The following is a 134,040-nucleotide window of genomic DNA, read 5'->3' on the forward strand; positions in this document are numbered from 1 at the left end:
GAATGGAAAGAAAAGAAGAAAAAACAACGGAAGGAGATGGAAATGGCGAGTCTTGAGTGCTGGTTCCCATTTCCGGTTGGTGGCATTGGGAAACAAACTATTACCCGTGGTACTCCGATCAGACGGCTGGGGGGGACTTGATTGTTTGAATTGAGGATACCGACGGAAACCATTGATCGGACGGTCGTGATAGGCCCGATGGACGAAGTTAATTGGTCCAAGCCGAACGGTCCGATCCGGCTCAATCAGGATGAATAAACCGGTGTAACAGAAATAACAAACATTATTCAATTCACTCATGGATTGAATTTCTCTAAAAACAAAATAATGATTGATATTAACGATCGTTATTACCTATCGTAACAGAAAAACGTAAATATAAAAAAAAAATAATGATGTCATTTAATTATGTCATTCTTTGAATAACATATTATTTTTGGTGAAATTGGAGATTTGAATCTAAAAGATATTATTTATTCTGATAAAAATACAACATGCCAAATGATAATTATAATCCTCGGTATGTGACAACTATCCTAAAAGGATGATGACATAGTAACGGAAGATCTCTAAAATTGTTAGGACAATTATTATCTTAAATCTTGCTAAATGTAAGGTGGTATTGATTCAGCACGTTTATAGAGTTTCCATATTGCAAAAGTTAGCACTAATGCATCACTAATTTTAGCTCTTTACACCAACTGCACCAATAAGTAATAAATGTTGGTGCAATGGTGGGCATGTTTGATGTCCCCTAGTGTTTTTCTTTTTATTTTTTTTCCTAATCTATATTAGGTTGGGGAGAGGTTGCTATACAACCTAGAGAGATAATCCGCTAAAAAGAGGCTTTAAAACATATGTGATAGCATGTTCTTGCATGAGATATAATTTCCCATCTCAAACTTTTTTTTGAGTTATAAGCAATTTTTGTTATTTATCACCCAACAAATGCACACAATCCTATCTTCTTTCTCTCCCAAAATATAAGTGGGTTGCATTTATTACAGTTAAACATGCAACACCATCTCCTTCCTTATATTCAAGGAGATCCTCTTTAGATCATGGACGATGTTGCAGTCGAAGAGCACAACGCATCCGTCACAAGCCAACGGGCATGCTCCTGCGGCGCAGCAAGCCCGCCACGGCGGCACCATCCCTTACTAACTGCTCCATAATGCTTTCATTCAAAGCTCACCTCGAAGATTCCAAAGTATCGAACAGCATTGCCAACGAGCATGGCCGGGATGTGCATCCAGTGCATACAAGTCATGGGTCTCGGTGCTAGGGCACCTTAAGGGCCAGTCGCTTACCTTTGGAACTAGAATCTATGATCCTTGTGCACCATGTTCAACCCAAATGGCTCAAGAAGTAATCTCCTTGCATGCATACCGTCACAACTGCCTCACAGAAGCACTCTACTTATAATTATTTGAAAGCCTGGAAACACCTCAATAAGATTCATACGTGTGACGTTGTCTGAGTAGAGGATATCGCTGCAAAACCACGGTATCACCTTCAGGTACTTAGTCCAGTAGAGAATACGCTCGTCCAACACAAACATGTTTATTTGGAAGTCCTTTCACCTTTGTAAGAGGGCAAAAAAGAAAGTATATATTATAGTTAATGGCTTATTTATTTGAAGAAAGTAAAAACAATTTCTAAGAGCTGGAATGGATTTTGGGCTATAACATTTGTAAATTAGTACATGAGGCATGTGGCAGATCAAAAAAGATAGAACATTTCCAATAGAGTTGTAAGTTACATCACTTTGCTCAAAAAATATATCTATAGCATATGATGTGAGAAATTTATTCTTCTTTTAATATTATTTATTCTTCTTCAGTGTTTTTCATTTTAACACCAGTTTTTCTCGCATGCTAATACATGCACTAGAGTTCCATAGTGGAAGAGGGGGGAAATGGAGGTAAATGATGATTTGTGAGCTATGGAAGACTTCTGTGTTATAACATTTGTAAACTAGCACTTGGCACATGTGGCGGATTTGGAAAGAAGAAAAAGAAGAAAAAAAAAAAAGGCATTTCCAACAAAATATTAAAATTTTATCACACTACTTCTAATATAATCTCATCTCCACCGCTTTTAATCTTAAAATACATTCGGTTTGTGATTGGAATTAGAATCGAAATCCAAACGGATTGGGATGGAAATCAGAATGCCTATATTCCCCAACGTATTTGGTTCAGTCATCAGACTTGGAATCAAAATAGGATTTGAATACTAGAAAAAAAATCAGAATTAGATTTTGAAAGATCGAGCATTCCTATTCTCTTTTGAATTCGGAATAAGAATAAAATTTTTCCAACCAAATGACGGAAATAGAAGTCGCTTATTTCCATTCGCACTCCAAAGTCCAACTTTTCCTAACCAAACGTGCTCTTAAAACTTTAGGGCAGATTCAATACTTACGACTATATCAGACCATCAAATGATATATCAAAGTCGAACCCACCCCAAACTCCTCTTCATCCTAGTTTGTTCAATCACTCGTTCTACCAACTCATCACTCATCCACAATAACAGGACCACAAGCTCAATCTTTCTTGCTTCTCTCTTTTCCTTCCCATTGCCAAGCAAATCTAATTTTAACAGGACCCCAAGGTGTAAAAATAAGATAGGAGTCTTAGAGAGATGGTTGGTGGATAAAGCCTGGCTAGCGACAATCAGGTGGAGGGAGAACAAGTAAGAAAATAGGGTAGTACCGAAGGTGGTGAAGTGGCAGAGATCGATGGAGGAGGAACCAAGAATCTAAAATCATGCTAAGCATTAGCCATTGCCATGAGAGAGTTTGTAATAAAATGGCTCAAGCCAGTTCTCCAGTCATGGTAGTTCATGATTAGCTCGACGATCGTGATTGGATAGACACCACAAGAACACTGTCCAACTTTATCATACGAACCCATCAAATCACCACTGTCAGACTTTTGTAGTTGATCTACTTTTGATAGTAGTATGTCACTACCAGAAAACACGCGTATAGTGACGGAGATTCCCGTCACTATACCGTGTTTCCGGTTACTAATATGGAATTGGTGACCGGAGCTCCCGTCACTGACTTGGTTACAAAAACACGCGTCACTAAATTATCAGTGACGGCGGAGATTCCCGTCACTAACCCCCGTGACAGAACCGCCGTTACCAAGCCGTTACAAATTCAAGAATTAAAAATTTAAGAAATTATGTATTTTCCGTCACTATCTAGTTGCGGAGTTAGTGACGAAGGTAACTTGGTCACTGATTTTGTCACAGAATGCAGTCACAAGTTTGGTCACTGATCTGTCACAACCTTTAGTGATAGATTTAGTCGTCACAGACATGGTCACACATTTTGTAACTACATTTGTCATTAATCCCGTCGCTGACCTAGTGATAAGTTTACCGTCACTAATTGGTTACAAACGCGCTGAGCAAAATCAATTTTTATTAACCAAAATCTTGTCACTAAGTTTATGACTGCTCGTCACAATACTTGGTAAATAATTTAGTAACCAAAATTTGGTCACCGATCACAATCTAATAACCTGGTACATTTGGTACATTGATTGGCTCATAATAATAATAATAATAATATCATTAATAGCAAAGGCATTCAACATTACGCAAAAGTCATTTTAAATGTCATTCAAAATTGGCATCAACATGTCCTGAATCCATCAAAATAACTATACGCGTGTTTTCTGGTAGTGTGTATGTTTATTCATGTTCATTTTCTTTATCTATATTATACATCTTCAAATAAAAAATCATCTCTATAAGTAATGTATAAATGCAACTTGATCTGAAGTTCTCTCTCAAAACAAACAACTAATGATCAAAAACAAATGTAGGAGTGTTCATCAATTTTACATGAATAACTAAGTACATTCATAGTGCTAGCTGATTTAACCGGATCAACTAGACGCATTCTAGTTCAGAATGAGTCAAGCTACTCTTGGATGGGACCATGACCCTTTTTCAAGTTGCAGCTCTGTCACGAGCTTGCTATTGATCAAAACACGTAGTGTGGCATCACAAGCTTTGCTTTCCCATCCCGCTTCCAAGTCAACTTACCAAACTAGCATCATCATTTTAACGTTTAGGAAGCTATAAATAGTACGTAAGAGAGTTTGAGTGAATGGAATATATTACATAACCTTTGCTCAGTGGTTTGGCTAAATGAGGCACTCTTTTTTTCGCGCTAAAATGAGTAATTCATACAATTCAAGTATGAATATATTCAAAAAAGTTAGAAAACAATAAGTTCTAAAGCGCTCTACGCAACTTCCTCTTTCCAACCTACAAGACACTCCTAGGGTGACTAGTCATATACGAGACCACCCGGTCCGCGACTCTGTTAACCTCTCTGAACACGTGCTTGGTCTAAAAGGTCACGCTGCCACTCATTATAGCCCAAATGTTCTGAAGCAAGAAGTGGCACCCTCTCATGCCGCCGGAGCCTAGCCAAATAAGGCACTTTTTCTTTTTTTCGAGCATCATTATATAGCCTGAATGTTCCGAAGCAAGAGATGGCCCCCTCTCACGCCGCTAGTGCCATCCTAGATTCAGCCATTTGCTGTAGCTAAATAAGGCACTTTTTTTTTCGAGCACCATTATGCAGCTTGAATGTTCCGAATAGGTGGCATCCTCTCACGCCGCCGATGCCATCCTAGATTCAGCCATTTGCTGTAGCCAAATAAGGCACTTTTTTTTTTCGAGCACCATTATGTAGCTCGAATGTTCCGAAGAGATGGCATCCTCTCACGCAGTGGATGTCATCTTAGATTCAGCCGTTCACTATAGCCAAATAAGGCTTTTTTTTTTTTTTTTTTCTTTTTTCTTTCCCAGCACCATTATGTACAACTAAAGGCTACGATTATACCCGCACAAGCATCATAAATCTAATGATCAGGATCATTCTAGCTAATGCTTTTCTTCAAATCGGACGTATCAGAATTTCAGCTCGGAGTGTTCCTTGCGGCACATGTACTTGAAGAGAGAAATGTGTACCAAATGTTCGATAAAATGCACACTTCGTGACACCGGGACTAGAGCTTCCACCAACTTCGTCGATCAACCAAATTCCAATACGAAAGCCGGTAACACCTCTCAATCACGCAGAGAACAAGAAATGTGGAGAAGACTCCCACTCCTTTTTCCCACTCCAAAACTCTTCTCCTCTTCTTCCTCTCCTGAGATCCCAACCCTCTACTCCTTCCTCCAGCCTTCAATCTTCGCCCTCCGGAAGACCAATCCCAACCCCCCTCCCCCCTCCCCTCCTCCCCAAACCCCAAATCCCCAAACCCTAACCCCCGACGCCTCCGCCCTCGAATCCGATCTCCACTCCTCACTCCAGTGGGGCCACACCGACCGCGCATGGAGCTCCTTCAAGGCCCTCACCGCCCGCTCCCTCCTCCCCAGCCCCTCCGTCGCCAACTCCCTCCTCGCCCACCTCTCCTCCCTCCCCGACCGCCACAACCTAAAGCGCGCCTTCGCGTCCGCCGTCTTCCTCCTCCAGAGGAACCCCCAGTCCCTCTCCTTTGATACTCTCGAGGCCGTCTTCCGCGCCATGGACTCCGCCGCCACCCCCGCCGCTGCCGTCGCCCTGGTCAGAACCATGTTCAAAAACAGATTTTTTCCGCCATTTTCCATCTGGGGGCAGGCCCTGATCCAGATCACGAGAAGAAACGGTGGATTTGCTGCGTTCTTGCGGGTTTTTGAAGAAAACTGCCGCCTTGCGCTCGATGAGAAGATCGAATCGATGAAGCCCGACATCGCTGCCTGTAATGCAGTCCTGGATGGGTGCTGCCGTGATCTGGGATCGGTTTCTGATGCCGAGAGGGCTCTCGAGACGATGTCGGCTTTGGGCTTGTCGCCGGACTTGCAGAGTTTCGGGTCACTGGCTTACTTGTATGCATGGAAGGGCCTCGAGGGCAGGATCGCCGAGCTGGATAAATTGATGGATGCGTTGGGATTTCTGAACAAGATGGTGTTTTTCAAGAATTTGATAAGCGGATTCATGAAATCCAACAATTTTGAATCGGTTTCTTCGGTTGTTCTACGTGCTTTGAAGGAAAGGAGTGATAAAAATCCAAACTTTCTGGATGAAGGAACTTATGTGGAGGTTGTGAAGGGTTTTGTTGATAATGGGAGGATCAAAGATTTGGCTGCTTTGATCATTGAGGCACAGGAATTGGAATCGTCTCAACAGTTGGTTGGAGTAGATAGCTCGGTTGGGTTCGGTATTGTCAATGCCTGTGTTGGACTAGGCCTGTTGAATAAGGCACACAGCATTCTCGATGAAATGAATGCTCGAGGAGCTTCACTGGGGCTTGGGGTCTACTCCTCGATCTTGAAAGCTTACTGCAAAGAGCAAAGAACAGCAGAGGCAGCTCAATTGGTGACAGAGATTAGTTCTTCTGGGCTCCAATTGGATGCTAGCAGCTACGATACTCTCATTGATGCCTCCATGTCGGCTCAAGACTTCCAGTCGGCATTCTCTCTTTTCAGGGACATGAGGGAGGCGAGGCTGCCTGAACTGAAAACGAGCTATCTCACTATAATGACAGGCTTGATGGAGAACCATCGGCCTGAGCTCATGGCTGCCTTCTTGGACTCCGTGGTCGAGGACCCGAGAATTGAGATTGCAACCCATGATTGGAATTCCATAATTCATGCCTTCTGTAAGGCTGGGCGGTTTGAGGATGCTCGGAGGACCTACCGAAGAATGTTATTCCTGAGGTTCGAGCCCAATAACCAGACACACCTTTCGCTCATCAATGGATATGTCTCAGCAGAAAAATACTTCAGTGTGTTGATACTTTGGACAGAAGTGAGGAGAAAGGGAGTTATAAAGTTGGATCATGACTTGGTGGATGCATTCTTGTATGCTCTGGTTAAGGGTGGATTCTTTGATGCCGCAATGCAGGTGGTGGAGAAGGCACAGGAGCTGAAGATATTTGTGGATAAGTGGAGGCATAAGCAGGCCTTCATGGAGAAACACAAGAAGTTGAAGGTGGCAAAGCTTAGGAAGAGGAACTTTAGGAAGATGGAAGCGCTGATTGCATTTAAGAATTGGGCTGGTCTTAATGCTTAAATGTGATCATCTGATTGTGAATTCCCTCAGGTTGAAGCGTGATACAAATTGGAGCTGGTTCTGAGGTTCTTCAGGTCTTTTCAAAACTGATTTACTTCTGCAATTCCTGAGAACGATCACATCAGTTCCCTGTGATCACGGTGGGATGATTTTGAACATCTGGGACATGGGGGTCGCTCGCTGCTATTGATTATCTCCCTATGGGCAAAACAACAGAAAACTGGGTAGCTGGGATCATTAAGGTACATATATTAAGAGGTCATGTGGTGCAGGATGCTTGTCTTCGGCAACAGATCATTGATTAATTCTTTCAGAATTGGTGTCGCAGTTGATGGAGATTCTTGTGTTTTTATACTCCAACGTAATTCAAATCATGGTCAGGACTATCTCAACATGCTAATCTCTTTGAGCATATGCTACTATAAGATTATTGGAGAAAATGCCATCTGATGGGCAGGGGCACTTCTGTTTGTTTCGAAAATTTTGAACTCAGAATATTGCTAAAAAAGAATTGTTTTTTTAAATGACAGGTGCAGATTAGACTCGTTGGGTCGTTTTTCATAAGGTTTTTTTTTTTGGGAAAGAAAGTTTCTTTTCATTGGTTGAAAAAAAAGAGAGCAGAGTTAGCTAAATTTTCCTACTTATTAGCTCACTGGAACTCTTTCTGTAGCTCTAGCTTGTTAACAGACAAAAATGCCATTATCCAGGATGAGTTTGTTCAACCCAGTACAGCAGAACTGCTTTATAGCTAATTTTGTAGATGAAGAAATGGAATGGAAGATTTTGACTATCCGGTCCAGATGGATTGTGTTTGGATTTTTTATGGGCAGAATACACCATTGTGGTTGTGTAGTTCCATATCAACTGTAAACAGGTCAGATGCATGAATGCTGTTCTCTTCAATGTAATACAGTTTGACAATGGATTCTGTTGGTTTGTTTTCCAAGTAGGAAGGAGCAGATATAAAATTGACCCTTTTCTAAACAAGAGGAGGAAGAGAAGAAAAAGCTGCAGTCTATACAATATTATTCTTAAGTTGATTTGCAAAGGGAAACAAGTTGATTTACCCATGGAGATAGTTTCATGACAACTTCTTAATAGATGAGATACAAGCAAGACCTACAACTGGGAAATATTATGAGAACTAATAATCAGCAAAATTCAGTCTTATGAGCACTCTAATAGTGTAGCTAAATCGATTTACTGGAATTTCTCAAAGGATATTCCTGTAACATGACAAGTCAGTCTGGCTGCAGTATAGTAACGGTCAATCCAATGAGAACAACTCCATGACCTTTTTCGGCCTTGCTTGTAGTTCCTGATGGATGACAATAATGGAGCAACAGGCTAGTTAGCTGGACCAAGAACATGTTAGACTCATTAGAGCTCAAGCATGGCTCGTATCGACCTTTAAATCAAACCAACATGTCAGTCTCCTCATTGCTACCACAGGATGGGGCCCAAACTTGCTGGTGAAGAGGTCTGTTATGTGAAATTAACAAGATAAATAATACACTGTAACCATGGCTTAGGAGGCATGTATATCTTAACCGGGGTAGTAGTCTCCATCAGAATCAGCATCATCTCTGTAGGTTTAGCATGAACACCTGAAAGAAGATTATCCAGAAGCCAAGAATGAAGCAGACCAAACAAGCTAAGGTCATTTATACAACAAATTATTGTCTATATTGCTCTTTTCTTTTTAGTTTCATCAAAATTATCTATAGATCTTCAGTCCCCTTGCCTAAGCCACACTAATGCCACACCAAAACCACCACAGGTCTAGAACAAAAAAAGGGTCCTAACAGAGGTAAATGATGCCTAATCACAATAGTCAAGAACACGGATGGCCAATGACTTTGAAAGTTCAAATCAACTAGCTGTTGCTAGATCTGAACATGCTCTTTTCTTGCAATGCCATCCAGATAATTAGTAAGCAGCTTCTGATCCATTATCATGTTAGGCACCTGCATCAGAATGTTGTGTTATCTTGAATTTTCACTAACACAAGAAGAAAATTAAACAAGTCCAGAGCTTTCATTACTTTGTCTCCAAAGAATATCTTTGAATTATTTGTAATGGCTTCAATGAATCTGAGCTGAAGAAATTCGGGTGAGAGTTTCAGTTTGTTGGCTTCAGCTTCTTTCATCACTCTGGAAAGCATGTGAACAATATTTTCATCTTTGTAAGAATGTTCAGCATACATAATTTTACTCAGGAAAAGCGAATTGCATGACCAACCTGTAAAAATTGGCATCTGTTTGGCTCTTCTCACGTGCGATGTACATTTCATTCTCAATCTCCTGCTGCCTCTTAACACTCTCCTTTTCCATTAGCTTCTGCTCCATGAGAATCCTGCTGACCTGAGCATTCTTCTCTGCTTCTGACAAAGCTATCTTCTTCTGGGTCTCTGCTTCCTTCTCTGCCACCTTCTGTTTCTCTATGGTGACTAAAGCCTGGAAGGTATGAACAATTTGATGATAAAAATAATCAAGCAAAGTGTCAAGTATCAAAAAAGTAGAGCACATTGAATTGTTGATCAGTATCCAGATGATGTCTCCAAAAAGGCACTCACCTGAACAAAGCAAGGCAATAATTAAGAAAAATTTTAAAAAATATATTGGAGAAAACTATTCTGTGTATTTAAAAACAACACAAGCATTATAAGAAAGTTATTCAAGTTTCAAAATTAAAAAACATAATTGCCTTGTACATTAGATATCGTGTTTTGAAGCTCTCAAAACATCACATGGAAGTACCATTTTCTATATTACGTTTTTAAACAAAAGTCAGCAAAAGTAAACCACCAGACATCCTTCAGTAGCGTCAAAATTCAAACATGATAGCAAATTATTGCTTCTCTGTTTGATATTTCACAGAAAGCAAATCATTGAATATCCTCGAGTGGCCCTTTTATTTATAAGAACTCCAATAGACAAAAATAAGCCTCAAAATAAAGCTAAAACAGCTCTAGAAGAATGTGAAGGAATAAAAAGAATACTGCTGGACATTGGAGAGGCACTTGTCCGAATGCCTCTCGCTTTGTTCCAAGCGGTCGCCTAGGCATCGCCTTAGTAAACTAACCTTGCCTGAGGATTGTTGAGGAACTCAGGGGCTTCCTGACCTTGCCTGAGCACCTAGGCAAGCGCTCGGAATGCCTTTGACAACACTGGTCCCAAGTAACATACTCTAGGACTCCCAAAATATAAAAAGCATGAGCATGAAACTGACCACTCTGAGAAATTGTTGGACAAATGGACAGTGAAGATGAAAAAATTGGAACTGAATACTGAGAAGGATGCACCACCCAGATCCAGTAGAGTATAAATAAAAGACTCAAAAATCAAGGAACGTTTTAGTCTTGGGTGAACAAAGTTGTGATGAAAAAGTGAAAGACAGGAGCTTGGAAGCAGAAACGGTTGGCTATTGGTTCAACAGACTCTTGAAACATTTCATTTATTCCATCAAAAGAATAATATATCAAAAGGATGATGCCTGGTCATGCTACTAAAAATATCACTTCCAAAGACCTGAGTTTACACAAAAAACTAGATGGCCAAGTCATAAGGTTTTAGTTATTCATTTGGCGGGAGTCTCCAATCTCATCCTCAAATTGATTCTGCAACATTCTGCAAGGTGATTTCAGCATCATGGCTTCTAGAAACTGTCATATTTCATTCTTTCCAGTTGCTCTAAACTCTTTCTTCACCATGTTCTCTCATCTAAAAGCTGTCGAAATTCAGAAACTTGATACTGCGACATGTTTCTGTACAGCATAATAAAGCATCCAGAAGACCAGAAGCCTATGATTGATAGCAAATAATACAGATAATTCCCCCTGGCCATGTCAGGTATGAAAGAAACTACCTTAGTGCGTTCCTCTTCCATCAGTTCAAAATTTCGCTTAATGCTCAAGGGGATATTTGGCTTTGTAACACGAACACCTATGATTTCAATCCCTGCAGCATAAAGTGTGCAATCCCTCTGTATGGCTTCTTTCATTTTTTCATCAATCTGAAACATTGTCATCATAGTTAGGGAACAAAGGAATTGCAAACTCTGCAGCAGTCAATTGATAAGACCTTTCTTTATGGTAAGACAGAAGTAGGTATTGAGTTTCAAAACTCAACTTCAGAATTATGCACTAACCTGATCAAACATGTCAATATAAACTTGCTGCATAGTATGAGCACTGCAAAACTGATTGATCTCATGATGAATCTTATCATAGATCCATGTCTTATCATAATTCACACCATAATTGAGCAGAGTTTCATACACATCCTCTTTACGAAGGCGATTGACAACCTAGCATAACAGTAACTAAATTAGAAGCAACAAGAAGAACTCTACCACATCACAGAGGCAAAACAGGATGAAGCTCTTGCATTAATGGTTCCAACAAATCAAGGGCAAGGATAGCTTCTGTACCTCTATCTTATCAAAGCTGATCATGACACCACCTTTCGTACCACATGGAATATCTCTTACCTGATTGGGGATAAAATGCAAAAAGCATAGAGTTTCAATATATACTTGATGAGAAAAGATGTGACCTGATTATTTAGTAAGAGTTTACTTTTACATGAAAATATGAAATATCTCACTCTGACAGCATCAAGCAGCATGCAAGAATTTAACGAGAGGGAGCTATATATATATGGTCCTAGGCTTAAGAAGAAATGAAGTCAGCAAGGATGAGAATTTCCCCTCACTCTTCTTTTCTTTTGTGATATGTAGAGAGAAGCATAACATCCAAGTTGAAATTAAGGCCATCCTTTGTCTATGCATGATCATGCTTCTACTAAGATCCAAGGGAGCATTAGCCAGTTACCTGGTCTGTCTGAAGCGTAACTTGTATGGGCTCAAAGTGGGTTATCAGAGGCAACTTCAAATGAAAACCTAGCATAGAGAAAGTATTTCAAGAAAGCTATAGGGCCTGCCAGTGCAAAAATGGAACTTCATTATCACAGGCATACCTGGATTAGTAATAGTTTTCAAAAGAGCACCACCCCTCCAATATACACCAACATGGCCTTCAGGAACTTGATGCAAGATAGAAAAGCTGGAGCTTCTTGTTGAGATTGAGGATGAAAGCATCACCTGTAAAGCTTTCCAATAATAATCAGACTACCAAAAGGCAATATGGATTCTAACTTTATCGAGTATATATTATCATTGAGCTATGTCATAGCCTTAAATATCAAAAACATATGGTATTAAGATGGCAGCTGCATGTTTGCACATGAAGCTGACCATCTCACTTTCCTTCCAAGTAAACTCCTCTTTTAGTAAATAAGCTCTCTTCATAATATGATTGAGAAGGATAAAGAAGTATGTATGATGGGAAGCATACTAGAGAAATATGCTCACAGCAATCATAATTGATGGGATTAAGGATAATTAACAAATAATCATTCTTGCTGATTAACTGCAAGCATGCTTGTGCCTAGCATTAGTGACAATCTCAAAGCATATTCTTCTGAAAACTCTCCACCCCCATACAAATGACCTTGACATCGATTTTGAGTCAAAGCATCATGACAGAAGCTATAATGCAATATCAGTATGCACGAGTAAGCAATAATGCACATAGAGTTGATGGGAGAGGTTTGCACATACCACAAAGGTTAGCTAAATGTCCTTTCAATTCTCATGCATTTTAAAGTGAAGAAAGGTTATTGAAGTAGTGCAATTGCACCCATCTAAAATTCAATCACACAATGTGAAATTAAAAAATTGCTCATATTTCCCTTTGACATGAACAAAAACAGAAGGAAAAGCCTCTGCTCTGTGTAAATGTCATTTATCCACCCTATGTATATTATGATCCTCTCCATAAATCTAACTTTAATTGGCAATGTTGACCCCAACTATATGGAAATAATTTCATGCGCCGAAACACAATTTTCTATAATTTGAGAAAGTTGTAGAACCACTTACAACTTAACATCCACCTCAACAGATTTTGTTGGATTACTCCCATAACAATTCTGGGTGGAAGTGGGTCAACCATGAAATTTAAAAGGCCAACTATATGCGCAAGGAGATACAAACAACTTAGGTTTATCCAATTTAAGCTCTTGCAATTTCAAGCAAACAACCCCACCCCAGCAACCCCCCCCCCCCCCCCCAAAAAAAAAAAAGAAATTCTCTACGCTTCGTTAGTGCTTGATCAAAGAGGGAATGAAGCAAATCAAATTGAAGCAATCACATCCATCTTTCAGGCACAAGTTACAAGCCAAAATGCCAAGCCAAATCATAACCAAGATTGGCGGAACCGTCCCGAACCTCCAAGTTCGGGGCGTCCCGAGCCGTACCGGTGGCTTACCAAGACGGTTTCGGCAAAGAATCCAAAACGCCGCGCCGGAGAAGGAGAAGAAAAGAGAGCAAGCGGGGGAGAGAGGGAGAGGGAGAAGGAGGGAGGCCGGCAGAGGCCACAGCCAGACCCCTATTTTGTTGTAAAAAATTTTGCGATCGTTTGCCGACTTTACTTAAAAATTGCGTTTTTTTTTTTTACAGTTGGACCCCTATTTCAAACAAAACAAGGGTTCGGTCATGGCCTTCGCCCCCTGCACCTCCGCCGGCCTCCCCCTCTCTCTTTGCCTTCTCTCTCTCTTTTCCTCTCTCGTTCTCCCTCTCCCCCGTCTCTTCTAATGTATCGGTACGGGCCTGGCACGATCCGGCGTGGGCCCATACCGACTCGTCCCGCCGGCAACCGGTACAGTATCCGGTACCGATTTCGCCGATGCTGCATAACACATTCCCCATCTTAGAAGTGTGGTTGGACCCATGGTATATATCTGGTCTAGAGAGTTATTTCCTTACGAAGAGCGAGATAACAGTAACAATATATCAATAAATATGACCAATATGGCTTACAAATAAATTTGATATTCTATTAATCTCAGATACAGTTCCTTTAAACGTTATCAAGAAAATCGAGTCATTTTATGAAGATTAGGGTGATGGGGATGCTCCAATTGGTACCAGCAAACCATTGAAAATCACTGTTGATTTGGGGAAAGTGGGATAATTTGGGTACTAAAAAGTCTCCAAAGCATTAACTCATTTTAATTAAGCTAAATAATAAAAAATCTATCTTTGTTCTTCTCCACAAGTAATTACTATAAAAGAACTCAACTTATTACCAGAAATCCAGATAGAAGATCCGTCCATAGAGGGATGATTGATTTGAAACATACCCTAAATATAATACTATCTTTCTGATTCTATACTCGTTCTTACCGTGACGAAAACGAGGGAGAAGACCACCATTACCACAACGGAGAAGAGATCGCCTCCTGAAGAAGGAGGCGGCGAGGATCGCATGCTCTGCTGCTGTTGCGGTTGCTGCGGTGCATCCATGGCGATTCAAACCCTAACCGACCAGTGTAGTTTGCTGAGAGAGCGACATAGGAAGCAAGGAAGGAACAACCGAGCGTATCGATTCTGCGGACCGTCGCACCTACCGGGCGATGCGGGGAGGTCTGAGCCAGCTGGTCGCGTACTCCGCTACGGATAGGGTTGTCATCTGGCGTTTGGAGCTTCAATTGGTCCTGCCCCGTGGGAGGTAGGGCATATTTCTCATATCCTTCCCACCTCGCAGGCAGCCCCACCTACATGGCAACCTCCTCGCGGGTGAGTACGTCACTCCGACACCATCTTGATACCAGCCGATCAATAGCGCTTGCAGATCTCGTGTCCAGGTGTGGAGCATCCGATCCCTGAATTTAATCGATGCCCGTGCGTTTCGAATCTGGAACTACTTGGTTGGAAGCAAACGCCCCGTTTCAACTGAGCTACCACCTTGGTGGCTGTCATGGCCGTTGTTTTTGACCGAAAAGAACCACTAATTCAGCCATTGTAATTGAATGGATTTAGATTATCCCCTTAGCTTCAAAATATTTAGCAATGTGCTAAAAATTATACCTTCTTTCACAATAATTATATTTATTTTGAGGCCAACAAAGTAGCAGTTTGGGTAGCATCATTTATGGTTGTCCACTCTAACAAGGTGCTCTAGATTAATAGTGCCACTGTGTCTCCCTCTTTCGAAGTATTTTGTTTTTTAATTTTAATGGATGTATTTATACAAAAATTATGTAAGTCATTAAGCTTATCAAAAAAAAAAAAAAGGCTAAGTGATCCACCTGGAGTTCTCTCACATAATTACCGACCATCGAACTTTAGTTGTATGCTACAGGTTTTAGAGTGCAACGAAGCCGGGCTTAATTGGGTTTGGTCTGATTAAGCTTGGTGTTATTCAACTTGGTTTGATATTGAGTCAAGCTTATACTTCAACCAAGCTTAACACTAGCCTAATTGATCAGTCTGAAAATTCTGACACGAGCTAGAAATCAATTTAAGATTACATTTCTTTAATTCAAAACTTAAACATTCAAGCTTGAAACGGTTCCAATACTATAAATTATTGGATCTAAATCTAACAGCCACATCTAAACTTAAATATATAACATACATTTTTAAGCTTAAACGAGCTAAGCCTAATCAAAAGTGGGTTTATTTTGGACTCAGGTTTGAAATTAATTTCGGTTCAAGTTTTGTCAATTTAACTTCAAATTGAGTCTAAAATGAGCTTTTGCTGAGTCGAGCTTAAGTTGACCAAGTCGCTGACTATGTAAGATAAGGGGTGGAGGTTCGACTTTGATAGGCGTCAATCCTTCATTAAAGAGTGAGTCATGTCATGTTTAGATAGGCGTCAATCCTCCTTTATTTTTCATTCTTTTTAGGACCATAAACCTGGGTGTGGGCTTCGTCATCAAGGACCATGATGTCCGTCTGATAGTAGTTGGGGGCGGTGAATCTTCAACACATTTGTGGTCAATGCTTAGCTTAGGACCATATGGGAGGGAGTCATTTATGCGAAGAGGGTGCTCGTTGTGGACCGCATTCTGCTTGAGGAAGACTCGACAACGGTGATAGAGTGGATCTGGGATCCGGAACTCGATGCGGGATCCAGCCCATTGCTATGTGATGTTTGCAGACTTTTGGACAAGGATGGTCTCTCGTGGGCCATACATATCTAATAGGAAGGCAAATAGTGCGGCTGACTAGGTGGCGTCATTCGCGGCCCACTATTCTGGAAGCTTCACTTGGGGTGACCATGTGTTGGTGCCTCACCATTATCTTCTTTTTTTTTTAATTTTGCTGGCTGCACCCACATACGGTAGGGTAGGGATGAAATATCGTAGTACCAAAAAAAAAAAAAAAATCCATCAACGGAGTTTCAATGGCTCCCGTTGAGAAATAATCAATATAAACAAATTGAATCCTGAGCTCCTCCTAGGGTAAGCTTCTAGGAGAGATGTGCTAACCGAGCTAACGGTTGTTGCTGGGATATTATCTCTCTTCTTGATTTTGAGGTTGAGTCAGTGAGGCTGAGAGTGGGAGTGGGAAGTGTAGAGACGCCACTCCCAAAATTTTCAGTATAAAAAATAGATTTCATTGGACAGTTTTACACAATGGAATATACAAATGGATGCTTATTATAATAAAAGTTATATATAGATCTAGACCAAACAATGTAGACAAAACCTGTCTCCCACAAGGACCTAAAACAAAGCGGCATGGAGGAACGTAGATGGTTAAAGGAGGATAGCAATATCTTCGAAATAGGGATAGAAATTGGGTTCGGCCGAAAAAGATACTGTCAATCCAAATTTAACCTATTTATTAAATAGATCAAAAATTCAAATAATTCAGATCCGCGTAGATAATCTAATCCGATTTACAACAAGTTAAAACAAGTTAAATGAGTTAAACAGTTAAGGACTGCTATCCTTACTCCAAAATGATCGATACTACTCTTCATCATTTCTCATTACCATGTCTCCCTCTATTTTATTGTTCTCATCTTTATTCTTGCTACAATCTTCTTGATCGATATATGATCAATCCTGCCAATTTGCTTTGATCTAGGCTCAATTGTGCCCGCACATCACATTTCTCCGATATTATGAGGTCTGCACAATCCAACTATTGGGGAATTAATAATGAGTTATATATATATATATATATATATATATATATATATATATGGTGCGACAATAATATATCTTGGTGCATCGGTGCATCACAAAGTGCTCATTGCTAGTTATATGCTACTTAACTAAAGTGTGATCTCGTGCCTCGCCCCACTAAATCAAACTTTTAAATTAAACATTACTCCTCTTAACTCTGTCTCATAATTTAAGAGAGAAACAAATGTAACAACGTGGAAGGATTTTTTATTAATCAGTGCACATCAATTAAAAATATTACAGCAAAATATAATTCCAAAAGTTACCAACTTCGTTGATGGATCAATAATCATATGCCTCCACCAAATTGCTCTTTAAGAAATATCACTAATTACGGATTCCAATTACTTGAATGGAGAAGTAGAAGAAGTTTGGCCACCTCTTTTCTCACCATACTTCTTTGGCCCTTCAACCCATTCACTAAAAAATGTTTTCCTCGTGGCCTACCAAACAATGATCTCAATTCCTCCCAAACAAGCAAAAATTAGGGGATCCTTGACAAGTTTCTTCACCATACCAAACTGTAATTATGCAAGGCATCTAAATAGATCTAAAAGATATGGTGGCTAATCATAAGATACTCCAAATTCAAATGCCAGCCAACTTCTGGAAACAATCTGAATTGTTTTAGCTGCGATACTTTTCTTGTGGCCAAACTTAAAAGAGGGACCAGAGAAATCCAAAATATTCTGATGCATGACAACTCAGACATCGATATGACAAATAATTAAATGAAACCATTCCCAACAATAAAATAAATTAGTACCTCCCTAGGGTTACAAAAAGGAAAAAGGTCCATAAAAGAGAGAGAGAGAGAGACTTCCATCCTACCAATCTACACCCCAAAACTAAAGGTCTCAAAAGCGCTTTCCAGAGGCTGAACCAAAAGAACATTGGTATAAACGAATCAAATCCTCGAGAAAGCAAGAACAGAAAGGAGAATCGTTAAGAGGAGTGAGTCCATTTTAGCCTTTGGAAGCAAGCCACCATCACTGCCATCCATGCTGCTTGTGCCCGAGGGACCGAGTCCCAGCACTCCTCCGGTCCCAGTTGGGGTTGTGGTGGTTCCACTTGTGGTTGATGAGCTTGCGGTGTTTGTGCCGGTTGAAGTGCTTGAGGTTCCTGCAGCACTGGAGCAAAAAAAAAAAAAAATGGAGTGGAAGAGAACTAAGTTTAGATCTAAATACTTGCAATAAGATGAGTTTAAACTGGTAACCAAGACCAGAAGAAAAGGGAGGGGAAAGAGTGAGGGTAGGGATCCAGTAGTAAAAGACTCATTGACAAAAAGAAAAAAAAAAGAGCTCAGGGTTTGATGAAGAAATTTACCTGGGAGTTGCAGGATAAGTGCAACCATTTCCTCCTGCAAAAGAAGTAAAAAGGCAAAAAGATGAAGAATGGTTGAGTTGGTCTTTGTGCTAAAATCTCTCTTGGATCCAAGGGTGAAGGTGAAACTTTTTTTTTTTTTCTTGAAGAGGCTTACCAGGGTCAGAGTTGGTGAGGGTGGCAGTGGCAGAGAAGTCGCAGGCTCCATCAACCTGGCCCTTCCTCTGGTAGTAGCTATTGGCAGCATAAGAGCAGTGCGCAAGCACTGTGTTAGGATTATAGCATGCTCCATTCTGGAGGATAGAGGTGCAGTCAGCCCCAGCTCCACAAGCATAGTCTATGGTCTTTTGTAAAGCAGCGCTGCTCTGATCAGACTTACATACACACCAAGCAGCATCTTCCAACCAAAAAAAAAAACAATGATCATAAGAGAAACCAGCACTTTTTTTGAAAAAAAAAAGAATAATGAAGGGCATATATAGGCTAAAGATTGGTGAGTTTGTAGTTTTAAATCATCTTTGCCTGCTAAAGAAGCACCATGGAACTTCTTATCCATGTACGACACAGAAAGAGAGCTTTGACACCACCTAACAAATAATTTTCTAATGAAGAAGTTTTAAAAAAATTTCACTCCATCTACCAAGTCATTATTAATGAACATAAGAGGAATGGACTCTCACATAACCTTCAGGGCGATATGGATCCAAGATAGAAAGAAATATGGATCCACTGGAACAGGGATAACACCACATATCTGTCTATCAAACATAAGAACTAAAAAGAAGGAAAGGGAAGAAATAAAGTCCATTCCAAAGCACATATGGCGCTAACCATTCTAGATCTATGCAGGTAAGTTTCACCATGAGGCCTGTTTATAAAAAAAAATAAAAAAAAAAGAGAAAACACCAGAACCACTGGGAGAGGCAAGGGGAAAAGGTGACGGACTTTGAGGCATGACCATGATTAAAACCAGCAAGCTTAAGTGTATCTAGTAAATCACATACCTTTTTTTAGAAAAAAATTATGTAGAAACAAAAAATAGAAATAAGGAAAACTAACCACCCTCTTAGACGATTTTATAAGGCTGTGTGTTTGAAGATTAAAAAGAAAAAGGAAAAAAAGAATATACAGCAAAAGCCTGAAGCTTACCTGAACCACCACTAATGGCCAGCAGAAGCACAAGGAGAAGTAGAGCAGCCATGGTAGAGCCTGAATAGAGAGGATGAGGGAGTAAAAAAAAAAAAAAGAAGGCTAGAAAACCAGTCGGAGAACTAATGCGGGAGATGTAAGTGTGTATGTGGGGAGAGAGAGAGAGAAAGAGAGCTGTGTCGAATTGGATTCTGAGCCTCAACTCAATGGACAATAATTTTAAAGTGGTGATGGAGATGTGTGTGTCCTTGGAAGGTGAGCTTTCCCTGCCTTTGGTTGCTGTGGCCTCTGCAAACGGTCCTAAACCCATGCGTGGGGTCTGTGTGAGGAGGAAAGAATTAACCCACTGGTATGGTTGGTGGGATGGGCCCTGGTGGAATCTGTCCCCTTTGCTGATGATGTGCTGTCACCATGGGCCAATCAGTGCTCAGCTGGTCTTCCACCATTGGTTGGAAGGCATTCATATTTGGATTTTGGTGCTGGCCTCTTATGCTTTGGAGACCTTTTATGTGTCTAATTATTTCAAATGGCCCATCCTTATGTTTCCTAGATTCTTCTTTCTTTTTTGACTGAGGGTAGAATTATCCTCCTAACATGCTGTCACTATTTGGTTATCATGCTGTCTTTGGTTATCTGGTTACAATGGTTGTCATCTCAATGAATGGCTTTCAACAACCCTTCTTTTTCCCAAACCCAACTCTTGCATAATGGCATGGTGTTTCCAAGAGTGAGTTATCCAAGTTTTCTTATCACCAATGCACTAGATCAGGTTGATAGTGTTCAAGTGTTTGAAGGATTGGAATTCACCATCAGTGTAAACTGAAAGTTCATATTTTCCCAGATTGGAATAGCATGGCTGGTGTTGGAATATGTCAATATGAAGATTTAGTGTTTTCCTTGGCTTCATTTTATGACATGCTAGCTTATCAATAGGAATATGGAATATGTTGCGAGCCACTCAGGAGGCATTCTTTGGGTTGGTGGGGGCGATGTGCTCGGTGTATTCCGGAACCTTTTGTTTGCAGATTCTGCTGGATGTATTCGTACCCGAGTCGTATGAATTGCCCGTTTTTAGTATAAAAAAATGAATTACAGAGTGCGGACAATTTACATTCGTTAGAATTATTACTTATAACAAATCTAATATTTGTATTAATTTCTGAGCTCTTTTTTTTTCTTGAAAGAGGTCCTAACTCACACCTCATTGCTGCTGGTGGGAGTCCAATTAATGGCACTACCATCTTAGGAGCTGAGTTGAGGACGACCTGAGCAGGGATCGGTTATGCAAAAAAATGTTTGCGTAAGAATTTTATTCATTTGAAAGGTGACTCGGCTACTGTAATTGAATTGATCCATTGGCAGACTGCAGTTACAGACATATACTCCTTACTCTCGAATATTTGGTAGTGTGCGAGGAATTGTATTACTTTCTGGGTGATTCATGTTTACTGCACGGCAAATAGAGCCGTAAACTGAGTTGCATCCTTTGTTGCTAATCACTCTAGCAAAATACTGTAGGTGCAACTTTGTCACCCATTTTTTGAAATATTTTATTTTCTAACTTCTACATATGTATTTATATTAGATATGTACAATTCATGCGTCTTAATAAAAAACAAAAAAAAAAAACAATTGCATTCGAAAAACATAATTGCATATAAGGTTATCACTTGGATGATAAACATGATTCTATAGTTAGATTTTTCTCTTCTTGGAATTCATGAATGATTAATTGGATGCAAGACAGTAAGTTATACTACTGTAAGCTACATGCTCGTATAGTGGTTGGAGTAGCAAATGTTTTGTAACAATCCAATACCTCATACAAAATGGCTATCCGAAAGATATTATTTGGATTCTTTGATCTTATATAAGTACCCAAAATCTATCTAATAAATAATTAATATGAGATTAAACATACATATGGTCCTCATATATTTTAAGCACAGATATTAAGAGACCTCTAGCTATAGAGACGTTGGAGTAAAAGGACGGAAAGAACGTACTCACGAAGGACGAAAAACAACGGATGGCCCGGCAACCTCTGCATCACCATCACAAGCCAAAGTTTAAATTGAGCAGAAAACTTTCAGTAATTTAAATAATGAACAAACATGTCGCAGTGGCCGTTATTTTGATTTTGCCACCCTCTCGCTATATTATTTTCAGACACATGAATTGTTTAAAGTAAATATATCTCTAGTAGATAAAATATTGCAATGACAAATATGTATGCAAGATTTTTTTTTTTTTTTTGGAGAGAGAGATGAACCAAAATTCATAAGAAAAAGATGGAAGATTGCTAGTTAAGGGATATATACATACATGGTGGTAGAGAATAATATGGCATAAGAAAAAAAATAGGTGAGAATATATATATATATATATAAATATATAGTAAGCATCATTTATGAGAAATATAAAAGTTCTCTTTTAAGCAAAAAGACGGTAAAGCACTTCATATTTCATTGGTAAATGAAAGGGAGATATAGAAGTTAAAGATTTTGTTAGACTTTGTAGCCAGGTTTCGCATGGTCTAATTCTAAATATTTATATTTTTTTAGAGCAAATGATGCATCAGCACGACATGGGATTTTTGGTGATTGCTTATATTATATAATTTAAGAACTATTTCGACAAGTGCAATGTTGACTAAACTTTCTAATTGTTCGCCACTACGTATATATTTTTTGAAACAATGATTAAATCGAATAATATTTGAATCTAAAAAAATAGATTTATTTGTTAAATGTGCTATTGACATTCTTTAGCTTTGCCATAACAGAACATAATAATTTTAGAAGTATGCCACCAGTATTGAATAAAAAAATCAGATGAGTTTATTAAAAATTCTATTAACACTCTTTAGTTTTGCCGTAACAAAAAATAATAATATTAGAAGTATGTCATCGGTATTGAAACTTCATGCTAAGAGAATAATAAGATGTGCCCTAATCGTTATCGTCAATTATGCTCGGGAGGTTGTGCCCTATTTGTAAGGCAATTTTCTTAAATTTCATGGTAGATAATTGATTTCCTTCAATCTGTAAGGATGCAAAGATTATAAAAAAAAAAAGAATCAATGGATTTCTTGAAATATTCATGCCACACAATAGACATCAAATTGTTTTTTTTATCTAAGACATGTCAGACCCATTGGTGAAAATTGTCATTTTTCCAAAAATCTACTTGGAGGAGAAATTTTTCCAACCAGCAATTTAGAATCATGCTCTTTGTGGTGCTATTGGAGCAACAATGTTTTCTTGCTAACACTTCAACAACAATTCTGTTCCAAAATTAGTAGGATCCAAAATTAAACATCGAATGCCATAACCAATTCAATGTCTTAGAACTCTTTGTAACCCATATAGAATGCTTTTAAAAAATTAAAAAAAAAACCATATAACATGTCTCTAAGAAAAATTTTAAAAATAAAATAAAAATAAAAAATACTCTATGGTGGTTATGTGCCACCACTATAGCATGTCAAATTCATCCATGTCCCATGGTTGTACTTGCTAAACTAGAAAAGGAATTGCAAATCAGCATGAAACGATTGCTTTATGGTTGCTTGCTTGTTTTATAGAAAAGATTTCCTAATAAGGGGGGAATCTAAGCTCCAATGCTAATGTTTTTATAAAAAGGCCTAGCTCGAGAGAAAGTGACATGTAACTTGCAACCTAGAATAAATTAAATATGAAAGAAGCTTTCATTGTGAGGTGCTAAATGGTAGAATTTGCAAAGCTATATAGGTATTGCATACAAGTGACCTAGGTTCAATCTTACACTTGTCCTCATATCAGTTGGATTTTCTCTCATCCTCGAGCAAAAGAAAGAAGTTTTTGCAAAGAAAGCTTATGTGATCAGTTATAGTTCAAAATTGTAGCCTTTGCACTACCCAAGAGGAAATCAATTAACCATCCATTGTGAACTCGATCTTTCTTGTCAAACCTAGCCGATTCGGTAATAAAATTCAAATTGTTCCCTATTTTTCCCTACAATACTCTAATCACAAGTTCCCTCTCGTTCTCTGATGCAACACCTAGAACTGCTTCTTGTCCAATATGGAATAACACAATACTCTATCCACTATGAAGCCTTCTTTTCTATAAAATCTTTGGTACATGAGATGCTTGGTAAGTGGATTCTTCATTCTTTATGACTAGAAAGCTTTGGTAGGGCACATGGCCTTTGAGTTTGATGGGCCACACACCAAATCAGCACCTACAGGTCCATCAGATCTTTCTTATTTATTTATTTATTTATTTATTTATTGATAGGCCGAATAGATTATATATTTTTAGATTTTTTTGCATGAATATCCTCATATTAAATTTCATATGAATATCCTTTCAAAATTAATGTTTACATGTATACTCTCGTAAAATACTTGTTTTGTTATTTTATCTTTTTTTTTTTTATTTTTGTTTTTGCATATGTACCCATGCTATCTAACGACGTTAAAAAATTAACGGTTTCAAATTAAAATGACTAAAATACCCTTAATGGATAGACATGTAAATAGATCGCGATCCCGATAGCAGAAAAAGAAAACAGAGACAATAGCGTAATTTTAAAATTTTATTTTATTTTTAATTAATATAAATAAGATTTTTCTTAACACCGTTAGAACAACCGTTATATTACGGGCATTTGTACAATAACAGAGTTTTACGAGGGTATGCATGCAAATATCAATTTTGGAAAGATATTCATGTAAAATTCTATATTTAGAAGGGTATCCATGTAAAAAATCCTATATTTTTAGTATGAGTACATCCAATAAAGTCAGAAAACAAAAGATGACTGAGTGGAAGAGGAATGGTCCCGTAGCTATCCTATAGAATACCATCAGAGTTCCGATCAATATAGGAGGCGACTCAATCAACTGCCCTATTTTGTATGCATATGATGTTCGAAAAATAGTACAGTCCCTTGTTAGCCTAAGGATATCCTGCAACAATGGATGGCCACAGGTCGGCCCCAGATCCACCTGATCATCCACAACTCTTTCTTTTTTATTGAAAACTTATGGGGCCGCCCATTAGTCTGGTCCACCCGCATTGGTTCGGTTCAGGACATTAAGCATGGAACAAGCCATATGGGCCATATCTGTCAGGGGAGAACATGGGGCAAGTTGGGTTGGGTTCATGTTGGATTGAAGTACATGTACTTTGATAAAATTATCAACCATAATTCAAATCAATTTGTTTATTAAATGAGCAGCTTGATTCATCACTGTGACATTTTTAATAAGAAAATTGATTTTAAGATAATAGGATTAATTTGTTTACCGGACTCGACAGGTTGCTAATGCCTAATAGGTTATCGAGACTAAAATTCAATCCAAATTGGACTTTTTGTTGTTCAAGGATGATTAATAACATCAGTATACCCAATGAGAAATCTATTTTGAAACTATTACATGCCTGGTTTGGCATTTTTCAGAATAGAATAATTATTATTATAATGGCTGTTTTTTGGAGCTAGAAAGGGCACTAAAAACTAATAAAAGCCGATTAGTGCTGCATTATGTGAATTTGTCAATATATATGTGCTAATATATAATTATTTTTTCCGTAATATAATGGCCATTGTAGGGGAATGTTGACTAATTAATTGCGATTATACTAATCTGACTTTATATATGTACAATACAAGGAACCTTTATAACTATTGTTTTTGTTGCTAATACTATTGGCTCGCCTCTTTCTTAACCTTTAAAGGTCTGTCCACGAAGAAGGTAGAAAGTTAAAATCCTGAGTAGTGGAAAAATAGATAAACATATAATTAATGTGGAGATTGTAGTTGAATGATTGGACATAATCTTGTATGCTTGAAATATTCTATGTTTTGGTGAAAATTGATTGGTAATCAATAATAATTTCTGTAGAGAAAAATCTATAACCCCTAGAAAAATTGCTGAAAATTGACTTATTAATGATAGTTTCTCTCTCTCCTTCTCTTCCTTCCTCTCCCTTTCTCTTTTCTCCTCCTCCTCTCTCCTAGCTCCATTCTTATCCATCTGCATATCCTATGAGATCATGGCAAAGTACAATCATATCTACTATATAAAAGTTGAGGATCTGCAGTATAATCATAATATCCAAATGATGCATGGGTAGAAGACTGTTGCTGGTGGTCCAAACCGAGAACGATTGGCACAGCGGTGTGAACGGGGTTCCCTTGGAGTTGGGTTGATTGCGCTCCACCTTCCACCGGAAAACCTGCAGGCAAGCCTCGCACCACCACTGGGGTAGTGGGGGCCCTCCGACGATCAAGTCAGAGGAGATTGAAGGAGAAGGAGAGATAGTAGTAACGGATAAGAGAATACTCTGAAAAACCTTTTCTTACCCTCCCCCTTCCCCCCCCCAGCCTCATATATATCAGGCTGGGGGGTTTTTCCGGGGATTCGTCATCGTGTGGCACGATGGGGCTGCCACTGACATGGCCGTTACAGGGCGTCGTGGGGCAGCGCTGGGTACGGCCCTGGCAGGGCATAGTGGAGCTCCGCTTTGTACGGCTGTTACAGGGGATCGTGGGGCAGCGCCGGATACGGCCGTTGCAGGGAGTAGTGGAGCAGGGGGCCGCGGCGTGCCTCAGAGGAACAGTCTGTTGTTGTCGAGAGATTGCCGACTCGGGGTCGGATGACTGGATCAGGGGGCAGCCGACTCGGGGTCGGGCTGCGGAGCCGAAGATATCCGACTCGGGGTCGGATTGCTGGATCAAGGGGCAGCCGACTCGGGGTCGGATTGCTGGATCAAGGGACTGCCGTAGTCTTCCTGGGCGTGCGTGCCGGTCACGTGGGGCATGGTGGCTAAATTCCTCCGTAACAGTAGACTATTGGAACATATGATTCTTTGTTTTAAGAGACATTTAGAATAATTGATCCTAGGCATATGGATTCACTTGATTGATCCTAGGTAGATTACACTACATGTTAAGCAATTTAACTCTTTCTAACTTAAACATATAATTTCCTTTGAATGTGGCATAGCACATGACTACCTATTTAAATATGCTTATAGGATAGTAGATATAAGTTATTATTAGTCTATAAATGTAACAACTGTCACGACTCCCGCCCCATTCCCGGCGGGCCGCCGCGACGGTCCTAGGGTGCGGGTAGGCATAAGGCCACCAGCCACCGCGTAGAACCCTACTACCTATCAATCATCAATAAATCTTGAAAAAATTTGGCATGATGCATGCACAAAATGATCACTTTTCCTATAGTGACCTGTCAGGATTATCTCAATACATACAACACACTACCTGTCAGAGCAGCAATCACATAATCTGTCACATAATAAACCTGGACAATATATAGCAATACATCATCTCAGGCATATAACTCATCTGCACACATATATATATACCTGCTTTCTAATCCATCCATGGTCAAACCCATATCCACAACAGGATCTATGACTGTAACTATGCACTATATACAATAGAAGGTTTATAATACACCAAAAGGTATAAACCTCTATCTACATTATACTATACTATGGAGCGGCACAGCTAGCAGGCAACCACTAATCCTGCTCCTCTCTATACAATACCTGCCCTGCAATCAAAAACACCAAACTGGGGAGTGAGTATATAAATACTCAGTGAGTGGAGTAGAGAGTACTATGCACATGAGACAGAATATAATCATGGCTCGAGATGAAATCTCAAGATCAATAACAAGATGAACATGAACTCAATATAGAGAATATGGAGTGAATCATCACAATCCCAATCAACACATCTGGAGCACATATGGAATAATCAAGTAATCATATATGCTACCCATGAATATGCTCAATAGGTCATAGTACTGAATCATATAAATCAGGTGTCAATAGGCTGAATCATCAACAAGACAGCTATCGGGAGGTGGGTTTTACGCCCCAGGCGAACCAGCAATAACTCCCTACTGCCATATGCATACATCGAATATGACACCACACCAATATGTAAATCATCACTAGACAGCTGTCGGGAAGTGGGTTTTACGCCCCAGGCGAACCAGCAACAACTCCCTACTGTCACATGCATATGCAGGATAAGACACCATACCGATAACATAAATGCTAGACAGCTATCGGGAGGTGGGTTTTACGCCCCAGGCGAACCGGCAACAACTCCCTACTGTCACATGCATATGCAGGATAAGACACCATACCGATAACATAAATGCTAGACAGCTATCGGGAGGTGGGTTTTACGCCCCAGGCGAACCAGCAACAACTCCCTACTGTCACATACATATGCAGGATAAGACACCACACTGATCATATAAATGCTGGCCAGTATCCAGAACAGAAATCTATCTCACATCTACATACTAAACGGTACCTCGCGGGAATTCTACATCCGCGGAAAGCCATACTGCACCTCGCGGGGTCTTACTATGCCCGGCGGCAAGCAGAATATAAGTCGTAGGACCGGCCGATCCTACGCCTAGGGCCGTGTCCCCCCTAGGAAGGGACTGGGCTCCGCCCACCCAGAAGGCTACTATGTGCACAAAGGCCGATGTTCAACCCCCATCGACTATAGGTGTCCTGCAGATACTGCCAAGCCATGCATGAATGCCATAATGCACCATCCTAATACTCTACTAAAAAGGAGCATAATCAAGACTACCACTCACTCGACTCCGACCCAATCATAAACTAACATCAGGGTTGGGAGTGAGGGTCAAGGAAGTGCAATACAACTCAATATACCACTAAAAAGGCTCTACAAATCTTTGAAATAGAGGAAATGAAATCAATTTACAAAAGAAATCATTTCACAATTCGGAATCAATTTGATTACTCATCAACCCCTCGTAATTCCTCTCAATGTTCCCTCAAATGCATGTACAGAATAATCAAGCATAGAGAATCAAGATTATAGAGGAATCTACTACAACAATTAATCAATAAGCTCAGGTGGAATCAAGTCACACTTGGCAACATTCATGAAAATGAATTAAGGATGCTCATGGTGCAAAGTATATGACTCCCACTCACCTGCCAATCCGGCACGGCCTCGATACGCCTCTAGAATTCTACAGCAGGCAGTGGAAAACTTCTTCCTCTCGTTCCCTAGCTTCTTGCCCAACTGTGACATGCATTTACCATACATTTAGTCTTGTATCAAGGTCATAATCTACGTGCCAATTATAATATAGGAAACTTTAATTGATTCAACTCCCCCGTTCCCTAAATCTTTTCTTTTCTTTCTCTTTTTCTTTTTCTATTAATTAACTCATCATTTATGTGTATTAGGGACTCCCTTGCACGAGTACAAGGTCTCCCTTAGCCTAATCTAGGCTTAATACCCTATTATGGCATGAAATCCCTTATTTTCCACCCAGATGAACAGTAACCCGAACTGACAGTGGGTTACTTCATCCCGGTTTTGATCCACTTTCAGGACTCCAAATTTGATGAAATTTTTACCTAACATTCTACACTCATAGAGGATTCCAAAGAGATAACATGCATCATCATCGGAGGCCGTTTGGCCCCCTAAATAATTCGCCAAAGTTGGGACTTCGACACAGTTTTTCCGTAGTGCCGGAAAAATTTGTTAAAATCCGATTCTTCCTCTTTTAACCACCTCTACAACCCTTATCCGACCCCTCTAGACTATATCCACCCTTTGTATAGCCTAATGTCATCAAAAGACTAGATAGGGACGGATATTTACCTTTTTCTTTTTGGAAATCGAGGTCTTTGCGTAGAGGGGAAGGAGATATACGTTTTTCCCTTCAGCTGGAAGTGCAACCGGGATCCCCCTCCTCCTCGAATCCCCTTCCTCTTCTTCTTTCTTCTTCTTCTTCTTCTCCTTTTCTTTTCTTCTTTTCCTCCATGCCTGAGAACCCCCTCTCTGTGACTCTCTCTCGGTTTCATTCCCGTGAGCCACCAACCACCCCATTTAAATCACATCAAAGCACTATTCACCTTTGTTTAATATTATTAAATTCCCATTTTGCCCCTAACACTTCAACATATCTACAACTATGCCATTATCTTTTGATTCCTTCCAATTTTACCCCTTATATCAATTTTAAAGGACTATTCTATCCCTTTTTATATAAAAAAAAAATTTTGGGGTTATTACATCCTCCCCTCCTTATATAAAATTCGTCCTCGAATTTAAAAGAGTAAATTACCTGATTACTCAAAGAGGTGAGGGTATTTGCTCTTCATACTTTGCTCCGACTCCCAAGTGCATTCTTCAACATTGTGCCGGTGCCATTGGACCTTTACCATACATATTTCCTTATTTCTCAGCTTCCTGATCTGAGTATCAAGAATAGCGACAGGAAGTTCTTCATAAGAAAGATCTTCTTCTACTATAACTTCCTGCACTGATAGCACATGAGATGGATCCGGCACATACTTCCGGAGCATAGATATGTGGAATACTGGATGCACATGGCTGAGGTTTGGAGGCAGTGCTAATCTGTAAGATACATTGCCAACTTTATCTAATATTTCAAAGGGGCCAATGTATCTGGGACTAAGCTTGCCCCTCTTTCCAAACCTCATTACCCCTTTCATAGGAGAGATCTTTAGGAACACGTGATCCCCCGTGCCAAACTGCACATCTCTCCTTCTGACATCTGAGTAGCTCTTCTGCCTACTGAACACTGTCCTCAACCTTTCCTGTATCATTGGCACTTTTTCTGATGTCTCTCTGATCAAATCTGGTCCTTCTAGGTGCTTCTCTCCAATCTCAGACCAGCACAAGGGAGATCTACATTTCCTCCCATAAAGTGCCTCATAAGGTGCCATACCAATAGTGGAGTGATAACTGTTATTATATGCAAACTCCACTAAAGGTAAGTATCTGTCCCAGCTACCTCTGAAATCCAGTACACACATTCTGAGCATATCCTCGAGGGTCTGAATGGTCCTCTCCGATTGCCCATCTGTTTGAGGGTGAAATGCTGTACTGAAATCAAGCTGAGTTCCTAATGCCTCATGGAGTTTCTGTCAAAATCTAGAGGTAAACTGTGAACCTCTATCTGATATAATAGAAACTGGCACTCCATGCAGAGATACTATTTTATTCACATATATTTCGGCATACTGAGCTACTGACTATGTGGTTTTCACCGGTAGAAAATGGGCTGATTTTGTCAATCTATCCACAATCACCCAGATGGAATCATATCCTTTTTGTGTTCTGGGTAGCCCGACCACAAAATCCATAGTTATCCTTTCCCATTTCCACTCGGGCAAAGGTAACTCTTGCAAAAGCCCTGTTGGCTTCTGATGTTCAAATTTCACTTGTTGACAAGTCAAACAAGAAGCCACATATTTGGCTACATCCCTTTTTAATCCGTTCCACCAATATATGCCTTTGATATCATGATACATTTTGGTGGAACCAGGATGAATGCTATAGGGAGTATTGTGTGCTTCATGCATAATCCTCTGTCTCAGATCTTCCACATTTGGCACACATAGCCTACTGCCTACAGGCCCCCTACTACTAGGCCTGTCCATCTGCACAGAAGGGTAGGATGTTAAAGGCACAAACTGCTGGGTGGCACCCTGCGGGCATTCTCTGACAAAATGACCCGGCTGTCCACATCTGTAGCACACTCCCTGATCCATTCTGCATCTGCCAGGGTGCTGCTTCCCACATATGCTACATACTGGCCATGATTGGAACCTAGATTCAGTTCTGGCCATAGTGACTGGAGGACGAGGTACTGATGGTAGAAAAGTATCTTGTGATTGACCTCTTTCCCTCCATTTCCTCTTACGTGGGGCAGGTGGAGTTGAGCGTACAGACTGCTCCGTCGGGCCCTCCGAGAGATCTACTCCCTCAGATCTATCTCTACTGCTTTGCCCTTTCCCCATACTCATTTTCTTCTGTTCTCTTTCAACTCTTTCCTCTTTGTTTCTGGTCTCCCACTGTTTTGCTTTATCAATCAGCCTAGACAAGGTGGGGACCTCTACTGCCAGTACTGCATTATAAAGCGGAGAAATCAGACCCCGCCTGAATCTTTCTATCCTGGCAGCTTCAGTGGGGATGATGTAAGGAGCATACTTCCTCAATCTAGTGAACTCACGAGCGTACTCAGATACGCTCATTCCGGGCATCTGCTTCAGCCTCTCAAACTGAAGAGCCCGATTTTGCCTCTCAGCCGGAGACAAAAACTCATCCATCACTGCTTGCCTGAACTCTTCCCAGGTTGGAGGATTCCTACTGTACAATCTGTCCTCCACTTGTCTCTGGTACCAGTCCCAGGCATCTTCCTTCATTGTAAGCCCTACAAGTTCTATAGCTCTTGCATCAGAACAAGGCAGTCTCCGTATCATCTTTTCAGTCTCCTCCAGAAATCTCTGAGGATCTTCACCTTCTTCCCCCTTAAACTCCGGGGTTCTGAGCCTCAGAAATTCTTGTACAGTAATCCCCTCATCATCTAGAGCTCGCCTGGCCAAACTTCTTGGCACAGGTACAGGAGGTGAGATGGATACTACTGACGGGGCAGGAGATTTCCTCCGAGCAATCTGCTCCCTCAGAGCCTGATTCTCCGCCAGTAACTGTTCCATCAATGCATCTCTACTTCCTACCTCTCCTTTATCATCGACCCTCCATCTATCAGCAGGAGGAGGTTTTTCTCTTTGGGGCTCGACATGTGCAGAACCTGCATCCAATGCTATATCTGGCTCCATTTTTCTTGAAAGTATTCTTTATATGTTTCTAAAAAAGTCAAAAAGAGAGGACGGTCGCTACACACTGAGTCATGATATATTTTACTGAGTTGTAAATGACTCATAAAATAACATACAGAAAAATCCTATGCTCCATAGTATAATCCTATACTTAATCCTGACTCATCCTATTGCTCTGACAGGACTCTTCTTAACCTTTGCTCTGATACCAAGCTTTGTCACGACCCCCGCCCCATTCCCGGCGGGCCGCCGCGACGGTCCTAGGGTGCGGGTAGGCATAAGGCCACCAGCCACCGCGTAGAACCCTACTACCTATCAATCATCAATAAATCTTGAAAAAATTTGGCATGATGCATGCACAAAATGATCACTTTTCCTATAGTGACCTGTCAGGATTATCTCAATACATACAACACACTACCTGTCAGAGCAGCAATCACATAATCTGTCACATAATAAACCTGGACAATATATAGCAATACATCATCTCAGGCATATAACTCATCTGCACACATATATATACCTGCTTTCTAATCCATCCATGGTCAAACCCATATCCACAACAGGATCTATGACTGTAACTATGCACTATATACAATAGAAGGTTTATAATACACCAAAAGGTATAAACCTCTATCTACATTATACTATACTATGGAGCGGCACAGCTAGCAGGCAACCACTAATCCTGCTCCTCTCTATACAATACCTGCCCTGCAATCAAAAACACCAAACTGGGGAGTGAGTATATAAATACTCAGTGAGTGGAGTAGAGAGTACTATGCACATGAGACAGAATATAATCATGGCTCGAGATGAAATCTCAAGATCAATAACAAGATGAACATGAACTCAATATAGAGAATATGGAGTGAATCATCACAATCCCAATCAACACATCTGGAGCACATATGGAATAATCAAGTAATCATATATGCTACCCATGAATATGCTCAATAGGTCATAGTACTGAATCATATAAATCAGGTGTCAATAGGCTGAATCATCAACAAGACAGCTATCGGGAGGTGGGTTTTACGCCCCAGGCGAACCAGCAATAACTCCCTACTGCCATATGCATACATCGAATATGACACCACACCAATATGTAAATCATCACTAGACAGCTGTCGGGAAGTGGGTTTTACGCCCCAGGCGAACCAGCAACAACTCCCTACTGTCACATGCATATGCAGGATAAGACACCATACCGATAACATAAATGCTAGACAGCTATCGGGAGGTGGGTTTTACGCCCCAGGCGAACCGGCAACAACTCCCTACTGTCACATGCATATGCAGGATAAGACACCATACCGATAACATAAATGCTAGACAGCTATCGGGAGGTGGGTTTTACGCCCCAGGCGAACCAGCAACAACTCCCTACTGTCACATACATATGCAGGATAAGACACCACACTGATCATATAAATGCTGGCCAGTATCCAGAACAGAAATCTATCTCACATCTACATACTAAACGGTACCTCGCGGGAATTCTACATCCGCGGAAAGCCATACTGCACCTCGCGGGGTCTTACTATGCCCGGCGGCAAGCAGAATATAAGTCGTAGGACCGGCCGATCCTACGCCTAGGGCCGTGTCCCCCCTAGGAAGGGACTGGGCTCCGCCCACCCAGAAGGCTACTATGTGCACGAAGGCCGATGTTCAACCCCCATCGACTATAGGTGTCCTGCAGATACTGCCAAGCCATGCATGAATGCCATAATGCACCATCCTAATACTCTACTAAAAAGGAGCATAATCAAGACTACCACTCACTCGACTCCGACCCAATCATAAACTAACATCAGGGTTGGGAGTGAGGGTCAAGGAAGTGCAATACAACTCAATATACCACTAAAAAGGCTCTACAAATCTTTGAAATAGAGGAAATGAAATCAATTTACAAAAGAAATTATTTCACAATTCGGAATCAATTTGATTACTCATCAACCCCTCGTAATTCCTCTCAATGTTCCCTCAAATGCATGTACAGAATAATCAAGCATAGAGAATCAAGATTATAGAGGAATCTACTACAACAATTAATCAATAAGCTCAGGTGGAATCAAGTCACACTTGGCAACATTCATGAAAATGAATTAAGGATGCTCATGGTGCAAAGTACATGACTTCCACTCACCTGCCAATCTGGCACGGCCTCGATACGCCTCTAGAATTCTACAGCAGGCAGTGGGGAACTTCTTCCTCTCGTTCCCTAGCTTCTTGCCCAACTGTGACATGCATTTACCATACATTTAGTCTTGTATCAAGGTCATAATCTACGTGCCAATTATAATATAGGGAACTTTAATTGATTCAACTCCCCCGTTCCCTAAATCTTTTCTTTTCTTTTCTTTCTCTTTTTCTATTAATTAACTCATCATTTATGTGTATTAGGGACTCCCTTGCACGAGTACAAGGTCTCCCTTAGCCTAATCTAGGCTTAATACCCTATTATGGCATGAAATCCCTTATTTTCCACCCGGATGAATAGTAACCCGAACTGATAGTGGGTTACTTCATCCCGGTTTTGATCCACTTTCAGGACTCCAAATTTGATGAAATTTTTACCTAACATTCTACACTCATAGAGGATTCCAAAGAGATAACATGCATCATCATCGGAGGCCGTTTGACCCCCTAAATAATTCGCCGAAGTTGGGACTTCGACACAGTTTTTCCGTAGTGCCGGAAAAATTTGTTAAAATCCGATTCTTCCTCTTTTAACCACCTCTACAACCCTTATCCGACCCCTCTAGACTATATCCACCCTTTGTATAGCCTAATGTCATCAAAAGACTAGATAGGGACGGATATTTACCTTTTTCTTTTTGGAAATCGAGGTCTTTGCGTAGAGGGGAAGGAGATCTACGTTTTTCCCTTCAGCTGGAAGTGCAACCGGGATCCCCCTCCTCCTCGAATCCCCTTCCTCTTCTTCTTTCTTCTCCTTCTTCTTCTCCTTTTCTTTCCTTCTTTTCCTCCACGCCTGAGAACCCCTCTCTGTGACTCTCTCTCGGTTTCATTCCCGTGAGCCACCAACCACCCCATTTAAATCACATCAAAGCACTATTCACCTTTATTTAATATTATTAAATTTCCATTTTGCCCCTAACACTTCAACATATCTACAACTATGCCATTATCTTTTGATTCCTTCCAATTTTACCCCTTATATCAATTTTAAAGGACTATTCTATCCCTTTTTATATAAAAAAATTTTTTGGGGTTATTACAACAACCCAGGACTTCATTCAAAAAGGCTAGCCGAGACTAAACACACACCCTTAGTTCACATACGTTATGGGTCAGGTCCACTCTGATACCATTTATAACAACTCAGAACCTCACTCAAAAAAGTTAGCAAAAAGGTATTATTTGGATTTTTTGATCCAGTATAAGTACCCATGATTTATTCAACGATTAAGTAATATGAGACTAAACACACATCCGCGTAGGTCTTCACAATACAAATCTAGTCAGGCTCATCCATAAGAATGCTGAAAAGAAACATTGACCATGAGGAGCTCAATTAACCATCGTATTAGCCAAACTAGTGTGTGGGGATGCATTGGGCTAGTCATTGTTCGGTCAACCTGACATGCAACTACGAAATTATAGCTTGGTAATTTTAATGTAAACTGAAAGAAAGAGTTGGTCAATAATTGATTGCAACATCAAATTATAAACACTAATGGTATCATAACAAGGGTGTATATATATATATATATATATATATAGTGAAGCCGGGTTGGAACGGAATAAATGCATGTTTTTTAGGATTTTATGACGAGACACTATTACTTAGATTTTCCTTGTTTTAAATTCTTCAATAACGCCTCAAATGCTTTTCTTTGTTTTACCATACAGCTTATTAACACCACTTGGACTACTAGACCATGCATGGTTATGGATAGCATTATATGTAGCATCAAAGTGTAGCAATATCATACCAAAAAAAAAAAATCCAAATAGTCAAGTACGTAATAGGTGCATTAAACCATTTAAAAACATATATATTTTTGAATTGAATCAAGTATGCATATCTTCGGGTCATGACTAATTGATCCATATGAGGAAGTGGAAAAAACACTCCTTATGCTAAGATTTCATGGTTCTATACACAATAAAGAGTCTAATGCTTTCCAGAAAATTCTCAATACCCAATGAATGCTAAACAGTATCATGAAAAAGGCATATGAATACCAAATTCATGATAAAATCTTTTCAAAATTATTATTCTGTGCTTATACATGCATTATACATAGTACTATATAGAAGTGGATTTTTTTCGACCGTTTGGTTCTCATGATAATTTCAATTAAATTTTTCAATCTGTACCAAAGAAAATTATATTTTTCTCTTAAATATTTTTTTTTGGGTAAAATGCTCGCTCACGTTAACTTGGCGTGAGTGCAACCAACTGAGTCAAAATACAATATCAGGCATAAAAATAGGTGAACACTTAATGTCTTTGCACACTTAATATCAAAAAAATTGTTTCCAGGAGCCGCTATTATTACCAGAATTCTTCGCCAATCCTCCTATTTAGCTACTCTCTCCCCCCCTCTCTCTCTCTCTCTACCCCACCTAACTCTAATCCTAAAATTTCCTCTGTTTTATCATTCCAAGAATGGACAGCTCTCAGTTTGAAGCAACCATTGCTTTCTCCATTTTGAATCATTTTAAAATTTAAAATCTAATTAAATTACTCTAAATTCAAAATTTTGTAGCATGATAGAAATATTTACAAACATGTACATCCTTTCAAATTTCACTCCCCCCACCTTTTTTTTTTGGGTACAAATATATGGATATGCCCAATTGCAGCATGCAGCACTCAAAACTTTGATCCAAGAGCATCAATCTCGCCTCTACCTACAACTGGGCTGGATATTATTTAAGATGGCCCAGTATTAAACCCAAGTCCCAATGTTTCTGGGCCGGCTGGCCCACTGCATCTTTACTATATAATTGGCTCCGGTCCAGTCCCCAATCCTAGGCCGTACGGGAACCCGAAGAGTCGTCGTCGCCGGCTGCTCTTCTCTGTTCCCAGGAAACACGAAACATTTCTTGGGTGTCCGGAGCACTCGTAGAAGAAAATCTAGGGTTTTTGAGAAGCGGGAGAAGATCTGCATCGGAGAATTTTGAGCAAGAATCCGAGAGCAAGATGCTGGTCTCGTTGCCTCGCCTGACGAATTCTCTCAGAGGTCACTACGACGTCGATCAGGCTTACCTCCAGCGCAAAACTATCCTCCAGAATCTCAAATCAAGAAGGTCGCTTTGATTCCCCTCCCCCTCTTGGATGATGCGGTTCTTCGCTTTGTCTCGTCAGTTGATTCCAACTGATGGATTTGGTATTGGAGTTCGTTGTGAATTTTGCGCTTTTCTTTTGTTTTTACTAGATCGCGTGATGATTCTGAACTTGCGCGGAAGTTGGTTCCTGGATGGGATGAAGGTAAGATTACTGTCCTGTGCTTGATTGTTTTTCCTCGCGACTTGATTTCTCTCGTTGCGAAAGTCTGGATGCTGAATCAGTGGGATGAAGGTAAAGTTTACTTACTGTTGCTGATGAATCAATGTTTTGAACATCCATGGAGGCGCAGTGTGCTTGAGTTATGTGGGTTGGTAAATGCTCATAGATACATGAACTTGCTTGGAACTTGTAAAACTTGAGTTGCTATGCTGATTATTAACCATTCCATGAATATCCCTGCAGCTTTCAAGTAGTTCACTTATTATAATCTACTTACCACATGTGCTTTGATTTGAGCATCTCTGACCTCCCCATCTTCTATATAAGTATTGCAATGGCTAGCTCGAGGTGAGTGGCAGCCAACCCGTAGCGAGAGAAAGGGAGTAGAGATGGATCTCATAAGGAGCAAGGGCTTGTTCCTGCTTTTAGAGCATTCATGCTTTAACGTGGTCGTATATCCTATATCGATGGTCTTTGCTGAGCAGGAATTATCCTGAGTTTTGCACGTCATGTATAATTTCATTCCATCCTACCTTTATATATTAGCATGTGAAAAGATCAGTTACGTTTGTTTCAAATATTTGTTGACATCAACAAGATTTTATATCCTAACGGACGGGATAATTTTTTCCATGGAATGGGATGCCCCGCTATCCTGCCTTATCCTGTAGGTACCCTCCATCTTTCTTTCTCCTTCTTCTTTTCCTTTATTTTGTTTGGTTTTCCTTCTTTCCTTCCTTCCTTATTTCTTTCATTTCTTTCTCTCCTTCTTCTTCTTTTAAGGAGGGGCTCTATTCCATTCTCTTTTATTTATTTCTTTGTTCTTTCTTTCCTTTCTTCCTTATTTCCTTCCCTCTTTTCTTTTTCTTCTCTTTTCCTCTCTTTCTTTTATTTTTCTTTTTTTTTCCCCTTTCTTCCTATTTTCCTTTCTCTTTCTTCTTTTTCCTTTTCCTTTTTCTTTTTTCCCCCTTATCTTCTTATTCCTTCCTTCCTTCCTTTCTTTCCTCTTTCTTTCTTCTTTCCTCAAGTGGCTGGGTTTCGTAGTCTCGCCTCTGTCACAATCTCCTTTTTTTGGGACTTGAAACTTTGGATCTCACATTATTTGGATAGAAAACAAGTTTAAAATTACCTTGACATTTAGGTTGGCTTCCATGAGCAAATAATTAAAATGTCATACTAATTCCTTAAAAAAGTTATCAATATTCGATCATTCGGGGCCTATTGCCAATCCAATTTTGCATTTGGTTGGCAATTCTTTCTAGATATATCATATTTCAAAAGTTAAATGGATGATGGGAGCATGAGAAGCAATAAACTCTTCAATTTCAAGACATAAAAATTTTTATAATTAAGCTTGAAAGGTGGGAGCCTTTCTCCACATGTAACCTTAAGTTCCACATAAAATTAAGGCCCAAAATCAATCCTAATTATTTGCTTATATCATCTTAAATTTCTAAATACCTTGATTAATATATTTTGTGTATTTTTACTTGTAGCCTTTAGTTAAGCTAGAGTTGAATTTTGGAACAATGTATGATAACAGTTGTGCTGTTTTTACCCATCACATATCTTGCTTTAACTTGATAGTTGACACATGTCTCCTAGTGAGGTCTGAGAACAATTTGAACGGCGACCATTAAGGAAAACAATGACATAGCTGGTCGCTTGGTTAGCTTGTTGGATTGCTCTAATTGCTACCCCAGCTGACCCAACTTAAGGCCCACTAGGCCATGCTTGTTTGGCCCATGTTGAGGCATAATTGTACGGCGATATTAATCTCAACAACAAGGTACGTTGTCTCAATACCGGATTCCATACCAATGCCAAGCTATGTCGATACGGTACGGTATGGAACTGGTTTGGTGTACCAAGTGTCGGCACGCTCTTCCTATCGTGTACCGGTACCGTACTAGTCCGGTACGCTCTATACTATCTGGTTCGGTACGGTACAGTGTACTATGTTTAACAGAGTTCTTGAACTAGCTGGTTACCTACTTGATGCAAAGAAGAATGGTAACTGAACACCCATTCCGTGAATGTCCTATGCCACTTTTCAGTATTCTACTTATTACAAGTGCCTGTAGTCTAGATGAATCTTATTGAAATTTGATGGTCTTGCCATGGATAGATCTACCAGATTATTTCTAGTTATCCTTTTGCTTTCATCAGTCTCAATTTTTAGTTTTTTAAACTTATGCGTGCAGTTCTCCTATTAATGCATATATGTCATGGTGCAGCTTCAAGTGATGTGCGCCAAGCATATAAACAATTTCTTGGTGCTATAGTGGAGTTGATAAATGATGAGGTGGCCTCAGAAGAATTTCAGGAAGTGGCAAGAGCTGTTTATGATCTGTTTAGGGGGCCGGATGTGGACTATGATGTTACTAAGGGGATTGCCGAGAAAAGGTAAACCATGTCTGCTGCAAAGTCTATCGGCCGCAAATTCATATTCACATTTCTTTTTCTATCTCATCATTCTCTTCCTGTTAAATTGGACTGCTTTAAAATTTTATCTATTTAGTTAATTTGTGATATCACTGTATGATTAACCACTGTTCATCTTTAAGTTTGTTGGCACTCGTTGCTAGTTATTCTGTTTGACAGTTTATAAATTGTTGTGTGTCAGCACATAAAAGAAAAAACAAATATTTAGAGACATGAACACATAGATATATATGTATGTGAGTGCATATACACATACATTTTCATCATAGCGTTGCTGCTTTGTATCTAGATGAGTGAATTCTAGGCTCGGTATTACCAGAAAGATGGATCGCTATAAGTGTTTAGCAATGTCAATCATTCGCAAGACACTTTTTTCTTTGAAATAAATTATTTTCTTAATGCTTCATATTAGGACCTGAGATATAGTACATTAAATTCAAAATCTTCTAGGCATATTGTGAATTTGATATTGACTGATCTAACAAGAAATGAATTCATGTAATTTACACGTTTAGTGTATAAATATAATTATATATTTACAAACGCGATGAGTCAAACTTTGCAGCTTGTAATGGTTGGGATTATGAAAGCTGGCATATTGAAGAGTTTAGAGAATGATGTTTCCGGTCAATTTACTGTCACCTACAGAATCTAGATTGAGGCCAGGTATATGGGAATAAGGATATTCTGGAACATTGATGGAGCTAGTAAACAATTAAGAGCATCAAATAGGAGGGTTGATATGCGACAACTAAAGGTGTAAGATGAATTTGTTATGAAAAGATAGCTATAGGTGAAAACAACTATGTACTTGATGTAGGAATACAGTTTCAAAAACCATCAGATGATCAGAATGGGATGGTATGACCATACTGTGGCGCAAAACTGGCACTGGTATGGGTGCTGAAACATTGAAACCCTACGTACTGGTACATGTTGCCTCTATGATGCATTCTAGTGGTTTTTCATTTTTTTTTTTTTTTGATTCTTTCAGTTTTGGTATCTGCTATCGCTGCCGGTACTGTGCCAGTACTATACTATTCCAATGGAAAAACAGTATGGGTTCGGTACTAGGATTTAAAACCTTGGTAGGAACCTGTTGTAGCACATCAAGAGTGTAAATTGTATTATCTAACATAACTGTTGGTTTATTTAGTAATTAAATTGGACCATTTTCAGATAAGCAACATTGCTTACAAAAAAAAATCTATGCAGCATCTGTACTCGATCATGATCTGTCTTATACTGTGGAATTTTGTAGTTAGCATCGTCGTATTTCATGATATAACTCAAGACTACAATAGTACAATGAGTTTTAGTTTTCCAATGTAATTTACAGATATTATCTCAATCTTTACTTGCTGTGCAGGGAAGAGTTGCATAGGCTTGTTGGTTACTATGTTCCAGACTCAAGTATTCAGAAAGTAGCTTCGTCAGCTCAGAGACTTTTTACTTTGCAGTGCACTACTGGCCATGAGGTTGCACTCATCCAGGAAAGGGTGGTGGATGGGGCTGCAGATAGTTCCAGTGAATTTGGTGCTAATATTCTTTTTCAATCTCCTTCTCGCTTTGTGGTGGACGTGCCATTGGAACATGGTATATCCTTGGCCAATGATTGTGGTACTACTGCTCCATTCCCTGTGGAGCATTATGATAGCATAGTATCTGGCCATCATCATTCAAGTCCTGATCCGGGGACAGTGAGTTTGAGATGGCTGAAAGATGCATGTGATCTTATAGTGAAGAGGGGTGGCTCCCAGCTTTCTGGAGATGAACTTGCAATGGCACTTTGTCGGGTGCTCCTGTCAAACAAAGCAGGCGATGAGGTACTTCCGCTCTGTTCTTTAACACTGCATTCAAATATGGCTCAACGTATTCATAGTGTAGTAAATTTGTTCCCTTCTGGGATAAGTGCATTTTTTCTTCTATTTACTGAACTCTCATAAAATTTAAATTTTCTGCTGGAAAGATAGCTGGTGATTTGTTGGATCTTGTTGGTGATGGCGCATTTGAAACTGTACAAGATTTATTGTCGGTAAGTAGGAAGTCATATGCAAGTATTACATTATAAGTTTGCTTACCTTTCCTCAAGGGTCTCAGCGATCGATCTGTTCTTTGTCAAAAAATTGTTAGCTTTTGATTGTGGAAGATATGATTTACAATGCAAGAACCTCAGGTCTTCTGGTAGTTGAGATTTGTATTCTAGATTGGCAATGCTAGAATCCTTGTCTCCTGGTTACTCATACTTGCATTGTTAATTGGTCATTCTTTTCTAGTCTTGCAACAGAGTTCATCCTTGTATTGGTAAAAGTGAGGCTGTGGCATTCGTTCCTTGACTATAACTTGATTTAATGGCTAGGTTCCATTTGGATGTGAAGTATCAGTTTTCACTTCAGTCTAGTTGTAGCCTTACCACAAATCCTCAGAAGCAATTGCAAATATTTAAAATGGCCTTGGTATAAATATGATGAAGTTTGACAATACCAATTACCAGCTGCTCTAATCAATATTTTATGGATACTTATTGGGATCTACTATGCTGCGTTTGAACTTATTGTAACCATAACCATCAATTCTTGTCCCTGCTACGGGAACCAGTTTAATGAATTGTTATTTGCCAACCATTCTTATTGGGTACCTTTCATATCTTTTCTCACTACTTCCATCCGTGCAATCTATAGACTTCTTCTCCTTGGTGGTCTCTTTGACACAAATTCATCATTTCTCCTACCAAGGTCTTCGGAAATCTTTGCTGCACAGTCCATCCTATCTCAACTGGTTATCTGTTCTTTATGCTTTCTGCGGCGCCTACATCTCTTTTGATTTTCTCATTCATCACTCTTTGTTTCCATGTTCTTGTACACATTATGTCCTGGTTAAATTTAACCTATTCTGATTCCCCCCATCTACCCGCTACAGCATCGGAAGGAGCTTGTGGAGGTGATCCAACATGCGTTGCTCATACTTAAATCTGAGAAATTGTCTTCAAGCAGTCAACTGAAGATGCCGAGCTATGGCACACAGGTATGTTGACATCATGCATGGAGTGAAATTTTTTTCATATATCAGTTTCTTTTTTCGACTAATAGATTTGTGTTATTGAAGTTGTCAAACCTTTCATATAATGCTGTATCCAGGTTACCATACAAACAGAATCTGAACGGCAAATTGATAAACTTAGACGCAAAGAGGAAAAGCGTCATAAACGTGGGGCAGATTATGGGAGCATGCATGATTTTCCTGCTGAAAGTTTTTCTGCTCTACTTTCAGCCAGCGAGAAAAAACAACCTTTTGATGATCTGATTGGGACAGGCCGGGGCCCAAATTCTTTCTCAGTTGGTGCTCTTCCACAGGGAACAATGAGGATACATCATAAAGGCTATGAAGAAGTCAGAATTCCACCCACTCCAACTGCTGCAATGAAGCCTGATGAAAAGCTGGTATTTCTGTATTTTCTTTAAAATTTAATGTCCCGTTTACAAGTTACCTGATTGGTGTTTGAATTAAGACTCAATTATGCCTATGGGTGTTTTCTGCTTTTGCATTAAGCGTAAGGATGTCTGAAATATGCAATGATCTATGCAACTGTGCCATAGAGACCTTTAGAAACTCATCAATGGTAGATATATAACATCTAGAAGAGGAGCATAAAGCTGTTGGTATTAAACTAGGTCAAATGTCCAATTTTGGTTGTACGGTGCTTGCTCAAAACCTCATAATGCCTTGCAAAAGTAAGAAAAGTCTTTGTTTATCATTACTTAATTCAGTTTCATTTTAACTTTGCTAATGTTAGGAGTTAAACCATATATCTGTATTTGGGAGCTTTGTATATCTCAACTCAGTTGATTTATCTGTATATTATTTTGCGTATAAAAATATGGCTGTCATAAGCCCTGAGATATTTTGTTCTTAACTCAGATGAAATTTGATGGACTGCAAACTTGCTAAAAGCCACATAATGCCTTGAAGACGTCTTAAGATGATCATTTTGATTTCATTTAGAATTTGCTGATATTAGAAGCTAAAAGAAGTGTTCTTATTAGTTATATTATGGTATAGCTCAACTTAGTTGCTTTATCTGCACCTAGAATAATCCTAAGGGTTGACTTTTCCATTTTCCTAGCACTTAATTAGGTGAAGTTTGATACGTTTTGAACAAACATATGGATCTGAAGGTGAAACATAAAAAAATTAATACTTATTGGCTTCTTGGACAATCACTATATGGTTGTCTATACATGCTTTTTCGCTAGAGCTTTTGGAAATGTTATATGTTATTAGATATTAATTGATGTAGCATTTAGGAGATTCATTGTACTTCTTTTTAATTGTAGCTCTTTAATTTTTGCTGAAATGCATTTCCTTTCGGAACTATTGTTGTTGAATTTTCAGTCTTTCTATTTAGACAACTTATATTTGACTGGCCAACTTCTAGTGTTGCTTTATTTGTTGCTGTTCCTGCACACAGATTGCTGTTTCTAACTGCAGCTTTTGCTTGCTGCTTTACCAGATTGAGATCACAGAACTGGATGAGTTTGCTCAAGTTGCTTTCCGGGGATATAAATCACTCAACCGCATTCAGAGCCGTATTTTTCAAGCAACATATCATACAAATGAAAATATACTAGTAACTAGTTTTCTAATTCTGTTCTTGTAACATTACGCGGCTTGCTAGTAGTTTTTTTAATCTATTTCTGCTTTCTTTTCACCATATGAAAAAAATCAGGGATTCCTTTCATTATGTTTACATTAACAGTTTACTTTCAGGTTTGTGCACCGACTGGTGCTGGCAAGACAAATATTGCTATGGTTGCTATTCTTCATGAGGTAAAGACCTGCAACATGAATTGAACATTAATGGCTTTCTTTGGGTTTAATTAATTTGGATTTAGCCTCATTCAGCATCTTGAATTAACTTTAATTGCACAATGCCATAATGTTGGTTTGTCATGTCTCCTACGTTCAGTATTTCAACATTGGAGTAAGACAGGGTTTTGTGTTGTAGATCAAGCAACATTTCAGGGATGGAATTTTGCATAAAAATGAGTTTAAAATAGTATATGTTGCTCCCATGAAGGTATCAGTCCCCCCTCAGCTATATACATACTATGATAACCCGATTATATGTGATTTTTATCATATTCTGATAAACATCTTCTGTAGGCTTTGGCAGCTGAGGTGACATCCACATTCAGTCGCCGCTTATCTCCCTTGAATCTGGCAGTAAAAGAACTTACTGGTGACATGCAACTCTCTAGGAATGAGCTCGAGGAAACCCAGGTCAGTGCTTGCATTGTTTTTTGGCTGTTGGTAATATTATTTGTTCAAACCTTCTTTCTCATTTCCTACTCTACCCAGATGATAGTTACAACACCTGAAAAATGGGATGTCATTACTCGCAAAAGCAGTGACATGTCAATGTCAATGCTGGTGAAACTCCTAATTATTGATGAAGTACACTTGTTGAATGATGATAGAGGCTCTGTGATAGAAGCGCTAGTTGCTCGAACCCTCCGACAAGTAAGTTTCCAGGAAAAGTGCAATATGCTAATTACTTAACTATTTTCTGCACTTTCCTACTTATTTGATTTAATGGTGAAAGCTTAAGGTACGCAAACCAATGTCATGTTTTTCACATTGTGCTCTCATCTCTTTATTACCGATCCTTGGCATTCAATGGTGTTGTTTCTGTCTTTAAACATGCATGAACTCTTTTTCAGCTAAAATGCTTGTAGTAAGGTATGAATGCTTCTGATCTTAAACCTAGTTAGATCCTTTTCTGTAATGTAAGTTCCGTTGCTGCCATATGGAGGGGTTGGGGTGGGCAGTCTATCTTGGCTTCTAGGTGTCTGGACCTTCATTCTGCTGCCTTCTGCCAACTGTGATTGTTCAACACATTGTCTTAGGTTTTTCTTATAGCGCACAAATGCTTATAACCATAACCATCAAACCTTGTTCCGGCTATTTGGGGTTACAGTTTTTATGTTCCTAATTCACCAAGTATTCCCATATAGAGCCATTTCTGATGTTGTTTTAAGTAAGGTTTGCAGTCTCAGTTCTGGATTGCGTACTGGTAGTTGACTAGTTTGGTATGGCACCACTACCATACCAAACAATGCCGGTACACCAAAAAAAATATGTTTATATTTTTTGTTTTTAAATTTTTAAGCTTCTTTTATTTAGTTTTCTTTTTTTGTGAGTTCATTTTTGTCAATGTACTTTAATTTTTTATGTTACATGCCTAAAGAATGGTGTGACTAAATAATACATGTTGAATTAACTAAGTATAACAGGGAAAATGTAAAATATTTATGTTAAAAAAAATGAAAATGCAACATACATGCATCTGTTTAATTTCAAGTTGAGTGTAGATGTCCCTCATACATGTTTAGATGATGTTTGTTGTCAGTCCCTAGGATTTGACTCTAGCTTTGGTATTGTGCCCATTTAGGATCTTTGTAGTCTATCTATTCTGGATAGCCATAAAGGGAAGTACTTGCATTAGACCTCCTTCCTATCCTTCCACTCTCTCCATCTCTTTCTCTTCTCCTTCCCCTCTCTTTCTCCTTTCTTACCTTGAAATAGAAGGAGAAAAGGACATCAATCTCTTTCTTACCTTGGTTCTGAGTGATTCGGTCCTGTAAGGACTGGTTCGGCAAAATACTGAGACCACACACCGTCCCGGTTCATGGTCGGTATGGTATAATATTGACCGAGCCGGGCAGTTCGGTATGAAATTTCATGGTCGGTATGGTATAATATCGACCAAGCCAGGCAGTTCGGTATGGTATCTCATACCATGGTTTCATGCTTTTATATTATATTTTATAACAATCTCCATCAATGCTATTGTAGGTCTTCCCTTCCATTTCCTGCATTGTTCAAAATAAATTAAAATACCTTTGTTAAATAACATATATAATCTTGTTTTCAGTTGTCTCTCCGGTTGCCTTTAACATGTGCACATCATGCTAAATTCATCATCCATTTGCTGTGTAATAGGTAGAAACTTGTGAAGCAAATGAATTACAATTTATAAGACTCTTTTAAGTTTTTAAGTTGAGGGAATTTTAATCAAGCAAGATGTGGACATGATTAATCTTATCTAAAGGGCAGGGAAACTTTTTTAGAGTGATTAGTGGGAAACTATATGGGATCTGTGGCTTGCATAATCATTGTTGGCTTTCTAGGATGCAGTCAATCAAGGTTTCGAATACCGATGGTAGACCCTGTACTGGTTTTTTTCCAATACGGTATTGGGTACTAAGTACTAACACATGGTACATGACTGCATCCCGCACCAAGACAGTGTGTGCCAGTGCCAAAACTTGCCAGAATGGTATGGTACCATTCATACCATTACCATTCTGGCGGTATTTGAAACCTTGCACTCGATGTTGTTTTTCTTTTTTAAATATCAAGACCTAAACAAGGCATAAACTGTGCCTTTTTTTTTGCACTCTTGAATCTATGCTCTCATTTGAACCTCTCAGCTCTTCACTATAAATCTTCTCCAATATACACTCTACTAGCCTCTATGAGAAGAGTTTAAAAAAAGAAAAAGAAAAATAAACTATTTGCTTTTGGACCATGCAATATGTGATTAACACTATAATGGTGAAGGCTGTAGTTCTAAATGTTCTGGCTTTCTGTGTGCTGTTAGAAAAACCCTGTCTTCGTCTCTTACAGTCTAAATGGAATTTGAAGTACAAACAACTTCATAAGAACCTTCCTTCTATATTGGGCTACTTTGAGGATATTTGGTTCTTCTGAGAAATAACTAAATTTTGATAAGCATACGAGTTCATACATTTGCCTATTTATGAAGGAAGTCCACTCACTGAATTTGTAAAAGTATATATCTATTTGTGTGTATTGTTTTTGCTTCTATATTTGTTTCACCGAGGTTGAACATGCTGTCATATTATATAATATGATATTCTGGTGGAACCAAAAATGAATGTTAGGCAGCGTATTTATGATTCTTCTGTTAATCAACTGATTGTCATTTTACTTTTGCAAATATTACTGCTGTTATAATGACATTGTTCATCAAAGCCATTGTTGTTTGCACTGTTATATCTATGGTCTGCCGTACCAGTCCGTACCGGCCGGTACGGGCCGGTACGTACCGGTCCGGCCAGAGACCGGTACCGGATCAGCGTGGAATCAGGTACCGATAGTTTATTGTTGAAGAACCGGTACGAGACCGGTACGGGACTGGTTCGGACCGGTACGGGACCGGTTCGGAACCGGTTCGGACCGGTACGCCACCGGTACGGGACCGGTTCGGGCCGCCACCGGTACGCCGACCGGTACCGGTACGCCGACCGGTACCGGTACGGCGGACCTTAGTTATATCTATCTATGGACTCTTCCTCATCGACACTTATTCGTGAGAAGCTAAAATACCATGGACTCATTACCTATTTGCTTATTCTTTATTGTTGTGGAACGAATCTTTTGTACCTGTCTATACCTTATATATATTCACTTTCTTCAAATTCCCCCTTCTCTATTTATAAATATATTGCTATGATGCACTTAAATAACTTTCATAGCTTATCTAACTGGTTTTCTTTTGCATCATGGAAAAGTTTTTTAGTCCATGTGAGTTGACATATTGCTTAGTCCTGTATCTTCCAAGGCTGATATAGTTTGAGTTTCAATACAATGAGAAGCTTTAGTCTTTGCTTCAACCGCTTCTGATTTCTAACAGGTTGAATCAACACAATCTATGATACGCATTGTGGGCCTATCTGCTACCCTACCCAATTATATAGAGGTATTGCTGGCAATAAATTGTACATGTTTAGTACTATAATGAGTAGCATCTTGTCTTTCATAACATAATATATTCATTTTTTTAATGAACAGGTTGCACAATTTTTGCGCGTTAATCCTGAAAGTGGATTGTTCTTTTTTGATTCAAGTTATCGTCCAGTTCCCCTAGCTCAACAGTACATTGGGATTAGTGAGAGGGACTATACAAAAAAAATGGAACTGTTCAACTCAATATGCTATGAGAAGGTCTTCTCTAGGAACTTCTTATGAAGCTTTTCTCAGTCTTATATCAATGCTTGAAGTCACTTTGGGATTTATTGTGGAGCATTTGTATCAGGTAGCAGATTCATTAAAGCAAGGATATCAAGCAATGGTTTTTGTTCATTCTCGCAAGGACACAGGGAAAACTGCAAGAACACTGGTAATTATTCATTCTCATTTAACCTTTTGTGAGTATTTATCAAGCTTACATATTCGCCTACTCATTTTTTTCCAAATGTTCATACTATTACCAGACAGGTCAGGTCTTAGTTGTGAGTTCAGTTGATTTTTTGTTCATCTGTTCATCATTTGCTCTTTGAATTGAATCTGGGACTTCTTTGTCTAGAACTGTATTATCATCATGGCCGCAATGTGTTAAGATGGCACTTGCTCTTCACTGTTAATTTGGTTTGACTATTTCGAAATTTAGACAGGAACTTGAGATGTTTTAAGCTTTGAGACCCTGTGACATTTTTTGTTGTGATTAATGCCCAAACTGTTTTAATGTTCTTCACAAAACATTTCAATATTGCATGCTTTTGAAGCAGATTAGTGGTTCCCTCTGTTATTTGTGCAATTCTTTTCCCCGAATCCATGTTCTTCAGGCAATGAGTGTAGTAACCTTGTAAAAAGGAAGGCAAAGGGAAGGAAGTGGGGGGTTGCAAAGGGTAGGTCTCCTGCTTTATTGTGTATATGCTATAACACTTATCTTCAAGGTTTGCTGTACCGGTCGGTACCAGTCGGTACCGACCGTATCGTACCCGTACCGATGGGTACCGGTATCGGTACACCAATGTCGGTACGGTCGGTACCGAGCGTATGGTACCGTACCGACACTCGGTACGCCTATACTAGTGCGGCACCGGTACGGGGTTCGGTACCGGTACGGCGAACCTTGCTTATCTTCTTTTTGCTACATACATATTGTTTGCTTTATTTGTTCTATTTATATTTACATGGATTTCAAGTAAAGTGGGTACATGACTTCATAAACGAACTCAATAATTTGAACCTTAATTTATTTTTGGAGGAAATTTTCAGTTTGAAGTTCTGCCATCCATCTAGCATTGCGTTCCTGAGGCTTCTTTGGCTGTTACACTTCGATGTTATACAGACTTACCTCTTTTCGCATGCCACTTTTGTTATTCTTTGTTGTAAGCACTCAAGCCTTCAGAATCGACCTTGAATCACATTTTTTATGATTGTGGTTTCTCATCATTTAGTATGCAGTTTGATCAATTTACACATTTCTTGCTTAAAATGACCTTTCCCTACGTCATTTCTCTTCTCATATTTTCCCATGTTCTACACGCATGATGTTTACCTCTTTTCATGTGTCAACCACTTGTCCATTTGTCTTACAAGATCCAGTCATTTCAATCACTTCTTTTGTTTGTGATGTTTCATTATTCAATATGCATTTATCATGCAAAAAAGAAATGCATCTTTACCTTTCAGAGATACCTTGCTTAAACTGGCCTTCCTTGACATGTTTTTGGACCGTCATTTTGTGATCATTCTTTCTAATGTTCTGGATTAAGTTTTGGATTCTGATTTTTTGCTGATTCAAGCCTTCAGATTCAACCCCTCCATGTTCAATCACATCTTTTGTTTGTGATGTTTTATTTTTCAGTATGCATTTTTCATGCAAAAAAAAGATATGCATCTTGACCTTTTAGAGATTTCTTGCTTAAACTGGCCTTCCTTGACATGTTTTTGGACCGTCATTTTGTTATCATTCTTTCTAATTTTCTGGATTAACTTTTGGATTCTGATTTTTTGCTGATTCATGTAATTCTTTCTTACCCCTTTAGTCCTGGTGTTCGGTGATTCTTCATGGTTCAACTTCATGTGCAGGTCTGCATCAGCTATCAGACTTTATGCTTAGTCCCTTTAGTCTTTGTTTCTTTGCAGCTTAGATGCCAAATGCTCTGTGCTTTTCAGTCTTTACTGAATCTATCATCTTGAGATTGCATTTTAACATTCGTGTACCTTCTTAAGCTTGGTGCTCATGATGGCTTATTTTCCATTTATTTTGTTTGTTAGCAAAATTTTGGGATCAGTTTGTTTGCACTCTCTTATCTTGACACCAACAACCTCATGTCAGTATACACTGATTAAGTTTGTTAGTTCACTTGTGTACAACCATAGCTGGTCCTTCTTATGCTGCATCTTGACAATTTTATACTTTCTCAAGTTTCTGTTCTCAGTGGCTTCTTTCCCCGTCTGTTTCATTTGTTAGTATATTAGTGGGATCGATTGTGTATGTTCTTTCCTTTGCTACACCATAGCTGCCACTAAGGCATATGCCTCTCGAGTTAGCTTAATTCCCTCACAACAAATCACAGTCCATATACTCCAAGATTCTGGTCCATATACTCCCAGATTCTGTTGTTAGCTTTGATAATCTGAAATTCTGAATGGTTCCTCTACTACCAGGCTCGCCAGTACTATTGCTTTGAGACATGATTTAAATATCTAACTGCTCATGTAGCAACTTCTATTCAGTGTCACAAAAAATCACACTTTGTGTAGCCTTTTTCTTAGGCCATATAATTCCATTTTTAGACCTACCATGTCACTAATATTTCATGTGAGTTGTGTCAATGTACTTTTATCAACACTAATAATGTGCACGTGCTTTGCATGTGAACTCTTTCATCTATTTTCCAGAGTAGCCTATAAGTTGTATAATTTGTACACAGCCCGGAATTGATAGGTTTCTAATGTCTATATAAAAGATTGTTGAATTTTGTTATTTGCCATTACCAAAAATTTTACCAGGATTCACCTATCCATGTGATTTGGATAATAAGTCTCTTTCAATAAAAAAATGCTACCCTTCTTTAAGCACGTTGCTTGTTCCTTCAAATATTTCACTGTTTTCATGTATATCTACGTGCACACTTGGAATATATATCTCTAGAGTTTGCCAATGAGGCTCATCGTATGGTGTCGTTCACCTCCACACCTAGTGCATTGCATGTGCCAAATTATAGTTGGGAGGATATTGACTAGTTAGTTTCTCCCAACTTAATTTCTTCCCTAAAATAGAATAATAAGTAGAAGCTAGTAAGAAGTAATGCGGCACTGCCATAGATATGGACAAAAAAGATGAGTATAAAAATAAAATGCTTTTTAAACTTTATAGAAAAGGAAGAATAATTTCAATAATAAAAATGTCTGTTTATATGCCATTATATGAGATATCTAATGCTCTAGGTTTTAAATGAACATATCAACTGCACAGTGATCATCCGATGAAGTTTGATGATTCTATCAACAACAACATATATATGTTAAAATAACCAAAAGTGACGTATTTTCATATACATTCCGCAAACTCATTCACTTCCATCTGTCATTCCAAATATCCCGTAGCATAGGATAATGGTTTGTTAATATTCAAGGGGAACAATTGCTTATTAATCTGACTAGAAAACTATTGATCTACCAATACATGATTACATGTGTGTTGTTGTTATGGGCAGTCACCGTAGTAACAACTCGGCGACCCCACCCTAGAGCAGCATATGGATGTATGTGCACTTCCAGTAAAAATATGAAGGATAGAATGAGAAATTAGTCTACTAGAAGGCTATGGGAGTTGCACAAATCAAGGGATATTATGATGGATTATAAATTGAGATGGTATTGGCATGCGCATAGAATATTTGAGGGGACTCCAACGACGAGCTTAACTCTCGTCTTTGATATGAAGGATGTAGGAAAAAGAATGGAAAACCTAAGGGGACATGGAAGTTGTCAGAAAGGATACAAAATAGTTTGAAATAATTTCAGACGGAGCCCAAAATAGGAATGCTATGCAAATGAGGATGCATAAAATTAATTTCAGATAGTTGGGACTTGGGACAAAGCTTGAAAATTACACGTGTGCACATATGCATGCATGTGTTTTATTTCCTATATGTCACTATATATGTTAGACATTATGTGCACACAAACATATCTGTGTAATATGTTTTATCTGTACTATATTATAAACTGAGACGGAATATGCTGAAGATTCAATCTGTAAAAATTTATTCCCATATTGCCTTTATGTTTTTAGAAATTACTACATAATTCTGGTTTAAAGGGACGATTATGTAAAAATACAAGATACAAGGTCGGATAAAATTCCAATAATATGTTTTTCTAAACTATGTTTATAAAGTGAGAGAAGGAATATTTTGGAAGATTCCATCTGTCTTTGCCCACTATTTTCTTAAAAAAATCACTACATAATTCTGCTTTAAAGGGACAATTATGCAAAGAATGAAAGAAACAAGGAAAGATTGAATTCCAACTTCCCAAGTTCTTCCCATGAACAACACACCTTCTTCCATTATCTTCAATCGGAAGACTGATCATGCTATGCTATGCCAAACTTCCCCCCTCCCATTTTTAGGATCTCAACCCCCAACATCCCAATTTCTCTCTTTAACTTCCATCTGTTAATTTTTCTGTAGTTATTGATGGTTTTGCTATATAAAAATCTAATCAGCTATCCAATTGAATTCAAATATCATATTTCTAATTTTTATTTGTAATCATTATTTTTTCGTTTTACTTTCTTTCCTTTATACGAACTTTATGTATTTAGGGTTTTCTAATAAGGCATTTAAAGTGTATATATTTTTTTTCAAACATGTATTATGGATGCCCATTTGCTAGCACCATATAAGCTTTCATGTATCCGATTCATTGGTTAAAATTTTCATATATGATGCAGGAAGCTAATCTGGAAATGTGGATCAAACTGGGTGCCAAGGAAAAATCAACTTGTATTAAAAATATGGGAGGCTAAAGTGATAAATAGGACAAGTAACCCAAAAGCTTTTCATTGCAGAACACTAAACTTGAGCTCCAATCTCTAGTTAGTTGAATAGCCTAAGGCCACTGAGGTTGAATTATTGGTAACCATACAGGCTGGGGACTAGTATAGAGGGTACCAGCATGTATCATACCTACTTACATGGTACAGTACTTCGTGCCATTACAACAAAGATGTCCGATTACCATGTGTCGGTATGGTATGATACCGAGGGGGTGTATTGAGTAGCATTCCTATACTAGTATGGCATGGTACATCCTGCATGGACTAGTACAAACCTGTAACTTCAACCTTGTTTGACCATTTGCGCTAAGGCAGAAGTTTTATATGCTATTTCTTTTTTGTTTTACATGTATTTATGATTTTGGCATGGATATTACAAAATATGATGTATCTTGGATGGCATCTTGGATGTTGATGCAGATTGACATTGCCCAGAAAGCAGGCGAACTGGATTTTTTTATGAATGATAAACATCCTCAATTTTCTTTGATTAAGGTAATCTTTCACTGGTATCTTCTGGATACATTTTTCTCTAAATCTGTGTTGACTGACACAACTTAGTCATCCAGAGAGAAGTTAGTAAGTCCAAAAATCGGGAAGTTATTGAGTTATTTGAATTTGGGTTTGGTATTCATCATGCTGGGATGCTTCGAGCTGATAGAGGCTTGACTGAGCGCCTTTTCTCTGACGGTCTACTGAAAGTAAGTAACATTTCTTTTCAAGGTATAAATCTTTGTGCAGGACTCAAGTGCCATGATACTTTAATTTTTCTGCTTCAGGTTCTTGTATGTACTGCAACTTTGGCCTGGGGAGTAAACTTACCTGCTCATACAGTCATCATCAAGGTGAGTTGGACCATGAATCTATGATTGGTATTGAAATCTACTATGATTGTGAGCTGTGACAATATGGGCAAATATGCACTGCACTTATATCTTGTCTTATGAAAGACCATCTGTTAATGATTTCTATATATGTCGCCAAAAATAGCAGTTAAAACAGTTTTTAAACTACAATTGATTGATTTTGCTTAAGTCTGGCCACCCAAATTTTTTATAATTGTTGCGCGGGTATGTAAATGCAAGAAAGGAGGGACTTAAGGTAACATGGATGGAGGATGTGAAGAAGGATATGGAAAAACTTGGAATAACATCTGGGGTGGCTCTGAATAGGAATACTTGGCGAATAAGGATCCGTAAAGCTAACCCCAAACAAGTGGAAAAAGCTAGATCATGGTCTGCAAAACCATCTTCAACCGCCTGGTTCGAGGCGTATCGAGCCGTACCGGCGACGGACCGGGACGACTCTGGCAATCAAAACAAGAAATCGGCGATGGAGGGGGAGAAGGTGAAAGAAAAAGTGGAAAAGAGAGGGAGCGGGGGAAGGAGGGAGAGGGAGAGGAAGGAAGAGAGAGAGAGGTGAAAGCCGACTGGCAGAGGGTTGGGGAGCCGTGCGGAGGAGGCGGAGGAGGGGCTCCACCTTCGGTTCTTCTGTTTCATTCGGAATAGGGATCCCGGAGGGGGACCCCTTTTTATTTTTGCGATTTTTAAGTGAAGTTGGCAAACCCCTCGTCGCCCCCCTCGGGCCTCCGCCACCCTGCTTCTCTCTCCCTCCCTCTCTCTTTTCCTCTCTTCTGTTTTCCCTCTCCTCCGCCCTCTTTACTGTGTCGGTATGGGCCCAACACGGAACGACATGGGCTGTACCGACCCATTCGGCCGGGCAACTGGTTTAGGCCCCGGTTCCGGCACATCAGTCCTTGAGCAAGATGGTTATAATTATGGTTATATATCGATGTAGATTATGTTGGGCATTAGCTTTACAATCATGTATGCTATAATTGGCATATTCATTTATGACTGGGATGCACATGCATATCTTTTCTTCCAGGACCTGAGACATTGTTCTGGTTTCCTTCCTTGGTCTATGAACTGTTGGTCAAGTAATCATCTTAATGGAATATTATGAACTAATATGTTTGATAGCATGGATTTATTGCAAATGGTAGAGGTGGTAGATCAAGTGCATGTGCCGAGTTTCCCAAATTTCACCATAAATAGCTGCAAAATCCTAGGCTATGTGGTCTTCATATGAGTATGAAGGTCATACATGGATTGGAAGAATTGAACATGACTGTGAGATTGAACCTAAGCATAATTATCATCTACATCATTGAAGGATCTTGATTAATATAGCCTTTGAAAAACATGACATCCTGTATTATTAACATACCATAATCATGTAGAAATTAGAATGGGGGAAAATCTAATGAAAAAGCTGCTCTTCCCTGGTCCTCATTCTGTCATTCTTTATTTTATCAGAACTGAGGGAATGAGGTTTCACAATGAAGTTTGGTTAGTCTTTTTTGGAGAGTCTAAAGAGATGGGGGATCGGCGGGTGCATAATCAAGATAACCTAATGACCCTTTCCATTAGTACCTTGTTTCCCTAAATATGCTATTGCTATTAGTTACACGTGAATAGGTACAGCCACAAAGATCTCTCATACTTTACCGGCTGGAGATAAATCCTGATGAATTGTCATCACATTCTCACTGTACAATGCTGGAACTGTCTGCCGTACTTCTTTTGCTAGAATAAATGCATTGACATGAATGTTGTTCTGTTTAATGTAAAATGACATTAGTCTAACAGTGTCATGCTATGATAATTATAATTCATATTCTTTTCATTCTTTGCATGACACTACAGGGTACACAACTATATGATCCCAAGGCTGGTGGGTGGCGGGACTTGGGTATGCTTGATGTTATGCAGGTAAGATTTAAGAATCATAGTTGTGCCTTAAGTTATTCCATGAGTAACTATTTTATGAAAGTTCAATTGTATAAAAGAATTTGCAGCTAATAAAACAACTTTTTATGTTCTATCATTATGCTGCTTGTATATTAGATCTTTGGTCGTGCTGGAAGGCCACAGTTTGACAAAAGTGGCGAAGGCATTATTATGACAACTCATGACAAATTGGCTTATTATTTGAGACTGTTGACAAGTCAACTCCCTATAGAAAGCCAGGTCAAGATTTACTCCTTTTCAATTTTGATTAGTATAATAAGACTTGCATACTTTAAGAGTTGGTTTTGGTAAGATTATGCAGTATATTTTTAAAACTATGATTATGGTTATGCTCTCTCTGTCTCACCTTTATGCATCAGTTGTTTATTTAACATATTATTAGATTTTTGTGAGCAATATCACTATCCTGTGATTATCTAAAACAAGGTATGTCGTACTGGTACCAATAGGCGTACCAGTCGCTTACCAGATCGGTATGGTTCCGGTTTGGACCTGTACCGAACCGACCAACAATGCGTAGCGCGCGCGAGGCGCGTTGTGGTATTAAATGCCACAACGACAATACTGCAGCGGGTTGGGGCATCCTGCTGTGGCAATGCTACAAAGAGGCATTAAATGTTGCTCTGTGGTATTTAAATTCCACAAGGCCGGTTCGCACTGACGGAACCGGCTGGTACGGGCCTTGTACCGCTTGGTTCTGGCCCCATTATTGTACTGGCCGGTACGAGCCTCGTACCGCTTGGTTCTGGCCCCATTATTGTACTGGCCGGTTCAGGCCGATACGGGCCCTGTACCGCTTGGTTCTGGCCCCATTATTGTACTGGCCGGTTCAGGCAGATACGGGCCCTGTACCGCTTGGTTCCGGCCCCAATGGGGCCAGCACCATTTTTCACTGCGGAATCGGACTAGTCCGATACGGGCCGGTTCAGCATACCATGGTTTAAAATTTGTTGCCGTTGTCATTCAATTTTGCAAATGGAGTTCTTTTATATCTTGAAAACTTGTGATGTATATTTTGCGTACTTAATAAATATGTGATATGCAACTATAAATTTTTTTAATCGTTATTTTCATGCACTACATGATAGGTTGATTTTATTTTTTAAGAATAATAATTGAAATTATGGAACTTTAATTCCTTGTAGATGTGAAAATCTTAGGAAAATTGCAAGTACTGTAGCCTTTGCTGTTTAATAATTGCTAACTTCCAGAAACACAAGGAGATATTTTTTTAATTCGATATTTTCAATACCTAACTTTCCATCTTGTGCATTTGCTGTTAAGTTCTGTACTTCTTCATTGCTAGTTGATCTACGTTGCATGGATGTCAAGTCCAGGTGTTTGTATAAGTGCCTGATCCTTTTCCTAAGGATTTCCTCTGATGGACCTATTACTTTAAGTTTTATACTCATACCGTCAGGTCCGTCACTCTGATGTCTAAGTCTTGGGTTTGGGTACTTTGTGGTAGAGTTGATTTTAGATATTGTAATTCATGATCCTATTAAGGCCAAGGTTCGTTGTATTTGTACAAACTGTACTGTACCCTACTGACACCATACCAACCAACCAGTACTGACACCGGTATTGGTTGGGGTACTAAAAGCAGTACTGTGAACCTTGATTAAGACTATTACTGTCTTTCAGTTTGGAACTTTTAAGCAACTTTTAATCATGTATTTACAAGTCTAGATTACTGTAACGTCAATTGGTACTGATATGAATTCTATCAGATTATGTCATATAACAATTAATGTATTACTTCTTTAAGTCTTTGTCAAATTGTTTCTTATTTTCCTGTTTGTTATTGCTTTTATGCAGTTCATTAACTCATTGAAAGATAATTTGAATGCCGAGGTGGCCTTGGGCACAGTAACAAATGTCAAGGAAGCATGTGCATGGCTTGGATATACATATTTATTTATAAGGATGAAGACAAATCCTTTGGTGTATGGAGTAACATGGGATGAGGTATGATAAGATTGAAGCATATATCTTATTGATTCATTTAGAAGTTGACACCTGTTTCTTGGACAAGGCATTTGTACGTGATTGATAAGATTCTCGGCAGGGTCTTGTTTATACAATGGTGGTATGCCTTACCGTATGACATTTGCTCATGAAATATTCATCTTTTCTGGTCTTGGTGTCATTTATTGAATTAATGTTACAGTTAGGATAAACAAATATTAGGAGTTCCAAAGTGTAATGCTTGGACTCAAGAGCAATTTTCAATATGCCTTTGCATTCTTGAGTTGGATATGAGGATATCTCCAAAGTCTCCACCAGTTTTTGCATAGAATTTTTGGAGCGAGTGAGAGCTGATCAGATGGCTCTCTACTTTACTCGCGGAATGGTTCCTGCCCCGGTCCTGTTTTTCTTGTGCTGCTTCCTTCTTTTGAGCATTTCTCAAATATCGTCTAAGTTAGCATTATTGTAAAGCTTATCTTAAACTGTATAAAAATTTTGAAGACAGCCTGTGGACTTGGTTATTCCAGTCTTGTTACATATGTTGGTGAAGTTGCCAAGTCAGGTACTTGAGTTCGTCAGGTGTTGTGAATATATGAATCCTGAACATATTTTGAGAAAACTATATAAATCCTAAATATTAACTCGCATATTTCTTCCTTTTCTTTGGATTTTTTTCCTGCTAGTCCTTTATACTGCCCTTGCAGTTTCATTGGTTTCTTTGTTTCTTTCTTTGAAATTGGAAAAAGATGTTTCATCTCTCAGTTCTAATTCTGATATATGCCAACTCCTATGTTTAAAACTATACTAGTTGACAATCCCATGCTCGGTTCTTTTAGACTGTGCATGTTGTTCTTCCAAGTGTTGCTATCATTTGGCAACATTTTTTTTTTGACAAGAGTAATTTAGTAATTCTCTGTCTTAAGTTCATTCTGTTGTATGAGGATTGACTATCAATATGAAAAGTCCAGAGTTTAGTTTATTTTAGTTTTGTTTCTTTGTTGTTCAACAATGCCTGCTCATATTACTGTTCCACGTTAGGTCAATGTTGACTACTGTGTGTCTAGTCCTGCCGCTATCAGATATATGAGAGAAAATGTTTTGTATAAGCTAAGGACTGTTTATGTTGGTCTATCATGCATTGAAGCCTTCTGGTTGAGTGTTGTATCACTTTCAATTTCAACATTGTACTGTTTTGTTCATGTATCTACTTAAATTTGACATTATAGCTTCTTGTGGTCTTATAGGTTATTGGAGATCCTTCCTTGACTACCAAACAACGATCTCTTATAACTGATGCTGCACGAGCCCTTGACAAGGCAAAAATGATGCGATTTGATGAAAAAAGTGGCAATTTTTACTGCACAGAGCTTGGTCGCATAGCCAGCCACTTTTACCTTCAATATTCTAGTGTTGAAACTTATAATTTGATGCTTAGGCGCCACATGAATGATAGTGAAGTAAGCATGACTGTCATATTGTACAACAAAACAAGCACGAGTAAAATCCATTTAGTGTATGTACCTAATTGTTCTGTTGTTGCTTACTATTCTTAAATTACTGCTGTAGGTAATCAACATGGTGGCCCATTCTTCTGAGTTCGAAAATATTGCTGTTAGAGAGGAGGAACAGGATGAGCTGGAAAAACTGTCTAAATTTGCATGCCCATTAGAAGTTAAGGGTGGAACCACTGATAAGCATGGGAAAATTTCAATCCTTATTCAGGTTCATAAACTTAACCATTGGTTTTAGTCAAGGTCCGCCGTACCGGTACCGGTTGGCGTACTGGTACCGGTTGGCGTACCGGTGGCGGCCCGGACGGGTACGTACTGATTCCGTACCGGTCCGAACCGGTCGCGTACTGGTCCGAACCGGTCGCGTACCGGTCCGAACCGATTCTTCAACAATAAACTACCGGTACTGGATTCCACGCTGATCCGGTACCGGTCCCAGACCGTACCGGCCCATACCAGCCGGTACGGCAGACCATGGGTTTTAGTTATTCACTATGTTTTGATAAGAGCACAACTCTGAAGCCCAAGATGGTATTCTGTACTACACAGGTGCGCATATCACGTGGTTCAATAGAGAGCTTCTCTTTAATTTCTGATGCAGCATATATTTGTGCAAGCTTGGGTCGTATTATGCGTGCTTTGTTTGAAATTTGCTTGCGTAGAGGGTGGTGCGAAATGACATGTTTCATGTTGGAATATTGCAAAGCTGTGGATCGCCAAATTTGGCCTCATCAGCATCCACTTAGGCAGTTTGACAGGGACCTTTCACTGGAGGTTTGTGTAGAATCTCCATAAGCACCTTTTAAACTGTTTATCCATATTACATGTAAATCCTCTTTTGATTTTCTAGTTTATTATTTTAGATCCTAAGAAAACTTGAAGAAAGAGGGGCTGATTTGGATCGTCTCTTCGAGATGGAGGAGAAAGATATTGGTGCTCTGATTCGTTATGCTCCCGGGGGGAAGGTATTTTCACTATATGTCTTGCAATGCTATCTATTTCAGTAGTATCCTTTGAATTTTAGATAATTATGATTCATATGACTCATTCTTTTTTCATTGAAGTTGGTCAAGCAATACTTAGGGTATTTCCCGAACATCATTTTGTCTGCCACTATAAGTCCTATTACCAGAACCGTTCTTAAGGTAAGTTGGATCTTCGAACAATGTTGCGAATTTAATGCTCATCTGAACTAGCATTTTTGAAGTGTTTACTGAGCTACCGACTTACTCCAGTATTCATGTCATTTCTCTAGGTAGATCTTCTTATAACTCCTGACTTTGTTTGGAAGGAGCGCTTCCATGGTACTGCTCAACGTTGGTTGATTCTTGTTGAGGTGTGAAAATTTAATTAAGTTGTACTTGTTTGTTGTATTACTTCTGCAGTTCGTGTCATCACTGAAGTTCATATGATAAATGGTTGACTGTTTGAGTCATTTATCTGTTTGCATATCCTCTGATAAACTCATTTTCTAATTGTTTTCATTAGTAAGTTTTGTTTTCTTGTTCTTTTCTATTCTCTTTTTTGGTCCATAAGGATATGCACTGTATAATTTTGAGGGACTATCAGAAGCATAAAGAAACATAGACTTTGAGGTACATGACTTTAGTTTAAACAAGTTTAGATAATATCACCATCTCGTGAGCTAATGGAATGTCCATACTGAGGTTGGGCTGTGTAGGATATGTCAATATTCTTTTCTGTCACTTAGACTCCTCATATTGGTTCACTATTTCCTGGTTAAAATAAGCAATTGTTTATTACCTTTCTAGATGGAAATTATAACTAGTCTTTACTAAGAGAGATGAAAATATTACTGCTGATAATTGATGCAACATGGTTCATATATTCTTTAGAGAAGTAGCTGGATAATGTTAGGTGCATTAAAAGTTAGGATGATATGGTTTTGGACAAAGATTATGGAGTTATTTGTGTTGAGCATATACATAAGGACTCTACGAGAGAAAAAACTAGATAGTCATACTCAGGGAGATGCAAGTGTAACAAAAGAGCGAATAACCTGACTTAGATCAAGTGGTACGGTCCGGAAAGTATCGCTTTGATCTCCTTTAGCAATGAAAAAGCTTTACCAACGATCAAGCTGTCAAACAAAGAAAGTGCATATTCGCCTTTTTAAGCGAGCCATCCGGTTTTGACTGAACAAGTGGATTTGATTCCTGTGCCTTCTGCCTTCCCAGGAAGGGAGGATTTTTTCAAAGCCGCCTTGATGAATCGTGAAAGAAACCTTCTCCAAGTCAAAAGTCACCCTCTTCTGCATTTTCTAGCTCGTATGACTAGCTTACTGACTTGACTTACGTAACTGACTTACTAATAAATTACTTACTATATAAGATCTTTGAAGATCTGATTATTGGGTATCCAATATGAGTGCTATCTTTAGTCTGGAAATAGGATTCCGTTCTGGTCAACGTCCAGTGTCTGGGTTTGGTCCAGGAGAAGGTATCCCGAATATGGTCGTCAGCTTATCTCTAGTTATAGATAGAGCCCCGTCCACCCCTTTCTATTATATTAGTAAAGTGCGCTCACCCAGCGAGAAAGGCCCTGAAAAATAAATAAGAAAAGAGAACGAAAGAAGACGACTTCGTATTTGGATCCCGACTGACTTAGCTTGAAGCATAGCTTTCCCTTTCGGGGCTGGATGCGACTCTTGGGAACATTGAGACATCGACTTTCAAGCATCTCCTAGTTGAGCGGTACTGCCATCAAGAGTTCCAACATGTCCAAGGACTGCTGAAAATGGATAGAACGAGAGTCGAACTCCCATCTCTCTTTTCCGAAAGAAAGACAGAAAGAACCCTATCTTTCTTGATCTTCCTTCACAGACCAATCATGTAACCTGATCTTATTACGATCTATCTTTATTGTCTTGATTGAATACGTCATTGAAAGAATCATGGTCTACTACGTCAATTGCGTAATGAGTTGGACAAAGAGAGGCTGGAACGCCACCATGTGACATTCTCATCCCGACTCCTTCCTTTAATGGTCTTGCTCTCAGCCCTGTTCCTAGAGATCTGGGATGGAGGGACACAAGAGAAGTAGGAATGGGAACGATGCTCTTGCCGAGGCATCCAATTCATTTAGTAGAGCTGACTGAACACTAAGACAATCTCTACCAAAATAAAAATAATAAAAAAAAAACTATCCATGAAGCAGATTCAGAGATATTGCACGCAACATAAGCATTGTGCTTGTAGGCCTTCACAAAGCTTTCCGAAACAGAGCGAATAGTAGAGTAGACAATTCGTTAACGTCAGTGAGGCTGGGTCCCCAGATTTACTAACCGAAATCTTTTGACTCATTTTTCTAACACAACCATCGCGACGTTAGCTCAGCGGGTGACGAATCAGAGGGGTAATCTCATTTGAGACTGCCTCTCTTTCTTTTATAGTATGTTCGTATGTTTGGGCGATTGGACGCCGTGTGGTTAGCTGAACAATTGGAGTATCCTAGCAGCTACAGCTGCAGAGAGAAGTCTCTGTTTACATATTCACTTTAGTTAGATGCCGTCAAATGTCGAATTTCCACTTTGACGCAGCAGGCTTGATTAGCTTGCCTTGCCTAGCCTGATTCCTATTTCATAGAAAAAATTCTAGAAAAGCAAAAGAAAAAAGAATGTTGATACCAATTACTTTCTGAGATGCCAGTTTACATGTAGAAGTGAGGGAGAAGCTAGGTTAATTTGCTTAAGAATCGTATTCAACATTATCTTAATAAATATGCAACTTGACATGATTAGAGAATTATTCCGGTATAAGTATGCAACAACAAAGCCAAACCAGCTATTGTAGAGTTAGCTTCAGAGGCCATTGCATGAAGTTATGAGAGAGGGCATTGATACCTCATTTTTATAGAAAAAGGAAAAGACAACATTATTACAAGATAAATGATACATTGTGGCTAATTTTCTTTAGGCTATTGATGAAGTGACTAGAAAGGAAGATAAAAATTCTACAAGATTCTTATGCACTTATAAAAGTTTATACTATATTATCAAGGCCGGTACATTGGTAGGTTCTTAAAGACCAATAAATTAGTAGTTTTTAAGGGCATGGCTAGAATCAGGAAGGGGAAGAGTGGGTATGGGTGCAGGTTTGAGAAGTGGACATTTTAGAAACTCTTGAAGTAAGCAAGTACTCATGAAGTTCGTGCTTGATTCAAGTATCTAGGAAGTTTCCAAATTGGGTTCATTACTCTAGTTAGAAGGTTCTGGCTGCTAAGATTTGGACATATAAAATCTTAGTTGCTGGAACCTGGGATATGGATCCGTGTTTTAAAATGAAGTGCATAAGGCTGCATATGTGGCCGCATATGCATATGTTGTCCGTTGACTGCACTGCATTGCTTATATTTAGTTTCTTATATACGGTCATACGTCTCATACCACATATGGGCTGAAAAGGCAGTTGACTTAGCATCATGCGGCCATATATGTGGCTCGATTAGCATTTTGTGGCTGCATATGGAGCCAAATATGTGCCTTACTCTTATGTAGGCCGGAGCATGTCCAAACTGATGGTCAGATCGCATGTGGGTTTCAGTTGTTTTATAACCATCCTGTCAGTATTAGTTACTAAATAATTGGTACTAATTGTTGATTGTTACTTTTAATAATATTGCCATTAATTGTCAAGAAAGTTATTGTTGTCTTAATTGTTGTTTTTATTGTACTCAATATATCTCATTTATATTTATATAGTTAAACATACTAGCTGCATGTGCATTTGCATATGCAGCCCACATACTGCACCTACTATGTAGTCCCTTGATCGCTAGAATACCGCTTCCATTTTTTAAAATGTTGGTATGGATCAAATATAGAAAAACTGAGCAAATGCTGGAATCACTGGGAAGAAATGTTAGTTATTCAACTGTGTGCACCTTATTGTGAAAAAGAAAACCCAACAATAATATGTGGTTATGCAACGTGCATGCTTGAATACTGGATTGCCTTTTGACTTTGATTATAGTACAGTGTGGCGTTCTATGTACATAATAGCCTCAATGACTATCTCCCCCTTTTTTGTGAGCTTTTCTTATACAACTATCATATGCAAGTGCACCATGAAGACAATATATTTTTTCCACCTTGAGTTATTGACTGCTCAGATTATCCTTTTTTTTTGGGGGCAGGATTCTGAAAATGACCACATTTACCATTCAGATTTCTTCACATTGACCAAGAGGATGGCAAGGGGAGACTCTCAGAAGATTTCTTTTACTGTACCAATATTTGAACCACATCCACCACAGTACTTTATTCGAGCTGTTTCTGATTCTTGGTTACATGCAGAGTCACTGTACACCGTGTCTTTCCATAACCTCACATTGCCAGAGGTAAGTATGAGAATACCTTTTACCGCAGTTGCATAAATTTTGTTATTGTCCGTCATACTAAAAGATGTTCTATTCAGACACAAATATCACACACTGAACTTCTTGATTTGAAACCTCTTCCTGTGAGTGCTCTTGGCAATGAGGCTTATGAGAACCTATACAAATTTTCACACTTCAATCCAATCCAAACACAGGTCAAGTGCTCCAACTCCATCTTTTTTTTGTTGCCTTAGTTTCCTGTTTGAGATTTTGCTTTCTAGTGGTTGACCTGCTTCTTGTTTACTTTGCAGGCTTTTCATGTCCTGTATCACTCAAATGACAATGTTCTCTTGGGAGCCCCGACTGGAAGTGGAAAAACTATATCAGCCGAGCTAGCGATGTTACATCTATTCAACACAGAACCTGATATGAAGGTTTTTTTTTTAATTATAAATTTATTTGAGTTAGTAAGGCATGTATGCCTTTGGTTGAATGATCATACCTTTCAGGTAGTTTACATTGCCCCTCTTAAAGCTATTGTTCGGGAGAGAATGAACGACTGGAGAAAGCGGCTTGTTTCTCAGCTTGGAAAGAAGATGGTATGTCTGATGCATATATCTGTTGGTCACACAATGATACAAAAATGTGCTAAGGATGGTAGGATAATGTTTCTCTCAGGTTGAGATGACTGGGGATTTTACTCCAGATCTTATGGCACTATTCTCAGCTGATATCATAATTTCTACTCCTGAAAAATGGGATGGTATCAGTCGCAGTTGGCATAGTCGAAGCTATGTGATGAAGGTGAAGATACCATTAATGTCAATCTCAGTGTCACATAAAGAAAAGATGATGGGGAGATTTGTTTGCATATGTTTAGTGATTCATTTATTAGCTATTCTTAACATTTGAAGCCTATTGATAGGTTGGACTTATGATACTGGATGAGATACATTTGTTAGGAGCTGATCGTGGACCCATTCTTGAGGTACTTGTCAGATCTTGTTCCTTATTATTATTACACAAACATTTTAAACTGATCACCAGAATCAACTGTACATGCTTCCAAAAGTGTAGGATAACTATGTAGTTGTTGAAAGCACATTTGTAATTGTTCTATACAAAAGGAGGTAAAGTATCATTTTAAGAACAAAGTAAATGTATGGTCTGAAGTTCAATGAGTGACTCGCGAGACCTTCATTTCCTAAAAGAGAAGCTTGAGCAGGATTCGATGTATAGAGCTCTTAATAGGTTTAGGGTATGAAGGAGATTAGAAGCATTGGCAAAAAAATCCTAAATGTTACAAAATACTTATAACTTAAGTTGCATTTAGCATCACTGTCAGTTTTCTGCTTTTGAAAGCTGAAAATAGAAATGCTGTTTCTTTTTCGTTTTTTGCCTCTTTGGCAAAAGAAACCTGTTAGGTAGTTTTCGCTTTTTTTTTGTATAATATATAACAAAAACTAAAATACTTGTTCTGTGAGCAGATAATAAGAACTCATTTTCTCTATCATTTTTCAAAACCTGTTCATATAGTAACAACCCCAGTTTAAACAATTGTTCATCTAAAGCTCATACATATGGTTTATACTTTATACTATATAAGTCAAAATCCAAAAATTCATTAAGTTCATGTGGAGTATCCACCATAAGCTTCATTTAAATACAATTAATATAACAAGGAACACAAATACAATGGGAAGTATCTTTAAACAAAGCATGTTACACCTACAACACGCCCAAATCTTCTGGGTAGAACCCATATCTGGATTTGATCCTGGAATATTTACAGGGTAGGATGGAGGGGAGGGGAATGGAGGGAACTCAGAGAAGAGGGGAAGGGAATGGGGAAGACGAGAGGAAGAGGAGATTGGCATATTCAGCCTGAGCAACACAGGAAAACCAGATTTGCAACTGGTCTGGGTATGGCAGGGGAAAAGAAGGAAAGCAGGAGCAGGATTCGGGGAGGAGAAGAGGAGATGGGGACAGGGAAGAAGAGAGGAAGAGGAGAAAGATGAGAAGCACCAGATCTGGACCAACTTGGATTTAGTAGAGGAAAGAAGGTAGGAGGAGAAAGGATGGGGGAGAAGGAATAGAAGAAGAGTAGAGGGAAAAGTAAATGATCTGGTGGCTGGTCTGTTGGAGCAACATTCTACTGAGGGAGTCAAGCGGGAATTAGGGGTCAGATGAACATGGGAAAGAAAAGGGAGGGTTGAGCAAAGTCGCTTAGGTCCCAATTGCCAATAGAAAGAACTATTTCTCTTTTCGAAAAAAAAATGAAGGCTATTCTTATTAGCTTTCACTTTTTCTTAAAACATGGACAGTGTTTTTTAGGAAAAACAAAAAAGCTCCTTTGAAACGAGGTTACTATCTCAGTTTTTGAATTTTGCTTTTTAAAAACCAAGAGACAAAAGTTAAGAAAATGCCAAAGATACCCTTAATCATTCAATTTGGATTTAAAGAAATATATGATACAGTAATTCAGAGTGTGATAAGATAGATGATGTATTTGTTATTTCAATAAAATTAATTTGGATGAAACAGTGTTAGTGATAAAATATTGGCATCTTTGTAGAAGATCCTGGCTACTAAGAGTAAGCCACCAATTGTCGAATCTCTATCCACGTATTAGTGATACAGGAATTGCATTAACATGGCATCAAATGTTTCAATAAAAAAGTATTATAATTTTAAATATTAATGTTTTCCTTCTTTCCCAGTTAACTTCATCGATCCTTTCTATAGAATCAAACTTTTGCTTACTATCTCTGATGGGATAATTGAGCATTTGACTTTTTTTATTGCTCCTGGTAAGAGTCTGTTTTCCAAAAGAAGAAAGCATTCTCGAACCTGATTTCCTCATCTCTTTTGAACCTCCTTGGACTATTATGGAGCACCTCTTATAAAATCTTGTTTTCATTTTCTTCATCTATGTTTTTGATAGAGTTGGGTGCTTAGATTTGACACTAGGATGGGTTTTTCTTACTCTGCTAGTAGAATACGATTCTGCAATCTTAGAGATGCTTTTAGACATCGTGTAATCCTCCTTGGTTTCCTTTTCATTTCTCTGACCTCATCCCCTCCCTCTCTCTCCCTCCCTCCCTCCCCTCCCTGCCCCCCCAAAAAAGGACATCTCAGGCTATATGGATCATCTTATTACTTCTTGTGCATTCGAGTGGTGGGTTTTGCTCCATATTTGATCCTTCTTTCATGATTTCTTGGAGGTGTCATGTTTAGTAAGTGGACAATTGCTACAAGTGTTCTAACAATGATATGTCATACATTCTTATAAAACCTTCTTATTTTGAAAATATCCATGCACATTTGAATCATATTGTTTTGAATCAAAAGTATCATTTAATTATATAGAGATCTGGACAAGTTTTGGAGCACTATTTTATTTATCCATGCTATTACTTTATCAAGTGCAAAAGTTATTATTTGAGTAATGAAATGGTGTCATTCATCTATAATATTGGTAAACCATTCATAAGCTGGTAATATGTAAAATTTGAATCTATTTAGCCAGGTTTGAGGGTTATGGAGATCAATATTGTTTCAAAAGGTCACTGCAGACTTTGTGGTGAAGATTTTTGGTCAATCTGTTTTTTGTGACTTTGGTTTCTGTCACATGATATCCTAATGTAGTTATTACAAAGTCAATATTAAGTTCCTTATAGTATTAGCACTTTAGCAGAGATTGCTGAGGGTGCTCATATGCCTTACTGTTTACATGATTCTCAGTTAACATGTGCAGTGTATGGAATGTTTATAAGATATGGTTAATCTCCTCTAAAGCTCATAAAAATACGGGTGATTGTATGATTTTACAATTCTTTCCTTCAAATTTATTTCTTTTCTTCCAAATTTTATTTATGACTGTAAGCAAATTTGATCAAACTTTTTTACTAGATTGCCTTCTTTTGCTCAATATAGTCTAACCTCAAGCATTTAGGTTATTGTCTCTAGAATGAGATACATATCGTCACAGACAGAGCGCTCAATACGTTTTGTAGGTCTATCGACAGCATTAGCGAATGCCCGGTGCGTTTATATTTTTTGCTTATTTACGCTTAATAATTTTGGCATCAAAGTGCATTTTGCTGATTAATTTTTATGCTTTTACTTTTCCTTTCAGGTTAGCATATCTATTTCATAATTTAGAATTGTCATAGTTATGGTTTTATTAGTCCAATGTAACTATCCATTATGATTTTGGCATCTGAGACACTTATTCTGTAAGTTTGGGATGTTGAATTCGTCCATAATTTCTGTGACTTTGTCATATACATTTCTTTTCTATTGATGAATTGTCATGGCTGATGTGCTTGCCTTGACAAGCATTGCTGGGATCTTAACTGGGTAATAGCCCTTTATTTAGCTTTATGGTGACAAGTTCTCAAATTATCAGTGTTCAAATCAAATCTTTTACCTTCTTAAGCTTAATTGTATTTTTTATGGCAACTTATTTGTAAATTAAAATCTAGAATGTTATTGAGATACAGAATAACACCCAATTAGTTCTTGTATCTTGGAAGTTTATGTAAAAGGAAAAATAAAATGTCAAACATATAAAAAGTATAATATAAAGTATTCTAAATTTTAGCTGTAATCAACTATGCAATCTTGATTTTATAATGTTCATCTGGTGATGGACACTGATTATTGTTAGGCATAATCAACTATGTAATCTTGATTTTATAGTGTTCATTTGGTGATGGACACTGACTGTAGGTCTACAATGGTGCTGGCAGTCTGTAGGCTCTACTAGCATGCTGTGCTCTTGAGAACCAGGGGCACAGACTGTTGGACACTAGTCTATGGATTCTGCAGGAGTATGATGATGGAACCTCTTGAGCTTTTCCTTCTCCCCCTTTCAGAAGTCTCTTGTCTTTGCTCCTTGACCATCGCATGGTTTTAACTTTCAACATGACCATCACCATCATCTGCATCTACTTGTGCACTCACTGTCTGCCTTACCAACTTGCAAACTTGAAAAGACAACTGATCTATTAGCTAGACAATGCTTGTCTTCTGAATGTTAGCAGAGACTTTGGGGTATCTCCCAAATTTTACCCCAATCCATGTAATAACTGCCTTGAGGGGCATAACACCACCAAGAAAAGATCCTGCTTGAAAATGTTTTACTTGGATTGCCGCACTGGATATGGTGCCATAGAATGTGCAAAAAAAGATATTACACAGCAGAACTTAAAGTTATGTATAGTAAAAACTTAAATAAATATAACAATTAATAATGCAATAGAACTTAAAGTTATGTATGATAGAAAAACATAACAATTAATAACACAATAGAACTTAAAGTTCTCTATGAGAGAAAAACATAACAATAAAATAACACAATAGAACTTAAAGTTATCTATGATAAAAACTTAATAAATGTTGCACTTTGCGCTTCTTGTCTGGATTCTTTGTTTGGACATTGACCATAGGTAGGGTTTTTTTTTTGAATGATTAAGCAATTGAAAGAACAACTTATATTTTGTTAGAACATCATCCATATGCTGCACGTGGCAATTTTTTGTTAGCATTGTCATCATATAGTAATATTTTTAAGAATTACATGTATTCTTATTTTTGGTAAATGAATGATTACAATTAATCTTTTTTTTGAAAAAAAGTTAGTGCTGTTTATTTTCAGAATGGCCATAAATTTGAATCCATTTGAATGATTTTAAGTTAATTTATTCTGACATTCCCAGTTTTGTGAGATCAAAATTTGGGGAAACTTATATTCACCCAGAATAATTAAAATGTTATTTGATTCAATTTTAGATATTGGTTTATTAGATTAGCCATATATCTTTGCTTGTTCTTTTTTTAGTCTTCTAGAAGAAATAATAACATGCTTAGGGTTTTCTAGGGAAATTGCAAAACTGCCATAACCATAACCATAAGGACTTTATCTTAAGCTATATGTTGTGAGCATTATGAACCCTTATTAGCCAAGCATTCCTATTTGAGGTTGCCTTTAATGTTGTTTCAGGCTTTTGTTGATAATAAAAGAAAGGAGGCAATTTTCTTTTGATGCATCTTATTTTTAAATTTTCCAACATGCTCATAAAGTGCAACATTTTGTTGATTGGCTTGGTGCTTGTTCTCTACCCTTATAACCATATTAATTTTTTAGAAATCTCATGAGTTGGTTTTTGTTGTATTTTTCAGTGATTTGGCTGACTGGTTGGGTATTGGAGAAAATGGTCTATTTAATTTTAAGCCTAGTGTGAGGCCTGTACCTCTTGAAGTTCACATTCAGGCAAGTGAATTCATTCTCATAATTTCATATTTGAGATGACTCAACAACTTGTTGCATTGCCCAACAAGCAAATGTGGAAAAGATGCTGTCTCCGTAGCACAAAGTTGCTTCAGTCTCCGTAGCACAAAGTTGCTTTGGTCTCCCTAGCGTCATTGTTTCACTTTTCATCTGTTACATATTATGCATGTCATTGAAGTTCATAAGTTATTTTTTGTTATGCTAAGTCACATCACCAAGTGTACTCATATAGTTATGCAATCTTTTTGTTAACTTGGGAGGTCTCACTCTTCTTTTTCTCTTTTTGTTAACTTGTTGCATTGCCCAACAAGCAAATGTGGAAAAGATGCTGTCTCCGTAGCACAAAGTTGCTTCAGTCTCCGTAGCACAAAGTTGCTTTGGTCTCCCTAGCGTCATTGTTTCACTTTTCATCTGTTACATATTATGCATGTCATTGAAGTTCATAAGTTATTTTTTGTTATGCTAAGTCACATCACCAAGTGTACTCATATAGTTATGCAATCTTTTTGTTAACTTGGGAGGTCTCACTCTTCTTTTTCTCTTTTTGTTAACTTGTTGCATTGCCCAACAAGCAAATGTGGAAAAGATGCTGTCTCCGTAGCACAAAGTTGCTTCAGTCTCCGTAGCACAAAGTTGCTTTGGTCTCCCTAGCGTCATTGTTTCACTTTTCATCTGTTACATATTATGCATGTCATTGAAGTTCATAAGTTATTTTTTGTTATGCTAAGTCACATCACCAAGTGTACTCATATAGTTATGCACTTCTCTTGGTTCTTCAAATTTTGTTTCAGAGGCATTTGATGACTCCTAACAAGATTTATTTTAGTTCTATTGCTATATTTAGTTATATTCTGTTGTCTATGTAACAGGGATATCCGGGGAAGTTTTACTGTCCAAGAATGAATAGTATGAACAAACCTGCATATGCTGCCATATGTACTCATTCGCCTGCAAAACCAGTTCTTATTTTTGTTTCATCTCGCCGTCAGACAAGACTTACTGCACTAGATCTCATTCAGGTGGGATATTGCATCAGTTTGTAGTCACAAACCAGTAAATTGGTCATAGGAGTAGCTTATTCAGTGTAATTTCAAATACAGCTTGCTGCATCAGATGAAAATCCCAGACAGTTCCTTAATATGTCAGAGGCAACACTGGAAATGGTTCTTTCACAAGTCACTGACAACAACTTGAGACATACTCTGCAATTTGGAATTGGACTGCACCATGCAGGATTGAAAGATAGAGACAGATCCTTGGTTGAGGAACTCTTTTCAAATAACAAGATCCAGGTATTTCTATGTTCCTCTGATATTCCTTGGAATATTTACTTTTTCATTTTTTTTTGTGTTTGCATCATCTTTTTTGTCTTTATCATCCTTACTATTTTTGTGGTTGCATAATGAAAAAGTCAAACAAAGATCACATCTTCTAACATTATGCTCATATCTATAACTTGACATGCACTCCACAGATATTGGTGTCTACCAGCACCCTGGCTTGGGGTGTAAACCTTCCAGCTTTTCTAGTTATCATTAAGGTGACAAATTGCTGTTCTCTCTTACATGGATGGTTGGTTTTTTTAATACAATCTTGGATTATTAAAATTCTACCATGGTTGCAGGGTACTGAATATTATGATGGAAAAGCAAAGAGATATGTTGATTTCCCTATTACAGATATTTTGCAAATGATGGGTCGTGCTGGTCGACCTCAATATGATCAACATGGGAAGGCTGTTATTCTTGTTCATGAACCAAAAAAGAGCTTCTACAAGAAGGTTAAAATAAGAAATAGTTTTTGATATAAAGCACTTCTATATATGATCTCTGAATTGACAAACCTACATGATTCACTTGCAGTTCCTTTATGAACCATTCCCTGTTGAAAGTAATCTGAGGGAACATTTGCATGATCACATCAATGCAGAAATTGTTTCTGGTACAATCTGTCACAAGGAGGATGCAGTGCATTATCTTACTTGGACATATCTGTTTCGTCGATTGGTATATCTTTTGCCGCTAATTATTTTTCATGATTGTTCTCGAATCACATCAATTGACATTTATATTTTGACATGGTGTTTTCAGTTCCTGTCTATAATATCTTTGAACAGGAATAGAACTTTATAGAAATTTACTATTTCAAAAATGGAAAAAGGCAGAAATTGGAGCATGCATGATGACCTCTTTAATTAAAAAAGTACCTCTGAGGCAATATGTATTAAGTTCAGTTGGTTTTTTGATGGACTGACGATTTTTGGCTGTCAGCCTATTAAAAAATTTAGTTGGTTGGGTTTTGGTGCTTGGCCTGATATAACATTGACAATTTATTAAAGAAATGTTTCCCACTACGCTGATATTAGAAGTATAGCATTAGTGCACTCTTCCAGATCAATTTTATTATTTTAACGACGTAACAGCTGTGTTATTTAGATTCATCATTTTTGTCCTATGATGGTAATGTCGCTGGGATATGTGCAACCATTTATAGTTCCAAGTAGCAGCAAAATTCCGGCCTGCTGGAATGTGTGGTACAAAAAGGAAACAAAGCAAGCACAAGAAGCAACACGACTTGGAAGATTATACTCCCCCTTTTATATATCAAGACATGATCAAGCACACTAATGATCAAAACAGGGAAATCATATCAAATGTAAACAGTGGATATAGTGAGGACATACCAGCCAGCTCTGTCTGCTGTTTTTTTTTTATTCTGGTTAAGAGGAAAAACCCTATATGACATGATAATGCTTCTGAGTTTCACAGATCTTGACATGAAATTCTTGGAGCAGCAATAGGCTTTCCTTTGAGTTTGGAGCCATGTCAGACAAATTTTCTACTTCTCTAGACCATTAAGTTTATGATACTGCATTAGTTAATGAATCATAAGCGAGATTCTACTCAATTTTAAGAAACGTTTGCTCGAGACATGAATGATTGACAGAAAATCAGAGGAAAAACGGACAAGGAGTCTCTAGTCTCTACCTGACGCCATATGGAGATCTTAGTGATCCTGGATCACTAATAAATAATAAGTCTGGAGAAGAGTGGTAACAAGTGGAAAAGAGAGGGAAGGAGGAATCATTTTAATCCAAGCCTTGTAGCTGGCCATTTGTATGATAGCTCCGTGGTCTGTTCCTCTCTTTCTTTGTTTTTTCCCCTTTCTTGTTTGTGGTTCTGTTTTTGACTTCTGTGTGTGTTGGAGACTTGGAGGTGGGGTAAGTGAAGAATGCAAAATGACAAGAATATTTCTCTATTAGCAGAAAAGGCACTATTTTGAGTCAGTTACCTATAAACAAGTAAACAGTAAATAACTGAAATACAAGGCTCTGTGATTGATAAACTGTTAGCATCGGCTTGACTCTTTTGACTCTGCAGTATCAGATTTATTTCATGAATGGTGACAAAGTATTAATTTTGATTAGATGAATTCATACCTTTTGTTAAACTAATGTTTTTTCATGGTAAAAGCTGTGGCATCTTTCTATGAATTTATGAAAATTGATAGGGCAAACATTTCCATCTAACAGGTTGTAAATCCGGCTTATTATGGATTAGAGGATACTGAAGCCAGTGCTTTAAATTCTTACCTCTCAAGGTATCTAATGATAAACATGATGAATTTATTGTTCGAATATGCATTTGCTATCTTCTCATTTTTTTCTTATATAATTGAACTTACTGACCTTTCTTTAAAACAGGTTAGTGCAAAGTACTTTTGAAGATCTTGAGGACAGTGGATGCATAAAATTCAATGAAAATTTTGTGGAACCTTTGATGTTGGGTTCAGTAGCATCTCAGTATTATCTGAGTTACATGACAGTATCTATGTTTGGGTCAAACATAGGCCCAAATACTTCACTAGAAGTAAGTAAAACTGTTCCAAGATAGACCTTTTTGTCTTTTATCATTAAGTTCAATAAAGGAGCGGTACAACGTACAACTAAACATACCTTTCATAATAATATTTGTCTGTAGGTTTTCTTGCACATTCTTTCTGCTGTTGCTGAATTTGATGAACTTCCTGTACGTCATAATGAGGTAATTTTTTTTTTTTTTTTTGCTTCTCGATCTTTGACATTTTACTTGTCAAAATGTTTTTGTCATGTAACATTAAAAGCTTTTTGGTTGCAAGTTTCTGTGTCCCTGCCTCTTCATTGGGAATTCCAGAATAGCTTTAGAACTTGATTCATTTCTAGTTCTTGCTTGCAAGAAATGTACGCATTATAAATTGTATGATTGTCATATATTTTTCTCGATTAGTCTTTATGTTCCATCAATGTTTCTCAAGATAGTGATAGCCAATGCATATCTCATGTAGTGGCAATCTTCTACAGAATATATGAAGTTAGGGTCATAATCATTCAATAAATATGAAAGAGGAAAATCTAGTGTTATAGTTATTGAGATCCCTTTTGAAGCTTGACTACTTTATCTTGGATTCTTTAGCATTTGGAGATGTAGCAGTGACTACTGCTATGTAATTGAGAAGATCTCCTTTTGTTCCGTGGTACTTTATATTGACCATTTGGAAATTTGGAAGGAATGGATTAATCTTTCTTTTTGGAGGAAAGGTTACATTAGTTATGGTGATCTTATTTTAAAATGCAAGGAAAGCTTTTCTTGTTTATGTGGCCATCCTTCCTTACCAGGCTAACTGCCATCAAACTTGAATTTAGCCTCTCTGTTGGATCTGGGGCCTATGATAATTTAGTACCTCGATGATGATGCAGGCTTTAGAGTGATTAATGGTATTAGTTGAGGACCCAGTTGGGGCAAAAAAGATGGACTGAATTATGCTTTTCCAAGTTTCGCACTTCAAACTTAATGGATGTGTTCCCAATGTGGAGGGACATGAATATATCTTGATATTTTCTACTAAATTACAGTAGAGTGCTATGATAAAAAAGGCCACATGAAAACTTAGGAACATCTGTGGTCTAACTAGATAATAGGAGTTGAGATGAATATATCTGGATATTTTCTACTGATATCCAGTAGAATACTATGATTAAAAGTGGCCACGTGAAAACTTAGGAACATTTGTGGAGGCCTAACTGACAATAGGAGTTGCATTTTCTTTTCAGGACATGTCTACTTCACCTTTAATTTACCATTAGATGGGTTTATTGGTAAAACATGATCATGTGAATTTGGTCTTACCAGAAATTCATGATGCATGTCACCTGTTGAAGATTATTGTGTTGTGAAATCAATGAAAGATGCAACATGTCAATGCATCAGTAGTTCTGTTTAATTTTTGGAGTTTGTTGAAGAAATTCAGAAGGTGACACTGTTATGGAGCATTAAGGGCCAGTATTCATGTATGGTCTGCTATAATGTGGTCCATTATTTTTAAGGTCAGTTTTTGATTGCTCTTGGATCTCAGTGTGATGAATTGAGACATGAGACAAGATTGTCAAGGAGGAAAATGGTGACCAAGTTCATATCTGCACCAACAGTTCTATATGCCAACCCATTGATTCTGGTGAGCATTGATGGGAGTTGCTTATTGAGAAGACATACAAATCTCAAATTTTTGATGAGGTTTTGTTATTGAAGCCTTGTACTGGCTAGTACAATAGCAAGGTTTTTCGACTCCATACTGCTTGGTACACTTCTATTTTATTTTTTTCTCATCTGTATTTAGGGCCTATCAAGGCATGCTGCCCCTGTACTTTCCCCATCTTGAGGTTTCTGTACCATCTGGCTATCCATATGCTACCAATTGTTGACATTTGAATCCTTTTTTGGGGGGAAAGTTGTGGAGGAGGGGGTGGGGTATTAATTATAACTTGCTTTCCCTTTTTGTCTACTTGTAATTTTAATTTCTCTTTCCTAGTACTGATTTGCCTTATTAACATGTTTTAAAGGCTTATGTCACCATCTCTTCTTGCAGCTAGGATTAGGCAACCCCTTAAGTCCCAAGGGCTCCTACCATAAGAAGGTACATGGGCCTCCTAAACATGTAATCATATAGCAGAAGTTACATGCCTTGAAAACCATCCATTACCAGTAATTTATCCATCCTAAAGGAATGCAGATGTAAAGAAGCAGCATACGAGGCCTTCATGTTGTATGATGGTCAAGAGATGATGATGAACCATTTATTATCGCTTTAACAACAAACAAACTGAAAATATTCTGTGTCCACATGATGAATCATTAGTTGAGCAATTATGGATACGTGGAAGTGTGTTTGATCAAAATCCATGGTTACTAAGATGTGAACAGAAAACGAAAACTATAGCCTTTTCAGATCTTGATTTTATGAACAGCTGGTATCAACTTGTTGAATCCCTTTCTTTTAGTTGTGTGGTGATATGTAGATCCCTCAAGCAAATGAAATGGCCCTGAACAAGATTTTAAATACCAGTGTAGTGGGTGCCGACATGTGCTGAAACTAACAACTTCCAGAAAAAATTCAAAATTCATCGGTACCAATCTGGATGCATCGGTAGAAGCGGTGCTGACTGGCATGGCCAGTGCGTCCCAGTACAGCTCTTTTGGCGTCCCAGCACCCATATCGGTGCCTGTTATGCGCGGAATGGTAAGGTACCGCTGGTACCATCGTGTTCTGGTAGTTTTTGGAACCATGGTCTTGAGACTTAAAGGGTATCGATATATTTGTCTATGCGCATGCATGTGTTAGCTCGTGCATGTGTTGAATGTCGAAACACCTTTGTGGAATGATTAATGATTTTTCTGTTGAAGATGGCATGGCACCCAGTGATCTGTCATATAACTGTGAATGCCAGTCATATGGTTCTTGAACTGAATTGATTCTTCTTTTTTTCCCCCTCTTCTTTCAAAGTAATCAGATTTTCAGGCGATTGGAGTTGTTCCAGACATAAACATCCATTGAATTTAGAAGTAGATGTTATTCTTGGAGATTTATGTTACATCCATGAGTCATCGGGTTGTTCATTAACGGTGCCCTTTGTATGGCAATTATTTATTTATTTAATTTAATTAATTTTTTTACTTATTCTTTTCTCCCTTTTTGTCATGAGGGGTTGTGGCATGTGAAAGAAGACACTAGAGGATCATGTGTGCTCTCATGTTGGAGTTTGGAAGCTAAAAGTTGTTCGCGTGTTTCTTTTCATGATATTCATGATTGTTTTACGTTGTTTGTTCCTACAGGAAAATATCAATAGAACATTATCTGAAAAGGTCCCATATCTCGTTGATCAACACCATCTTGATGACCCGCATGTGAAAGCAAATTTGCTCTTTCAGGTCAGTGGCATCTTTATATTGTTTCTGATAAAACTCATATGCACCTATTTTTAGATCCTACTTTGAGGATTTTGTTCTCATTTTTGGGATGCTCATCATCTTTATATGTTTTCTGATGTAACACATATGCACCTATTTAGATCCTACTTTGGAGACTTTGCTCTCGTTTTGGGATGCTCATCATTTTTTCCACTTCTGATTTTGCTCAATTTTCCAATTGCAGGCACACTTCTCCCGCATTGAATTGCCGATTAGTGACTATGTCACGGATTTAAAATCTGTTCTTGATCAAAGTATACGTATCATCCAGGCTATGATTGACATATCTGCAAATAGTGGATGGCTTTCAAGCACAATGACTTGTATGCATCTTTTACAAATGGTCATGCAGGTAACTTTGCCAATATCTTTCTTTGACTGTGCAATATGACCACAAATTTGTGCTAATTTCTCACTATTACGCATTTTACTATGTCTCTTTTTAGAGAAATAGGATTATTCTTCATGCTTTCGTATATCGAATAAGTGTGTGTATGTGTGTGTTTGTATGTATTGAGGGTTTTCTCTTTAGGCCATGGAAAGGATGGATCAAACATATGATATATCGTAGATCAAATGATAAGTAGAGAATAAGAGATAGAAATGTAAAAGACTGGATTAGTTGCATGGACACAAACAATATGGGGGATTGAAGTAAAAATGCATATCCATGTGTAATCTAGCAAGATTAAGTAAAGATGAGACCTGGGGGCTTGAAGAAAATGCTAATTCAACTGAACCATATATACACACACACACACAAACACATGGATACCTACATATGTATGTACTCATATGTTCATTCATATGATGATTATTTTTTTTAGAGTTCAATTTTGTGTTTATCTTATTAGTTGCTTGAGTTTAAGGTATTTATTGTTGTTTTTATTAAATTTTGAAGAACGATTTTATGAAGGCCAAATGTTTCCTATGATCTGGGGAATGAGGTATAATACAAAGGAGGCTGAGAAAAATCATAGGAGCTGTCATGTAAGTTCCTTTTAGAATTAAGATTTATTTATACTTCACAAAAAACACATACACACAAAAATAAATTAGGAAAACATTAGATAGTTGAGGTGGAGCTTCTGAATGCTACTCTCTCAAGCATGAAGAAATAGAAAACACCATATCAGCTGTGGTTTTCTGTTTTCTTTTGAGTGAAATGTTGTTCTACACTAGTACTATTTGAGAGTAAACATGAAAGGCGTTAAGGTAGAATGGGGATCTATTCATCTGGCAAGTAACATGACTCATGAGGAAATTGAGAGGAGGAATATTAGTAGGAAATAACATAGGCTCCGTATTTCTGAAGTAGGACTACAAAATAGTCTGGTTGGGAGGTTTAGGCCTCGTTTGGGATTGCTATTGGAGGGGCCAAAGATGATTTATGGAGCCTCAAAAGCACATTTGAGTGATATATCGGTGTTTGGTAAAAAAACCTAAAATAGCTTTCTAGTCCTCTTAGAAGCTGCAAAAACTCTACTTGGCAAAAGCTCCAATTTAGAGCTTCTCCCTAAAAGCACTTTTTGAAGCCTGTTGGGAAGCTATTTGTGTAACCAAAATACTCCTGATCTTTGTAGTTATTATAGTTTGATTAAAATACTTTACACTACATTAAAATATAGATTAAAATATTTAGATTAAAATAAAATATAGAAATTATAGTTTAACAATACTTTGCACTATATTATATTAGTATGAAAATAATATTAGAATATGACACTATTAATAATATTATAAGAAAATAATAATATCACATTCATAATACTATGACTGGCTAGGGGACCATGTTCTATGGAGATGCGTATAATGCATTGTACGGGGTAGCCTTTTGACATATTAATAAAACTTTTCAAGAGAACTTCCTTCTGCATGCCAATTTTCAAAGTGCAACCTTATCGATCAAATCTCCCCATCTTTCTTTTCTTGCTGCGTCAGGTTTGAAACCTTCGAGTTATGTGTTGCATTGTAATTGGATAAAAATCATTGGCCCTAAGATCCTGGAAAACCGATTGGCCTTTGTCCATGTTAATATCTTCTCTCTCTCTCTCTCTCTCTCTCTCTCTCTCTGTGTGTGTCCCTCACACACACACACACACTTGCTCTATTGCTTGCACTCGTAGAGGGGGGGTTGTTCCTTCCTTCTAGGTGAACAAATTGAGGCCCCCTGCCTTTCCACTATGCAAATGTTTTCCATTTTTTCCCTTGCATTGGTGATCAAGAAATCTTGTGCCTAATGTTTGCATATGTACTTGCATTTGGTTCAAGTGGAGATTTGAAGAGTGTACAAAAGTTAGGCATAACACTTTTTTCTTGAAGTTTGCAAGTATGGGTTTTCCATTAAATCAACAAGCAAGGTTGTTTCTAATTTGCATGCAATTTTTGTTAAAAAATGTTGGTGCATCCCAGCACTAATCAAGGGTTGCATCAAGGATGGCGGAACTGATACGTGGCACCGTACCAGTTGCTCAGCGGGACGAGCCTGTACCGACATAGTATAGGAGGTGGGAGAGAGGAAAAGAGAGAGAGAAGGGGGGGAGAGGGAGGGAAGCCCATGACCTGGGCAGGAGGTGGAGGAAACTTCCGCGGCTGGAAAACAGGGCGGATCTCTCGTTTCATTCGAAACGGGGGTCCGATCCTTTTTTTATTTTGCGATTTTTAAGTGAAGTCAGCAAATCGCTTGTCGACTTCACGTAATAATCGCAAAATAAAAAAAAAGGATCGGACCCTGTTTCGAACGAAACAGGGGATCCACCCTGTTTTCCAGCCATGGAGCCCGGAGGAGCATCCCCCGCGCGGCTCGCCGGCCTCCGTCGGCCGGCCTACACCTTCCTCTCCCTCTCCCTCCCCCGCTTACTCTCTCTTTTTCTCTCTTTTCTCCTCCTCCGGCAACGGATTCAGTTTCCGTTGCCAGAACCACGCCTGTCAGCCACCGGGACGGCTTGGAATGGCTGGAACCACCCGGTTCGGGACGGTTCCACCAACCCTGGGTTGCATAGTAGCTTTTCTGCTCCTATTCCTCAAGTATTGTTAATATTCTATGGACTGATAGGCATTTGTTCTCTGTCATCTAACCATGCTTCAATGCCTCCACTTTGATTGTGGGTGTATTAGGCTGTGGAAGTGGCATCCCCAAACTTGGGCTCCTCTGCAAGTTGTCACTTCTATGTCTTTGGTTCAGCAAAGATGGGGACTGAAGTGGGTGGCCATAAAGATTTTTGACTTTGGCACGGGTTGACCAGTCATGGAAGTAAATTCATGTATATTTGCCAGATCTTTCCAACCAAACACTCCCTATTGTGTTGTTGCCTATGTGGATCAAGCTATCTTTTGCGAGAACTAGCCATATGCATCACCATCATGCATCGACAATGATCAATAGTTAATGCATTGTCGGAGTTATTTAGCCAGTCTCATGATCACAAACATATGCATATAGATTCTGCAAGTAACAAAAGGATAAACTAAAATCCTGTAGAAGAAAGTGTCTGTGTGCATCTTATGTGGCAATTGAGGATGTGGAGTCAGGGGGTAGTAAAATTTTATTGTCATTTTCCCCGTCTAATAAAGCTCCATATTTCTTAGAAAAGCCTTTGAATGCACTACTTTATATATCTCTAGATGTTAAAGGACTGGGTAATCTGTCTTGTCAGGAGTATAAGTGTTATGACACAATATATTTGCTGTACTCAGGCTGAGTCTTTACAAGGTTCAAGGATATGCTATTCTTACCTAAAATTTAGTATTGAGAAAAATCTTTTATGTTGTTAGTTTAATTAATTGTTCTTCAAAATTTAAAAAATCTGATGAAAGGGAAAAATAGTCATTGTGGTATCACTCTTGTTCTTTTGGGACCTTTCTCTTTAGGTATAAGTTTAATGAATGATTTTCCAAATTTGGCTGTCAACACGAATAACCACAGAGATATCCCCACAAGGGTATGGATATTGTTTGGTACTCATCACTAATTTACATTTGTTATTTTCAGGGTTTGTGGTTTGAAAGAGATTCATCCCTGTGGATGTTGCCTTGCATGAACAATGATCTTTTCAGTCATATCAAGAAAGCTGGTATCTCAACTCTGCAGGACCTACTGTATCTTCCCGATGCAAATTTGCAGAGGTTGCTCCGACAGTTTCCTTCTCCAGAGTTATACCAGGTATAACTTTGCTGTATAGGTTATCTTAGTAGTTATCAGTGACCAATATTTATATAAGGTACAACTGTTTATAGCTTATCTATGTTCTTCAGATGTTGTAATGTATCTTTATGAGGCTCATTTTTTTATTACTTGGTGAAAAATAGTTATTTTCATTCATAAGCAGTTAAAATTCATTAAATTTTATATAAAGCATGACTTAATCCACAAGAGCTTAAAGCTTAAGGTTTGTGGATCATAAACATCATTTTTTTTCATCTCTTCAATCTCAGAAGCTCTTCCCAAACAGACTTGTTTTGGCAACTAGAAGTCTGGTGGGTAAGCTTTTAGTCTGCACTTGCTTTTGGAGGAAAATATTCTGCCTTTCTGTGTTTACTCTCACTACCCAACATTCTTAGTCCAGAGGATATTAGACTTCTAACAACTGCTGTAGCATGAAAATACTGGATCATTCTCGTTCCATGCCCGAACAATCAATTTTCAAGACTTGCTTATAAAGGACCTCATTATCTTTACCATTTTATTTACCAAAACAGGTTCCATGACTGTATCTGGAGAACGTATCTACAAAAAGTATTGAGCCATGGATAATAGCCATCTTTTACCATGAATATGTTTCAAGAGGTCCCTTGTTCATGTATTGGTAGAATAAATCTTCTATTATACTTGATTAACTTGTTTTTAACTTTTTGTTAACAATCTGGTGGTGTCAGTCTATCTGAGTACAATCTGCATACTGGTGAATGCCATATGAGCTTCCTAATTATTTGCCTCACTTTAATACCATAATCAGCAGAGGTTATATGTGGCAACTGAATTATCTTGGTGGCATTTATGGTGAGTCCCATTGAGGTTTTGCTTGCCCCTATGTTTCTTCTATATAATCTCTGTTTTAGGAAGGCCATATGTGGCACTATTTTTTGCAGTTATCTGATCTTCAACTTTGTCTGGATATTTATATGCTGATAAATCAGATGTAAGATTGACCATGTAAGTTAATACCAGTACATTGACCATGGAAAAAGTGCTCTTCTTGAATATTGAAGAATTATGAAAAATAAGTTTTTACCTCTTGGAAAACTTTTTTGTCATTTTCACTTTGGCAGGTGGACATCTCTGTGCTGTATCATGCTTAAGATTTTTTTTCCTCTTCAGTCTCCATCCCAGCCTGCCTGGGCTGTTTCATCCTATGTCATGTTATGACTTATGAGTCAAGTTCATAGTACAATATTTTATTTTTTTTAAAGATTTCTGCATGTGAATTCTCGAGTTAGTTTGTAGGCAAACTTTCTTTTCTGAATTTATCTGAAGAAATAAGTTGTGCTCTTACTACCTGGAATAAATAACTTTCTAGATTAGAAATATGGAATAACTAAGATGTTTTAAGAAGTTTAGTTAGTCACTTATGCAGGTGATGTGTGCCTGTGTCAACCTACGAAAGTCATATTATATATATTTGGTTGTTTCCATTGTTGCTTCTATTAAAAATGAGGTGGATTGTGCTTACTGCTTTTTATTAACATTATTCTATGTTGACAGGATCTTCAGCAGTTTCCACGTGTTCAAGCAAAATTGAAGCTTCAAGAGGAAGATGGCCAAAAGTCTCCAATTCTTAACATTAGATTGGAAAAAATTAATTCCAAGTGCTCGACATCAAGAGCATTCGCCCCTAGATTCCCAAAGGTGAAAATTGTTTGGTTTCATTTAACAATAGTATTAGAGATCTTCTCCTGTGGTCTAAACCATCTAATGATCTTTGAAAACCATGAGAAGCTTAGTTGCTGGTCAAGTTTGTGAAAACCTATGTATTTATTAGTGAAAGCCTTGGAATTTGAGCAATTCGTTTAGTCTAAGAAATGACTGTCTGCTCTTAAGTTGTGTTCTCTGAAATTAGCAAATCAGGTATGATGTTGGCTAAATAGAGGCACAACAGTGTGCTAGTTATCTAGCAATTTAGAAATGCTGCTAAGCTTTGAACAGGGTTCACTGGAACCAATTTAAAAAAACACTGTGCCAATAGAAAGATTTGAAGGCTTTGTTGACAACTCTAAGTTACTTAGTTTACTTTGTTTTTGGAAAAAAACAACTTGCTTGGGAAAGTGAGTTAAATCTTCTAGCATGGTGCTAATGTATGCTTTCAAGGAATATGAGAAAGTGCATTCCAGCATTCTTTGTATATATTAATTTCATCTAGCATGTTGTTGCTGGCCTTTGAGTAATGATGGACTCACTTATTCTCAGGTAAAAGATGAAGCTTGGTGGCTAGTTTTGGGAAATGTCACCACCTCAGAGCTATATGCTCTGAAAAGAGTTAGTTTCTCTGACAGATTGTTCACTCGCATGGAGCTACCACCAACAGTGATCAATCTCCAGGTGAGAGTATGCATGCAAGCTTGGACATTTATGATTTAATTAATTTTCCTATTCCCAATTTTGTGGTTATGCTAGCATCTTGGGCAATTACAACACCTTGTATCTTATCTCTGATACTTTAATTGCTGTCTATTATGTTTGATTTTTGTTTTTCCCTTCACCTCTATGTTTGTATTTTCAAAAGTTGTACTTAAGCCAATGGTGACAGTTTTTTTTTTTTTTTTTTTGCATGTGCTCTCAATGTTGATGTGTTTGAACTTTTCATTCTCTTTCTAGCTATTTTGGTGGGGTGAGTGATAAGGCTAGTCTGCTCTCTTCTCACAGAGAGTAAGAGAAGCTACATCCTACAGAGCAAGAGGGAACTGCAAGTAACTCAGACACGGTGCATTCCTTGGTAGCTATATCGTCAAGTAGTTATTTAATTTGTTCCCTTTACATTAGGTTTTTTGAAAATGTCGAAAGTGGGTCCTTATTACCTTGGTAAAAAAGGCAAAAGATTATCTTCTTTGCAAGTTATCCACTCCACCTTCTGGGCGAATAGAGTTTTGTCAAATGGAGTACATAAGTCCAGTTAATTAAAATGGTTAAGGGTGCTTCTACCTGTCAAGCTTTTCTGTTAGAGAATAAATGATAATCATGCATGGCCAACAGGAAGTCCTCATTTGTGTTGGTGGAGCTAGGGAAAGATCTAGATAAGGTTAAATTAGACATGCCTCTTGTCCAGAGGTGTGATGACCTGGGGGTCACAAGGAGAGAGGGAGTCTTAAAAGGTCTGCCCAAGCATCAGAGAATGTTTAGGGGTAGTAATCCAAAGGGTTTATATCTAGGGTGATGGTTGTTAGTTGAAATGAGATAATATCCCTAGTTTCAGGGGCTGATTACTATAGGAATGACAACATAAGATGCAAATGTTGCTTCTGAGTATAAAAGTCTTGCTTATAAGGTTCATTGCCAGCATTTTTACTTGTAGTTGACTAGGTGCAATATGTTGCTTCATGATGGGAAGGGGGAGGGTATTTTCAGATGTGGAATTTGAGTTCAAGCGTTCCATATCCCTTTGAAATTTGAAATTTACTGAAGGGATAAATACCTTAACCTTCATAGATCTAATGGGTGACTGGTAACTACTGCAGCACATGCGCATCTTATACCAGGTTGATGGATTCTCTGCAGATGATCTTTAAAAACGTAAATTGATGTGCCTGAATGAAGTGATTTTGAGGTATCTGGTTTTTGTTCAAGGCAGTCTTTTTGGCATTTATGTCTATCATAGGGATCCAGATCTGTCCCATTCATAGCTCAAAATCCTAGAGACCCAAAAACCATGCTTATATAATCAAGAAGAATTATATATGATACAATCTTTCTGAGGGGCCCTACCTGGTCAATCCCACTAGCCTAGAATCAAGGGACAAATTAGCAACAAAGCGATTTATTTTTTTAATCTGAATCAAACTATATCAAAAATATCATCATATCCAAGTTTATATAAGGCGATTAAATAAAAAGTATAACCTAAGGTTGTGGTTGAGATTACTTTTTCTGTTTTCTGAAACCTGAAAACTGAGACTCAGTTTTAGTTTTTTTATATATAAATTTTCAGAAACAATTCATGTTTGGTATAGTCAATTTTTTTTAAAAAAAATAAATAACCATCAGTTCTATAAGCGGCAGTGGGGGTGGCAAGGGTAGTGGCGACAGTGGTAGTGCAAAGATGGCGGCAGGGATGGTGGTGGTGGCGGCAGCAGGGCTAAAAGGAACCTATTTAACTTTTCAAAAAAAGTGAAAGCCACTATTAATAGCTCACTTTTTTTCCCAAAATCCGTGCTAGAGTTTTTTAAAAAATAAAAAATAAAAACTGCTCTACTAAACAGGATTATCTTAAAAACTGAAAACTAATTCTTGCAGTGATACCAAACAGGGCCTCGATAATTAATTACGACATGTTAGACAGCACATTTGATGTTTTAGTTAGATCATTAGATTAACAATAATATGTACTGAAGACAGCGCGTGCAAGTTTTCAAACTAACTGCAAAACGATCATATAATTGTTTAGCATATAAAATACTCAACTGTTTAAAACAAATATATTAACTGTAAAGCAAACTAGATGGCTACTTAATGTTTCAACTGGTGCTGCTGAGTTATTTATTATTTGGCCCACTAGGGAGAATTATTCTTATGGGGGTTGTGGTGAATGTGTGGACTGTTCGATTGATTTGTCTTTTGGGGAGAGAGGTACTACATAGAGCTCAAGCTCAGAGTTTTAAAAGCCATCTTGAGGTGCTGAGGTTCTTTTTTTCAGCTTTGTATTTTTTGTGAATGACAGAGCACTGCTGCTTTTAATTTTTAACCTATAGCCAGCTCATGAATACATTATACGAGAGGGCCTGCATCATTGAGCTCTGAATATAGATGCAAGCATTAATCTTTTTGGCTTGATATGAATCTTTGGTTCGATGTATATTATATACTATTGATGGTTGTCTTGTTGCATCATCTTTTCATTATGTTCTGACTCAAGTTTTGGGGTTTCAGGAGACGAAGCTAATTTTAGCATCAGATTGTTATCTTGGACTCGAGCAGGAGCTCTCCATAGGAGAATCTAAGAATCAATTTTCATAAAGACTAGGATTGGTGGTGTTGGTCCATCAGAAATGAAGGCAAGCTACTTAGTTGTGCGGCATATCAATGACGTAGTTTGGAAGTGAGATATGAAGTATAAGATTCTGATTACTGGCTGCGGTTTCTATTTTCATTGAGAAAGCAACAGCCAATCAACCATATGATTATTTCAAGGCGAATTCTTAGCCTCTCTGAGGTTTGGTCCGTGAAAGAAAGTGATCCTCTGCAGCTCTGCGTGCAGATCTGAAGTTAGTGGTCAAATGTATAGCCCAACACTTTCTGGTGGCTTGACATGGTTTAAACATGCCCAACGGCTGTTTCTGAGGTGCACACTTTCCTCCTCTAAGATGAGCTCAGCTGGTCTGTGTTAGGCTAATTGCATGGATTATCTTTGTAGGCCACGAAATATGATTGGAGCGGCTCATTCCTAGTTAATTTTGCAGTCACACACGGTCCAAGAGTGATGATATGCATGTCTCTGAAGCCTAAGCAGTCAAAACCAGAATGCAATTTAAATTTTCGGAAGGGCAAAATTGATTGCTCGCCTTCAAAATACTTTCCTCACTCATGCATAGAATCTTGACCTAGTTTTTAATTATTTGGAGTTACTCCATTTTCAGTTCTTTATCATCAAATTAAATTCTCGAGTATGTGAATTTTTCTGAAGTTTCATGAGACTATTAAATCATATTCTCTCAATATGGGGCAAATTGTATCTGACCGGTAAGGTACGAGACTTGGTTTGCCCTCGGTGTCGGCACATATGAATACTCTCTGTACAGTGTGCAGCAGCAGTGGAGATATGCGAGGGTGGTGGCCATAGATGATTTTGATTTTCAGAAAAAAATAAAATAAAAATTAGATTTTTTTTTTTTTTAAAAGCTAGAAACTGGTTTTCAAAAGTTTAAAGTAAAAATATGAGTTTGCATTGGTTGTGTTTTGGAAAATGAAAATTAAGATTTAGAAATTGATGCTAAACAAGGTTTGGTTTGTGCTTGGTTGCGAGGCATATGCATCACGAAGTTTTAAAATCATACATAAATATGATGTCATGCATTACCAATTAAGCAATCTTAATTGATTCTATTCGTGCCTAAAAAATGTGTGGTGAAGTAACTTAACAATTGTGCCTAGACCTGTCCTCATTCTTGTCTAATGGTAGATTTTTCATTATCTAATCATATTTTTATGCTAGCTTCTCTTTAAAAAAGATACTCAAAAAAGAGACCGTCTTTGTGTATACAGGCAAGCTCTCTCTCTAGAAACAATGAGGATATTAATACCCAATGACATTTCTGTAAATCACTAATTGTGTATAAATTGCTAATTTGGTTTGAATTAGGGCCCAAGAGTCTATTTGCAGTTTGGATGGCTAAGCAAAGCTTGGATCTGGTTAGTGAGGTTTATTCTGGTTCTAGCTAAGACTGGCTTGAAAGTCATGAAGGGGGCTAAGCCACGGTTGCCAAACCTCATGATGCAAATCTTAAAGCAGGAAGTCCCTTCTAATGTTGTCAGGCCTGGTCGAACCCCATCGCTACCATTTATATGGTCGGTATATAAAAATCGATCCATGCAAATTCCTGAATTATTGTCTGCCTTGTATTAGTGTAGCTGCAACATCCTCTTGAAAACTGCCGGGTGCAAATGATTTCGGCAGCTTGTGAGCTACTCAAGCTTGAGCCGAGCTTGATTAGGTACATGGCTTCAAGATTCGTGAGTCTAGTTGAATATATATTTTTATAAATATTTTATTTTATTTACAATATAGATTATTAATTTAATATTTAAAATATAATATTTGTATTTTAATTTAATTATATTTTTTTAATTATGATTGGAGTTTAAATTTAAGCTCGAATTTGAGTTTGGTGGATATTTAAGTCGAATCAATCTCAAGTATTTTTGTTTTTATGATCAAGTTAAGTTTGAGCTTAGATATTAAAGCTCGATTGATCTTGAGTCAACTTCGAGCTACTCGGCTAGGCTCAATTGCACCTCTAGTATGGATTAAAAATTCTATCTTATACTAATATAGTTGTACCTCTTAAATTTTTCTTAAACATAAATGATTAATGATTATCTGTACATATGAGAGAGAGAGGAAGGACTTATGACATCTGTGTCAGCTAAGGTGGTCTAAACATGGTCCAGCTAGACTACCAGATGGGTTAAGAAGTCTTAAGCAAATAAACAGCATCAACATATTTATAAGGTGCCAGAAAGGAGAAACAAATTAGATAAATTAAAAAATTTAGAAATTAAATTTTTGAATCCCTAAATATAGAAAAACAGAGAGAAAGTGGTTCGGTAACTCTTTCCTCTTTTTTTCCCCTCTTTTTTTATCTCTTCCCCTTTGACTCATGCATCTAACATGCCTTTTGCTTGCATTGTCTTAATCCAAGATAATCAATAAAACCAAATAGGATGTTGAAAAGAAAGAAAAGATGGAGAAAAGAAGGAAAAGATGGAGAAAAGAAGGAAGAAAATTGAAAAGGTACACTGAAGAAAAAACACAGAGAGAAAAAGAAGAAAGGGGGGAGAGAGAGAAAGGGCATTTTATAAAATTTATGGTATAATCAAGATATTACCATCTTATAAAATTTAAAAATCTTGTTAATATAATAATTTGTAGATAAACAATTACGTTTCATGCATAAACTATATCAAAAAATTTAAAAAAAAAAGAAAATATAATCTATCTAAATTAAAGATCACTCTTTTCAACGAAAAATTATTGGTTGGATCAAGTTCACCATCTCAGCAATCTAACTGTAAAGTAATATGCAGAAATATGTTTTATCACTTTGTTTTTTTTTTCATATACATGTATGTTGATTTGTAGGTTGGTCCATTATCGAACTGGTGAATCAGGTCCAATTAATAATTTTTTATTCTACAATAAATTAAGAAATAGGTTTTGGAAGCAGACAACCATCAACTTAAAACAAAAAATATATTTAAAAGCCATGCTCTTTTTCTTTTTTTTTTTGGTACAACGGCGGCTCACACTCGATGGGTGTGAATACGGCCAACAAGATTATAATATTAAAAACTATATAAGGGCACAGGCACTGACCCATGGCTCGCCCAAATTAAACTCTCAGAGTGGTGGGCTGCATAGGAGGCAACTTAGTCTACAGCACCATTTGTCTCCCTGTATACATGCATGGCCTGATAGGAGACAGACTCTTCTAGCAATCTGCTCTTCTCTGCAATCAAACTCCACAGGTGCTACCTCTGACGTCTGACCTCGATGAATGGATGTTATGAAATGATAGGCAGGACATCCATCTTATTCTTATAAAGAAAAATGGAGAAAAGGAAAAAAGAGAGCTCACAATGGTTACCTTATAAGGTGACAAACATGACACGAGGATTGCGAGAAAAAAAAGGGGAAGAAAAAAAGATGGGCACTCAAGCGCTCACACCAGGGACGAAGAGAAGAAACACATTACGGCCATTGATGAATCAAGCGGCTGTATACACATGAGGGGCTAGCCTGGGCTTAGGACACACCGCCAGGGGCACGGCCCTTTGGAGTGTCAGCCCAAAGGCCTCTTCCATGTTTAGCTTTTCAGGGTCTTGGCCCACTGGCAGGGCCCAATCAAATGCATGGACCAACGTCGCAGCCATGAGCTGGACCATCCGAAGGCCCAAGCTCATTCCGGCGCAGATCCTCCGGCCGGCGCCAAATGGAATGATCTCAAAGTCATTGCCTTTGATGTCGACGTGCTCGTGCCCGCCGCCGGGAAGGAACCGGTTTGGCCTGAATTCAAGTGGGTCAGCCCACGTCGCAGGGTCTCGCCCGATGGCCCATACATTGACGAGGAGAGTGGCGCCTTTGGGGATATGATAGCCGTTGATCTCGCAATGGTCAGCGGCGACGCGGGGAAGGGAGAGTGGTGTTGATGGGTGGATGCGGAATGTTTCCTTGATGATCGCCTGCAGGAGTGGTAAGTGGGCCAGGTCGGACTCGGAGACCAGGCGGTCGCGGCCCACGACCGAGTCCAGTTCCTTTTGGGCCTTCTTGAGGATATCTGGGTGGCGGATCAGCTCTGCTAGGGCCCACTCTGCGGTGCTTGCTGAGGTGTCAGTGCCGGCTACAAACATGTCCTGGAAGGGAGAGAATCATCGGTCATCAACCCCGATGTAATAATTATAGTTGTGGGTTACAGTGTTCCTCTTATTAAAATAATATAATTATTTCTAATTGCAATCTTAAAATAATTCTTTGTGCCATGTAACCACTAAGCTAATAATAATAATTAAAAAAAAGCATCCTTACTCTTTTTGGCTAATTATAGATTGATGATGGCCATTTTTTATTTCCAAAAGAAAAAAAATATATTGGCCAAGGCAAAGATCAACCATCAACAACTATAGTTTCTGCTATAACAGTGACCAAAAGTTTCAAGGTTCTATTTTTCAGGCATACTAGCCTTACTGAAACTTTGGCTTGTGATAGCTAGGTGGGAATATCATATGTTTCTTCTTTCATTTATTTTGAAAATGTTTCTTTGTGTATCATTTTAAAACGCATTGCAATTTTCAGACATCGGACGCAATTCATGTATGTGGTATTAGTGAAGCTGAAATGTTGGAAACATTAATATTTATTTCTCAAAAATAACATGTCATTGATATCGTGTATTTGCGATGTTGATGCATAGAGTCTAAATTCTCTAAAATCCTTAATTATACAAAATTCCTAAGATCAAGTTGCGTGGTGCATTTTTATTCACTGTGAAACAGAAAATTACATCCAATACACCTTGTAAGCAGGTTTTATGTAGAAACAAAAATATTAACTAAATATTCCTTGCATATACCAAAATCTGCCAAATGTCCAATTAGTTAGGTTGTAGAGGATCCATTGCCTGGGTGTATTTAGGTGTCACAAATTAAACAAATCCAACAACCTCATTATGTTTGGACTGGATCAAGTACTTGTTGATTTACTTGACTCAAACCTTAAATGAGTCCACAAGAATTGGACTGAAGAGGGTTAGATAAATTGGATTATAACACCCTAGGTAAGTATTTTAAGAGTAATTGATGTCATTTACTATTAATAGTTTAATGTAAAAATACGAGAGAGAGATTCAGAGCTATTACCAAAAGAATTCCCTTCATCTCCTGGTCTGTAAGCTTACCACCGTCCTCATCACCATCCTCCTTGAGCTTGATGAGAACAGACAAGAAATCCTCATGCTGCTCCGCGGGACCGCTCTCTTCCATATGCTCCCTTATGATCTTCTCCAAGAAGCCGTCGAACTGCCGCGATAACCTCTTCATCTTCCCCACCACCCCTCCCACATCCACCCACTTCAACGCCGGGACGAAGTCTCCCACCACAAACTCCCCGGCGAGCTTCGTCAGCTCCACCGACATCTCCTTGAACTCCCTCACCTCCTCTCTTCCACTTCCATCGACCGCGAACAGCCTCCTCCCCAGCGTCACCCTCGATATCGTGTTCGCCGTGCACGCATTAAGCCACGGGCCAACCTCCACCGCCGCCGCCGCCGTCGCCGCCGCCAAGCCCGCCGCCATCGCCGCCACCTCGCTTTGACGTATGTGGCGGAAGCCATCCAACGCTTTGGTGGAGAAGAGGTGGAGGCTGCAAATCTTCCGGATGGCGCGCCACCGGTCGCCGTAGGGCGACCAGGCGACGCTGTGCCCGTCGTAGGCCATCACCTTGGGGCCGGAGCTGAGTGGGCGGCCCGCGAAGTTGGCGTCGTGGGTCTTGAGGAGGAGGGAGGCGACGGCGGCGGAGGCGGCGACGATGGTGTCGGTGCGGCCGAACCGGAGGTGCATGAGGGGGCCATGGACGTGGGAAAGGTGGTATAGCGTCTGGTGGGGCTTCGTCCCGAGCTGGGGAAGGTTCCCCAAGATGGGCCACCCCATGGGGCCCGGTGGGAGCGGGGCGTGGGACCTGGGTCTGAAGTAGAGATACAGGAGAGTGGCGAAGAGCAGAGTGAGGAGGAAGAGGTAAACCGGAGCCATGTACGTACGACTTTGTGTGCTGGGTTTGTGTGATCTTCTCTGTTTCCACGGGAACGATGTGATGTGGTCTTATACTGCATCAACTTTGGACCGTTAGGCAGCTTGACGGACTGGTAGACTTTGAGTCATGCTGTTCTGGTGCAACTCCCACGAGGGACAAAATATTTCATTTAAGTTAGAATTTCTAAGATCTGTACTTGGAATAGATGAAGGCTACTATCCTTGTTTTTAATATCTAAGTCTAATCAAATTCTATGTACACAGTTTTTAATGATGTTATTTATATACATCCATGCATATATAGAATTACTTGATCCATGCAAAAAAATATATATCTATTTTCCACTCTATCCTAATTAATTATAATGAAGTTGTAGTTTGCATTGCAGTGAAGATGTGCTTGTTATGGTAGCATGACATGGTAGGTGGGCATAGCTAGCTACCGTTCCACTTCACATAGATGGTTCTATCATGATTCCAAAATTCCTGATGATCAGTTAATTACAACTTCCCTTCAAAACTTGCAACAACTGCATGGCAAAGCAACATATGGGATGTTTAATTTGGGGGTGAAATTGCACGGCAGGTACCTACCTTTCGATGAACATGATATATTGCTCATGAACCTATTAAAATACATGATTAGGGACTGGTAACAAATTGTGGGTTTTTTTTTTTTGTTAAGTTAGATTTATTAAATCCATGCAGACTCGTGTGAGTGTATGTTTAGTTCTATATTAATTATTTGTCGAAAAAATCTCCGTACTTATATATAACTAAAGAATCTAAATATTAACCTATAATGATGAAAACTACTTATAATTTTTTTTGGACGTAGCTTATCATCACCGCCTAACGATCAAAGCTACTGTTCCCCAAAGAATGGCGGCTAGTACTGATGACATCTACTCAAAACTCCTTCGCCAACAACAACTGCTCGCTTAATTATCAAACAATGAAAAATAAAACTCCAACTACTTTTCAACAAAGTTGACTGGCAATAGAAAAAATCTGGTTTCTTTCTGGTGTCTCTCGGATCATTGAGAGCGTATTGGGGTACTCCGCTTTGGCATTATATATTTTTTGTTACAAAAAAAAAAAGCTTCATAAATAAATATCCGCCACCCACTCAAAGGAGTCCAAAGAACTACATATATGGTTGGATGACAACATTATATATTACATAAATGGAGTCATTATTGGAGGAAACATATGACCTACTGGCTCAAATTTAGATTTAGACATCCGGTTAATCAAAGTATTTGACGATTTGGTCGGCATCGGTTCAGACTAGAACTTAAGGATATGTTTGGTTGCACAGAAGCAGCAGAAGTGGAAATGGCCACTTCTCAAGAAATGAGTTCTGAAATATGATTTTTTTGCTGAAGTGAGACTTCGGGTATTTGATTTGCTTGAGAAGTGAATGTTGGTGAGCTATAATTCTGAGACTTCTGGTGTTTGGTTGCTAAGAAATAGCTAAAGCGTGTATACTGGCTTCTAGCCGGTCCTGTTCTATTGGGGACTCTAGATTTATGTAACAAAATTGTTAATCAACCTGACAATCTCATATTATCTAGTGTAATTATAGGGAGCAAAGAGCAAAGCAATTGTAGCACAAAAATATCATAGGAAAAAGTCAGCACGATGACCTAACCTTTTTATTTGCATTGGTAGTATGGAAATGCTTTAAGGCATATGTTACTGCACATCGAAAAATCATAAAGCCCATATTTTGCTAACTTGGCAACTTATCATTCAATTATCTCATAAATTCTACAAACAAAATCTTACACCAAGTGGCAAGCACAAGATTAGGGTTGCAAATGGGTTGTGTTAGGTCGCATCATGAGTGACCCCGACCCAATCAGGTTCTTTGTTCGAGTCCTAATTTTGCACCCCTATGGGCTGCAGCCCGCGGATCCAAATAATTTTACAAATTCGGGATGAATCGAGTTGGGCTGTAGGATTGCAAACTCAAAATTATCCAAATTTCAAATGGGTCAGGTCGGATCGGGTCGGATCGGAATTCAGTAAATCCATATCCGACCTGAAAAATAGAACGGGGCTAATTTTAGAATCCGACCCGGCCAACGGGCCCTCTAAAATGGGTTGGGTCAAGTCTAAGCAGGTTGGGTCGGGCCACGGGTCAACCCGGCCCATTCGCAGCCTTAGACAAGATGAATGCCACGACATTACTCATTATAGCAAGAGGGTTACCCTTGATCAACTCTATTACCTTTTCCACAATCAAGTTGGATGAAAAATCGAGCCAACCTAGGTTCCAATATTAAATCATCGACCCGAGTTGACTCTACCTAATCCCACCAAACCCTAGCTAGCCTGGGTCTGAAAGTTTTATTGTTGGGTCAGGTCCCAGCCTTGGACCCGTGCTAAGTTTATTGGGTTGGGCCCTCCTACCCAAGGACAGCCCAACCCAAGTTTGCACCTCCGAATGGCCAAATCCTTTCCCGTTCGTTCACCAATCGCCCTCCGCCCCGTCATCATCCACTCCCGACCAAAACCCTAACCCTTGCTCAAATCGCGCCCTCTATTATTTTCCCCCTTTTCTCCCTCCGACCTCCGCCGTCTCACGGCCGACGAGGTTCTCCGATCACCACAGCATCAGAGAGAGAACGAGAGAGAAAGAGAAAGGGAGGGATATTGATACGAGATGGATGCCAATGGCGGCAGCGCGGAGGCCTCGAGGCAGATGCGCGTCCGCTTCACCACCAAGCTCCTGCCGCCGCTGCGAGTCTCGACCACCTCCCTCGCCGTCCCCTCCAATCTCACTCGAATGGGCCTTTCGGAGATCGTCAACCATCTCCTGAAGAGCTGTACGCGTGTACCATACCCCCATCCCCTCTCTTCTCTCGAAATTTACTCTTGTTAAACATGGGAATCTTTGCTATCTCACGTTTTACTATCTGATGATACGTTGTACAGTGGATTCTGAGTTCCTGTTTCAACCGTTTGACTTTCTTGTCGACGGCGAGCTCATACGAATGCCGTTGGAGCAGTTCCTGTTGGCCAAGGGCATCTCAGCAGTATGTTTTATGGCGCTTATTCTGTCAAAGGTCTTACCTTTTTTGCTTTTTCTGTTAGAATTTTTGATTCCTGTGAGTATATTGTAAATTGCAGGAGAAAGTTCTTGAAATCGAATACATAAAGGCTGTAGCTCCGAGAAAACAGGAGGATTCTTGTTTGCATGATGATTGGGTCAGTGCTGTCGATGGTTCTAACCCAAGGTACATGTTGTTTCTGATTGCAATTTACCAGGTTCTTGTTGTAGTTAAGGTTACCAGTTTAGTTCTTGATTCGCTTTCTTCTTCTGTTGTTGTATTTTATACTTTGGGATGAGAATGGAAATTTCGGTGTCATGTTTGATTTGATATTTTTCTTTAGGTGGAATTGTTGATTTCAAGTTGCATCTATTTAGTTTATACACATCATCGTATCTTCTTCAAACCTGTCACGAAATATAGCTTGGTGGATGCGTGAAGGTAGTAACATCACAAAGTAATGCACCACACTTTAAATAATATGAGGAAGTTTATGATAGAGACAGTTTATGACAGATGAGATTGAAGTTTAGTCTTTTAGAGATAAGATGAATCATTGTGTACGTTGATGAGGTTGTAGACTTATCGGTGATGGGGAAATACTGTGTCTAAGCTTATGACCCCCTTTTGCTTCATGCTTTTCACAAGGAAATATTTATGCACCGAGCTTGCTGATTCCAGGTCTTATTCCAAAGTGTATTATGCAAACAAAAGGCACTGTTCTCTTAGAATTTCTCGAATTGATTAGTGGTGCTCCCGATAATGACATACAAATTATTGTTGCTGTGAGGATTTAGTTGTAATTGTTCATTGGACATGCTAGTTTAGTGGTGCTCCTGATATTTTCTTGCTCAAAGCAATACTTCTAGAGATAGCCTTGGTGGTAAGTATATATTTATCCGTGCATGCATGCATGGATGTATGTGTGTATTCATGTGTGTATGTATTTATTTTTTATTCTTATTTCTTGGTAATATTGACCAGCTATTATTTTATTGTCACATATGGTCTACAATGCTAACTTGTCTCCTATGGCAGTTTCATACTAACAGGGTGCTATGATGGTGTTGCAAGGTAAGCTTCTTAAAAACTTTCAGCAGCACTCATTTATATTCATTTTTTCTTTTCTTAAACAATCAGGACTTCGTGTATACCTGATTTACGATTTAATGATTTTTCATTGTTTAGGATATGGAAAGGTGGAGCAGTATGTTCACACATTTTTGAGGGGCATAGTGGTGCAATTACTTCCGCAAGTGTCATCAATCGCGAAGGTTGTTCTAGTTAATATATTACCCCAACTTTACATTATATTATGCTGGTTTCTGTTCTTTGGGGGAATTTCACTTTTTAGTGTGGAGCATGGTAGATTCTAAAAGAGGTTCCAATCCGATGCTTGAAAAACTCTCTTTCTGCATGCACTCTTTTGGCTACATGCTTGGCCATATACAATTATAGTCGAATATATTTGAGTATGTGTTTGATACCTTCACGCACTGGAGTATATTCACTTCTTCAGTTGTCCTGTCCTTTTGCAGGAGTTGAGAGTGAAAACAGCTTCTTTGTGGCAACAGGTTCAAAAGATCGGTCATTGAGACTGTGGAAGGTATGCTACATATTGTACAAACTTTATTTAGAAGAAGGTATGCGTGTCTGCTGACATGACTTTAAGTATCTTGTGTATTTTGAAAGTTTGATACAATTGAACATGTGGAGCATCCACTGAGGATCAGAGCATATAAAATTCTTAAAGAACACACATCATCTGTTCAGAGCATCTCTTCATCCCCTTCTGGAGATATGGTCAGATCTTTTTATCCTTGTCTCCATCTATGGGCTTCTAAAAATCATATCTTCTTCTCTTTCCCTGAATTATGATGCTAAAGTTTTTCTACTCTTAGGTATGTTCAGGTTCGTGGGACTGCTCTATCAAGTTGTGGAAAGTAAAGGGGTCTGAAGCAGAAGGTGATACAGTGTCAATAAAGAAGAGAAAGCTTCATTCTGCTGCAGCAGAACATGAAGAGTCTCTGTTGGAGGTATCTATGATCTTCTTTTTGTTACTTTTATGATTTAATAAGGCTTTTCTGATATCTCATTTGGTTAAAAATGAGAACTGCAACTTTGGGAGAGTAAAGTAGATTCATTTTATCATAAAAAAGAAAAAGATTTGAAGACCCAGATTTGTTGATGAAGCTTAGGTCTTTTGAGGCTTTTTGGGAAATCCAACTCATGTAGGTCAAGTAGTCTGGGTCAAGAGTTGTATCAAGAGTTGGCAGGCAAAGAAAATGAAAGAAATCTTAGTGCACATGTCTAATAGGAAAACTAAAGATTAGAGCTGACTTCCTAACTAAATTGAAATTTTTGTTCAATAAAGGAAATGCCAAAACAGTGCTCAGTAAATAAGAGAGAAGATTGAGAAACAGGCGGTTACAATTATGCTATTCCTGAATGTATAATCAAGTAAAGTTCAAGTGTTGGACTGTGATATTGTGTTGGGCATCTTCTATGCTAATGATGTCTTCTATTTTGGTTCTGTTGTACTTCTGAGCTCTTTCTATCGATAATAGAGTTTCTTCATGAAATTCAGGGCACCTCTACTTCAACAGTTGTTGGACATACACAGTGTGTTTCTTCAGTTGTTTGGCCAGAGCTTCAGACTATATATTCTGCATCATGGGATCATTCTGTCAGACAATGGGATGTTCAAACAGGCAACGAGACTTGGAACATGGTATGATATAATTATGTTGTCAAATTTTATGGGCGCGATCTGATGGTGCAAACGGATTTACTGTAAACTGTAAGGGATCATGAAGGCCAAGCTAATTAGTTATTCTTTAGGTTTGCAGACTTCATGTTTGACAGCCATACATCTGAATCAGCTGATATCTTATAGCTTGATATGTGCGATGTTCTTGTGTATAGGTCTGCGGAAAAGCATTAAATTGCCTCCATGTTGGTGGAGAGAGATCTGCACTTGTAGCTGCAGGTGGCTCTGACCCAGTTTTGAGGATATGGGATCCTCGAAAACCAGGTGAACAAATAGAAGAATCTATACACTACGGAATCTTTTTGTTTCCTGGTTATGCCCTTAATCTGAATAAGACTTGGACAAATCCATATGTGCAGGAACTCTGGCTCCTATCCTTCAGTTTTCATCTCATTCATCTTGGATCACTGCTTGCAAGTGGCACACGAGGTCATGGTTTCATTTGTTATCGGCTTCTTATGATGGGAAAGTGATGTTGTGGGATTTGAGAACAGCGGTAACATTCTATCCTTTCCCTGCATTATTTCACATTGTTCTGGTTGTACAAATCCACGACATACACTAATATCTCGACTGACGTTCTTGTTCCAGTGGCCATTGGCAACTGTAGACTCGCACAAAGACAAGGTAGGCTTTTTGATTTGATGCTTGTGACTGGGGAGAACCATTGGGTTTGCTGACTTGATTTTTTCGGAGAATGCAGGTACTAACTGCAGACTGGTGGAAAGATGATAGTATAATAAGCGGAGGAGCTGATTCAAAGCTTTGCGTTTGTTCTGGAATTGCAATCTAGTGTAGCACAGGGTAATTTCCTTTTTATGATTTCCTTTCCCGAGAGGTTCCGGTTTTTCATGTCCTGAAGGCATATCTTTCATTTTATTTCTGCCTTGTGGATTGACAGGGTTGTCTGGCATTTTGCCTTCTACATGTAATGCTGCACTACATCATAATCAATCAAGTCCTAATTTGTTTTTCTTGAGTGTTTGCAGAGCAGCAAGTATTCATCGCACTGCAATCACATTCCAGAAAGTTAGCTGATGAGAGTGCAGAACATGGTGGGTGCAAGTAATGTCACTTGACGTATTTTTTGGTCATCACCATCCTGACCCAGTAAATGTGCAAAGAAGCCTTTCAGCCGATCTGGTTCAGAATATGATTAATTGTACTGTTTTATTTAAGGACATATATTATTATTAGATGTTATGTATGCTATTGTACCACGAGATGGTACTTTAATTCGAAGGATGTCGTGATTGTCGATCAAAATGAGTGTTATATTACTCTTATTCATCTGAAAGGGAGGAGGGGGGGATGAAGTTTAAATGATGGACCAATCCCTGATGAACAATTAAGTGCCATTAATGAGAATCACACCTTTTATTAGTTCTTTGATGTTACATATCTGTAAATGGATCATTCGTGGTGTGCATCTTATCTAATTATTCATCCAGTCCAATCTACTACTCTCTGGACTTATTCCATTGTGATTTCTTTATTCGAGACTAAGAGAAGCTAATATTGACCTTCTCTACCTTAATCCATCCCACCCTTAAGGCTGACTTGAATTAGAATTGAACTCATGAAAAAAAAAGGTTGCAGCCACGCTATATATGTATGATATGTGTCTAGCTACCTGAGTAAATTCATGTGGGATAATTTTAAATATTTTTGAAAGGTATCACCCTTCTTATTCATTCCAAAGGGAGGGGGAAGGAGGAAGAGGGAGAGAGTGAGAAGTTCAAATGATCAACCACTCATTGATGAACAATCAAGAGCCATTCATGAGAATCACAACCTTTTAATTACTTCCCTGATGTTACATATTTGAAAATGTAACTGTTGCGGGAGAGGGAGGGGCCTTGAATTTAGTCCCACATCGGCTAGTAGTGGGAAGGTTCTGTGCCTTAAATGGGGATTGGAAAACCTTTCCTCTCGAGGCGCCCTCTCCGGAGGGACAAAACCGTGAGGGGTGGATGGGTGGCTCCCTATAAGGGTTACGATCCCCGATCCCCAAAGCGGACAATACCAGATTCTCTATGAGCTGAGCTGCAGGCGCACTCTCTCATCAGGGAGGCGCCTTTTGAAGGGCAAAACCGTGAGGGCAGTGGTCTCCCCCCGTCTGCGCTGGACGCGCGGGCCGGAGCGCCCAAAGGGCAGTGGTCTCCCCCCGTCTGCGCTGGACGCGCGGGCCGGAGCGCCCAAAGCGGACAATACCTCGGGAAGAACGCAGTCCTCTTTCTCTGCTAGCTTAATGTGGGCTAGGCTGTTGTGTGAGGCTCCGGCATGGCCCCTGCGCAAGGATGACACGCATAAATCGAGAAATGGTCCAAATTTTTTAAAAAAATAAAAATAAAAGGGGGGACTATGTTGCGGGAGGGGGAGGGGCCTTGAATTTAGTCCCACATCGGCTAGTAGCGGGAATGTTCTGTGCCTTAAATGGGGGTTGGAAAACCTTTCCTCTCGAGGCGCCTTTTGAAGGGCAAAATCGTGAGGGCAGTGGTCTCCCCCCGTCTGCGCTGGACGCGCGGGCCGGAGCGCCCAAAGCGGACAATACCTCGGGAGGAACGCAGTCCTCTTTCTCTGCTAGCTTAATGTGGGCTAGGCTGTTGTGTGAGGCTCCGGCAGAATGCCGTCCCCGCAACAGTAACATTCATGAAGTGCAGCTTATCTAATCCTTCTAATCCAATGTCAAGCATCCAGACTTATTCCATTGTGGAAAAAAAAAAGATCGAGACTGAGAGAAGCTAATTTGTACCCGTTCTACCTTACACCTATCCTACCTTTAAGGTTGGCTTCCATAGGAATGGAACTCAGAGTCTCTTTCCCGAGTGGATAAGAGGTGATATTATCTAAGCAAGTGCTCGGTAATATTGTGAGAAAAATTCTTCCATTCCACCTCATAAGTTCAGCCAAAATAAAGGTGCCTTGGATATATGAGGTTTTGTAAATCACATAAAACATGTGTAAATTGTACCTACCCAGATATTATATCTCACCATTTTCTCTTTTTTTTTTTGGTAAACCATTTATCACACCCAATCAAAAAACTGGTATCTTGTTATATATAAAAAAATAAATTGTGAAGTAATGGTGCATGCTAATATTTTAATTTTAAGAAAATTTACAAAAAAAGGACAATTTTTAAAGAAAAATCTGTGAGATAGTGGGATCTTTCTTTTTTCCTATTTTAAGAAGAATTGAGGAAGGAAAAAAGATTAAAAAAATATAAAATATTGCCTGGTGTAGTTTAATATTTTAGTTCTAAGAAGATTTATCGAGCAAAAAAAAAAAATTAAAGAAAAAGCTGTAAGATAGTGGATCTTTCTTTCTTCCAATTTTAAGAAGAAATGAGGAGGAAAATAAAATAAAAAGATATGCAATAAGAAAAAAAGTTTAAAAATAAATAGAACCGCCCACCGTGGGGCTCGAACCCACGACCACAAGGTTAAGAGCCTTGCGCTCTACCAACTGAGCTAGACGGGCAGTTTGAATATGGAAAATCCAAAATCATCTTCTTCTTCTTCACGTAGTTATTTTATTTTATTACAATATCAAATTATATTTATTTGTGAAAGTTACTTTTAAGTATTTATACTCATCCCTCCAAATTTCAATTCCTCAGAGATATACATTTTTTTTTTTTTTACTTATTTTTGGTAGTTATTGCTAGTAGGCTTTTTCTACTGCTGCTACTATATATGAAGCTGGTGATCTGTTTCTAAGTATGGGATAGTCCCATGCATGGAACACTATGCATGCGTGGTTGATCTATTTGGTAGGGCAGGAATGCTGGATAGGGCAAGACTCTTTATCGAAAATATGCTGCTTGAGGCTGATGCATCCGTGTGGACAGTATTTTTAGCTGCTTGCAAGCTTCATGGTAATGTAGAGCTAGTACGACTTGCTAGGGACCATATAATGGGAATGCAAGGTGAAGATAGCCCAACGCTTGTGCTCATGTCCAATATGTATTCTGAAGTAGGGAAGTGGGATGATGCAGAAAACACTAGGAGGAGAATGAGAGTAGGATTGAGAAAGGAACCTGGATTAAGTTGGGTGAGGACTACAGAAGAGCCTCTATGCAGTTATGGTGCTATTTAGATAAAAATGTTCTTCGTCTGCAACATGAAAAATTTGCAAGGAGTGCTCTGAACGGCAGGGGTACATGGAACAGCCAACTGATTGTTGTTGTGAAGGATAACAAAAGCATAGGCTTCTCAGAGATTTCCAGCCTTCTCCTTCTTCTGCATTCTACCATTTAAGCATGGATATGAGCTACATGGTACAGTGCATCCTTGGTTCCAACTAGAACTATTCAAGTATCTCATTGATGGCGAGCTCTTTTGCCTCTCGAGCAATTAGCATCTCTGCGGAATGTTTTCTGGTGATCATTCTACTGAATGTCTTTCCTTTCTTGCTTTTTCTCCTATAAATTCTAATTCTTGTTGGTTTATTATGAATTGCAGGGAAAAATATTTGAAACCAGATACATAAAGGTATGCTCCTCGGAATCAGTAGGATCCTTGTTTTCTTGATGATTGAATTAGCAAGTAAGAGTTCTAAATTGAGGTAGACATTGTTTTTAATTAAACACTATCACCAATGACTCCACTTCTTGTTTGTATATTCTTGGCCTTCGGTTTTACCTGTTTTTAATGTAGTTTAGTTTGCCAGGGCACACCGCTCTGATTCTTGAGCGAGTACTTCACATCTGCTGTACATTTTACTTCAGGATGACAATGGAAATTTCAGTGCCATGCCTGATTTGATAAGATCGTTTAGGTATATTGTAGGTCAGAAATTGGACAATTTTAGATTTTTCAGACATAATTGCTACCTCTTGAGGCATTTTTGAAACATGTCATGAATTTGAGGTGATTGAGTGAGTCAAAGGTGGCATCATGAAGTGAAGCATCATAATTGTAGATAATGTGAGGAGAGTTCTGTCTGCTAATATCAGTGGGCTATTAAATTTGACTAGTTAAGAATCCATTTGAAAAATTGACGAGTTAAGATAGACAAAATAGTAACCTGGCCTTTCTTTCAAAGATGATGCTGAGTTGGTGACAAGGTAGTAGACTTAGTAGAGGGGGAAGTTTCGTCTAGGCTTACAGATACCTTTGTAGTTTATCTTTTTTTTTTTTTTTTTTTTTTTTTTGCTAATACGGGGGTATTATACCCGACGGGAACGGATACACCCAATAAGGTCAAAAAATAGGATACCTCGAAGTGCCAAGGGCAACTCCCCATCATCAATCCACAAGGTGCCTCCGGAGTGACAAGTTACATACGCAGCTACATACGTAGTTTATCTATTTGACCAATGTGAAAATACTATGCAAATTTAAGGAAATGTGTTTTGGAATATCTTGAACTGAGTATGAGTTGAGGCACCGGCAAGAAAACCGTATAACGTCTAGTTTTCAGTTTGTAAGTCATGTAGAAGTGGTACATGACATTCAATAATTTGGATCTTTATTTTGGAATCATTTATCTTCAAATTCAATCTGAGCAAATCTAGGTTGTATTTGGTATCACTTTTATTTTTCATGAAAACTAAAACTAGTCTCTTTTTCTTTTCTTTTTTTTTAACCAAAACCCAAAACTTGTGTGGTAGTCATTTGGGTTAAGTTTTGCGGCGGCAATGGTGACCATAGTGGCAGTGGCATTATCAATAAAGACTGATGGGGTGTTGGTAGCAGTAGCGATAGAGCCAATGTTGATGGCCATGGCTATTTCGGTTTTCAAAAATTATTAAAATTAGAATTTTTTTTAGTTTCGACAATTTATTGAAATTGAGAAAGGATTTTCAAAAACTAAATATGGAAAATTGATTGGCCTTTATTATTCCACTTTCTCAAAATGTAGAGCAGCGAATCGAGAGTCTCTCGCTATGTCCCCATTCCTTTCCTTTCTTATATTTTATGGCCGATCTTCTTTAATCCAAAGCTGGTGCAAGCGATCTCATAGGTGGATCACGGGGAATAACTCGAGATAAGAAAGCTAAATAAAAATTTAAAGTTGGAAATAAAAGAGAGAGAGAGAGAGAGAGGTCGGGAGGAGTGAATTTTTCTCCAAATGTATTAGCTATTGGAACAAAAAATAACTCTACAACAATGGCTATAATTGATAACGCCGGTGCTTGTAAGATAGAATATTCATTTTAAACCAACATAAGAGTTTTAAATTCTAAAAATAAAATATAAACTAGTGAAAGTTATTATTTAAGAAAATTCTAGAGAGAGTCTACTTAATTATCAAATTTATGAAAAAGATCTCTCTTTTTTTTCTTCCTGGAACAATCTATTTAAAGTTTTATTGACCCTAATGCTATCATGACTAATATAACAAACATATGTTACAAGTATCCGTTTCCAATATGTGTCCAGTGACTTAAACTAACATATGCATTTAATTGAGAATAGAAGCATGACGACAGACACTTCATGGCAGGCAAAATTAAAACAAAAACCCTCTCTTTGCAATTGTGAAGATATAGTTGACTTTTCCTTTTGCAAAATCCTTTCAATAAAACAATTGAATCTTTATAGTTAAAAATTTTAAATTATATAAATAGCTTGTGATTTGAACTTGTTTCACTGAAATTGACAACCATTATAAAGTCGTAACGCCGTTACCTCTCTCTCTCCCCTCACCTGAAAGCTGAACAGAGAGGGATCCGTACTGTTTCGGCTACGATCGTCTTTTTTTTACGTAATATTGAAGCAATAATAATGAAATCATGAGCGTATCGAAGTGCGTGCTAAAAGATATACAGATGTGATGTGATTGGCGTGACCAGTATCAAATCCCTGCCACCTTTGCAGTAGCAACCACTTTCAATGCTCGTTGGTTTCCTACTGTTCTTTTCCCCGGCCCTCTCCAGGCCAAAAGGTGTGGTCTGGCTGGAGGTAGCCATTGGCCATCAAAGATGAGACAAGTGGCACGATTGGCCGGCAGAAGACGTCAGATTTCCCTGCAAGCTCTGCAAACTTTGTGGTTGTCTCTCTCTCTCTCTCTCTCTCTCTCTCTCTCTCTCTCTCTCTCTCTCTCTCTCTCGGCTTATTGCTCCAAGAAAAGAATTGTTGCAGGTCCAGCAACCTAGGAATGAAACATGACAACCGAAAAAACCAGAGACCAGTTCATATTCACGAGCATAACAAGTTGAGAATATATAGAATACAGACGCGGGAAAAACAATTGCTTTCCGTGCTGTGTTTAGGCATGTGAATAATAATTCACAAATTTTCTATTGGTGGAATGATTTTTCAAATCATCCATGATAAATGAATTAGTTAATTTTTTTTTTTAATCCTTGACTTATTATTCACAAATTTTAGTTCCAAAGAAATGATGCTATTAGTAGTATTATTTTTGCGATCATTAACTGTTTATATCATCCTGTTCTTGTTTTTCGTATCGTTAGATATAAATAACTCAATATTTTTTACTGTTGTTTCCTTAATTTTTTCTCAGAAAAATAACATTTATTGATTTTTAGTAATCCTTATTCTTTCTTTCTTTTTGTATATATATATATATATATATATATATATATATATATATATATATATATATATATATATATATATTTGCATGATTTTGAAATTACCACCCGAGAAGCTCGGATGATACAAGCATGATAAAGGCACCAAATTTCTGCTATGGAGCTTTCAAAATCCCCATCATATTTCAAGAACTTTAAATCCAGCAACTTTCTCACCCACCCCAAAGTCAATATATAAGATTAGAGGAATGGTCCCAATCCAGTCAACTTCACCCTTGTAAGGAGACCACAAGTTTGCAGGCCAATCTGCTATCAGGTTTCCTTCCCAATAATAATTGGTAGCTTTGAAATGGGACATTGAACCATTGATATGACATGAAACCACTTAAACTCTTATACAACCTCAGAGATGAATGCTTAGGGTGCATCTTCATATTCTGGTGCTTGGGTGGCAGGGTCACCATATGCTCCAGGGGCGCCAGTATTTCAGACAAGGATATGCATCATTAGTCACAAAGATAATGTAATGGATGTGATAGAACCTTCATCAGTGATTTACATATGACTAACATCACCTGCTAGGAACCTTCAGTTGCTCCATCATGCTTCTACTGTGACCAGAGCATCCAATCACAAGCAAAGCTTGTCGGACGGCTGAAATTGTTGCATACGAGGCAATGTAGTCCAAGGTATAGTTGACAAGTATAATAGCTAATTTTATTTGCACCAAAGAGCTCATGATCAGAGAATCTAAAAATCAAATATTTCAACACTGAGTTTTCACCAAATCTATATGTTTATAGGTCTTAAGAATTTTAGTAAGTTTTCTTTTATGATTTCAAAAATTGGGGTTTAGTGCCTAAATTAGTGATCATGTATATGCTACTAATACATTATACAAGAATTCAATTGACTATTGCATATCAATAAAATATCCGAGAGAACTGGTTCTCTGCGAGAAGAGTTCTTCAATCCCCACTCTCTTCAATTCATCCATATTGAGTCAAAATGATGTGAGAAATATATAATGGTGCTGAACTCTTCTCCATCCGGAAAATGATGCGAGACCAAACCTACCTTAATTTCACGAATATACAGAGACCTGTGCTTCGGGCAAAAGAGAACACAAGCGGCACTTGTTTCAGAGGCGGGCACCTCTATGAGGTTGCCTCAGCTTCCTCATATTATATATGGAACGTTACCTCCTCCCCCGCGCCCCAACCCCCCGGTCTCATGTTCATGTATGTGCCTATGGAATGTTATAAATGGGGAGTAGAAAAGAATGGGGCAGGGGTTAAAAAAAAAAATCAATTAATAAATGATCTAGAGAGACAAACAGAAAACCCCCTCTGGAAGATTTCCAGGCATGGAAAGTGCAGTAACATATCTTTGTGGAAATGTTTTGCGGAGGGCATTTTCAGAAGTCGATGAGCTCTCAACTCCATCTGTGTGATTCCGACCATGGAACTTGCCTAAACGGTTGACGATGGAAAACCTCTCCAACTCCTGGCACTCCAGTCGTACATCCAACATGGCGGTCCTCCTGTCCAACCTGGTAAATAAGGAGAAACTATTTAAGAAGAGCAGTAAGGAAAATCAGTGTGACATAACAGAGATCTTTGGATATCCGCAGGCTCCTTCATAGCTTCAAGCGCAAAGACATCACATTTTGGAACAGAAGATGGAAGGATCAAATATATCAACATGACATATATTCCCAAAATTAAAACTCCATGTAAAAGGAAGATTGAAAAGGAGATTTTGTGGATATACTTGCAGCAAGCATGGTAAACCCAAAAAAGAAAAAAAAATTGAGAGAGCGAGAGATCATGTTTGATTGAATACATCTATTGCATTTATCTGCCTTCAACCACCTAGTGAACCGATGAAAGTTGCATACATAATTATCAATACAAATAAAGTTAGAAAATGAGAATGATAACAAAACATCCAGTGATTGAACCTAAGTATTTAACTGGCTGATGAAATCATAGTCATCCATCAAATACACCCTTAAGAACTAGTCCTTTTTGAAGAAAACTCCCTCTAGAATTGAACATGTTCATATGCGCCTTCGCCTATAATCAAAAAATTGAAAAAGAAAGCAAAAGACCAACAGAACATATTTTTATCGGATGAGAACCATAATCAGAAGTAACCATCAAATGCTCTGTGCCTTTCCCTATACTTCAAAAAAAAATTGAAAAAGCAAAAGACCAATAGAAAACGCTTTATGAAATGAGAACCATAAGCATCCAGCATATACTTCTGTCACTTGAACCTATCAAATGCAATCACATATAATCAAATCACAAGTAACCATCAAATACTCGTACCTCCACAACCAATCATGTGCATCATGCTGCCCATTGCATAAATTAAAAAACATATTGGAAAAGAGAAAACAAGTGAATATCTGTTGATGAAATCACAGACAACAATACTCTTTCCACTTAATTTTGTGATAGGATCAGACAAACCCATTGAATAAATTCTCTTCTTGAATCAATCCCATACATTATGCACACAAGCAACCAGAAAGTTCTTAAAAAATGGCAGTACTAACCTAATTCCAAGCAGTTAAAAGTTGATGAATCGAAGTCATTTATCCAGTCATATATACCGCACTTGCCAAGTTCTACTTTATCTACAAAAATCATTTCAATTTATCCAATCGAGTAATCCACAAGTTCTAAAAAGCATATAACAAAGCAGTGTTCACAATTTATAAAAGGAGATCCCCAAAAATACTGCCCATGGGCACAAGCGTCCTCTGGATTTCCGTTCCTTTATTTGTCAGGAAACAACAATAGCAGAAGAGTTGGGATCTCTAAGTAATCTGATCATACAAAATTTCTCAGATTCATATGAGCTTTACGGAAACCTTAACCACTGATTCCTTTCAAAGTGCTAAATCCTCCATTTAAGCAAGTTTTTTTCAGATCCATTTCAGCTTTCATTCACCTTATGAAGCATGAATCAACACCTCTTTCTTGTTGCATACAACCATAGGATTTTAATCAATTTTCTCATCAGTACATCTTTTCTTGGTGCATGTGCGCAATTCTTGAACTCCGCAACTGAGTGCTCACTTTCAACTATTGCCTACTTCTAACATGCTACATCTTCCAAACAACATTCTAGAGCACAAGTTTCAAACAATGCAATCATATAACATTGTAGAAGCACATGACTTCCTCAACCTCGGACAATCAAAGCAGATACTAAGTGGACCAAAGAAGTTCATAGATCTAGTGAATTACATCCTATGATGGATGACAATCGCAAGCTGCCCCAACAAATGAAGTTCTAGTTAGTTGGGACAACATGTCAAAATTCCTACTATTGGAAGTCGAAAGAATTGCACAGCTATTAAAGGACCACAAGAGCAAAGAACCACGATCCTATGTGGTACATAAAACAAACCAGAAATCCCTAAAAAAAAGCATCTCCATAGAAGTTCTCCACTAACTTGCTAGAAGTCACAACAAAAAATCATACACGCATGAACATTATCCAAGCCTTCTGTTGTCAAGAAGGCTCCAAATAAAGATTAAGCAGGGTAAACCTGATATTAATCCACTTATATATTGTAGACAGATCACCCAGCTCTCAGATATGCAACATGCACAAGCAACAAACTCTTTCGTCTTTCCCATATAAACATGTTGTTGGCAATTGAAAGCTCCTAATCCTCTCAAAAGCCTCCTCTTAGTCATATTAACAATCATAGTCAAAAGATTCTCCAACCATTTCCAAGGTGACAGCACCTAGAAAAGCAGACTTTTGAGAGGAAAGAAAAAACACACAAATCTCAGTAGATTTCACCAACTACCAATTCAATCCTCCTCAAACGTTTGACATGCCCGCTATCCAGAAGTATATAAAGTAATGAATGCAAAAAAAAAAAAATATCTCCTGGTCCTATTCACGAGTTATAGAGATTATTTCATGCCCTATCAAATACCACAAGAAACACAGGTTGTGTCAAATTTGCATGCTGTCCATGTCCGTCTTCTCGACACTTTTGCAAAATAATGGCATGACCATCAGAGTGCAGCACCACCCGTAAACTCATAAAAAATGGACAATAGCATGCTTGCTTCAAATTTTTGTGTTCTAGCATCCCCAGAATCCGACATTCTTTGAAAAAGTAACACCAAATTATATTTCATTTATTGATCATTGGTCCCTAAATTCTACTGAAACTCAAGTAATTCCAATAAACCATAAGATTGGGGTTGCTCACAATTATGGATGCCACCTTCGGTGGCTGACACTTTCCCTTTTCACCTCTCTTGTTTAATTTTTGTTGGAAGTATTAGTTTTCTCAAGATTTTGTTGTTTTGATTCTTTCATTTTTCCAACAAAAACTTTCTAAGAGACGTCCAGCCAAAGAATGTTGTACCGCACTGAACAGAGTACCAAGCTGTACCAAGGGTGGATTGGGACGCACCCCCCCCCCCCCCCCGATTCAAGAAATCGGGCGAAACAATGGAAAGGAAGATTTAGGGGCTCCACCCTGGCTATTGCACGGCCAAAGGAGAGGAGGCTCGAAGCCCTCTCTCTCCCTCCCTCCCTCCCTCTCTTTTCAACAAAACAAGGGCCCTGACCCTATTTTCATGCGGCCAAAGGAGAGGAGGCTCGAAAGCCCTCTCTCTCCCTCTCTCGGCCTATCTCTCTCCCCCTCCCCCTCCCTTCTCTCTTTTCCTCTCTTTCCTTCTCCCTCTACTCCCTCACTAGCTCTGGCTATATCAATACAGACCTAGCATGGAACAGCACAATACTGTACCATACCCTACCGCTAGGCAACCGGTATCGGTAAGCACTCATAAGAAAAAGTAACGAACAATTGTTTAATGATTTTTAAATATATATCTAATGGTTGTAATTTTCAGTTTAAGAAATAAAGCGCAAGCGACTCTCTCTAGTATTTTCCTCTTTTTTACGTTTTCACTTTATTGGGTTGAGAAATTACCTCACAATAATTAGGAATTCAAGACTCCAATTTGTTGCAGAATTCCATGCAAATAAGTATAGAATTGCAGCTACAAACAAAGACACACACAAACACCAAAAACCAATGATTCTAAACCCTTTGGATCTAATCAAGATACTACATTAGCTGCCTGTGTGGCACATGATTTTGCGCTCCAAATATGGAAAATCATTGTGGATTCCTTTACCTAAGAAGAGCACAAAAAGGCAGTTGAGATGTATGTATCACCTTAAGGCAAGAGATAATCATTACAAACACACCCTTAATAATTTCAGGAAGCACCTTTCTCGCCTTCTATACAACATCAGGTGCCTTTTCTCTTTCGGTAGGTCACTTGCATTAGTGTTTGAATTCTCTTTTATACTAGAAAAAAGAACATAAGTTTGCACTTGTTTCTTTATAATCACTGGTTGAAACTTGGAGATCTTCTCTTTCCATCTCCTGCAGCGTTGCCTCAGGACTCCCCAAGAACATCTCAAGCTACTTTTCTCTAAAGCAATCTGTTCCCTAATCCAATTACATATTAGATCACGTCTTTATAAAATCCCATGTTATCTCCAAACAATACTACATATTCAATCTCATTTAGTTCCGAAGCTCACCATTAGTTGAAATATAGTCACACCCACTTATTGCTCTACAGTACATGCTCAGCTTTTTTTTTCTTTTTCGTATGGCAAGGCAAAATGTTATAAGGTAAAGAATAGAGCATATGAGGGATAGCTGAATCAATGTCAAGGCTGCTGCAGGAACACAATAAGGAAAAAACAACCTGCAATGCAGTAAAGCATTTGTAAAGCAGTAAATAGACTTCTTGGTACAAATTATAAATATAATACAGGATTAGAGCAATTGCTCATGGTACTGGAAAGTGGAAACTTACCCGTTTCAAGCAATATCTACACAGTTCAGTTTCTTTTCCAATATAAGAGAGTAAACCAAAATCCACAAATAATATCATTCCTATTCTCTACTTATGTCTACCAAAAGCACCACTTAATATAAATCTCTAAAATAGAAGACATGCAGATATTAAGTGAAAACAAAATAGCATGCATAACAGTTTGTTCCTCCGAAGCCTAGTCATAGTGCAATATGATATATGTGGCTAGAACTTCCATCCATGCTCAAACAAAATGCAGCCATCCTTTCAAAACTGCCACACACGAATGACCATACACAGACAATGATGAGCCATAGTTCAAAATTGGAAATTTTTTTTTCTTTTAGACAACCATGCACTAACCTATCATCAAACCATTTAATCATAACTTTAATAATATAATCCTCTGTCATCACCATCCATGAATAAAAGCATAGTTGATCACCCTTAAATTGCTTCAAGAAATTAGGCCTCTCGCTCTTCACATGAGGAAACGTTGGCATTGATAATCCTTGGCTAGCTTAACTTCAGATTAAGCAATCAATTTCAGATTTTAAAAACCATTTTAGAAAGAAATACAAACAATTACCCAGGTTCTCGGTATTTTAGAAGCTTAAAGATTTCTTTTTTCTTCAGTTAAAACCCCAAGTTTTCAGAAGAAAATGAAGTCATATCCACATGCTTGAGACAATTGCTGCAACTCAAAAATTTGTTACCAAGGAATACAGTCAGAGAGCAAGGCTAAAGATTCGACAAATAAGTTTTGTAATAATTAAATGTAATATCAAACAACACAGGTGGGGTTTAAAATACTGAAATACAGGCACATATCCTGGTAAATTAGGCACCCTCATACCATAAAGATGGTACAGGCAGTGCTTTCCAAGGAGTATGCACCCATACGAAACAGTACATGGGCCCATGATGAATGGGAAATTTGATCATAAGTCAGAACTGACAAGCAATCTTGCCAAAAGGATAAAAAATGTCATAGCACATCGATTAATGATCAAATTGGCAAGTCATCTACAAAAAAAGGGAAAAATGCACAGATAGGAAGCTATATTAAAATGTACTGGGATCTCAGATCTATGGAAATTTACAGATGTTCCATGACTAACACAGTCAGTCTAATCTAATTATAAAGATATCAATAGCAGCAAAACCAATACTAAACTTCCAAACAGCTAAGGCCAAGTAAATGACTGAACCAATATATACATATATATAGATTAATCAGAAAAAAATGGCACATCAACAGAGACCCTGTAGTCATTAATACAATCACGAGAGAGTATCAACTTGGTCGCAAAAAGGGCAAGAGAGGATTTTCCATGCACTGAAAATTGCTCGTACCTTAAGAATTCACTTTCCAGCTTCTTCGATCTTCCAATGAAGTCCTCGACAACTTTGGAGTAAATGTTGTCTCCCACTTTCTCCGAAGTCTCAAGTTTTTCTGATATCCTACAAAATTAGGGGGAAAACAATTGCCTTTAGATGGCCATGTTTTTATCAAAGGTTCCGTAGAAAACAAATGCATCAATATGACATTTGTTCCAATAAACAAGCAATTAAAATTAGCATATTATCCATACTTCATATGTTAGACAAAGCAATTTAACATCTTCAAAACATACTAATTTGCTCATTTTCTAAGAATGTCCTTACATATTTTCCTTGTCTAACTGCATGCAGGAATCACTTCCTGAGCAATCAATCAAGCTGCATGCATCTAGTAGTGCTGATTTAGCAACATAATATGTTGAACTTTCATAAGCTGAAGTTGCTTCTGTTTTAAGAATTGCAGCCGGTATAGCAGGAAGAAGCTGCTGCATTAGCTGACTTGTGAGGATTAGTCTTCTTCTTGGTTGAGGCACTGACAAACCATCCTCTAATATCTCAGCTTCATCCTCCACCTATAATCAGAATTGAGTGATATAAAGAATATGATTACAATATAGGAACTAATAGCAGTCAAAATGGACAACTCACAAACCTTTTCAGTTAACCTATTGGAAGCTTGAGTCCACTCCAGCTCTGCCATGCTGTACACAATTTCAAAAATTTGCTTGTTAGAAAGATCGCAAACAAAATCACATTGCTCCCAAGAACGGAAAAGGCAAAAATAAAGTAAATCAATAATTAATGAAGTACTAGCACTTATCAAACAAAGTTGAAACTGATGGAAACGACCACCTGATAGTCTGCAGCCAACGGGAACCATTTGTAACCTCTTTATGCCATGGTAGAAGCTCTGATGCTGCACTTTTACGCTTCTTTCTTGGAACTATATCATGGTCTATGACATCAGCAGGCAGGCAACTAGGAGATGATTCATTGGCAGCTACGGTCGTAGATAATGTACTTCGCCCAAGACCACCAGCATGACCTGTATCCATTCTTTGAGCTACTATGGTACTATTATCCATGCTCCCAGAAGCTTTGGGGAAATTAAACTGCGGTGTGGCAGGTTTTATAGTCCTCTGGCCATCATACATTGCAAGAATCTGACCATTTTTGTAGGTTCCATACTGTCCAAACCAGGAGGGTGCCATCTGAGGACTAATTTGCGGGTGCTTGCTTTCTCCTGTTAGACCTGATGCAGAACATGCAGAAGAAGAGTGAATGTGAGTTTGAAGATCAGGACATCCTACAATGTGCATGTCCTGAGAAGATGCTTCTCTACCAGGGATCTGGGAACATGTGCTTGCACTTCTCTCTTCATTGTCCCTTAAAGCAAAGCTGAGCATTTTAACATCTGATGCGAATGACCTGTGTGAAGTTGCACCCAGTTCACTATCTGCAGGAACCCTGAAGGCTGCATTCTGTCCATAAACAAGCCCCTGAACTGCTTTCCAGTCCATCCGTGAAGCATCAGAACCAAAATCTGCCCCTTTAAGCCTTTTTCCGGGCCTCTTGCTTGGATCAGAATAAGCACCTTTCATGGCTTGCATCTGATGCAACAGAGCGTAATTTTGCTGGTTAACATCTGAAGGTACTGAAGTGTGCCAATACAACCCAACATCGCCACTAGAAGATGCAGCATTTGTAAGGGGAACATGTACCATCGGTGAGTTACATGCTGTGGCGATGTTTTCGCATGGACTTCCTTCTAACATATGCTTTCGCATGGGTTCTTGCCCCTGGAATGCAATGCCTGTCTTAGCAGCAACATCCAACCCCTCAGAAGATAGTTGTTGCAAGGAACTATCCATGACCGGATGTTCGTCTCCATAGATGGCTTGTGGCGATTTGACAGAAGATGTACCAGACTCAGATGGAGCATTTTCTCCCTTTTGTTTTTGATCATCCACCTTCTGTGGGCGCCAAGGACCTGCATTCCTGTTGTTACTTGATAAAATCACCGACTGAAGTATAGCAGGAGTAAGCTTGTGAGGCTGGACGCCTGCTAGACGTTGAGCTGATACATTTGTCCATACTTTATGCAACATTTTTGAGAAGCCAACTTGCTGAGGCATCCCTGATGTAGAAGGTTGTGAACCTGATCCAGGTTCTACTACAGGGAGTTGCTGGCCTGAATGTCCAGTACGAGAAAAGCCTGCATCCATTGGTTGGGAATGATCTGTCTGTGCAGAATAAAATGGTGAAGCAGGAGGTGCATGAGTATCAGCAGAGGAAGCAAGCCTGAAAGGTGGAATTCTTCCAGCCAGATTAGGCACTGATGTCTGAAAAGGTTGATCAGCTAAAACTCTGTCATGAGATTCATTTGGCTGTCTAAGTAGAGGAACATTTTTAATGGATGAATTTACATTGGCTTGACTGCCAAGAGAAACTTTTGCAGATAACTCCATTGTCTCATTTCCAGATGCTATAGACATGTGGTGTTGCTGCAACTGCTGCTGTAACTGGAATCCCGCATGAGAAAGATCTAAAGCAGCTGTCGATGATGAGTTGACATGACTATATGATTGTGAGGTTTCCCTGCATGTTTGTCCGGTTACACTGCATCTAGTGTCCCAGTGTTCTATTTTAGATGCTTCATGAGGCAGAGGTTGAACTGAAGCCGTAGAAGCTGACCATGTTCGATCTTTATTTCTCGATTCGTGGTCAAGTTGCTTACTACTAAACTCATGTAAGGAAGTCTGAGAAGGCTGGTTTGAAACTGGTTGCCATTGTGATGGTGGACCCAATCTTAAGCCAAAACCTTGTAAGGCAGAAGAGTGAACAAGTTGAGGACGAGAAGCAGAGATATCAGAAGCAGCTGCTTCGGGTACATCAGATGTAGCAATAGCTTTGACATCCCTTGACTGGTCCACCTTGTGAAGAAGCTCAAGCATATCCTGACTGCAATAAATCAGATTGGTTTGACTATTTAGAAAGATACCTAATATAAGGAATGGCCAATACCACAGCCAGAAATGGGCTCTCATCCTGGCAATGACAAGTTGCTTATCCCCGAAAAATTGGGAAATGGATAAATGAAGACATAAAGGATGGTAAGTCTTCAAATGACATATTGGAAGTTTTCATACAAAAATATCATTGAGATCTGATGCATAATTGATATATTTATCAAATGAGCAACATAAAAGTAAAAGAAGTGGAGCTATATTCAATGCCAGTAATAAGATTCATGCATGTAGACATCTGAAACGAGGAGTGAAGAGATCATAACAATGTAATTAAATAGCAATATCTCAAGCTACCAGTTACCTTGTTTGACCAATTCCTTTATTATGAGAATTTTGAGCAGTTGATCCATCAAAGGAGGCATACCCAGAAGAGTCATGGCTTGGTACAGTACCTGTAGATTGTATGTCCTCTGCTCCTTTTGGACTTCTCTGTAAATTAGTTAAGTTTCCCTGTAAATGAAGAAGTGTCATTAACACCTGAAAGAAAGAGGTTTGATGAAGTATAAATGACATCAGTTATAAAATCAACTAGCACATTAAATACATCAGTACCTTTGCCATGCCAATGACATTATTCGAAACAGCCGGGCCGGCAAACTGCGAGTGCCCAATATATCTTTGCTCCTGATTTGATCCTTGGATCACTGATCGAGGCAGACCTTGAGGGTATGATGCCTGCAAAGGGAGGATAGAAGGTTGAACATTCATCCCCATACTTCCAATTTGATGATACTCGACTATGTGGGACCCACGAGTTTGTTGACCAGACTGACAGAATGATTTTTGGCTGCCACTACCCAAAGCACGGGAGTCATCTTCAGTTGACAATGGGCTCTCCCTTGCAGCACCTCCACTACTGCCATGCTGCCCAAGATTTGAATGGTTTGACCTATAGACTTCATTTGAAGCCACCTTTGAATGTTCATGCTTGCCATCGTAGTTCTCAACCAATTCTTTTCCAGCGTTATCTCTGGTTGTTTCCCAAGCTTGTGATCCACTGCTTTTATTATACAGGTTTCCTCCCAAATTTTCATCATTTGCAGAATTTACATAGGAATCAAGGGCAACATGTTTTCCACGGTCAATCTGTTGTCTATTAAATAGATACTGATTCATTTCCTGATTCAATTTCAAAGTGCTCGAATTCATAACACTAGTTACATTACCCATACAGGAAGCATCACTTCGCATCTGGGGACTGCCAATATCAGATTTCACAGACTCTGATCCACCTGTCAAAGTCACTTGATTTCCACCAACCTTCCACATACTGCCATCGCAACTCCTTTCAGTATTCATAATTCTGTTTGTGTTATTCCTTTGACCATACTTAGCGCCATCATTACCCAGTGAATGTTGGATGTTCCAGCCATCTGGCTTGTTACTTAATTGACTAGCAGTATTTGACAAAGGCATGTTTTGCTGGTGAGTCCAAACACCGTGCATGTTATGAGACTTAGACTCCACTGTTGAATAACATGAATTGCTTTCCAACTGCCCATGTGTTTGCCCAGCCCCAACACCGTCATTTGTGTGCATTTGTGATTGGAGGTCACCCTCAAGGGACTGCTTTTGATTCTGATTATGAAAAGACTGCTTGTTCTGTGTTTCTCTAGTTGACCGCTGGAAGGACTCATGGGAAGCTTCAGCTGGTACTCTATCATTTTGTTCATATGTAGATGTAAAAGAATGATGAAAACCAGGGGCAGTAGAAAGGCTTGTTCTTGCATCAGTATTGTTAAACAAAGGCAAAGGTCTTGAAATTAAAGAAGGTGTGTTCTGCAGGTTATTGTCATTCCATGTTGCTTGCTGTTTCCCATTGTCATTAGATATAGCTGAATGGTTTCCAATAGAGGGTTCTGTTTTGTGAAAAGTCAAGCCACTCCATTCTTCCTGATGCCCCGTGTCACTACTAGAAGCCTGTACAGCCTCCTGCATAAGGGCACTCCAACTGCCACTCTGGACAGATGGAAATGCACCACAATAATCATTGTCCAATGAATTTCCTTGCAGATAGCCCCCTGTGCAAGAGTTAACACTCTTTCCAAAAGAAAACCCCCAATTGTCATCATCATCAGTGCCAAACAAGATCTTCTGTTCTGTCGGATCTAAACTTGCTGCATCATGAGAAGGTCCTACTTGTGCTTCTGGTTTTTCATGCAAGTCACCTGACAAATCAGATTGCTCCTGCATACCTTGAAAATTCTGGAGCTGAAAACGGCGCTGCAAATGATTTGGTTGTTGAAAATTTCCTGATGCAACACCACTACTTACACTCTGCACCAAAGCATTCCCAAACAAACTTTTTTCTTGAAAGCTCTGTGTAGAAATTGATATATTATCCTGCAAACCAGCTTGTTCAGCAAAACTCTGACCACTTTGAAAAGATCTAAGCGGACCTGAATGCATAGACGCCTTTTCTGGTTGGTTCCCAAGTGTCTTAGTCATCATATCCATATTGTCACTAGGCATCCCTTGGAACTCAGAGTATTGATTCATAGAACCTCTGCTGCTGGAGACTGGTATGCCACGCAGAGACTGATCAAGCTGCTGTGGGACAAACCCCATCGCTTGAATTGTTTGGCCTTGGTCATTTGGAAACATCATACCATTTGTCAAATTTTGCATGGCAGGAGAGCCACTTGGCTGTGTGCAGTTCATGTTACCAGCAACAAACATCTGAGGAATGCCAGGTGATTTGGACTCACCTCCCACAAAATTATTTGGCCATACATAGTTAGATGCATCATTGATGGGAATTTCATTAACAAGAGCAGGAAACTGATTGATAGCTGCTGGCTTTGCAGCAGAAGACAATTGATTGAGCAGACTCTGCTGCCTTGCCCCTTGATCCAGCTGCTGAAGTTGCTGCTGTCTCTGAAGTTGTTGAAGCTTGTTGTACATCAACTGTTGTTGCCACAACTGCATGTTGTTAAAACCTGGGTGCTGCCTTAGATGAGGTTGTAATGTTCCTAGGAGGTGGCTCCTAACGAGCTGCTGTTGACTGCGACGAAAGTCAAAATTTACAGGAGCCTGGGCAAACTCTGGTGTTTCTGAATTTCTTATAAGGCCTGAACTGTGTTGAGGAGCATTCCCCTGCAGTGGATTAAAAGTAGCTAAGCCTCTACATATAGAATTATGTCTATCAGAAAAAGAGTTATCCTCTAAAAACTTTGACTGATCAGGCCTTGTCTGAGTATCTTGAGAGCCATGCATAAATCCTTTCAAACCTAACTGTTGGTCTCTAGGCTGACTGTTACCAAAATATGGACTAAGATTTGTCTGAGTGAAAATCACACCAAAAGGCTGTGAAGACAGATTGGTATTTCCTGTCTCAGAATCTGAAGATGATAAACCAATAAAAAAAAAAAAATTCTTAAAACAACATGAAGAAACAAGCTACTTCATAACCAACTAAACAGGTATGCTTTGCAGAAGGGCAAAATATCTATTTACTTCTCTTTCATTCATTTAAGGACAGACCAACAAGAAAACACAGTTATACATGATTACAGTTGTATTAAAGATGACCCACTTATCAAGCTGCAGTATGACCACAATGTCGCTCAAAGTTTAAGGGTTGCAATGATTAGGGGCGGAATCAGATTCTAATGGGGACAAAAGCAAGAGAGAAATTAATAGGCACATACCTATAGACTGAGCAGTGGAAATTTTTGAATTAACATTCAGGGGTATTTCGCCCTGGCTTTGAATTCCAGCCTGCAAATTGCTATTGAAATTTGGCCAACTCCCATTTCCAATTTCAGATTGACGACTCTGGGATGTTTGTCTTGCTCAAAGAAGTTGTGGACCTCTTCAGCAATTTCATTCCCAGGCATAGAGAGTCCAGCCTTGACCAACCAAGCCTTATAACTCAGATTGTCTACAAATTAAGCATGCAGTATATGACAGGTGTCCTGACAGTAAGATACTTCCTTTCTCTTAAGTGCACCCTCAGGATGTCAACCCTGTGAATAGATTGATTTAAAAATGAATAGATAATATAACAAAACTCCTCTGAGCAAAGTTATACGGCACATAAATCAGGTGGTGGCTCAGTAATTATGGAAGATGAACAAAAGAAACAAAGAATACATGTAGTAAGTCATGAAATGGGCATTATGATGTCACCGAACTTTTCATGTAGCTGCAGCCAGAAAAATACAAATAGAATAACTACTAAAGAAGAAGAAATGACACTTGGATACACTTAACATTGTCCCTTCATATCAAGTGTTTCCTTACAACTTGTCAAAAAAATATCTCATGGGCATGAAAGTTAAGTCATAGAATAAAACTAAAAAACAATAACTCGGTACTAGGAGGCTTGTAACAGTTTAAACTTAGAACAGTAATTGCCAAGAGCATTTAATTTAGGTGAAAATGGCTTAAATAAATTGGTAGCCTTTTCATAAGGCAGAATATTTATTTAACATTTACATAAAACAATGATAGCTTAAAGAAAAACTGTCAGAGGGCATACATAAAGAGACAGACACAAGAATCTAGTACAAAAGGTGAGAACGAAGTACTCATGCAACAAAACGGCGCACAGATAAGAGGTTCATATGAATCTGTAGAGGGAAAAAGAGCAGGTTAATTAATCTGCAAGATTTATCTGCCCATTCTTTAGCTTTAAAAAGAAAAAAAATAATGGCAAACCCTTAAATCCATTATCAGACCATATGATGGAATGAAAGAAGTCTAGCAAATCACATAATGTTCCATTCTTAAAAACAAAATTAATAGCTTTCATATAAAAAAGGTCCTACCAAATTAACAGCTTTCATGTACAAAAAGGTTGGTCAATGCTGATCCTTGACGGAAGACAGTTTGATTTTGTTGCTCTAATCTTCAGCTCTTGAGATATGATTTTGTGTTACCTCTGACACCTTTGAAGATACTAAAATGGACACCACACAGTTTTGAGATATTTTTTTCTTAAGACTAATTCCTGAAATGCTAGCACAAAATATGTTGGCTGGAGAGATGCAGTTTAAAATTACGTAATAATATTAAATAATTCATTCGTTCCACAGTGCAAGGCAACAAACCAATGCAAGAAGAAGATGAGCCATAAGTTATGAGGTGAGTTTGTGGGAAATAAAGCCGAGAGACAATATTTTGACAAACATGCTAGCCCCGGAGCTTAAAGAATCAAACTCAGTCAAGATGCTTAAGTTTCCAAAAATTTATACGTCTGCCTGAGATTCCATTCATCAACACTTCATCTACCCACTTAACAAGACATCGTCATCAAGAATCATGTCTCCCCACATAAAAACAGCTTATATCAGTAACAAGTAAAGCTCAAAACGAGCTACCCAAATCCTCAGAAAGAAAGAAAACCATTATATGGTAAGTAGAACTTCAACCTCTCATGCATAGCTCTTTAATGCATCTAAAACCCGGGCTCCAAGAGCCACCCACATGATCATTAGCCGCTACTAATTTCCAAACCAATTCTCGAGCAAGAAGTCCAAAACCCACATATATACGTTCCACCTGGTGCATCAACACCCGGGCATCAAAATCTCGGGCGTATCTAAGCATTGAAGACCCAAAAGAAATACCTCTTTTTACCCCTCCAATATGAACAGAATCACGCAAAGGTACAAACGGGCGAGATCACCCAAACCCTAGAACAGGTGCTCCGCACGCATCCCACTCCCCCCACCCCGAACCACCTACCCAGCCCCACGAAGCAAAACTCAAGCTCCCTCTCCACAACCCCCGACGAAATCCAGCCCAAACGCCCAAAATTCCCTATCTACTCGCCCGATTCGGCCGGCGAAGCAAAACAAAACAGCAAAACGAACTGAAACAAAGAATCCCGCAAGCACACAGGCCAAAGCCCTAGATTGATCGTCCGGCGACGCGGGCGGACGATCCGGGGGGCAAAAATTGGGGGATTTGGAGAACAAGAGAGCGGGACTTACGCGAATGGGCGGAGATCTCTCCGCTAATGGCGATCGAATAGGAGCCCTTTCGAGCTAAGGTTAGGGTTTCGTCCGTTCCCGGACTAGGGTTAGGGTTCCGAGGGGAAGAGGAAAATGGCCGTCGGAGCTACGACGAGAGAGACACACAGAGAGAGAAGGGGATGCGGGTGGGCTTTTCGGACCGTGCGGGATGGGGGGGGGGGGGAAGATAAAGCGGAGAGATATCGTGCGAAAATTTCAACGAACTGAGAGGAAGATGCCCCGGCTCGGCCCGAAGCGATAGGCTCGGGTCACCCGAGCCGCCCAGCCTCGGACCCGAACCAGAGTGCCCATTTTTATCTTTCTTTATTTAAATCGAGAAAGAATCCGATGTACCCCCACCGCCAACGTCCGTTCCGCGTTCCCCTAGAAAACATATCGTCGTACGCCACGGATGAATTCGTCTATGCGGGATACCGCATCTGCCGCTTATCCAAGCTTTGGGAGTTGGGATAACGAATCTCGAGGCAGTTGAATGGTAGGTTGGCGGTCGCTCGGAGGTATTTTATGCGGAGCTTTTCACGGGAAAAATAATTGGGAACAGAAAAGACAAAAGGACTCCATCTTTCCGCTGGACTACAGGATTGGTTTGGCATCCTTAAATCTGGACCGTCCAATTGATCGTCTTTTTAATTGATTTGGGGAATCGTCGTGTGGGGTTTTCATAAAAGAGTCGGGACTTTTTTTTCTTTTTTTTGAGTGTTGATGGCTTGAGGCGGCTGGCGGACGGAGTTGTTAACGGACGTTAGAGAGATAGGTGGGTGGACGACGGTGCCGTCCTTGTATCGCGAGCGCGTTTCGTGACGGTTCCGTTGAAAGCGGTCGCTGAACCGGGAAAGTGGAACTACTGTTGAAGACTCGAAGTCAAGGTCTTTTTTTTTTCCCTTTCTTTTTTACTACTTTCCCTTTCTTTGCTGTTGGTATTATACCTTTCGATTTTTGCTGTTATTTTCAGCGGTATCCTGATAATTGTACACCACATTGAACTTGATCGCTCTGAATCCATATTAGGTTGAATTGGTTATGTTGGAAAAAAAAAAATCCCAATTTGACCGCTATTTTCTCATCTCGTCAAAAAAAAAAAATCTATTTATAGAATTTGATAAATATATTCTGACTTTTATGGAGCAAAATTCTCTTGTTTATCCTCTAAATAAAATTTGATTTTGTTGGAAAAGTAATAAAATTTTAATTAAGCGAGTTATTTATTTAGTATATAAGAATAGCTTTTGGAGTAGAAAAGGTGGTCCAGATGTGGTTCCCAATTCATGGGTTAAAAGCAAAGAATGAAATGATGAGGAAGCCGGTTTGAACTCAAAGGTTTTTGCATTATGTGATAGTGTACAATTAGAATCCAAATATGAGCTGACAAGTAATGAATAAGGAGTAAAGGTGTCCTGAGTTTAATATGGATGAGTTAAATTACATACTGAACTTTAAAATGTACTCAGATTTAGCTCATCAAACTTATGATTTGGATCACATGTTGGATTACTTATGGTAGAATAGTTTATTGAGTCGTCAGATTTACCTCATGCAATGTACATTGAATATCATCTGTTGCTGGTGGTCCAAACCGAGAACGATTGACACGACGGTGTGAACGGGGTTCCGCCTGAGTTGTCTTGGTTGGTGCTGGTTGCGCTCCACCTTCCGCCAAGGAACCTGCAAACAAGCCTTGCACCACCACCCGGGTGGTGATGGCCCTCCGACGGTCAAGTCAGAGGAGATTGGAGGAGGAGAGATGATAATCACAAGTGGGAGAGAGTGCTCTGGGAGGTATTGCTTACCCCCCCCTTCTCCCCCCAGCCGCGTATATACCTGGCTGGGAGGTCTCTCAGGGGGGTTTGTCGTCGTGGGGCACGATAGAATGGCCACTGACATGGCCGTTACGGGGCGTCGTGGAGCAGCGCTGGGTACGGTCATGGCAGGGCGTAGTGGAGCTCCGCTTTGTACGGTTGATACAGGAGATCGTGGGCAGCATCGGGTACAGCCGTTGCAGGGAGTAGTGGAGCAGGAGGCCGCGGCGTGCCTCTGGAGAATAGCCTGTCGTTATCAAAAGATCTCCGACTCGGGGTCGGAATGCTGGATCATAGGGCAGCCGACCCGGGGTCGGGCTGCGAAGCCGAGGAGGTCCGACTCGGGGTCGGAGTGCTGGATCATAGGGCAGCCGACCCGGGGTCGGGCTGCGGAGCCGAGGAGGTCCGACTCGGGGTCGGAGTGCTGGATCATAGGGCAGCCGACCCGGGGTCGGGCTGCGGAGCCGAGGAGGTCCGACTCGGGGTCGGAGTGCTGGATCATAGGGCAGCTGTAGCTTTCCTGGATACGCGTGCCGATCACGTGGGGCATGGCGGCTCAATTCTCCCATAACAGTAGCCCCCCACTTCCGAGCCTGGAACCAGAAGGGGAACAGGTGAAGGGAGTGATGTTTCGAGATTGCCGCCATCCTTCGGAGAGGCGCGCGCGCTTCAAGCTTCCCGCCTTCTTTATGGCGTATGGCGGTTGCTGCTGACCTGGCAACCTGAGGATTTCGGCGGACATCCTTCCTTAATGGTGTCGATTCGCCTTTGGGGTGCGAGCGACCCTTCGGCGGCCAGGCGTCTTCTGGCGTCATCGAGGTGTCACTTGCCCTTTCGCCTATTTAATCGGGGGCCCTCCCCCGTCCGTCTTCTTCTTTACGGACATTTTCGAGTTTCTCCTTTGCGCTACCATTGTTGCCGCCGAAACGTTCGCTTGCTTTTCCTTTGACGCTCTCGGAGCCGTTCTTCCTCCTCTTCAAGTGAGTTTCCCACTCTTCTACTTTGAGCTCTTCATACTTTTTCTTTTTGTACTAGTGCACCCCAGTCGTTCCGGCCTTTCCCTCCTTCTTGACCCCGTCCTGACCGTAGATTGGCCATTAGGGATGGGCGAAGTGGGAGCAGATAGCATCAAGTCAAAACTGGTCGCCGAGGACTTAGACGGATTTGTGGCTCGGTACCACCTTCCCGAGGCCTGCAATGTCACGCTCCCAGGGCCTGAGGAGAGGATGTCTCATCCTCCTCGAGGGAAGATCGCCATCAATGAGGGCATCCTCCAGGCCGGGTTCCGCTTTCCCCCTTCAGACCTAGTCTTACAGGTGCTCCGGGGTTTAGGAATGGCACCGACGCAACTGGTGCCGAACTCGTGGCGTGCTCTGACGGTCTTCCAGGTTCTCTGTCGCTTGCATGCGATTCCCGCCACCTTGAACGTTTTCTGGGAGCTTTACGGCCTGAGCGGCCACCCCCAGGACAAAGGGTGGTGGTGCTTCGCAGCGCGGCGAGGGTGCGGCCTTGTCAAGGAGGGTCCTACCTCCATTCACCACTGGAAGGAGCGCTTCTTTTTCGTCGATGCAGACCCCTCCTGGGAAATCAGGGCAATCTGGGGGACGCCGGTGAAGTCCCCAATTGGCCTGTCGAAGTTGTCGAGGGAGGAATCCGAGGGCGTCGCCGCCTTGAAGGGGTTGGTCGCCGAGGGCCAGCTTCCCCCGGTGGGCCGCCTTATTTCTGAGGATACCTTGGTGAACGTCGGTTTGAGCTCGGTCCCCACCGACCGTGAGTCCGCCATCGTTTCTTTAGCTCTTTTCTTCTCTTTCGTTCCTTCTTCCTTTCGGTTTCTCAGTCCCTGACCATCCCGTCCTTCTTGCAGAGGTCGACGACGTCATGCGGTCGGTGAAGTCGAAGGCTGTTGGTAGGGCGTCCCTGCTGGAAGCAGTCCGGAGGAGGAAACGAGCTCTTCCGAGCGGGGCCCCACCGGCGAAGAAGTCCCGTAAGGAGATACCTCCGATGCCGACCGACGAGTCCGGGCCCACCGGTCAGGGAGATGTCGTGGGCACCGACCGGCAGCTGACGCTGTATCAGCCCTCCGGTGGTAAGGTTGCCGCTACTCCGGAGGTGCCACCTGAGCCTGCTCAAGACGGACGGGTCGGACGTGATCGGTCCCCGACCCGGCCTTCGACTCGGTCGGCTCCTGATGACTCGAGGAGGGACGCGCCGAGGCCCCGGCCGAGCGGGACCCTATCAATTCCTGGGGCGACCCCCGCCCCGAGCGCGATCAGCCGGACTCTTCCCCAGGCGATGGATAAGGGTAAGGCTGCAGAACCACCATCCGGCTCCGGGGAGAAATCGGGGTCTGCCTTCACTACCGATGGCGCCCGAAATCTCATCGAAACAGTGTTGCTGGAGAAGGACCGTCGGCGGGTCCGGGAGTTGGATGTCTCTGACGTTGGGGCCGCCAGCTGCGTCTGTCTCATGTCGGTGAGTGTTCTTCTGGCCGTCTTTCACCATTTATTGGCTCTGTTGTTCTCCGCCTGACTCCCTTATTTTTCCTATTTCTTAGCTCGCCCAGTACATGATCCGTCTGGAGGAGTGCTACAAGGAACAGGCGGGGCTTTTGGCGAAGGCCGAGGACCGGCTGAAAGCAATGGAAGAGGGAGGCCGGGCTGCGGCAGGCAGGACGACCGGGGACCTCGAGGCGAGGCTCCGGGAGGCCGAAGAGCGGGCACTCGGCTTCGCCGCCCTGGAGGAGCAACTGTCAGAGGCTCGGGAGCAACTCAAAGCCGCCTCGGGCCTCGAAAGCAGGGTCAAGAAGGCGGAGGAACGGGCTGAAAAGCAGTCCCGGAAGATCGCGGACTATCGAGAGCGGTGGGAGAAGGCCCAGCGGTCTGCCGACAACGCCTGCGACCGAATCCGCTCTTTTGAAGCCAAACTAGGCGAACTGGAGTCGGCCCTGGAGAAGTCATGCACGGACGTCCAAGAGCTCCGTTCGCGCCTGAAGGAAGCCGAGGCCGCTCGGGTTGCTACCGAGGCGAAGCATAAAGAGGCTCAGGCTGATCTGCTGAGGGTCTCCTCTGAGGCCGAAGGCCGGATTGTGGCGAAGGTCTTGGAGGCCAAGGCTCAGATTATGGAGCGAGCTGAGGCGGAGCTGGCCGAGAAGAGGGCGGAAATCGGGCGTCAGGCGGTAGAGGCTTATCGCCAGTCCGCCGAGTTCGCCCATGATATGTCGGAGGCAGTGCGGACCTATCGCCAGTCTGACGAGTTTGTCCATGACGCGTCGGACGCGGGGGCCGAAGCCTTCACCTTGGGCTTCGAGGAGGGCCTGGCAAGGGTGTCGGCTAAGTATCCCGAAGTTGACCTGAGCGAGATATCCCTCCTGGACTCCTCTCCGGCGCCATCGCCTGCTGGTTCTCCTGCTGCTTCCCTACCTCCCGCGGACGAGCCCGGCGTTCCCGACCCGGGAGTTCCTCCAAGCTGACCTCTTGTACCTTTCATTGTCTTTTTTATTTTTGTATGTCGGCGTTTTGCCCAATTGTATGGGCCTCGGCCCTGAAAATTAATGCACGTTGAATATTTCTTCATCTCGCCCTCGTCCTCTTTTTTTTTTTTTTTTTTTTTTAGCTCTTGGTTGCTTCTTGCTGACTTTTGATTCCCGAAGTTCTTCCGGCGCTAGGCCAGGCATCCGAGGGTTAAACCTCAGGAAACTCTTCCGGCGCTAAGCCAGGCATCCGAGGGTTAGGCCTCAGGAAATTCTTCCGGCGCTAAGCCAGGCATCCGAGGGTTAGGCCTCAGGAAATTCTTCCGGCGCTAAGCCAGGCATCCGAGGGTTAGGCCTCAGGAAACTCTTCCGGCGCTGAGTCAGGCATCCGAGGGTTAGGCCTCAGGAAACTCTTCCGGCGCTAGGCCAGGCATCCGAGGGTTAGGCCTCAGGAAACTCTTCCGGCGCTAAGCCAGGCATCCGAGGGTTAGGCCTCAGGAAACTCTTCCGGCGCTGAGCCAGGCATCCGAGGGTTAGGCCTCAGGAAACTCTTCCGGCGCTAGGCCAGGCATCCGAGGGTTAGTCCTCAGGAAATTCTTCCGGCGCTAGGCCAGGCATCCGAGGGTTAGGCCTCAGGAAATTCTTCCGGCGCTAGGCCAGGCATCCGAGGGTTAGGCCTCAGGAAATTCTTCCGGCGCTAAGCCAGGCATCCGAGGGTTAGTCCTCAGGAAATTCTTCCGGCGCTAAGCCAGGCATCCGAGGGTTAGGCCTCAGGAAATTCTTCCGGCGCTAAGCCAGGCATCCGAGGGTTAGGCCTCAGGAAATTCTTCCGGCGCTAAGCCAGGCATCCGAGGGTTAGGCCTCAGGAAATTCTTCCGCTCGCTGGTCGGCCAAGGCTGGCGCAAGCCGAAGCGACCGGTCGGGGCTTCCGGCTAGTCTGCTCCCGGGATGATCATCGGGTTAGCCAGGCATCTGAGGGTTGTCAAGCCTCAGGGAAATTCCGCTCGTTGGTCGGCCAAGGCTGGCGCAAGCCGAGGCGACCGGTCGGGGCTTCCGGCTAGTCTGCTCCCGGGATGATCATCGGGTTAGCCAGGCATCCGAGGGCCGAGCCTCGGGAGATTCCACTCGTTGGTCGGCCTAGGCTGGCGCAAGCCGAGGCGACCGGTCGGGGCTTCCGGCTAGTCTGCTCCCGGGATGATCATCGGGTTAGCCAGGCATCTGAGGGTTGTCAAGCCTCAGGGAAATTCCACTCGTTGGTCGGCCTAGGCTGGCGCAAGCCGAGGCGACCGGTCGGGGCTTCCGGCTAGTCTGCTCCCGGGATGATCATCGGGTTAGCCAGGCATCTGAGGGTTGTCAAGCCTCAGGGAAATTCCGCTCGTTGGTCGGCCAAGGCTGGCGCAAGCCGAGGCGACCGGTCGGGGCTTCCGGCTAGTCTGCTCCCGGGATGATCATCGGGTTAGCCAGGCATCCGAGGGCCGAGCCTCGGGAGATTCCACTCGTTGGTCGGCCTAGGCTGGCGCAAGCCGAGGCGACCGGTCGGGGCTTCCGGCTAGTCTGCTCCCGGGATGATCATCGGGTTAGCCAGGCATCTGAGGGTTGTCAAGCCTCAGGGAAATTCCGCTCGTTGGTCGGCCAAGGCTGGCGCAAGCCGAGGCGACCGGTCGGGGCTTCCGGCTAGTCTGCTCCCGGGATGATCATCGGGTTAGCCAGGCATCTGAGGGTTGTCAAGCCTCAGGGAAATTCCGCTCGTTGGTCGGCCAAGGCTGGCGCAAGCCGAGGCGACCGGTCGGGGCTTCCGGCTAGTCTGCTCCCGGGATGATCATCGGGTTAGCCAGGCATCCGAGGGCCGAGCCTCGGGAGATTCCACTCGTTGGTCGGCCTAGGCTGGCGCAAGCCGAGGCGACCGGTCGGGGCTTCCGGCTAGTCTGCTCCCGGGATGATCATCGGGTTAGCCAGGCATCCGAGGGCCGAGCCTCGGGAGATTCCACTCGTTGGTCGGCCACTTGTCGCTCGCCGCCCATCGGGGTTTCTCTGTGCCCAGCCGCGACCGTGTTTCTCCTCTCCTCCAAGCGTTGCCTGGGGGGAACACGAGAAGGGTATTAAACGCTAATTAATGCGTTACCTGGGAAATCGGATCGCCAGTTGCTGCTGGTGAGGAGTGTTAGTTGAGCGGCCGCGATACGCGGGTTCTTCGAGGAGGATGCGGTCTGGGCGCGAGCGGAGACACGTGGACCTAGGGGTATACGTCACCCGGATCGTCCTGCACAAAGAATGCGATTTAAGGAGAATGACGCTTAGGAAATCGCGGGGAGATACGCCTCGGGAGCCGGAACGGCTCCGGATTCAGTGCGCCTGCATTTATTGGAGCCACCTGTATCGGAACTACCAGGGGGCCGCAGCTTGGCTATAAATACAGGTGCAGGTACGATGGAATTTGCCAAGCCGGAGCTGCAGGTTGCCATGGATCGCGGACCTCCTCCTTGGCATATGACTGAGAGACTCCTGTCGAAGGAAAGGGGAGGCGCTCCCCTTACAACTTCAGCCAACTAGCCGTTTCATCTGGGATCAACAAGGAGGGTCTCCCCGGCGGAACTCCGCTCTAGGCGTTTCATCCGGGATCACATCTCCCCTCCTTGAAGTTCAGCCTCCCGGTTGAGCTCTGCGCCGGACGCTCAATCCGGGACCGTGCCTCCATATACTCTTCCCCCTTGAATCCCTTCTCTTTCCTACCACTGGGGAAGATGGGAATATCCTTTGGAGGCGGCGTTCCCCTGGGGGCAGCGGGAGCTTCTTCTGCGGCGGCTCCTCCTCTTTTTGGTGAGGTGCTGGATGGCGCCTCCGGTTAGAAGCACCCACTTCTGGTGGGACTGCAGCCGCCCTGGGTTGAGGGTTTGGGTCCCCACCTCTTCTTTACTTTCTTTACTCCCTAATTCCCCTCTGGGAATTCCTTGTAATCACACGAGCACGCCACTGTAACCAGAAATTATTGAAATGAAAAGTATTGCACCTTTTTAAATTGTCTTTCTGGCCTTGTTGTTCTACTGGTAATACATCCGCAGGTTAGCGGAATTCCAGCCCCTTGGAATTCCTCGGCCATCTAGGGCTTCCAACTGGTAGGAGCCAGGTCGGTTTACCCAACGAACTTTATACGGGCCTTCCCAATTTGGCGCTAGCTTCCCACCTTCCGTAGGTTGAGATGCCTTAGCTCGCCTCAGCACCAGATCTCCAATTCTGAAAAGCTTCGGTCGGACTTTGGAGTTGTAATATCGGGCCACCCTCTGCTGATACATTGCCATCCGTACCTGAGCCATTTCCCTTGCCTCTTCCAAGAGATCCAAGTTCCCTCGGAGTTGCTCTGAATTGGCCTCGGGTCGGTGCGCGGCCACCCGAGGCGAGGGGAGTCCGAGCTCCACGGGGGCAACGGCTTCCGTGCCATAGGTTAGGCTGAAAGGCGTCTCTCCAGTAGGAGTCCGTTGTGTGGTCCGATACGCCCAAAGGACATTCTCGAGTTCCTCGACCCAAGCTTGCCCCGTCCGGCCGATCCGCGCTTTGATACCTTGGAGGATTGTCCGATTTGTGACCTCGGCCTCGCCGTTGGTTTGGGGATGCGACACGGATGTGAACCGATGCTCGATCCCGAATTCCTCGCAGAAGTCGCGGAAGTGCTTGTTATCAAACTGTCGACCGTTATCCGAGATGAGGACCCGAGGTACTCCAAATCGGACAATGATGTTCTTCTTCACGAACTTCCGGACTTGTGCCTCCGTGATGGTGGCCAGTGGCTCTGCCTCCACCCACTTGGTGAAGTAGTCGATGGCGACAATCAAAAATTTCCGCTGGGCCGAAGCGACGGGGAATGGTCCGAGGATATCCATTCCCCACTGTGCGAAGGGCCAGGGCGCGGTGATTGGCGCCAAGGGGACAGAGGGGACTCTCTGGACGTTGGCGTGGCGCTGGCAGGCGTCGCATTTCCGCACGTGGTCCTTCGAGTCCTCCAACAAGGTCGGCCAATAGTAGCCTTGCCTCATGATCTTATGCGCCAAGGACCTAGCCCCCAAGTGCGATCCGCAGATGCCTTCGTGGACTTCGCCGAGGGCGTAGGCCGCTTCCGCGGGGCGGAGGCACCTTAAGAGGGGGGCGGTAAACGAGGTCCGATACAGCCTCCCTTCATAAAGTACGTAGTGGGCGGACTTCTTTACAAGCCGCCGGGCCTGATCTTCGTCTTCAGGGAGGATTCCTTCGGCGAGGTAGGCGACGAGCGGGTCCATCCAAGACGGCTCCGGATCAATTGCCATCACCGCTCCAGCCCCGTCAATGCTCGGGGCATCCAGGGTCTCCAGGTAGATTGCCCTCGACAAGTTGTGCGCGTCTGCGTCCACTAGGCGGGACAACCTGTCGGCCCTGGCATTTTCGCTCCTCGGGACCTGCTGAATGTCAACACTGCCGAGGTCGGGAATGAGTGTTTGCACCTTCCGGACGTAGCTCTGCATGGTCGGGCTCCGCGCCTCGAACTCCCCTCGAACCTGCCCGACCACCAGCTGGGAGTCGGTGAAGACTTTCAGACGCCGGATGCCGAGCTCCTTGGCGAGTTTGAGTCCCGCGACTAGGGCCTCGTACTCCGCCTCATTGTTGGTCACTGGAAATCCGAACCTCAAGGCATACTCGGCTATCACTCCATCGGGATTGGTGAGGACCAGCCCAGCCCCTCCACCTTCAGGGTTCGACGACCCGTCAATGTGGAG

The 134,040-nt window shown here is 40.1% G+C and overlaps 7 protein-coding genes, 1 non-coding gene and 1 pseudogene across 16 annotated transcripts; 4 read left to right on the forward strand and 5 right to left on the reverse strand.

Moving 5' to 3' along the window:
* Positions 1-4,827: 4,827 nt before the first annotated feature.
* Positions 4,828-8,011, forward strand: LOC103710275 (Pentatricopeptide repeat (PPR) superfamily protein). The gene has a single exon (XM_008795942.6). It carries the CDS (start codon positions 4,979-4,981, stop codon positions 7,088-7,090), a length of 2,112 nt encoding a protein of 703 aa, XP_008794164.5. The 5' UTR covers positions 4,828-4,978; the 3' UTR covers positions 7,091-8,011.
* Positions 8,012-8,753: 742 nt separating this feature from the next.
* On the reverse strand, positions 8,754-14,655 carry LOC103710266 (uncharacterized). Its single transcript, XM_008795934.5, has 9 exons — positions 14,339-14,655; positions 12,070-12,193; positions 11,925-11,992; positions 11,522-11,581; positions 11,240-11,398; positions 10,958-11,104; positions 9,332-9,546; positions 9,135-9,243; positions 8,754-9,057 (listed from the first exon to the last, which is right to left on the reverse strand). The coding sequence occupies exons 1-9, from the start codon at positions 14,456-14,458 to the stop codon at positions 8,977-8,979; spliced, it is 1,083 nt and encodes a 360-aa protein (XP_008794156.4). The 5' UTR covers positions 14,459-14,655; the 3' UTR covers positions 8,754-8,976.
* A 3,195-nt stretch (positions 14,656-17,850) lies between these two features.
* LOC103710258 (PLASMODESMATA CALLOSE-BINDING PROTEIN 1) lies at positions 17,851-19,888 on the reverse strand. The gene is made up of 4 exons (XM_008795923.5): positions 19,606-19,888; positions 18,614-18,853; positions 18,460-18,493; positions 17,851-18,263 (listed from the first exon to the last, which is right to left on the reverse strand). The coding sequence occupies exons 1-4, from the start codon at positions 19,655-19,657 to the stop codon at positions 18,041-18,043; spliced, it is 549 nt and encodes a 182-aa protein (XP_008794145.4). The 5' UTR covers positions 19,658-19,888; the 3' UTR covers positions 17,851-18,040.
* A 17,401-nt stretch (positions 19,889-37,289) lies between these two features.
* On the forward strand, positions 37,290-89,157 carry LOC103711194 (U5 small nuclear ribonucleoprotein helicase). Of its 4 annotated transcripts, XR_005512241.3 has the most exons (50): positions 37,290-37,562; positions 37,691-37,743; positions 39,999-40,167; positions 41,576-42,032; positions 42,176-42,241; positions 43,126-43,230; positions 43,344-43,646; positions 44,717-44,833; positions 44,974-45,033; positions 45,212-45,283; positions 45,370-45,486; positions 45,565-45,726; positions 48,926-48,991; positions 49,084-49,236; positions 49,328-49,411; positions 54,512-54,586; positions 54,661-54,792; positions 54,871-54,936; positions 56,800-56,865; positions 57,001-57,123; positions 58,723-58,872; positions 60,117-60,329; positions 60,439-60,594; positions 60,933-61,157; positions 61,247-61,348; positions 61,448-61,528; positions 61,639-61,719; positions 65,538-65,741; positions 65,819-65,935; positions 66,032-66,154; positions 66,230-66,319; positions 66,399-66,524; positions 66,646-66,708; positions 69,676-69,764; positions 71,907-71,997; positions 72,885-73,034; positions 73,116-73,307; positions 73,490-73,555; positions 73,640-73,795; positions 73,878-74,021; positions 75,548-75,615; positions 75,719-75,884; positions 75,996-76,058; positions 79,161-79,256; positions 79,480-79,647; positions 83,287-83,457; positions 84,997-85,140; positions 85,699-85,830; positions 88,372-88,783; positions 88,856-89,157. XR_005512241.3 is itself a non-coding variant. In XM_017843650.5 (49 exons), exons 1-49 carry the CDS (start codon positions 37,456-37,458, stop codon positions 88,456-88,458), a joined length of 6,267 nt encoding a protein of 2,088 aa, XP_017699139.4. In that variant the 5' UTR covers positions 37,290-37,455; the 3' UTR covers positions 88,459-89,157. The 4 variants fall into 4 exon arrangements, 2 of the variants coding, with proteins under 2 accessions (XP_017699139.4, XP_038983467.3); XM_017843650.5 differs by having other exon boundaries at positions 88,372-89,157; XR_015967203.2 differs by lacking the exons at positions 85,699-85,830; positions 88,372-88,783; positions 88,856-89,157 and adding an exon at positions 84,171-84,294 and having other exon boundaries at positions 84,997-85,139.
* Positions 89,158-91,397: 2,240 nt separating this feature from the next.
* LOC103710250 (flavonoid 3'-monooxygenase CYP75B137-like) lies at positions 91,398-94,638 on the reverse strand. The gene is made up of 2 exons (XM_008795911.6): positions 93,574-94,638; positions 91,398-92,571 (listed from the first exon to the last, which is right to left on the reverse strand). Exons 1-2 carry the CDS (start codon positions 94,459-94,461, stop codon positions 91,927-91,929), a joined length of 1,533 nt encoding a protein of 510 aa, XP_008794133.3. The 5' UTR covers positions 94,462-94,638; the 3' UTR covers positions 91,398-91,926.
* Positions 94,639-96,915: 2,277 nt separating this feature from the next.
* Positions 96,916-101,673, forward strand: LOC103710242 (ribosome biogenesis protein WDR12 homolog). 2 transcript variants are annotated; one of them, XM_008795900.6, is made up of 14 exons: positions 96,916-97,295; positions 97,405-97,505; positions 97,600-97,706; positions 98,559-98,594; positions 98,709-98,794; positions 99,059-99,126; positions 99,213-99,323; positions 99,422-99,556; positions 100,108-100,251; positions 100,446-100,554; positions 100,650-100,786; positions 100,882-100,917; positions 100,994-101,094; positions 101,280-101,673. In XM_008795900.6, exons 1-13 carry the CDS (start codon positions 97,133-97,135, stop codon positions 101,081-101,083), a joined length of 1,323 nt encoding a protein of 440 aa, XP_008794122.4. In that variant the 5' UTR covers positions 96,916-97,132; the 3' UTR covers positions 101,084-101,094; positions 101,280-101,673. The 2 variants fall into 2 exon arrangements, with proteins under 2 accessions (XP_008794122.4, XP_088557101.2); XM_088700975.2 differs by having other exon boundaries at positions 96,970-97,303.
* Positions 101,674-102,569: 896 nt separating this feature from the next.
* LOC148702853 (U6 spliceosomal RNA) lies at positions 102,570-102,626 on the forward strand (annotated as a pseudogene).
* A 1,074-nt stretch (positions 102,627-103,700) lies between these two features.
* TRNAK-CUU (transfer RNA lysine (anticodon CUU)) lies at positions 103,701-103,773 on the reverse strand. The gene has a single exon. It is a non-coding gene; the product is annotated as a tRNA-Lys (tRNA).
* Positions 103,774-108,693: 4,920 nt separating this feature from the next.
* LOC103709238 (uncharacterized) lies at positions 108,694-124,219 on the reverse strand. 5 transcript variants are annotated; one of them, XM_088700977.2, is made up of 10 exons: positions 123,992-124,183; positions 121,703-122,020; positions 118,605-121,148; positions 118,354-118,502; positions 116,366-117,984; positions 115,876-116,275; positions 115,676-115,724; positions 115,348-115,595; positions 115,036-115,143; positions 108,694-109,349 (listed from the first exon to the last, which is right to left on the reverse strand). In XM_088700977.2, exons 3-10 carry the CDS (start codon positions 120,978-120,980, stop codon positions 109,121-109,123), a joined length of 5,178 nt encoding a protein of 1,725 aa, XP_088557103.1. In that variant the 5' UTR covers positions 120,981-121,148; positions 121,703-122,020; positions 123,992-124,183; the 3' UTR covers positions 108,694-109,120. The 5 variants fall into 5 exon arrangements, with proteins under 5 accessions (XP_088557103.1, XP_008792709.3, XP_008792707.3 ...); XM_008794487.6 differs by having other exon boundaries at positions 118,605-121,393; positions 123,992-124,176; XM_008794485.6 differs by having other exon boundaries at positions 115,876-117,984; positions 118,605-121,393; positions 123,992-124,219.
* Between the last annotated feature and the right edge of the window lie 9,821 nt (positions 124,220-134,040).

Source organism: Phoenix dactylifera, chromosome 7, assembly GCF_051530095.1.
Source record: "Phoenix dactylifera cultivar Ajwa chromosome 7, Ajwa_hap1_PhDact_Kaust_v1.1, whole genome shotgun sequence".
Classification (NCBI taxonomy): domain Eukaryota; kingdom Viridiplantae; phylum Streptophyta; class Magnoliopsida; order Arecales; family Arecaceae; genus Phoenix; species Phoenix dactylifera.

Coding starts and splice junctions, on each gene's coding strand:
- LOC103710258 (XM_008795923.5), bottom strand. CDS start 19,657: ATGGCTGCTCTACTTCTCCTTGTGCTTCTGCTGGCCATTAGTGGTGGT. Junction 18,854..19,605: donor GGCCATTAGTGGTGGTTCAG/GTAAGCTTCAGG, acceptor TTTGGTTGGAAG/ATGCTGCTTGGTGTGTATGT. Junction 18,494..18,613: donor CCTCACCAACTCTGACCCTG/GTAAGCCTCTTC, acceptor CTTCTTTTGCAG/GAGGAAATGGTTGCACTTAT.
- LOC103709238 (XM_008794485.6), bottom strand. CDS start 121,268: ATGCATGGCTCTCAAGATACTCAGACAAGGCCTGATCAGTCAAAGTTT. Junction 118,503..118,604: donor ATGTCATTGGCATGGCAAAG/GTACTGATGTAT, acceptor CTTCATTTACAG/GGAAACTTAACTAATTTACA. Junction 115,596..115,675: donor CCAATAGGTTAACTGAAAAG/GTTTGTGAGTTG, acceptor TTCTGATTATAG/GTGGAGGATGAAGCTGAGAT.
- LOC103710250 (XM_008795911.6), bottom strand. CDS start 94,461: ATGGCTCCGGTTTACCTCTTCCTCCTCACTCTGCTCTTCGCCACTCTC. Junction 92,572..93,573: donor AGATGAAGGGAATTCTTTTG/GTAATAGCTCTG, acceptor TCTCCCTTCCAG/GACATGTTTGTAGCCGGCAC.
- LOC103710266 (XM_008795934.5), bottom strand. CDS start 14,458: ATGGATGCACCGCAGCAACCGCAACAGCAGCAGAGCATGCGATCCTCG. Junction 11,993..12,069: donor GAAAACTATTACTAATCCAG/GTATGCCTGTGA, acceptor TCTCTATGCTAG/GTTTTCATTTGAAGTTGCCT. Junction 9,058..9,134: donor AGATATTCTTTGGAGACAAA/GTAATGAAAGCT, acceptor ATTCTGATGCAG/GTGCCTAACATGATAATGGA.
- LOC103710242 (XM_008795900.6), top strand. CDS start 97,133: ATGGATGCCAATGGCGGCAGCGCGGAGGCCTCGAGGCAGATGCGCGTC. Junction 98,595..98,708: donor TGCTATGATGGTGTTGCAAG/GTAAGCTTCTTA, acceptor TTCATTGTTTAG/GATATGGAAAGGTGGAGCAG. Junction 99,557..100,107: donor ATGAAGAGTCTCTGTTGGAG/GTATCTATGATC, acceptor CATGAAATTCAG/GGCACCTCTACTTCAACAGT.
- LOC103710275 (XM_008795942.6), top strand. CDS start 4,979: ATGTACTTGAAGAGAGAAATGTGTACCAAATGTTCGATAAAATGCACA.
- LOC103711194 (XM_017843650.5), top strand. CDS start 37,456: ATGCTGGTCTCGTTGCCTCGCCTGACGAATTCTCTCAGAGGTCACTAC. Junction 60,330..60,438: donor GCCACATGAATGATAGTGAA/GTAAGCATGACT, acceptor TTACTGCTGTAG/GTAATCAACATGGTGGCCCA. Junction 73,796..73,877: donor AAAAGAGCTTCTACAAGAAG/GTTAAAATAAGA, acceptor ATTCACTTGCAG/TTCCTTTATGAACCATTCCC.